At 43.0% G+C, this 144,179-nt stretch overlaps 1 protein-coding gene and 1 pseudogene across 4 annotated transcripts; one reads left to right on the top strand and one right to left on the bottom strand.

Moving 5' to 3' along the window:
• The first annotated feature begins 5,862 nt into the window (after positions 1–5,862).
• On the top strand, positions 5,863–113,766 carry ttc17 (tetratricopeptide repeat domain 17). 4 transcript variants are annotated; one of them, XM_038808276.1, is made up of 26 exons: positions 5,905–6,038; positions 25,620–25,809; positions 27,462–27,551; positions 28,828–28,997; positions 33,242–33,353; positions 34,489–34,620; positions 38,077–38,186; positions 40,048–40,195; positions 41,991–42,130; positions 42,901–43,061; positions 43,576–43,688; positions 49,617–49,769; positions 50,814–50,920; positions 51,505–51,679; positions 54,653–54,721; positions 57,598–57,822; positions 62,949–63,135; positions 78,994–79,152; positions 85,620–85,888; positions 87,351–87,528; positions 89,533–89,653; positions 95,886–96,045; positions 98,085–98,168; positions 99,850–99,969; positions 110,132–110,275; positions 113,257–113,766. In XM_038808276.1, exons 3-26 carry the CDS (start codon positions 27,510–27,512, stop codon positions 113,386–113,388), a joined length of 3,411 nt encoding a protein of 1,136 aa, XP_038664204.1. In that variant the 5' UTR covers positions 5,905–6,038; positions 25,620–25,809; positions 27,462–27,509; the 3' UTR covers positions 113,389–113,766. The 4 variants fall into 4 exon arrangements, 3 of the variants coding, with proteins under 3 accessions (XP_038664203.1, XP_038664204.1, XP_038664206.1); XM_038808275.1 differs by lacking the exon at positions 25,620–25,809 and having other exon boundaries at positions 5,863–6,038; XR_005461950.1 differs by lacking the exons at positions 25,620–25,809; positions 113,257–113,766 and having other exon boundaries at positions 5,863–6,038; positions 98,085–98,167; positions 110,132–110,274.
• On the bottom strand, positions 53,034–54,376 carry LOC119972004 (annotated as a pseudogene).
• Positions 113,767–144,179: the final 30,413 nt, after the last annotated feature.

The raw sequence follows: 144,179 nt of genomic DNA on the forward strand, positions 1-144,179 counted from the left end.
CTGGGCAAAATGTTTGACGTGACGTTGGAGATGGACCCGGTATTTTTGATTCTGGGGATTCCAGATAAACATACAATTGAGGTCTATGAGACAAGGTTATATAATATTCTAAAATTTGCAGCATGGAAAAATATTTTCTGTTCTTGGATCAATGACAGGTCACGTTCTGTACAGACATTCCAGTCGAATTTCTAACTTTTGTATACTTGGATCTAATCTGGAATTAAAGGTCTCTTGACGACCTTCATCATTGTTCTCATTCAATCTTGTATACTTCAGGCTCATTCCAAAAAATCTTACCATGTACAGGTTCCAGTGTCAGATTTACTTCTACAATGATTTCCATTGAACATGCAGTACTGTCCCACGTGTAATATACACAAAGAGTGCACGTCCCTTCTCCCTTTCTTTGTGTTCTCTTTTTCCCTCCGTCCTTTTATTCTTTTATTTAGTTTGAAGTGCCAGGTTAGATGAACCCTATATGGTGACATGATTGTACTGTAACAGTTTTATGGGTGTGTTGTGCTTTTTATCTAATATCCTGACACGGAGATTTGCTAGTGCTATTGGGGAGGGTTTAAGATAGATCGGCAGAGGGATGGGAACCAGAGAGTGAGCTCAGATCAGAAGGATGCAAAACTGGTATGGAAAATTAGAAAGCAAAATTAGAAGGCAGATGATGCGAAGGCAAACATCAAACTGAATCAGAATGCAGAATAATGTTACAAAGACAGAACTGGAGGCATTCTATCTGAATGAACGCAGCATTTGCAACAAGGTTAATGCTTTGAAAGCACAAATAGAGATAAATGGGTCTGATTTAATTACCATTACGGAGCAGTGCAGTAGTGATCTTAATAAGGAATTAGATCAGTACATTAGTGAGACAGGAACTTTGGTCAAAGGATCAAGATGTAGAGTCAGTTTAGGTGGAGTTAAGAAACAACAAGGGACAGCAAACATTGGTGGAAGTTGTTTGTAGGCCATCAAACTATAGTGGTATAATGTTGGACACGGTATAAATCAGGAACTTAGAGCTGCATGTAATGTGGGTAATATTGAGCTACTTGAATTTACATATATTAGGTAAACCTAATTAACAGTAATGTTGTCGTGTGTGCAAATTGGGTTTCTGAAGCAGTACATTGAGGAACCAACTAGGATCGGGCTATTTTAGATTTATTAATGGGTAATGAGAAACCGCTAATTGATGACCATGCCGTAAAGGAAACTTTGGGTAAGAACGACCATAATATGTAGAATTTCACATCGTGTTTGAACGTGGTATCGTTCGTTCTATTTACAATTTGTAGCAATGTTGACTGAAAGTGTGGTTGCCAAATTTGCTGATGACGCAAAACAGGGAATGTCGGAAACTAAGTTATAACGAAGATATAAGGAGTCTGCAAAGGGAAATAAGTTAAGTGAGTGGGCAGGTGACCTATAATGTGGGAAAATGTGAAGTTGTCCACTCTGGCAGGAAGAATAGAAAAGCAGCATATTATTTCAATGGAGTAAAATTGCAGAATTCTGTGGTACAGGGGGATCTGGGTGCCCTGGTACATCAATCAGGGAAAGCTAGTATGCAGGTAAAGAAAATGCTCAGGAAGCCAAATGGAATGTTGTCATTTATTGCAAAGGGAATGGAGTATAAAAGTAGGGATGTTTTCCAACAGTTGCACAGAGGATTGGTGAGACTGCAGCTAGAATATTATCTACAGTCTCGGTGGTCTTATCTATGAAAAGATGCAAAATCATTAGAAGCAGTTCAGAGAAGGTTCACTTGACTGATAGCTGGGATGGGGTGGTTGTTTTATGAGGAAATGTTGGGTAGGCTGGGCCTGTATCCATTGGCGTTTAGATGATTGGGAGGTGATCTGAATGAAACATAAAACATCTTGAGTGGCAGGGTTGCTGCTGAAAAAATGTTTCCCCCTCTGGGCGGATCTTGAACTAGGAGGCAAATTTAAAAATAAGAGACCTCCCGTTTAAACGGAGATATGAAGATTTTATTTTCTCTGAGGGTCATGAACCAACAGAACCGTGTCTCTCTCTTTCCCCCCCCCCCCCCCCCCCCCTAGAGACTGGTGGAGGTTGGGTCATTGTATATTTCTAAGACAGAGGAAGATAGATTCTTGAGTAACAAGTGGGTTGGTGGAATATGGAGTTGAGGCGGCAATCAGGTCAACTATGATTGTACTGAATGGTGGAGCAGGATCAACAGGCCAAATAGGCTACTCCTAATTTATTTGTTTTTATGTATTTAAGCATGTTTATGACACTAAAGTGTTCCCATCTTCAAGATGCTATACAAATGCTAGTTGTTTCTATTTGTTCAGTTCAATATTTTAATGGAATGAAAATTTGGCTGGATTACTGTCAGGAATCAAAGCTAAAATTCAACTCTTAGATCTCAATGGATCTTGGCAAGTATCCACTCTGAAATAAATGGTCTTTTCTTATTCCATTTCTTTTTCTAACAGTACACTCCTTCCTACTTTTTTGTTTACCCTTTGTCATGGGAATGCCACTTTAAGAAATATTTGTCTTCGCAAGTGGCTGCAGTGATATAATTATGTGGGTGGAGCTGGGCTCTGGCTCTGCTTTTTACTTTTGTTTTGAGCTGGAAGCTGTTTCTGGCTCTGAGTTTTAGTTTCGTTTTCAGTTGGAGAGCTGCATTCAAACCCAGGTGGTGTATTTTGGCCTCTCTCTCTGCATGATAAAGAATGTCTCCAGATCACTTGATGATTTCAAAGTAACACCTGTTTCTGTAAGGAATGCAAACCTACTGTCTTTGTTAAAAAGGGTCTTTCACTTAAGGATGTAGTTAGGAAAGTTCCTATCAGTGTTGGTAGTTGATACGATATTTACTGTGTGTTTATAAAATGTTAACTGGATTCATAGAATAAACATTGCTTTGTTTAAAAATACTTTAGGTCTCTGTGTTGCATCACACCGGTAAAGTGAGCCCTTGTGCTCCCCATAACCAAAATCTATTAAAAGTTGTGGGTCAGGTGATCGCCGTGATATACTTTGGGGTTCTCTAAACCCTAGCCCATAATACCTTTCTTTGCATCCAAGAAAGTTATGCAGCTTATTTTAGATTTGCAGCTGTGAGCAGCGATTGCACTAAATGACGTACCATTTACAGCACAGAAGCAGGCTATTCCTCCCAACTGATCTATACCAGTGTTTATACAGAAGTCTTCTCCCACTCTAATGACCTATTCCTAGACTGCCACGTAGCCGCTATTTGTGCTGCATTACTATCTGCAGTGAGTTCCACATTTTCAATGCGAAAGAAACCCTCTAAAACTCTTCACCTAGGTGGTTGGTGGCTTTCTAACTTTTATGACCCCCTTCTTCTGGGACCATCCGCAAGTGGATTGCTAGCTTCCATTGGCCATATTCTTGAATGTTTGAACACGTGATAGCTGATTACATGAGGACCCCCCCCCCCCCCTTCAACTGGGTCAATTATAGCCAGCCAAGGTACTTAATTACGAACAGAAGACCAGCATTTCAAACTTACATAGGAACATTGTCTGTGGCTAGTCCATTGACTGGTTACCTGAACTTGATGTTTATTTCAATCAGGAGAGATCAGGTATTCCTGGTCTTGCTGATTTCTGCTGAGTCTCACAGAAAATAACACTGCCAAAAAAAAATCCATTAACCATGCATTCTTTTTCAGTTTAAATGCATAACGATGCATCTTCTGTACAGTGTCACGCACAGAAATGTGTGCGATTTCATTGTAAATCCAACCCAAAGTACGAAAACTTTGATTATATAATGTACACCTTTGTGTTTATGTGGGCGATGAGGAAGTTGTTTGTGCATCGTACAAAGCTGACATTAACTGTGAGAATGTGACTTTCTGATGCTGCATTTTGTGCTGTCAACAACAGCCATTAGCATTGTATTCGCACGAGGAGCAACGTGATATGCAAAATAATTGCTTTCTGTGGTTTTTTTGTGAGACAACGGCAGCAGCTGGTAATAGGCCACTGCTATGCAGTGGATTAGTGCAGGTCTGTGGAACTGGAGGTATGGGCAGCACGGTAGCATTCTGGATAGCACAATTGCTTCACAGCTCCAGGGTCCCAGGTTCGATTCCGGCTTGGGTCACTGTCTGTGCGGAGTCTGCACATCCTCCCCGTGTGTGCGTGGGTTTCCTGCGGGTGCTCCGGTTTCCTCCCACAGTCCAAAGATGTGCAGGTTAGGTGGATTGGCCATGATAAATTGCCTTTAGTGTCCAAAATTGCCGTTAGTGTTGTGTGGGGTTACTGGGTTATGGGGATAGGGTGGAGGTGTTGACCTCGGGTAGGGTGCTCTTTCCAAGAGCCAGTGCAGACTCGATGGGCCGTGGCCTCCTTCTGCACTGTAAAATCTATGAATTGATGGCATGAACTGCATGGTTTTGGACCCGTGCATTCAGAGTACCTTCTCTCCGGGCTTGGCAGCTGCCCTCAGACCATTCCACAGGGTTTGGCAAACCCATCAAAACATGAATGTTTATTAAGCCTCCTCACAAGTTCTCTCTTTTACAGAGTGGGGATGGCTGTAAGAAAAAGCTCAATCTTTCCTGCTAGTTCCATCCTTTCCTTTGTAACTTTTGTAAAGTCACTCTCCCTTGCTTATTGTTGTTAGGTGATGATTGTCATGGTCACTCAGCCACACCCATTTATTCTTGGGGTAGTGGGCACTGCAACGGCTAATCAGTACTGTGATAGTCAGTCAGCCACAGTGACCGCTGGCCGTTATTGTGAGGGTCAGGCACAGTGACCAGTGGCCATTATTGTGAGTGTCAGTCAGCCATCCATGACTGGTGGCCGTATTGTGACGGTTGGTCACAGTGACCAATGACTATAATTGGGAGGATCAGTGAGCCCATAGATCCAAGCATGATTGTGAAGGACAGTGAGTGCCGGGAATAGTGAGGGGCAGTGAGTGATGAGGATTGTGAGGGGTGGTGAGTGACCGAGATGGTGAGGTTGGGATAGAATCACAGAATTTACAGTGCAGGAGACCATTCAGCCCATCGAGTCTGCACCGGCTCTTGGAAAGAGCGCCCTACTTCAGCCCCATGCCTCTACCCTATCTCCATCTCCACCCTATCCCTGTAACCCCACCTCATCTTTTGGACATTAGGGACAATTTAGGAATCCACCAATCCACCTAACCTGCACATCGTTGGACTTGTGGGAGAAAACCGGAGCACCCGGAGAAAACCCACGCAGACACGGGGAGAACGTGCAGAGTCTGCACAGTCACCCAAGCCGGGAATCAAACCTGAGACCCTGGTGCTGTGAGGCAGCAGTGTGGACCATTGTGCTACTGTGCTGCCCATAACAATGGTCAGGGAGAGGGTTAAAGTCAGTAGCCAGGATACAAACTACGTTGTGGAACCGAAGAAAACAGCTTTGATCTTTTCAACACTTAACTGGAGCAAATTTCTGCCCATTCAGTATTATGTGAGGGGTGGTGAGTGAATGGGATAGTGAGGGGGCAGTGAGTGACCCAGGATAGTGAGGGGCAGTGAGTGAACGGGATAGTGAGTGACCCGGGGCAGTGAGTGACTCGGGATAGTGAGGGGGTCAGTGAGTGACCCGGGATAGTGAGGGGGCAGTGAGTGACCCGGGATAGTGAGGGGGTCAGTGAGTGACCCGGGATAGTGAGGGGGCAGTGAGTGACCCGGGATAGTGAGGGAGCAGTGAATGACCCGGGATAGTGAGGGGGTCAGTGAGTGACACGGGGCAGTGAGTGACCAGAGCAGAGTGACCTGCGCAGTGAGGCTTCGCGCCTGGGTTCTGCCCCGCAGAAAGATGGCGGGGTTTCCGGCGCGGTCACGTGCTTCCGGCCGGTTGGCAGGGAGGGGGTGGGGGTGATGGTTAAAGATGGCGGCGCGGAACCAGGGCGAAGCCGGCGGTCAGGGTCACTGCCGGCTGCTGCTGGCCGTCCTCCTGAGCGCCCTGAGGAGCTCACTGGGCACGACGCACTGGGTTGTCACCGAGGACGGCAAGATTCAACAGCAGGTAGGAGGAGAAGGCTGGAGCGGAGAGAGGGCGGGAGACTGAAGGAGGGATGGGAGGAGGTTGGTGGAGTGGGGAGGGAGATGATGAGTGTTGTCCCCCCACCCCGGCGTGTCTCTTTCTCTCTCGGTCTGTCCCTGGCTGAGCTGCTGATCGACCAGTCCTTGCGGTGCTGTTTGCAATGTCATTTGTCCTGTCCTCCTCCTCCACCTTCACCCTCAGGGAGTTATTCCAGTGTGCCCAAGTTGCAAGTGACTCATAGTCTTCCTTAGGCCTTGCACTTTGGGGGGGGGGGGGGGGGGGGAAGCTGTGCCACCCACTTCTGGGTGTTGGCATGTGACTCACCAAGGCTTCTTCGCCAGCACCTTCCAAACCCTGGACATCGGCCACCGAGAAGGACAAGGGCAACGGATAAATGGGGCACCACCACCGTTGTAAGTTCCCCTTCCAAACCCCACACACATCCTGACTTGGAACTATGTCGCCGTTCCTTTACTGTCGCTGGAACTCCCTTCTGAACATCACTGTGGCTATGCCTACACCAGATGGACTGCAGCAGTTCAAGGTGGCTCACCACCATTTTCTCAATGGAAATTAGGTGAGTAATAAATATATCTGAGCCAGCGACGCCCAATTCACACGATCATTTAAAAAACAGTGTTTAGTGTAGATGGTTCTGAAAATGTGCGAAATTAAAGTTAGTGATTGCCTCCACATGCTTTGGTCGGCTGTGGTGCAGGGCTTTTTCCTATTATGTCTTCACTATGTACTCATCACCTTCATGTTATTTGTCCTGCAACAATTCACCATCGATCTGTTTGGAGATTCTGTAATGAAGCATAGCTTGTCCAGCTCAGTTAAAACTTTCGGAAGATGGTGTCCATGCTGTTAAGCCCAGCACGTTGATGGACCTTAATTGTGAATTTCGCCCTCCTGTCAAATTCTGACGATAGACGTCAGTTGTCTTTAGTGGAATTGTTCCAGAGCTTTTTTGTAGCTCCTATAGCAGACCCAGGGGGTACCAAATGTATAGCTGGGTTTTTAGTTTTGGAGAAATAACTTTGGAGCTTCAGCATTTGGACCAGTTTCTGTACCAATCGGAATTAAAACCCAACCTTCTGTCTGGTGAGGGTGTCTATTCTTTTCCCTCCCTGTTTAAAGGTTGTGACAGGAAGAGCGACATCGCTGCTGGTGAACTCTTTTCAGGTTCTGTAAGGTTATTCCAGTCCCAGACTGCGAGATTGCACGCCATTGTTCTTGTGGCTCTGGCAGGAGTTCAGTCAGCCTCGGAAATAATGTTCTTATTTTGAGAGATTTATTTATGTATACTTAGGATATGCTGGTTTGTTAAAAGACTTATGTATTTTTGTTTAGTATAAGTTTCAAAAGGAGAGATGGCTGTCTCACCTCGCCAATAATCATTCCTGGTGCGCACATTCGCTCTTTCGGGTAGTGCTGAAACGAGCAATGTGACAAACCAATATAACGAATAAAGCGAGCAACAACTTGTTGTTGGTACGTCAAATTGACTTATTATATTGGAGCTTGAAATGTAATTGTTTGAAGCTCAAGCTCTGAACTACTACGTGACTATTTGTTTGAAACTGTGCAATCCCCGTTTCCTTGGTTTTCAGTGGTTTATGCTAAAATCAGCAATTCACGCTTGTCAACATACACTGGATGGGTGAAAAGGGCACACATTTTTTGACTTGAGTTGTCCTAGGCGATGGCTGAACCTTTTGGATTCTGGCGATCAGAAATGTTTGTGTTCCTGCTTTCAAAAAACCATGATGAAATCATAGCTCTCAACTGTCATTGTGCATACACTGTGTAACAGTCACCAACTTTCCTGCCAAACTTTGTTGGTTTAAAAAGAAAATGAAATGCTGCGGTTGTGTATAGTTTGTTCAACAACATCTGGTTTGGAGGTGCTTCCATGCATTAATGTGGCCAAAACATGCATCGTAATACATGGTAGTCTTAACTGTATTAAATTGGCTTTACAAACATATACACAACATGCTGACTAAATGACTTTCAAGTAAAAATCCCTTTAACTTTTCTTTCACTATTTATGGCCTTGTACATTTTATATATTTTAGCTGAAGTATTAAAATGTGTGGACTGACCTTAACCTGATTGATGGTTGTATTGTTAAAATGATTGCTTTTGTGTGTGTAAATCAGATAAAGTGCATGTCCCACAAATGTTTGTATTTGTGTGAGGGTAAATGTTGCTGGTAGTGATTACAATGAAGTGTCATGCGTGGATGTCTTATAAGTCATTTGATGCTTTAATAATGAAGTATTTGGCTTTATTGTAACCAACTGACCTCAGAGTTACAAGTAGAGATTTAACAGCAGCAAAGTGTGTTGGAGAATTTCAGTTTATTTCCCAATGCCTTTCTGTTGAGACGTGATGTAGAATAGAAGAATGTCTTAGTACATTTAGGGGCTGGTTTAGCTCCTCCAGCTAAATCGCTGGCTTTTAAAGCAGACCAAGCAGGCCAGCAGCACGGTTCGATTCCCGTACCAGCCTCCCTGGACAGGCGCCGGAATGTGGCGACTAGGGGCTTTTCACAGTAACTTCATTGAAGCCTACTCGTGACAATAAGCGATTTTCATTTTTCATTTTCATGGAGCAGCATAAAAGTAGCAGGGTGGTTTTTGCTCCATTTTTCAATACGATTGTCTTCTTAAAGTAAATTTCTTCAGCATTTTTATGAACTGTTGAGTTGCACCGTAATTTTGAACATGTGCAATGGTTGAACATGTGCTGGTTTAGCACACTGAGCTAAATCGCTGGCTTTTAAAGCAGATCAAGGCAGGCCAGCAGCACGGTTCAATTCCCGAACCAGCCTCCCCGGACAGGCGCCGGAATGTGACGACTACGGGCTTTTAACAGTAACTTCATTTTGAAGCCTACTTGTGACAATAAGTGATTTTCATTTCATTTCATTTCAATTACTCCAATCTGATTGACATATAGAGCATTTTCAGACATTTCTGCCCCTGTTGATGTGGAAAATATCTTGGGTTGGTGATAAATTCATCGATCTGCATTCTGAAAAATGAAACCTATTATTGTTGTGGGAAATCTTCATCAATTTAAAAACTTAATTGAGTCTCCTTTTATTGGAATTGATGGTCCGAACGGGAGCACCTTTCGGTTGGTCTGTTGGTGGGATGAAATTCTCAGAGTCCGTTTGTGACCACGTGGTGTTGGTGTTGGGCTGATTTAGCTCAGTGGGCTAAATCGCTGGCTTTTAAAGCAGGCCAGCAGCACGGTTCGATTCCCGTATCACCCTCCCCGGACAGGCGCCGGAATGTGGCGAATAGGGGCTTTTCACAGTAACTTCATTGAAGCCTACTCGTGACAATAAGCGATTTTAAAATTTTTTTAAAAAACATTTTTTGATTTGATTTATTTTTGATTTGATTTATTGTCACATCAACCGAAGTACAGTGAAAAGTATTTTTCTGCGGCCAAGGAACATACACAGTATGTACATAGTGGACACAAGAATAATCAACAGAGAACATCAACAGTGGGCAGCACGGTAGCATTGTGGATAGCACAATCGCTTCACAGCTCCAGAGTCCCAGGTTTGATTCCAGCTTGGCTCTCTGTCTGGGCGTGGGTTTCCTCCGGGTGCTCCGGTTTCCTCCCACAGTCCAAAGATGTGCAGGTTAGGTGGATTGGACATGATAAATTGCCCTTAGTGTCCAAAATTGCCCTTAGTGTTGGGTGGGGTTACTGGGTTATGGGGATAGGGTGGAGGTGTTAACCTTGGGTAGGGTGCTCTTTCCAGGAGCCGGTGCAGACTCAATGGGCCGAATGGCCTCCTTCTGCACTGTAAATTCTTTAAAAAAAACATTGTCAAATGGTACATCGACAAAACAGTAAATGGTTACAATGCGGAACAAGGTGCCAAACAAAGCAAATACATGAGCAAGAGCAGCATAGGGTGTCGTGAATATTGTTCTTACAGGGAACAGATCAGTCCGAGGGGGGATCGTTGAGTCTTGTAGTTGTGGGGAAGAAGCTGTTCCTGTGTCTGGATGTGCGAGTCTTCAGACTTTTGTTTATTCGAAAAATGGCTATGTGCACAAGAGGAGAACCAGAAGCTGCTGCTGCCTTCAGCTCGCAAGTGTTTGTTCTGATTTTTACAGGAATTTCATGCATATATATTTTAGGTTCGTTCACAGTTACAGATAAGCATTGACGTCATCGATCAGTTTCATACACTACAATCTGATCAGTAGGTATCGATAGAGATGTTTCCTGAGTCCATTAATGGGAAACTGATTTATTCATACAATGGGTTTTACAAGTTATCAGATCATGTTCAGAATGTTCCCCTTAACCTGAAATAATGCTGTTAGTCCTTGATGAGGCATTAATGGGTTTGTATTCCCTGCTCTGGGTAGAACAATGAATCTCCTGCAGACAAGTTGGGGCCATAGTCTTGTGACGTGGCTTCCCCATTATTATAATATCCTGTAAAATGATTAAATTATCCTGAGTGCAGGTTTTCTTAAGGTTTCTGGCTGAACCAACAATGTAACCCTTTGTCTACCGGTTTTCCACTCCCCATGTGTTGCTTTTAACCTGGAGCATCTTTTTATTAATATATATTATTTTCTCGCTAACATGGTCTTTTTGATGTGGCGATGCCGGCGTTGGACTAGGGTGAGCACAGTAAGAAGTCTTACAACACCAAGTTAAAGTCCAACAGGTTTGTTTCAAACACAAGCTTTCGGAGCGCAGCTCCTTCCTCAGGTGAATGGAGAGGTATGTTCCAGAAACATTTATATAGACAAAGTCAGAGATGCTGGACAATGCTTGGCAAATGCTCGCATTCCAAGCATTGTCCAGCATCTCTGACTTTGTCTATATAAATGTTTCTGGAACATACCTCTCCATTCACCTGAGGAAGGAGCTGCGCTCCGAAAGCTCGTGTTTGAAACAAACCTGTTGGACTTTAACCTGGTGTTGTAAGACTCCTTACTGTGGTCTTTTTTGTAATAGATATAGAATTTACAGTGCAGAAGTAGGCCATTTGGCCCATCGAGTCTGCATCAATCCTTGGAAATGGTCCACACCTCCACCCCACACCTCCACCCTATCCCCGCAACCCCACCTAACCTTTTTATGGACACAAAGGAGCAATTTAGAATGGCCAATCCATCTAACCTGCACATCTTTGGACTGTGGGAGGAAACCAGAGCACCCGAAGGAAACCCACGCAGACACAGGGAGAACGTGCAGACTCTGCACAGAGAGTGACCCAAGCCTGGAATCAAACCTGGGACCCTGGAGCTGTGAAGCAACTGTGCTAACCACTGTGCTACCGTGCTGCCGTAATATTATCTGTAAGATAAGCAGCTTTATGATCTGTGATTGACTGATGACCTTGCAAACTCAAAAGTAAAGTGCATGCCTTGGCTATAACTTGAGCGCTGCAGGGGTAATTTACACCTTGATTGCTTGGGCGGTAACCCGCAGCAGTGAATCACTGTGCATTGTGGAATCACCTTCTTTTCATTCCACAATGAAATCAAAATCGACTGTATTCTAAAATTGATCAGCCATCTGTTTTGCCCGATTACCATGCAGGCAATACAGCTGAAATTGACTTTTTTTGCCTGTTCTTTCTGGTCATTATTAACAATTGCCCAATATATGAAACTATTAAGGACTGTTTGAAGTTGGAAGAAATCCAAAATCTTTGGTCTATATCTGCAAAGTTTAAACTGTTTTTGACCTCAATCAAAGCTGATGAACAGGTTGATTTTAGAAAATAATTTTGCATGATCGTCATGTTAGTAGATTGGTTTCCTTTTGTATGCTACTACAGATTTTTTCTTACAGACATCTTTCATTGTGAGATTTCAACTTTTTTTTGTAAATATTTTAATTTAACATTTTTAAATTTATGTACAAATACAAAAACATAACTAAAAAACAAGAACAGCCCCCAGCAGCTGACAGCGATTATCTCTTTAAAGTACATAACGCACAGTTGGCATCTTATCAAGTTTCCCATTTGACCACTTCAGTATGTATTTAACTTTTCCCAAATACAAACATTCTAGGAGGTCCCCCAGCCCCACCCAGGCACTGGGTGGAGAAGCTGACTTCCACTCCAGCAGAACTTGCCTACGAGCAATCAGCGAGGGAGCAATCAGCGAGGCAAAGGCTAAAACATCTGCAACTCCGACAGTTCTGACTCCCCAAATATGGCATCTAGGGCACCCGGCCCCAGCTTCCTGCCTGAGATCACCAGCATGGTGCTGAAGAAAGAGCACTAAAAGTCCATTGCTTAAGACATGCCCAGAACATACATCCATGATTCGCTGGGCCCCTCCCTCACCGCTCGCACTTCTACCTGACTCATTCTTGCCCTCGTTAAGTGTGCCCGATCCGCCACCCTCAATTGCCTGAGCCCGAGCTTCGCACATGACGACGTGGCATTCACTCTCCATAAGGCCTCACACCACACCCCCCTCCTCCACTTCAGCTCCTAGCTCCTCCTCCCATTTCATTGTAATGCATTCAAGCGAGGCTCCGCCTTCTGCCAGCAGCCTTTCATAGATACCCAAAGTTTTACCCTCCTCCAATCCGGCCCGTGACAGGAAAGACTTCCACAATTAACCAAATTATCTATGTTTTTGAATTGATTTTTCAGCCTCTCTCATTTAACGATTGAATTCTGATTACTTTCAGAAAATGTGCACTGCATATTTACAACGCATGACTATTTAAGTTTAACTGTAAGACGTGATTTTTTTTTATTCTTTGAGATGTGGGCATTGCTGGCAAGGCCGGCATTTGTTGTCCATCCCTAATTTGACCCGAGTTGCTGACAGGTCTGGAGTCACATGTAGGTCAGGTAAGGATGGCACTTTCCTTCCCTAAAGGGCATTAATTAACCTGATGTTTTTTAAAATATACACGATTGTTACGATGGTCCCTGTTACCGAGACTCACTTCAATTCCGGATTAATTAATTGAATTTAAATTCCGCACTCGCAGTTCTGATATGCAGTTGATTTGTATTAAATTCAGAGTTTGGAATTTTATGAATTACATTTTATAAATAGTTAGTCAGGAAAGATATAACCAGTGAGATAAAAATAGAGCTTTACGTGACAGGTTGTACATTAAATGAATATATGCAAAAGTCATGCAAAGTGTTATAACCCCTGCTGGCACCTACCATCTCCAGATTCTATCCTATGAAACACAAAGAAAAATGCTGGAAAATCGCAGCAGGCCCGAGAGAGAGAATAGAGCGCAGCTTTGGAGTCTGGATGGCTCTTCGTCAAGAGCTCCCTCTCTCTCTCCAACGATGCTGTCGGACCTGCTATCACTTTTCCAGCATTTTCTGTTTTTCTTGCCGATTCCAGCATCGGCAGTAATTTGCTTTTATACCATCTGATGAAACCCTGTCCTGATTTGAATACAGTGACTGATTTTTAACACCACTGTCAAATCTTATAAATATTGTTCAGTACATAAATGTGGTTATTTGCAATACCAGCGGTTTGAGCTTTCTAACCAATATAACTTTAGTTTCTTTTATACAGGAATGGCAAAAGTGAATTAGCCCACACCTTTTATAATAGAAAAAAAAAATAGAATGAATGTTTTAGTGTATTTAATTGAACTATCAATATTTACATAGCATTTCATAACTTCACTTCTTAATCTGGAAAGTATTGCATATCTTCATAATTTTAATTAAAGCCATGCCACAGTCACGTGAGTCCTGTGGACCACCTTAAACTGTATCAGGCTGAGCCTGCCGCATGACGAGGATGCATTAACTCTCCTCAGGCCCTCCTCCCATAACTTGGCCTCCAATTCCCCACCCAGCTCTTTTCCCACTTTCTCTTCACCTCCCCTGTCAGGGCTCCCTCCCACTCCATGAGCTCCTTACAGATCTGAGACCTTCCCCTCTCTTACCCTTGTTGTCGACACCTAAATTTAGCATTTTTAATGATAAGACATTGGTAATTTGTTTATTTTTTAAATTTGTTTTCATTCAAAATTTTTCAATAATTTTTACAAACCACTACAAAAAGAAAAACAACAAAAACAAAACATAGCAATAAAACAGAAAACAACTTAACCTTTTAACAATTTAAGAAAACAAGCGGGGGTATCTGCCCTTTACAAATGAAATCCATCCACCGCCCAAACCCCCCCCCCCCCCCCCCCCCCCCACACCCCGGTTTGCTGCTGCTGCTGACCTCCACCTAACGTTTCGTCACCACCTGGAGAACCCCTGCAAGGACCCTCGTAAGGCAAACTTTATCCTCTCCAAACTGAGAAACCCCGCCATGTCACTGACCCAAGCCTCTATGCTGGGGGTTTCGCGTCCCTCCACATTAACAAGAGCCTTCACCGGGCTACCAAGGAGGCAAAGGCCAGAACTCCGGCCTCTTTCGACTCCTGCACTCACGGATTGTCTGATACCCCAAATATCGCTATCCCCCAGCTCTGTTTTACCCGAGTGTCCAAGACCTTGGACATAGCCTTTGCGAAGCCTTTCCAAAATCCTGTAAGTGCCGGGCATGCTCAGAACATATGGGTGTGGTTTGCTAGGCTCCCTGAACACCTCGCACACCTGTCCTCCACCCCAAAGAACTTACTCATTCTCGCCACTGTCATATGCGCCCGGTGCACCACCTTAAACTGAATCAGGCTAAGCCTGGCGCAAGATGAGGAGGAATTGACCCTGCCCAGGGCGTCCGCCCACTGGCCCTCTCCCAGCTCCTCCTCCCACTTGCCCTTCAGCTCCTCCACCGGGGCCTCCTCCGCCTCCTGCAGCTCCCGATATATTTCCGATATCTTGCCATCCCCTACCCACACGCCCAAGACCACCCTGTCCTGTATCCTCCAGGCAGGCAGCAGCAGGAATTCCCCCGCCTGCTTTTTCATGAACGCCCGAACCTGCATGTACAGAAAGGTATTCCCCGGGGGTAGCCCAACCCCCCCCCCCCCCAATCTATTCTACCCAGAACGAACCTGTGATTATTCCATATCGGGGCCCAGACTGAAGCCCTTACCTCCCCCCTGTGCTGTCAGACATTGGTAATTTGAAGTGCATCAACCAGCCCCAAATTCATCTGTTAAGTCAGGATCTCGGTTTCATGGGATTTCCTGGGATTTTTGGCCTTCATGCAACCGTCAACAGAGGGTCCAAATAGAGAAAAAAAACATAACATTTTGTTTGGAAAAACCCAAGTTCTGCACACAGCAGTTGCTATGTTGGCGTTCCTGCACTGCTTTTAGTGGAAGCTAAATTGAAATGCATTCAATACTGCATGCCTGCATCGATTCTCAAACTTCTACAGATGTGGCATAGAGAGCATCCTATCTGGCTGCATCACAGCTTGGTATGGCAACTGCTCGGCCCAAGATCGCAGGAAACTGCAGAGTGTGGGGAACTCAGCCCAACGCACCACAAAAGCTTGCCATCCTCACATTGATTCTGTTGACACCTCCCGCTGTCTCAGGCAGGCAGACAACATTATCAGTGACCCCTCCCACCCAGTCTTTGCCTTCTTCCAGACTCTTCCATCAGGCAGAAGATACAGAAGTCTGAAGACCCACACATCCAGGCATAGGAACAGCTTCTTCCCCACAGTTACTAGACTTCTCAAACACTCTCCCTCGGACTGATCTGTTCCCTGTAAGAACACTATTCACAACGCCCTATGCTGCTCCCGCTCATGTATTTGCTTTGTTTGGCCCCTTGTTCCGCGCTGTAACCAATCACTGTTTGTCGATGTACCATTTGTCAATGTACTCTGTCGATTATTCTTTTTTGTCTACTAAGCATGTACTGTGTACGTTCCCTTGGCCGCAGAAGAGTACTTTTCACTGTACATGCGACATCAAATACTACGAGCTCTAGAGTATATTACACAAAGCAATGTGACACCAGAGGATTTAGGTGTGGTTTTACCCCTCGAAGCAGACAGCATACTCGAGGGGTAATGGCCCAAATTATGCAATTAGCAACGAAGGGCTGATGTTCATTGCTGTCATCAAGTCATGCTGTCCGCAGAGGGTGGGCAGGCTTCATAGCATTAGCACATTCTACAGTGCACCTGTGGCATCCAGAAACAAGAGCCTACAGTCTGAAGTTTGAAACTTTCTCACCAATAGCAAAGCAGGATGTAAAGTACCGGGAATGTCAACTATACTTAAATCATCCGCATGAAAAAAAATTTAACGTGGGATTAGGAGAGGTAGCACGGTGGCACTGTGGTTAGCACTGCTGCCTCATGGCGCTGAGGACCCGGGTGCGATCCTGCCCCCGGGTCACTGTCTGTGTGGAGTCAACACGTTCTCCCCGTGTCTGCGCGGGTCTCACACCCACAACCCAAAAAGGTGTGCAGGCAAGGTGAATTGGCCATGATAAATTGCCCCTTTATTGGAAAAAATGAATTGGGTGCTCTCAATTTATTTTTAAAAACATGGGATTATGAGAAAAACAAATGTTCGAACAAAAGTTTTAAAACTAAAGTTAAATTAATTTTTAAATATCCTGGGAGAATGAGACTCCAGCTTGTAAAAATTAGTTTTACAATGCCAGAGAGGTTGTTCAGTAATTATGACTTGATTTTCTCTTAGTCAATTGAACAAGGATAAATTTTCCATTTTTTTTAACAATGATTTTTTACAGCAGGCATAATGCTGAATATCTGAGATTCACAATGAACGAGTGATTTCTAAACATTTTATCTGTTAAGACTGCAACAGCGCACCCCGTGAGGAGCAGGCTATTGTTGACAGCAACTTTGAATTTTGCATTTAACTGCATGTGTGAATGACTAAAGTTGTGGTCAGCGTTATACAATAACAAGAGCAAGAGTGACAGCCTCACCCCGTTATGACTGCCCAAAATTCTAAGCCATTCAAGTCCCCTTGGTTGATGGTTATTCTGTATCTTTTAAAGGAAATCAGTGGCCACATGGGCTTTCCTGTACTGAAATTCTTAAATCCGTAAGAACAAAAATAAATGCTGGAGATTTTAGTTGATATTTTTTAATATTCTGGAGCCGCCTGCCCCAGTGAGTTTAATTATCCGCCACCAGTCATTTGGCTTAGTATCTTAGCATGTGAGTCAAAAAAATTTTTTTTTTTTGAGAGCTTATTAGTTCTCCTTTCCTATTTGTCTAATGCACCTTTGTCTGACTTAGAGCAATTTGACTTTCTCTTGGGATTCTGTCAGTGTGTCAGTCCAGGTAGCTGCTTGGTAATATGAGTTGAGGGGAATGCTTTTTCGAAACCTCCTGGGAAGCAACTGACCTCCAAAAATCACATTCCTCTGACTGGATAGCTGAGATTGTTGAGTCATAGTTCAGAAAGCGTAGGTTGAAGGAAGTTTTGACAACGGGTCACCTGGACTCGCAACGTTAGCTCATTTCTCTCCCTACAGAAGCTGCCAGAGTTGCTAAGATTTTCTCCCGCCCTGGCGAGTACATTGACGTGCACGTTACCAAGTAACTTTTCTACTTTCTATTATAAAAAGTAATGATAAGAAAAGTCTTTTGCAATGTAGCCCCCCCCCATATTTATCCCTGAGTCAACATCGCGACAAACTGTCTTGTCTTTACCAAATTGTTTTTGGGAGCTTGTGTGCAGATTGGCTGCTGAATTTCAGACTTCATAAACAAGTGACTATATTTCAGTTGTATTTCATTGGCGGTAAAGCACTCGAGGTCATGAACGGTTCTATATAAATACAAGTTCTTCATTAAGTAATCAGATATTGCTGAAGTTGTAGAGGTTTACAGCATAAAAACGGCACTTACAGCCCATTGCATCTGCACCGGTCAAAAGCAACCACCAAACTATTCTAATCTCATTTTCCAGCACCTGGCCCATAGCCTTGTATGGCTTGGCATCTCAAGTACACATCTAACACTTGTTAGCTAAAACCTGATTTAATTAAGAGGCTGATTGTTATTTCACCAATTTAAAAAAATTCATTCTTGTGATGTGGGCATCATCAGATGTAGGCGAGCATTTATTGGTCATCCCTAATTGCTCTCAAGAAGGTGGAGGTGAGTACCTTCTTGAACCGATGCAGTCCATGTGGTGGAGGTACACACGCAGTGCTGTTAGACAGAGTTTCAGGATTTTAACGTAGCGACAGTGAAGGAACTGCAATTAGTTCCACGTCGGGGTGTTGAGTGGCTTGGAGAGGAACTTGCAGGTGCTCCCCTGTGTCTGCTGCCCTTGAATATTGGTTTGGAAAGTGCTGTCTGAGAAGCCTTGGTGGGTTCCTGCAGTGCATCTTTATAGATCAGTGTTTTTCAAACTTTTTGTCCCGGGACCTGTTTTTACAACCGGCTTTACGGCCACGCCCTTTGTGACCCACCATTTTCTCTTGGTTCTCATGATCTCATTCTAAGCAGGTTCACAGTCGGAGAGGACTATGCATATATCGGGTGCAGAGTTCATCTGATTCCTTTGTGCTGTCTTTGTTTTATGAGGGGGGAAATTCAACCTCTCGCATGTAGGTTGTTGTGAAGGGCAAAAGCAGCAAAATACTTGTTTTACTCAGCACTGGATACTCCTCGGAGATGCTACTCCAGAATGCTGACAGCTCCATTGACTTGTGGCGTGTTTTTAACGTGCTGTCACAGGTGAGGTGCAGAAGTTCAGTTTCTCCACTTGGAGTCAGCTGCAAGTTAATAATTGACTCTCGGGTCTCAAATTCAAAGGGATTTTTCACCCACCGCTTCTCTCTCTCAATCTGAAATGTTTCCTCTGGAAAGGAGCGACAAAAACCTTTGATCAGCGCACCCAGATGCAACTGAATAAGATTTGCCAGTCTACTGACAGTTCCGTTAATAACACTGTTTTCTTCAATGTGTCGTAGCAGTGGGGGAATGTGGAGTAGTTTTGGCTTTCCCCTTGCACTATCCAAACTTTCAAGGACTTTTGGAAAACATCGATTTCTTCACAGTGCCAAAAGCAATCATCATCCTTCCTTTGCAATTTGAGGTTCAGTTCATTTAGAATTGAAAAGATGTTTGCAAGGTAAGACATAGTTAGCATCCAGATTTCATCAGCAAATGAACCAGCCAGAGGGGACAATTTCTCAAGGAGGAAAGTGTGGATTTGATACCTCTCTTCATAAATCTGACAAATATCCGACCCCTTGACAGCCATTGTACTTGTGTGTGGAACAACAGATGTATGTGCTCAGCCCTCCTATCAGAACACACTGCCTCAAAAAGCCTGGTATTGAATGCGCTGCGTTTATTGAAATTCACAACTTTTACAATTCCTTTCAACACCCCTTCAAGATCTCTTAGAATTCCTCTCACTGTTCTGACCAGCTGCCCCTTAATCCTTATTATAACTCTGCTGTTTTTCCCAAGTCATGTTGGCTGCTTCGTCGCTTGTGATTCGTCTGCAATGAACCCAGTCAAGCCTACACTTTGCAACCACTTAACTATTCAATGCTTCATAAATCTCTGCACCAGTCGTGTTTGCTGGTAATGTCAGGCAGCACAGCAAATCCTCAACAAATTCATTGTGCCAAACATACCTAACATAAACTAAAAAGGTTGCACAATCTGAAACGTCTGTGTTTTCATATAGTTGTATTGCGAACTTCTGTGCTGATTTTAAATGAAAAATAAGCTGATCTGCTCAATTCTCAGCAATATCACAAATTCAGGGAGCCACTGTTATCACTAGTTAGATGCTTTTCAGCTAACCTTTCATCTAGAACTGTATAAACTATGTCTATTGTTGCAGGGAGAATTAATCTCTGCTATAGTGTTGGGCATTTTCTCTTTAGCTACATGGTAAATTACCATGTACAAGGCTAATAATTGTACCTTGTCATTCAATGTAACATTTCTGATAAGGACTTCAGCTGACTATTTTAGTTCTCGCTGCATCCTTCAAAAAAAATCAAGAGGTTTGTCCTTGAATCCGCCATGCTTAGTCTTCAAATGCCTTTGATATTTTGAGGGTTTTATATGTTCATTTGCCTACATATAACTCACATGTGTTTGCCATTCTGATTTGCATTGGCACAATTAATAAGCCATATATTAAAAAATCATCTTTATGCTGCCTTTTTCCTGATTTCAGCTTCTTAATGGATTGCTCACCAGAGGCCCCGGAGCTCACGCCAGCACTGGGTGGACTCTTCTCAACAGCTCACACCACCACCGCTTTGTCCTGGTGTGGACTCTCATGAGCAGCTCCCTCCAGCGGATTTAGTTGAGAGATTCTGGCCTGTTTGTGTCTCTGGCCCTCTCTTCCTTATTACAAAGTGATACATTTTTAATTTTTCAGTGCTGGCAGCTACAAAACTGAGGAATATCTGCTAGGTGATTTTGCACCCAGAACACACATCAGGATATGGGGTGTGTGACCTGCTCTCTACTGCCACTTCTGGCGGGAGTACTCTGACATTTGCTTAAAAACTGGCTCTGGGGCAGCGCACTGATGTCAGGAGGCAGCGGTCCGCCCTCCTGGACTTTGGACCTGCGCACTGCCAGATCCGGCTGACGGGCACGCATGCGCAGGATAGCCGGCAATCTCAATATCCTGTCTCGGCCGTTGGGCGTTCCTTCCGCAATCAGGAACGTCACGACCCTCCTGACACCCGCCCAGGTCTCGCTACATTTGGACATGGACTACTTCAGTATCTGAGGAGTCAAGATTGGTGCTGAACATTGCAGTAATCAGCGAACATCCCCACTTCTGACCTTTTATGATGGAGGGAATGTCATCAATGAAGCAACTGAAAATGGTTGAGCCTTGGACACTACCCTGAGGAACTCCTACAGTGATGTCCTGGAGCTGAGATAATTGATTTCCAACAATGACAGCACAATCCTTTGTGCTAAGTATGATTCCAACCAGTGAAGAGTTTTCCCACTTCCCATTAACTCCAGTTTTGCTACGACTCATTGAAGCCAAACTCCGTGAAATATTGCCTTGATATCAAGGGCAATCATTCTCACCTCACCTTTGGAGTTCAACTCAAGTTTATGATTGAGCCAAGGCTGCAATGAAGTCAGAACTGCATGAACCAGGCAGAACCCAAACTGTGTATCGGTGAGCAAGTTATTGCTGAGCATGCTCTACTTGATAGCACTATTGATGACCCCTTCAATCACTTTATCGATGATTGAGCGTAGACTGATGGGGTGTTTGTTGGCTGGATTGGATTAGTACTGCTTTTGTGGACAGGACATGCCTGGGTAATTTTCCACATTGCTGGGTAGATGCCAATGTTGTAGCTGTACTAGAATAACTTAGCAATGGGCATAGCAAGTTCTCGAGCAGAATGCTTCTGTAATATTGTTGAAATGCTATTAAGGACCATAGTCTTTGCAATTATCAAGTCCCTTGATATCACGTTGAGTAAATTGAATTGGCTGAAGGCTGACATCTGTGATGCTGAGGACCTACAGAGGAGGCTGAGATGGATCATCCACTCGGCACATCTGGCTAAAGATAGTTGCAAATGCTTCAGCGTATCTTTTTCACTGATGCGCCCCATCATTGAAGATTCGGATATTTGTGGAGCCTCCTCCTCCAGAGAGTTGTTTAATTATCAACCATCTTTCATGACTGAATGCGGCAGGGTGGCAGACTTCGATCTGATCCGTTAGTTGTGGAATTGCTTAGTTCTGTCTATTACTTGTTGCTTGTGCTGTTTGGCAAACAAGTAGTCTTGTGTTTTGGTTCACCAGGATGACATTTCTAGGTGTGTTTGGTGCTGCTCCTGGCATGCCTTCCTGCACCCTTCTTTGAATCAGCATTGAGCCATGCCCTCCTGGCTGAGTGGTAATGGTATGGGGGATATGCTGGACCATGAGGTCACTGATTGTGGTTGAGTACAGTGCTGCTGCTGATGGTCCACAACACCTCATGGATGCTCAGACTTGAGTTGCTAAACCTGTTCAAAATCTATTCCATTTAGCACATCATCCCATTTAGCACAGTGGTAGTGCCACACAATACGATGGAGGGTATCCACAATGTGAAGAGGCGACTTTGTCTCAAGAGGACTGTGATGGTCACCTTTATTGATACTGTCTTGGACAGATGCACCTGCGGAAGCCAGATTGGTGAGGAGTACAAGTACGTTTTTCTCTCTTTTTGGTTCCATCACCACCTGTCACTGACCTCGTCTGGCAACTGTTCTTTAGGACCCGGCCAGCACGATCTGTAGTGGTGCTACTGAGCTACCCTTGGCTGACATGCACATTGATGTCCCCCACCCAGTGCTCCGCCACCCTCGGTGAGTGCTGATTCAGCAGCTGGGTTGGGATGGGGGGGGGGGTTGGAGGTAGGTTGTGGTGGTGGCGGTATGTGGTAATCAACACAGTTTTCTTGCCCATGTTAACCATATAAGACTTAAGTTGAGTACTCCAGGGCAGATCTCTCCCGACTCTTCCGCCACCTCTACTGGGTCTGTCTTGATGGTGGTATCTGGTGTAACATCTGACTGTGTGACTCTGACTGTCAGGTTTGTTGCTTGACCAATTTGTGGGACAGTCCCCACATACGAGGGTCGACGAGGCTGGGTTTGGCACTCTTCCGATGCCTTGGTCGATGCTGGGTGGTCGTCCGGTTTCATTCCTTTTAGGATTTTCAGCAGTTTGATACAACTCATTCTGGTTTGCCAGGGCATCTAAGAATCAACCACATTGCTTTGAATCTGGAGCCGCATAACGGCAAATTTACTTCCTTAAAGCAAGTAACCGATCAATAACGATTCTGTGGCTATCATGAGAGTTTTATTGAATCCAAATTTGACCATCTACCATGTTGAAATTTGAACCCAGGTCCCCAGAGCATTATCCTGGGCTTTTGGATTGCTAGTCCAGTGAAAATACTACTACTCTTACCCTTCCCCCAGTATTCATTTGCATTATATATCATTTACCTGAAGAAATTGTGTTGTAATGGATTTGTGTGATAAAATTCCAGTACTTAGAAAAATATTTTTTAAATGTCTTAACGTGTCTAAACTTGCACACAGATTAAATCTTTTGGATACCACAATACCCTCTAAAAAGAGTTGTAGAGGACTTATAAAATTAATCTTTATTGGTGTCATAAGTAGGCTTACATTAACACTGAAATGAAGTTACTGTGAAAATACCCTAGCCGCCACACTGCGGCGCCTGTTCGGGTACACAGAGGGAGAATTCAAAATGTCCAATTCACCTAACAAGCACGTCTTTCGGGACTTGTGGGAGGAAACTGAAGTACCTGGAGGAAACTCGCGCAGTCACGGGAGAATGTGCAGACTCTGCACAGAGAGTGACCCAAGCCGGGAATCAAGCCTGAGTCCCTGGCGCTGTGAAGCAACAGTGCTAACCACCGTGCTACTGTGCCGCCCACTTGATGTTTACACTTGTTTTTCTCTCTCCAGCCAGACCTCAGTTTTCGAGCAATTTGCTTTTAGTTCCGATCTCCAGCATTCGGAGTATTGTGTTTTTGTTAAGATTGTTAACTCATCCCTTTTACATTTTCTAACAGCCTCATTACTTTTTTCTGCACGTTCCAATCCATGTGTGTCCTTTCTAGATTAGCAGAACTGAGCACAACACTACAGGTTTGTCTGACCAATGCATTTGAAATCATTTAGCTTTTAAATCAACTTCTGTACAGTTGGTGATGAATATCTAGTTCATGGTTTGTGTTAATATATTAGAGATAATTTTTAGTTCTGGGAAAATTAAAGTTTAACATTCCTTGGCCATTTATCTCCTTAGAAGCTATTACACCACTAGCGTTTTCCATTTTTGGTGAAGGTTCGTCGACCTGAAACACTTGCAAGGTCAAAAATCCTGGAACTCCCTTCCGAACAGCACTGTGGGTGCACCTACACCACATGGACCATGGCGGTTCATGACGGCAACTCACCAATAAATGCTGGCTGAGCCACATTGAACAAATTTTTTTTTTTAAAGTGCTACCTAATCTTCTGAGTATTCATTTTTATTTCAGGCTCCCAGTATATGTACTCACTGTACACTAATTTAGCCATCAAGTGAATCCACGAGCCCATAAGGCCGATGATAATGTGCCTTAAGATATTACCTCATTGTTGGGTGTAAGGAAATGTATGCCGAAGCAAGGAAGAAGAGTGTAATTAGGAGGGCTTTCTGAAAGTCTGGCTATATGCTTTGAGTAAGTTTTTAAAGTTGGAGGGAGGTAATGAGTTTCCTCCAGGTGCTCCGGTTTCCTCCCACAAGTCCCGAAAGACGTGCTTGTTAGGTGAATTGGACATTCTGAATTCTCCCTCCGTGTACCGAAACAGGCGCTTGAGTGTGGCGACTAGGGGACTTTCACAGTAACTTCTTTACAGTGTTAATGTAAGCCTACTTGTGACACTAATAAATATTTTTATTATTATTAGATATGGATAGATTTGAGGAGGGTGTTATGAATTTTGGGCCGCCATTGAAATCTTGGGTTCAGTGGTGCCAGTTGCTCTTATAAGCAATTGGCTGTTACTGCCGTGCATCTACTTATTCAGTAGCATCACACAAGAATTTGACAATTATTTATTGTCTTGCGATGCAAAAATAGGAATTTGTGCCTTCCGCACTGACTTTCACATTCTAAATGCAAACTGAACAAACACTTGATGAGAAAAGGCTTCATATGAATTGATGTGAGCTGCTTTATCTTGCAGAGTAAACTCACTCTAATCATGCACACCAAAGAATATGATTTTGAATATGAAGATGCGGCATTGCCACAATTCCGGTGACTGACACAAGATCACTTCCCAACTATTGGGTGCTTGTTCCTTCTTTTTCCACAACTTGTTTGCAGTTATTTATTTGTTCAGCCACACCTTCACGTCCACCTTTGCTCTAGTTTGGGTGTTACAAAATTGTGGATCACAAGCAAGCCCCAGTGGGGTTGTGGGACATGACTTTGCAGCGAGGCCTCGTTTAAGTATGCGTATTTTTTTTCTCTATGGTCTGGTTAGCTAGTTGCCAAATGTTTGCAATGGATCATTTTGAGCAACAACATGTTTGTGTACATACTACGCAGGGTGTTGCATCATGCTTGGATTTTAACTATCAAGCCAAAATCCACAGATATCGGACCCAGTTCAGCCGCCTGAGCATGCAGATGTATGTTTGTGAAGGTGACCTATACTGCAGAATGTTGAATCCTTATGCTCATCATTAAAAAGTATTTGTGTTGGGAAATGGAGCTCTTGCATGTGTGATCGAGATGCAAAGTGAAACTTACTGAACTTTGCTCCAGCAGTGCCTCCCTCACTCCAAATTATGAGCACCCCCTACTGAGTTCTGGAAGATTTATTGATCCAACTCCTGAAGATGCTGTCAAGGTCCTTTTTCATCTGCTTTCAACAGAAAAGCTGTTAAAGTTTCTTGAACCAGTCAAGGCTGCTGCCTGTTTGGTATTTTCAAGCTTTGAGGAAATTAGGACTTGGAATACTTGTGTGCAGCTACAAATCGTAATTAGTTGTATGCAGAATGCTTTGAGATGTTTTTGAGAGAAGTGATGAGAGCTATAACTTCCTCGCAGGGGCAGTCAGTGGCAGGTTGCCACTCCACGCTGACTTGCCTGCACGAAAATGCAAAAGCGCCTATCTCGCCAGACCTTCCTGACTCGGATTGGATGAGGTTCAAACAGCAAAGCGAGTGCCTCAGCTCCAGGGGTGAAGTGTAAAAGGAGTATATATCCCCTTTTTACAGCACTAGCTGCCGTAAAGCAGGTGAGCTTAATGTCCCATTGAAAATAACAGGCCAGGGAGGAGGAGGTGTCTCCGGTAAGGGGGGAGTGCTTGGGGGGGTGGGGGGGGGGGGGGGGGGGGGGGGGGGGTTGGAAGGAGGGAGAAAGGGGAGTCGGACATGAGGTGTGAGGAAGTCTGGCGTAGGGGTAGAGGTGTTGGATATGTGGGGGGGAGCAGATTCACATCAGGGGTGTGACCTGGATGGTTTGGGGGGGGGGGGTCAGATTGGTGGCGTCAGGTCAAGTGGTGGGGAATCCTGTATGGGTGGGGTGGCTTAGTTGGGGGGGGGGGGGGGTGTTGACCCCTGGGGCATTAGGCGCCCCGTGCTGTGAGGTACTTGGGATGGCGGGGCTAGGTGCTTCCCTTGGGTGTCCTGTGTCTGAGTCTTTAAAATAATTATGTTGACGTGAGAAGTGCTTTTACCTCTCCTAACCCTTTCACAGTAACTGCGGACGCGAATCACGGGCCGCGTTGGGCTCTAGCCTGAGTGCAGCACGGCTGGAGAATGCTTGCAGTGACCTCCAGCGAGCCTCCTGGCAGACTCCGCGCTTCCCGGGATTCTCCAAAGTCCTGCAAGACGTTGGAGTTGGAACTGCGCCCCAAATGGGCATGACCGAATGATGTTCGCAGAAGTAGGTCGCAAACCTACTTACGACCTAGCTATGCGGGATCCAATGGCCTCGTTCGATTGACTGGCCTCCCCAGGGAGGCTGCAGCCGAACGTCGATCAGTGCTGGTCCAAACAAATTAGGACCAAAGGGAATGGCACCCGGGGAATCTCCCAGGCCACCGGAGACCCCAAGGTGGTCAGGTTAAATGCAGGGCGGCCCCCTGGCTTTCCCCCGGAACACGGGCACCTTGGCATTGCCCAGCTGGCCCTGACACTGCCAAGGTGCCCAAGTGGCATTGCCAAGGCAGCAGGAGCACTGCCTGGATGCCAGGGTGGTAGTGTATGTTGCCCGAGTGCCAGGGTGGCACTGCCAAGTGTTGGGGGAAAGGGGGCCATGCCCATGAAATGAGGGTGGAAGGGGGAGTTGAAGGGTAGGGGAGTGCAGGGCAGGTAAGTAGGGGCCTCCGGGAGGTTGAGTGGCTGATGGGTGGAGGTCCCAGCAGGAAGAGGGTGCGCTAAGGGGGGCTTGGTGGGGCCTGAAGAGGGAGGACCCCCAGGGATCCTATAGCGTGGTGTCCTCACTTGAGGGGTGTGGAGTAATGTCCATGAGTGTGGGGGGTGACATTGCCTGTGGGTGGGTGGTGTGGGGGACCCACAAGCTCACTTGGAGATTGGGGCACTCTTTTAAAATGGCAGCCCGATCCCGCTGTTCAGCTCCCCAGTGCAAAAAAAAATTCTGAAAGTGTGGTCTAAACCGGTGAGAAATCGTCTTTGAGTAGCAGTGGGGAACTATCCGGAGCCGCCGGGAAACTCCCTGAAAAACCCGCCGCAAATTAACTTAAAAATTCTTTTGGGAGAATCAGGCCCCATGATTCTCAAACTGGCAGAAACATCAGAAATTGGTGATTGAAATCTCTTTGTCGAATGGTTGCCAGTGCACGCAGCTGCCAGGGAAAGTCAGCCTTTGTAAAAATGTATTTTGAAATTGTTGGAAGAAAGTGCCATAATGTTTCTTTTTTGGCAGGTGGATTCCCCTCTTAACTTGAAACATCCCCATGATCTGGTGGTGTTTATGAGACAGGAAGCGACAGTCAACTACCTCAAAGAGTTGGAAGTAGGTTATGAAATCCTTTTTATTTGACTAGATACGAGGGAAGAGAAATTTTAATAAAACGCAGCTGGAATGTTAGGATACTGCCATTAGAAAAGGTTAATAAGTTTTGTTTTGTAATAATGACTAAAGGATACTGGTAGTAATTTGAAGGGCTTTACCATCTGACATTCAAGCCGATTCATCTTAATTGTGAACTTCCCCATCTTAAGAGTAGTCTTGGAATGGCTTCTTCTGCTATCTCAAGCTTTTTATCGAAAATTCTTTCTCTGAGTTTTTACTTCTTTCCACTCGGATTTTGAAGCACTGAAAATTTTCAATTTGGTTAATGCAACAGGCATTAGAAGGTTTATTATGAAGAGCCCAGCCTTTAGATTTATTTGTTCTGCAGATTTGGATTTATGTGGACTGAATCCAAACCGTGGCAGACTGAACTTCATGAGAATTCAGAGGGGAAGGAATACATAATCTGAACAAAATTGCTGTGGAGACCACACAAAAAGGAGTAAAATCTATATCCGATTAGAATCTTGAGCATGTCATATCCTTGTGGGTACCAGATTAGAGATCCTACTGAATGACACAAAGGTATGCAGACTTGGTATATTAGTTGTCAGATGCATTGCTTCACGGGAGAATGGGACATTTTCGGTGAAGCCAAGGCCATTAGAATCATCCGAGTGTAACCAAGGTTGAAAATGGGTTGACATGTCTAGCAAATAGAAGAAAAGGTCCACTGAGCTGTCTTGGTTGTGTGGTTATACACTCCTCCCCAGCATACCAGCTTCAGTATGTAACATTGGGAGCAGAATGCCAGTTCATTTCATCTTCCTTTACAACGTGTTGAAGTGACCGCTGTGCACAGGGTATTTGAATGAAAAGAAAGAGAAAGATTGCTATTAAATCAAAAGGATAAATAATACAACAAAAGTATCTTTGTCATTTTTGTTTAATTATTTGTTAATTGCAAGCTTCCATTTCTGACATCTAAGTTGACAAAACACTCATTGATTAAGCAAATTTGATTAGTAAAAGAAGAGTGTGGATCCCAGGAAACTTGGCTACTATTCAAGTTGCAACCAAAGATATATTATTAAGTCTAAATGAGTCCAGTTATGTGTATTTGAGTATTATAACATAAATTGTTCTAATCTGAAAACATTTATAAATTGTTTTAAGTGTCTTCGTTGTGGAACTGTGCATCCTCAGTAATGTAATGTTCAGATAGGAAAGTCTTTCACCATTTCAAAATATTAATTTAACCCTTCTCTGTACACAGAAACATTTAGTAGCTCAGAAAATTCACATAGAAGAAAATGAAGATCGAGACACAGGTTTGGAACAGAGACATTACAAAGAGGATTCCGACTGCATTAAAGCCAAGGTGCCTCTTGGGGACCTCGATCTGTATGATGGAACATACATTTCTCTCGAGAGCAAGGATATAAGGTCTAAAAAGGCATTTTGAAAAAGTATTTTCTTTACCTCCCTATCGTTCCTTCCCACGGGGCTGGTTTAGCACAGTGGGCTGAACAGCTGGCTTGTAATGCAGAACAATGCCAGCAGCGCGGGTTCAATTCCGTACCGGTCTCCCCGAACAGGCGCCGGAATGTGGCGACTAGGGGCGTTTCACAGTAACTTCATTGAAGTCTACTTGTGACAAGCGATGATTATTGTTATTATTATTATATTCACCAGAATATTTATTTAGTCTCTACAGAGCCAAGTGGCTCGATGATCTTTAATCCTTCCTTTAATTTACTAGGTGAAGTCTAAGCAAAGCAGCACCTCCAAGTCACTGACCATTGCAAACAGCTCAGAGAATACTTTGTGCTTAGTGCCATTTCTGTTCTCATTATACTGCAGTCGTTGTAGTGATGTCAGTCATGAATGAATATAGGAGTAACTCCAAATGAAACTCTGAAAATCAACATTCAGGTTCTGCATTGATGATACATATGGGAGCTACTTGAGAAGGTCATGGTTTGCTTACTGCCACGCAGCTAATGCTATAATTTTCTAACTGGGTTACCTCCCAATTGACATCCAGCTTCATCCATGGCTTTGATTTCCAGGATTTCTTATGGAAATGATCCAATCTTAAGCCAGTTGGTGAAGAATGACGCTAGATACTAATGCTTTTCTTAATTTGTTTATTCACAGAATGAAGCATAACATGTGTCTGCCTCTTCTTCCGACTTACTCTCAGCAGTTTCCCTTAATGGCCTTTTGACTACCCATGGAATACTTATAAATCCATAACCCCTTAAAGGGGCAAGTTTCTCTTCAAACAATGCCCTTCACCATTGTATCTTAACATAATTAACATACTATTAACAGAACGGCACGGTAATAGTGGTTAGCTCTCTTGCTTCACAGCGCCAGAGTCCCAGGTTCGATTCCCACTTGGGTCACTGTCTGTGCAGAGTCTGCACTTTCTCCCCGTGTCTGCGTGTGTTTCCTCCGGGTGCTCCAGTTTCCTCCCACAGTCCAAAGATGTGCAGGTTAGGTGGTTTGACCAATCTGAATTGCTCTTGGTGTCCAGAAAAGGTGAGGTGGGGTTATGGGGATACGATGGAGGGGTGGGCTTGATTTGGGTTCCAAGAGTCGGTGCAGACTTGATGGGCCGAATGACCTCCTTCTGCACTGTAAATTCTATGATTCTATGATCTAAATGTAAAGTCGCCATAGTCCCAGATGGCCATAGCTGCTTTCCCCTTTGAGGGGGAAAGCTGATTGGCGGTGATTTACCCTGAGGAATACCACATCTCAGGCGAGCGGCAAGGTTGAGAAGGCGGGCCTTCATGAACACCTAGTGTCTTCATGGTAACATTAGATTTGTTGCCTAATGCAAAGGACATTTGAAATGTTACGCCTTGCATCAGAGGTGAACTGGTAATGCAAGTTACAGTAAATCCCACCTTTTTTTCCTGGTCTCATATAGGTGGCATTAATTCATATACTGTTATTTAATTAGTGTTAAATGTGAATCAAAGCCAGGAGCTCTATCTACAGTTGTTCACCAATCAACTTTATTATCTAAAAATAGGTACTCCAGAAGTAGTGAATAAAAATATATATTCCTCTTTTTAGATGAAATTCCACTACTTTTGGACTGTAACTGCACACCCCAAGAGTTGACTGAATTCTTTGTTTTATAAATTTAGAGTACCCAATTTATTTTTCCAATTTAGCATGGCCAATTCACCTATCCTGCACATCTTTGGGTTGTGGGGGTGAGACCTACACAGACACTGGGAGAATGTGCAAACTCCACACAGACAGTAATCCGGGGCTGGGATCGAACCTGGGTCCTCGGTGCTGTGATGCAGCAGTGCTAACCACTGTGTCACCGTGCCGCCCTGTCCGAATTCTATATAACGTAGATTGAGAAGTGCTGCATTGGTAAGACTTTGAACTTAAATCTGCAGTAAATGAATTGTGAAATTAAGACTCCACTAAAAGAAATGACTAATTTATGCAAGGGCTCTAATTCTTTCTCTGGGTATTAATTTATAAGCTTGCAACTTTAAATGGGTATTTTGTCATTTTTCCCCCATATATGTATGGGGACAAAAATCTATATATTTATATATATACATATATGCATATTTGTGTATGTGGGTGTATCGATATAGAACTGTACAGCACAGTACAGGCCCTTCGGCCCATGATGTTGTGCCACACTAGTCTGAAACTAAGATCAAATCAACCTACTCCCAGTCATTCTAGTGCACTCCATATGCCTATCCAATAACCACTTGAAAGTTCCTAAATTGTCCGACTCCACTACCATAGCTGGGAGTGTGTTCCACGCCCCAACCACGCTCTGAGTAAAGAACCTACCTCTGACATTCCTCCTATATCTTCCATCATGAACCTTATTGTTATGCCCCCTTGCAACACCTACATGCATCTGAGGGAAAAGTCGCTGAACGTCCACTCTATCTATCCCTCTCATCATCTTATACACCTCAATTAAGTAAGAAGTCTTACAACACCAGGTTTTAAAGTCCAAATTGTTTGTTTCAAACACTAGCTTTCGGATCACTGCTCCTTCCTCAGGTGAATCACTGGGTCACTGTCTGTGCAGAGTCTGCACATTCTCCCCGTGTCTCTTTGCAGCCTACAGCAGCCCTCCACATTATCCACTACTCCACCAATCTTGGTATCATCAGCAAATTTACTAACCGAACCTTCAACTCCATCATCCAAGTCATTGATAAAAATCACAAATAGCAGAGGACCCAGCACTGATCCCTGTGGTACACCCCTGGTGACTGGGCTCCAGGATGAAAATTTACCATCTACCACCACCCTCTGTCTTCCATGTGATAGCCAGTTACTGATCCAATCGGCCAAATTTCCCTCTCTGCCATGCCTCCTTACTTTCTGCATGAGCCAACCATGGGGCACCTTATCAAACGCCTTACTAAAATCCATGTATACGACATCAACTGCTCTACCTTCACCTATGTACTTAGTTACCTCCTCAAAGAATACAATGAAACTTGTGAGGCAAGACTTGCCCCTCCACATCCATGCTAACTCTGCTGGATTAAGCTGTACCTTTCCAAATGATCATAAATCCTATCCCTCAGGACACCCTTTCCAACTTACCTATGACCGAAGTGAGACTAACCGGCCTATAATTCCCAAGGTTATACCTATTCCCTTTCTTGAACAAGGGGACAACATTCGCCTCCAGTCTTCTGGCACTATTCCTGTAGACAGTGAGGACATAAAGATCAAAGCCAAAGGCTCTGCAATCTCATCCCTCGTCTCCCAAAGAATCCTAGGATATATCCCATCAGGCTCAGGGGACTTATCTGTCCTCGGGAATCTCAAAATTTCTAACATCTCTTCTACCTCCTCCAGCCTACCAGCCTGTATCACACTATCCTCAACAACATGGCCCCTCTCCTTTGTGAACACTGAAGGAAAGTATTCATTTAGGGCCTCTCCTATATCTTCTGACTCCTTGCACACGTTCCCACTACTGTCCTTGACAGGCCCTAACTTCACCTTGGTCATTCTTTTATTCCTCACATAACTGTAAAAAGCCTTGGGGTTTTCCTTGATCCTACCCACCAAGGACTTCTCATGCCCCCTCCTAGCTCTCCTAATCCCTTTCTTGAGCTCCTTCCCAGCTATCTTGTATCCCTCAAGTGCCCTAACTGGACCTTGTTTTCTCATCCTTACATAAGCGCCCTTCTTCCTCTTGACAAGACATTCAACCTCTTTTGTAAACCATGGTTTCCTCACTCAACCATTTCCTCCCTGCCTGGCAGTGACATACATATCAAGGACACGCGGTATTTGCTCCTTGAACAAGCTCCACATCTCAATTGTGCCTATCCCTGACAGTTCCTGTTTCCATCTTATGCTCCCCAATTCTTGCCTAATCGCATCGTAATTACCCTTCCCCCAGTTATAAACCTTGCCCTGCCGTATGTTCCTATCCCTCTCCATTGCTATAGTGAAAATCACCGAATTGTGGTCACTATCTCCAAAGTGCTCTCCCACAACCAAATCTAACACTTGGCCCGGTTCGTTACCATAGATTGCCCCGGTTCATTATTCATACATATATTTGTATTTTTAAACCAATTTGCCTTTCAGTAGTTTTGCTTTTTACGTTGCTACAGCGTCTTGTAAACTGCAGAGATTTACACATAGTTCTTTTCTTGTAGCCCTGAAGAATACATTGATGCAAAAGCCCCATTGCCTCCAGATCTGGAAACACCAGAGTGTACAAAGATGATGGAGCTTCCATTTAGTATTCATGCCTTTCAGCACTTGAGGGTAAGTGCTTTTCTGCAGGCTCATTTGATCAGAAGGGGAATTGAACTTAAACTAACACACCTACCTAACTAGTTACAGCTTTAACTTCTGATGGGTTGTTTCGGGAACAGTCATTTAAAATTTTAATAGTTCCAGTGTAAAGAAACGGCACCAGCAACTTGCATCAGTACTTTGAATGTAAAAAAACCAAAATCTAATTTCTTTGCACGGGGAAAATAGGAGAGACTGAGGAGGTAGTGAGGAGTTAATGGGTGTGCTGAAGAGAGCATTGATGAGTGATTTAGTAAGTATGGAAAGAAGCAGCAGGAAAAAGTGACATTTTGAATCTAAGCCTAGAATCCTGTTGGATCCAAGTTCTGCTCAACTGTAGGTATCGCAAAACTCTGCCTTTCAAGCTTTACTTGGTTGCATGTACAATGACAGCCCTGGAGTTCCTATGAAGGAAGTGTGCACCTCTAATTGGCAATTTAATTTTATTTCCAGAGTGTGCCAGTAACTGTGAAACAACAGTGGTGTTGTTATTTAACTGAGATTTTTAGATCTCTCTCTGCCTCTGATCAAAAATTTATGTGGAATAGTACGTCGTACAGCATGTCCCTTGAGATTTGCATTCAGCCAGTCCCATCTGAGGAGCCTAAAAACGACCCTGTGCTGGTTACAAGGGTTCGGAATAAATTAAGTTTGAGCAGTCCCATGTTTACAGTGAGTGTTTTGTATCCGTTGCCATTTTCACTCTCAGCGACAGTAAGAAAAGTGTAAATTCACTCCGTTCAACATTAAATATTGAAAAAGTAGTTTGAGTTTAAACCAGCATCTTGTAAGGGATTTCTGAATGCTAACATGTCAGAGTGAAATAATATTGACGCTCATTTTAACCCAGTTTCTCAAAGTAACCAATTTTATGTAGCAGGGTTAACTGTCCATTTGTTCCAAGGATAGTCTTGTACCAACAATTAGTAATATAGAGTATCATATATCGCATGAAGGACAAGAAAAGTTGTTACCAATTTAGACTTTAAAACTATACCAGAACAGAGCAAATTGGTTATAATAGAAAACATGCAACTTTTTATTATTCCAAATTTTGGGATTTGAAAATTGAAATGCCGAGTAATAAATAAAACTTTGTTCCTAGGGTATCCAAGAACGGATTAATCTTACAGCACCAGTATTATCAAAAGAAGATCCTATCTTTATCAGCTTGTCGAGAAGATTAGGGAGAAGTATTGAAGAAATAGGGCATAGAATTAATGCAGCCTTGTTGAAGGTACAGTTGACATTTTTTGTCCTTATTTGAGCAATGTGCCTTTTATTGGCTGTCAATGTGTGAACGAAGTTGGCGTAAGCTGTGCCAGCATTCCTTGCAGCATACCTGTTCGAATAAAGCAATTGATCATGCCAGTTCTTTGAAAATGCTGTCCATTTGTCCCCATTCTATTGCACTTTCCCTATCGTACAAGTACAGTGTACAGTGTATCACATCTTGCTATCTGAAAACCAGCCATATACTAAAACTGCCTTTTCCAGTGCTTTTGAGTGTTCCGCGCGACCCTTGGCCCGAACTACCCAATCCGAAACACGGCACAGTCTTCGTCACATGGTTGTCTGTTTTGAGACATTGTACCTATATTGTAATTTTTTTCCCCAATCAAGGATTTACCTAATTCCCTTTGAAAGTTAGCATTGAATCAGCTTCTAACACACTTCTAGCCAGTACATTCCAGAATATCATAACCTGATCTCCTTGATGGTTATTTTAGCAATTAAATCTGTGTCCTCTTGTGACTGACCCTTCTGTTGAAAGCAGTTCCTCATTATTGCATGATTTTGGGCACCTCCATTATCTCCCTCCTTAACCTCTCTGCCCTAAGAAGAACAACTCCAGTTCCTCTAGTTTCTCCACATCAGGACTGCAACCCTGGTATCGTTCTAGTAGATCGCTTCTCTAAGGTTTTGACATTCTCCCAAAAGCGTGGTTCCCAGAATTCAGCATAGAATTCCAGCTAATTGCTACCTAGTGAGTCCACCCTACCCTCTGTCTGAGACGGATTCTGCTCATCAGCTGGGAGGACAGGCATAGATGTCAGCATTCTTGAAAGATCAAGAGCACCAGCATCGAGGCCATGGTCATCTGCTAGGCCGACCACTTGCTGAGGATGTCAGAGTCCCAGCTGCCAAAGCAAATCTCCTTGGTTCAGCTGTAGGAAGGCTTCCGGGCAAGAGGAGGACAAAGGAAGCACTTCAAAGACATCCTGAAGGCTCACCTAAAGAAATGCAACATAGACGTCAATGCCTGGGAGACCCTTACTCAGAAGAGACCTACTTGGAGGAACCTTCTGATGAAGGGACACAATTCTTCGCAAACACCCAACGGCAAGAGGAAGTCTGGAAAAGAAATTCCAGCAATCTCGTGTCCAAGGACTAATGCCACCTCCTGGAAACACCTGCCAAGTGTGTGGTCAGAGATGCGACTCTAGGATAAAGTTCATCAGCCATGCAAGGATCCTAAGAACCCATGACCAGTGACATGGAGATTCTTAGGTGGACATTCACATCTGTTAGCTCGTGATCACCAAAGAAGACCTAGTGATTCATGAAGTAAATGAACCAGTGGGGAGATGATCTTTGAGATATGGTGAGGAATGCACTGTCTGAAAAAGTGGTGGAAGCAGATTATATACCAGCTTTCAAATAGAATTGGATAATTTGTTTAATGTTATACTTCTTGTTTCTATTTATAAAACCAAGGGTGCCCTGTCCTTTTTAGCAGCATTTTAAACTTGCACTGCCACCTCTAATTCTTTGATTACAATTGTCTCTGTTCCTGTTCCTCTCTCAAATGTATCATTTAATTCATATTTCTTCTTCTCAATCTTCTTATCAAAATGCTTCACTTCATACTTCTCTGCACTAAATTCAATGTTCCAATTTATCATTACTCTCCTCAGTATTATTCCCAAGTCTCATCAATCTGAAAACTTAAAAATAATCAGAAAGAGCCAGTAGTCCTACTACTAACCCTTGGCTTCTGCCCGGTCTGGGGATAAAAAAATGTTCACCGCAACTCTCTACTTTCTGTCCTTTGGTTAATTTTATGTCCTTACAGCCACTGCCACTTTAAACACATGGGTTTCAATTCTGCTAATAGGTTTATGTTGTAGTTTATCAAAGATCTTTTGAAAGTCTGCATACAAATCAGCCACATTACCTTCCTCAATCCTCTTTGTTACTTCATCAGAGAACTCAAGCAAGTCAATCAAACATGCTTTATCTTTAACAACTTATTTATTACTCCATAAAAGTGGCAATTAGCAAAAATCTTTCTTGGTGCCTTGTAAAGTTAATACACCTTTTGAATTGCAATGTCTTGTGCAGAGTGTAGATTTTTCAACCATTTTGAATCACTAGTAGATGTCTATTGTGCAAATGAGGCAAAGCCATTGTTCTACATCAGAAGTATAAATCTGATACCAATTAGTTACTGCCCATTTATGAGTTGGAGACACGGAAGTACCTGGTTACGTTCTTGTTGTTTCTCTTCCTGCACTTCGTGGTGCACAAGGCAGATTTTCATCTGTTTACATAGTTCGCCTTTCCTGCAACGGGTCGCTAGCTTGTCGCCCGATGCTTCTAATTTGAGGGATGCCACTCCGCATCAAGTCTCCTGCTCTTATCGCCATTGGCTTTTGGAATGATATTTAACCTGTTTAGCTGCGTTATGAGCACACATTCCTTGACCATCAAATCCTGGGGTGGAACTTGAACTTGGAGCTTCTGACTTAGGCAGAAATGCTACCCACTGCGCCACAAGACCTCTCACCTGGTTATATAGTATGTCCAAAATGTTCATTACAATGCGATCTAGTTGTGAAGTTAGGGTTACATGCACATCTGCTGTCGCCTCTGACAGCATTTCTCTAAACCCAATTATATGTTATCCCTCCATTCACTTGTTCCAAACGGGAACATTGAGGAAGGGTAGACTAGTTTTGGTCTCCACAACTTCCAGTAGTAATCATTTTCAGCTGCTGAACTCGTTTAGCTTGAAATAACGTTTTTCCTCATTAAAAAATGGCAGGGAAACAAAATAATGATGGCATTCCCAAAAGAAAAGCCCAATACATATTTGTGATTTTAAAATTTCCATAATTTTAATGGGAGTTTTCCAAACCCATTTTCACTAACTGTATTTTGAGCTTCGTGGAAAAATTAATTTGCCTGGTTTATGTATATAGAAATTACGTTGAATAGTATGGGATTTTGTGCCTTAACATTTTGAAATCCGCCATATGCGTACTCACCAAATTGCCACATCAGTTCTAAATGTGCTACCCAAATGCCATGAAGCTTAAACTGCTTCAATAATTTCGAACATTGTTTGAGGACTGTAAAACATGGACAAATTTTATTGATCTGAAAGAATTTGATCAATATTCCTTTTAAATTTATACTGTTTGCAAACCCAAGTAGGAATTATTAAAGCAGTGCACCTTTCCATGAATAATAGAACTAAATTGTTCAGTTCAGCCAGTAATAGTTAAGTGCAGTAATTGCAAGGTTCAAATCATTCGGTGCGAGTTTAATGCCATATCCTGATGTTTTCAGTCAGCTTAATGTCACAAATTGGGTGAAAATGGTTGATTTCAAGACCCGGAAATATATAAAGCATATCAATTGCTGTTAACCAAATGCTTGTATTATAAAAATGTTTTAATTATATTAGAATACATCATCGTGGGTGCTGTATAACATGGCTTCCTTTTACTGGAGGATGAAGAATGAACCCTACCAGGTGGTGGAATGTGTCGTACGGGCATTGCATTTCTCTCCACGGTAAGCTTTCAGAAACCAAGTGAGAAAACTTTTGTGATAACACAAAACTTAATACCTATCTCCTGGGATCTTGGCCAGTATTTCTATCTCAGCCAAAGCCAGCAAAAAAATAGATTGACTGGTTACTTTTCTCAGTTGATTTTTGTAAAATGGCTGCCTAGTTTATCAATGATACTGATTGTAATTTAAGAAGTAACTCATCGGAGCGAAAATGTTTTGGGTCGACTTTGGTAAGGTGGTAAGATTCTGTATGTATACATGGAAACATACTTGGAAAATAGAAGTAGGAGGGGGCCAATCCGCCCTTCGAGAGTGCTCCGCCATTCATTGTGATCATCAAGTTCAATACCCTGATCCTGCCTTCCCCTCATATCCCTTTAGCCCTAAGAGCTTTATCTAATTCCTTCTTGAAAATACACACTGTTTTCGCCTCAACTACGTTTTTGCGGTAGTGAATTCCACAGATTCACCACTTTCTGGAGAAATTTCTCCTCGCCTCATTCCTAAAAGGTTTACCCTTATCCTGAATTATGACTGATCATGTACCTCAAGACCACTTTCCCGTGCTAGCCCTTGATGTCAATAATCTCTATAAATCTAGTGACTGTTTTCTTGAGGATCCACAGCTTTCTGGGGGAGAAAATTCATAAGATTCACCACCCTCTGAGTGAAGAAATTCCTTTCCCCCTCAGTCTTGAATGTCATACTCCTTATTCTGAGTCTATGTCCCCTGATTCTAGGGGAAACATCCTATCTACCTCTACCCTGTGGGCCGTAATAATTTTGTAAGTTCCATAGAGATCACCTCTCATTCTTTGAAACTCTAGGTATTACAGGCTTAGTTTCCTCAGTCCCCTCATACGAAAATCCTGCCATCCCTGCAGTTAGTCAGGTGAACCTCTGTTGCAATCGTTCTATGGCAAGTATGTCCTTCGTTAGATCAGTAATGTTCTATACAATTACAGCAAAACATCTTTACTCTGTACTCAAATCTCCTTGCGATAAAGGCCATACCATTTGCCTTCCTAATTGATCGTTGCACCTGCATATGTTTGCTTTTAGTGACTCCTGAGCAAAGGCACCTAGGATCTTTTGGACACCACACTTCCTACCCCTGTCCATTTAATAAATATCCTGGTTCTTTATTTTTTTATTCCAAAATGGATAACTTCACACTTATTTGCATTAGATTCTATCTGTCATCTTCCTGCCCATTCATTTAGCATGTCCAAGTTCACTTGAAATCCCTTTGCATCCTCCTCACAGTTTATATTTTCACCTAGGTCATCAGCAAACCTGGAACTGTCCCCTCCTCTCAACGGGAGCTCAAGGTCCCAGGTACATCACTTGTGAGGTGCAGATAGCCATGAAAGTTGACCTTTTATGCAACAATATGCACCGTTTTGGATATAAGTGAACCTGGAGCTTGGATGCATGTTGTATCTGGCAATCCACCTGAGTTTTTCTTGTGCAACCCTGCTGTGTGCAAAATTGCCACTAGTTTTTAACCAAATGACAGACCACTGTGTACCAGCAGTACGTTTCACATTAAATTAGCAAAACAAAAGGAATAAATATGTTTTACCCAAAGAAACGCTTGCTCAAGTGACTACTTATAATACAGGGAAGGGGGTTAGATACTGCACTTGGGGTGAAGATCAACCGATACGGGGGGAGGGGGGGAAAAGACGGGATCAGGCTATTGAGTATTATGATCAGCCGTGATCATACTGAATGACAGAGCATGCTCGAAGGGCTGAATGCTGGCCTCCTGCACTTACAGTCTCTGTTTCTATGTTCCCAGAAGCAAGACAGTTGAAAATCTCTGCATTACAATGTGTGTATATTTTTTTTTGAACAGGCAGCATAAAGATATAGCATTGATGAATTTGGCCAATGTCTTGCACCGCGCCCATTTCTCAGCAGATGCAGCTATATTGGTTCATGCAGCATTGGATGTATCCACTGACTTCCTCACAAGTCATTATACTCTTGGAAACATTTATGCTGTAAGTATACTGAATCTTTTCTCTGTTTAATTTTGTGTCCATTCAGGTTAGTGTGCTTAATGTCTTTAAAGTTTTATGCAATTTTCTTCTTTACATTTATCGTCCAAAATTTCTGTATAAGTAAAATATTACTGGAAAAGAGACATGGTTGCTGAGGTTTTTCATCTTGCACTCATCAAGACAAACGTCAAATGTATTGTTTGCCCTGATGAGTGCAGTGCAAGATGAAAAGCTTCAGCAGCATGTCTCTTTTAGCAATATTCAAGTTCCAAATGAAATGAAAATCGTTTATTGTCACAAGTAGGCTTCAACTGAAGTTACTGTGAAAAGCCCTTAGTCACCACTTCCTGCCGCCTGTTCGGGGAGGCTGGTACAGGTTCTCTACCACCAATCGACAGTCATATTAGAGCCATGGGGATGATTGTTTCCTCTTGTGGGAATGTGTGGGAGACTGGAGGTAGGGAACACAGTTTAAGAATAAGAGGTCTCCCCTTTAAGGAGAATTTATTTTCTCTGAGGGTCAGTAGTCTTGCCAGCAAGCAACAGGGGGCTGGGTCATTCAATTTATTCAAGGCTGAGTTAGATTTTTTGATAGATCAGGGTCAAAGATTATGGAGGGCAGACTGGAAAATCCAGTTGAAACCGCAAGCAGATTATCTGTGGTCTTATCGAATGTCAGAGCAGGCTTGAAGAGCTGAATAGCCCACCCCTGCTCCCAAGTCCTACATTCTTATGTATGTTCCAGTGTACATTTGTGGCATAGGTTTGTTATTTGAATTGCGAAAATATGTTTTCAACGATTCCTATCCTGCGTACACAACTGTCTTGTTAACGACTTGTAACAGGTGAATCGTTTGATTATTTATGGAGTGGCCACAGGAATTTCTGTACTATGCTCCATCATGTGAAATCCTAATTGTTTCCTTGGTGTTGGTGTAGTCAATGTGTGAACTATGACATTTTTCAGCTGCAGGAAGAATTTGGAACATGTCGACCATGTCAAATATTGTGTAAACCTTCAAGGGGATTCGCTTCTATTACAAGCAACAGGGATAAAAATTGAATGATCGGTTCAAAAAAAAAATGCGAGGCAGAAAAGTAATTGATCCAGTTTGATTATAGAAAGTAGAAAAAGAAACTCGGTAATATGGAATATTTTTCCAAAATGTATTTATTTACAACTGGGTGGAATAATTGTTACAAAGCGCGTATATACATAAATTGCATGAGGATGCACCAGTATAGTTCATTGTGACTCGCAAATACCATTAGTGCTTAGTGTTGCGCGCCATCGCACTGGTGAAATATCGATCATGCAGGGAAAATTCCGAAGGGCCAAGAAATCCTGATTTGGATGTCATAACTAAAACCACCAAATGGTATAATTTGAACTATGTTGATTGGCTGCAATATGAAAATGAAAAAATGAAATGAAAATTGCTTATTGTCATGAGTAGCGTTCAAATGAAGTTACTGTGAAAAGCCCCTAGTCGCCACATTCCGGCACCTGTTCGGGGAGGCTGTTACGGGAATCGAACCGTGCTGCTGGCCCGCTTGGTCTGCTTTCAAAGCCAGCGAATTAGCCCTGTGCTAAATATGACCGTAGAGATAGCAAATCTACCTGTATAGAACAAGCAGATGACAAAACAAAATTGTCACTATGTTCCAAATGATTTCAGTGGCCTCTGGTACCATGAGCAGCGTCACCTACCACGTGCCTAAGTATGTCATGTAGCAGGGGACGGTGTCCCGAATTAAAAGCAATCTTAGTTTTAAATGTAATTTTCTTTTCCAGATGTTGGGGGAGTATAACCATTCAGTACTATGCTATGATCAGGCATTGCTTATACGGCCTGGTTTTGAACATGCAATGAGGCGGAAGCATGCTGTCCTGTGTCAGCAGAAACTGGAGCAAAAACTGGAGGCACAGCACAGGTATGGTGGGTGTAGGATAAACTCAGTTGCAATTTTGTTTTTAACAAGGAACCATAGAAGAAGAGTACAGCACAGAAGTAGGCCGGGAGCTGAAAGAGTCTGTGCCGAATCTTTCAGAACAGTCTATTTAGTTCCAATCGCTCCTCTTTTCCCCCATATTCCTGCACTTTTTCTTCTTCATATATTTATCCAACTCTCTTTCGAAGATGACAATTAAATCTGCTTAATGCCCTAAACTTCAGTGCTTCTTTTCATCCCTCATTAAAGTAACTCCAGTTGAATAGTATCCTTCCTTTACAATTTTAACAAATGTAGGGGGTCAGTTAACTCAGTTGGCTGGACGAATGGTTCATGATGCAGAGCGACGCCAACAGTGCGGGTTCAATTTCTGTACCGCCTGACAGTATTCATGAAGGCCCTGCCATCTCAACCTTACCCCTTACCTGAGGTGTGGTGGCCCTCCGGTTAAATCACCAACAGTCAGCTAGGAGAGAGCAGTCAATGGTCCTCTGGGACTGTGGTGACATATATTAACAAATGTATCCCAAGGACAGTTATGTGAAAAATATAGTGCTGGAGAATTATTAGTGAGTCATTTCAGATTTATAAAAATAGTCTTGTGCAAAGATATTTTCCAGATACAACTTGGGAATAACGCTGACTTTCATTTGGCAGTAAATCCGCACGTTGACTCCTTACTTTATCCCATGGTAACTTTCTTTTTTAACCTTTGTATTAATGAGGCTTATTATGATGTTTCATGTATTTAGATCTCTGCAGCGAACATTAAATGAACTGAAGGAGTACCAGAAGCAGCATGATAATTATCTGAGGCAGCAAGAATTGCTGGAGAAGCACAAAGTTATGCAAGATGAGCAGCTGCTAAGAAATATAATCCATGAAACACAAATGGCTAAAGAGACTCAGCTAGGTAAACTTTGGTGCAAAATATGAAACAGCAATGTTTTAATTTTCATTGTGCTTAGCTGACTGCTTTAGGTATTGCTGTAGTTAGAATGGTTACTTTGTAGGTAAAGTAGTCGACTTAAAACTAATAATTTTTTGACCATTTTGAATTCCTGCGTTCTCTTTTGGAATAATTTCAACAATGTACTGTCAGTTTTGTTCAAGGAAATTGATAACGGGCAATTATTTTACAAAGTCCTGTAATAAACATAGGAACCAACGTATTTAATTTGTAAATCCTTCTTGAAGACAGCTCTATATGTATTTGTTTGCCACGTTAACCAACAAATTATCCAACTTTGAAAGAAGTCGCTTAAAAGTCATAACACCCCTTTCGAGAAAGGGTCCGACGAGCATTGTAGGTGGCAAAATGGGTAAAATGATCTGTAACCTGTGACACTCTAAAATTGGGATCGGTTAGAATTTACTTGATGCACAAACCAAATATTTAGATTAAATTTGTGTTTTTATTCTTTTAGGAAACCACCAGCTTTGTCGCTGGGTTAACAAACAGCAAATTTTGCACTGCCAGTGGGATCGGCCTGTGCGCTACACCAGAGCAGACCAATTTAATACAGTGGAACATGTTCAGGTATAAATTTAAGAAAACTAGCAACTTAAACAAGATACAACTTAAACCTGATGCAAGATAAAAGCAATTTTGGCACAGCTTGGAATGCCTTCTTTGATGCACCTGTTCATTTTCTGTTTGCTCCCACTCCGTAATCCGCTTGAAGACTTGGAGGTTCCGGGCCATAGGGCGGTCTCTTTTTACAGCAGTCCAGTATTTATGTACTGTACTGCTACTAGCTTTTTAATTATTTAATTACTTTTACATTCCCGAGCTGCCGTGTGGAATTTGAACACTCCATCAGATTATTAATCCAGTCCTCTGGATGACTCGTAATAGTAACATAAACATTATGCTACCATTCCCAGTAACCAGCATTCATTTGCATATGCTGTGTCCAGTAAGCTAGAGCCATTTAATCTATATTCCTACTATTTGTTTATTTCGCTTCCCTGATATCTAACCTTAAATTGGCTTGTGGATCTTGTCATGGGAGTGTCCCTTCAAGAAATATTTTTGTCTTATCACATGGCTTCAGTGATGTCATTATGTGGGTGGAGCTGGGCTGTGGCCCTGTGGGGTTTTACTTACGTTTTTGAGTTTTGGACTGGCTTGAACTGTGCAGATTGAAAGAAGTGTTTCTCTATCCTCATTTTAAAAGCTGTTTCCAGACTGCTTGGTAACTTAAAAGAGACAATTGCTTTCTGGAAGGAATTCAAAGCTGCTGTTTGGAAAGGGGCACAAGAGTATCAATAACAAGTCTTATACCAATAAGAATGCCGTGTGCTGGGCCTCACCTTTGAAAAGGGGTTTCTGGTTTCACTTGGATTTTTTTATTGATTTGGAACAGTTAAGAGGGAATTCATTAAGGGTTATACATAGATTACTGTAGCTGTGTGGGGTCTTGATGTTTGTAGTTGATAACAATTCTTACTGTGTGTGTTTATACAAATGTTTTTTTGTTTTTTTTTTAAATTTAGAGTACCCAATTAATTTTTTCCAATTAAGGGGCAATTTAGCGTGGCCAATCCACCTACCCTGCACATCTTTGGGTTGTGGGGGTGAAACCCACGCAAACATGGGGAGAATGTGCCGGGATTGAACCTGGGACCTCGGCGCCGTGAGGCAGCAGGGCTAACCCACTGCGCCACCGTGCTGCCCTGTTAATACAAATGTTAACAGAATTCATAGAATAAAGCCTGTTTTTTGATTAAAAGCGCCTAAGATCTCTGTTGCATAACACCTGAAAGGCAGGCTCTTGTGCTCATCGTAACCAAAATCAATAAACAGTTAGAGGTCAGGTGAACTCCATACTATACTTTGGAGTTTTCTAAACCCTGACCCATAACACTCTTAATGTGAACAAATCTTCAGCTCAGCTCCTTCACCTATGAACATACAGACATGCATACAAATTAGGAGCACGAGAAGGTCATTTGGCCACTCGAGTTTGCTCCGTCATTCAATAAGATCATGATTGTTCTGCTTTTGACCACAACTCCACATTCCCGCCTATCCCCAATGACCTTTGACTCTCTTGTTACTCGAGAACCTCTATGCCATAAAAATATTCAATGACCCTGCCTCCACTGCTTTCTGGAGAGGGCAGTTCCAAAAACACATGATCCCTCATCCCCATCTTAAATGGGAGATCCTTTTTTTAAAACTATGTCCCCTACTTCTGGTCTCTCCCACAAAGGGAAACATCCTTTCAGCATTAACCCTGTTAGTACCATATTTGTTTCAATAAGATCACCTCTTGTTCTTCTAAACTACAGTGGATACAAGCTCAGCATTTCCAACCTTTCCTCATAAGGTAACCCCCTCACTCCAGATATCAGTTGACTGTGCCTTTTCTGATCTGCTTGTAACATATTTAAGTCTTTTATTAAGTAAGGGTACCAAAACTGTACACTACTCCACATGTGGTCTCATCAACAACCTTTACAATTGTAGCAAAATATTCCTAGTTTTATATTCCATTCCTATCACAATAAATGACAACATCCATTTACCTTCCCAAACAATTGCTGTACCTGCATACTAATATTTTGTGATTCATGTACCAGAACATACGGATCCCTGTGTATCTCAAGAGTTTTGCAATCTCTCTCCATTTCAATAGTGTACTGATTTTGTATTCTTCCTACCAAAGTGGGCAAGTTAACATTTTTCTACATTATACTGCCACATTTTTTGCCCCCACACTTAGCCTATTTATATCCCTTTGCAGAGTCCTAATAGCCTCTTCACAACTTATTTTCCCCACTATCTTTGTGCCATTAGTAAATCTGGGAACCATACATTTGATCTCTTTATCTAAGTATTGACTTAAATTGTAAATAGTTGAAGAACCTGAACTGGTCCCAGTGGCGCTCTATTTGTCACGTATTGCCAAACCAAAAATGATGCATTTATGCCTACTCTATTTCCGGTTAACTAACCAATCCTCTAGCCATGCTATTATTTTACACCCTACAGCATGAGCTGTTGCCTTTTGTGGTAACCATTGATGTGGCACCTTGTCAAATGCCCTCTGGAAAACTAAGTACAAGATATTCACAGGCTCCCCTTTATCCACGTTGCTTGTTACTTCCTCAAAGAAGTATAATAAAATTAGTCAAACATGATTTGCCTTTCACCAAACCATATTGACTCAGCTTGATTACTCTAAGATTTTCGAAGTGCCCTGTTATGACCTCCTTAATAATAGATTCCAGTATTTTCCCTATGACCGATTTTTTTTTATTATAAATGTTTTTTATTGGGTTTTTGAACAATATTTGCAGTTAGGTACATAGAATAATGTATTTTATATATATAAAGAGAAGAGAAAAAAACCACAAAAAAAACTGGTATGCTATTGTGCAGTAGCTCAACAACAGCAACTCTGTACAGTTAGCAATATTATTTTTAACAAATAAGTAGGCACTTGTTTGTGGAGGGGGGAACTGTGGAGGTATATATACCTTTGGGTGCCGGAGAAACAATAACATTGGTTATGTCCAATACAGAGAGGGCAATACGAGAATGGATCTGGTGTTGGTATTGTTACTTCTCCTGGACAGTTTTCGCAGCCGTTGTCGGCGTGCATTCACCTTTGCTTCGGCCGTTCATCCCATCTTTCGCCTGTAGTTTCCTTGCTCTCTGTTACTGTATTTGCTAATTTTGTTGTCGTTTTCCATGCTCTCCTTCCAGCTATCATTCCCTTGCCTCGTCCCTCTTTTCCCCGCCTCCCTTCCCCTCTCCACTTCTCCTATGGTTCGCCTTTCTTTTCTCTTTGGTTTAGCTGTCTCCCTGCCCGCCCCCCCCCCCCCCCCCCCCCCCGCGCGGCTACTTTCCCCTGATTCTTGGCTACCTGGCTATTCTTCTGCTTATTTGTTGGCCACAAACCGGTCCCAGAACAATTGGGTGAATGCCTCCCACGTTCTGTGGAAGCCGTCGTCTGACCCTCGGATGGTGAATTTTAATTTTCTCCATTTGGAGAGATTCTGAGAGGTCAGACAGCCAGTCTGCAGCTTTGGGTGGTGCTGCTGACTGGCCAGCCGAACAGGATTCTACGGCGGGCGATCAGCGAGGCAATGGCGTCCGCCCTCCTCCCCAGGAGTAGATCTGGCTGGTCTGATACTCCGAAGACCACAACTTTCGGGCATGGCTCCACCCTCATCCCCAGCACTTTGGACATTGCCTCAAAGAAGGCTGACCAGTACCCCGCAAGTCTGGGGCAAGACCAGAACATGTGGGCGTGGTTAGCTGGGCCTCCTTGGCACCGTTCACATCTATCCTCTGCCTATGGCCGATGTTAAGTTAGCTTGCCGGTAGTTTCTTATTCTCTTTTTCCTTCCTTTCTTGAATAGAGGAGTCACATTTGTCATTTCCCCATTAGGCCTTTCCAGAATCTAGGGAATTTTGGGAAACCCATGCATCTATGATCTCAGTAGCCACTTGCTTTAAGACCCCTAGAGTGAAGTCCATCAGGACCTGGGAATTAATTGGCTTTTAGTTCTGTCTTGATCCCTTTACTCCTGTTATTTAAATTCCCCATCTCAATATAATTTATTGTTATCTGTAAACTTGTACAGCTTTATTTCTGTTCCGATTTCCACATTATTTGTATAGTCACTCAAGTAATGTCACCAGCACAGATTCATTTAGCACTCTGCTGGTGACGCCTTGCCACGTTTCTCTATCCCATACCAGCCTTTGTTTTCCCTGTTTTAATCAATTTTCTGCCCAAGATATAGTGTTACAAATATTTGAAATCCTTATCTTTCAACACACAGTATTGCATTATTTTTTTCTTGAGTCAATAATATGAGTTTCTTCAGTAATAGGTGAAATGTTGTTGCTTTTAAGTTGCAGCAGAATTGTGAAAATGTCAGAGGCAAGTCCAGATCCAGGACTACCTCTGGACAATGTCACAGGAGACCTACAAGTCAGTAATAATGAACTTCAACAAAAGTTCATGCCTCCTAAAATAATTTGAGCAGTTGCTCCTTGAGATTGTGACAACATTTGTGGTTGAGAATTGGTTCACCGAAGCTAAACCAAAGCTGCCGCATAGTAGTGCTATTTCAAGGTTAAACTTGTTTAAAGAAAATTGACAGTGCATTGAAATAATTGCCTAGCGTGATTGACAAAACATTTTGCAAGTATTGTTGTGTAAAAGCAATCTTCCCAGGCATTGCTGTAAATTGACGGTTGTGCCATTTCATAAGATATTGCCCAAATTTTGCAGGGATCTCTGACCGTGCAATAACAGCAATGTGACCAAGCAGAAGAAGGGACAAATTACATTGAAGTATTCTCACAGACAGCAATCCGGGAAATAAAATGCGCTGATATGTTGTAAAGTTTTAAAAATAATTGTTAAACTGGAATTTTTATCATGATAAAAGAAAAGCCATAACACTAATATGAAGTTAAATATTCCAAGGTCAGAGAGGTTGCTTTGTTGCAGTTTTTATTTTGTGCATTATTTTAAAAACTCAGTTCCACCTTGTAAAAAGGGTGTAATCTTTTGGGGAGCATTCAACAAGAATGTTGCACATGTTAGGGGCTGGTTTAGCACTGGGCTAAATCACTGGCTTTGAAAGCAGACCAGGGCAGCACAGTTCAATTCCTGTACCAGCCTCCCCGAACAGGCGCCGGAATGTGGCGACTCGGGGCTTTTCACAGTAACTTCATTTGAAGCCTACTTGTGACAATAAGCAATTTTCATTTCATTTCATTTCTAATAGTGGAATTTCTTGTCAGTCCATAATGTCTAAAGATTGCCATGTGTAGGGACTTGAACATCGCACCTTATGGAGGTGGAGGGAATCACAGATAGCAGTTTCTACATTTAACTGAACGTTTCCAGACACCAGAAGTTGCTGTTAGTTTTCTGGGATGCTGGAATGCTGGCGGTTTCACTATTGTTACAACTGCCAAAGTCTGAGCCATTCTCATCGAAAGCTGATCTTTTAAATTTGGTTTATGTTTTATGGATGTCAAAATCAATTATGACTTTATATAAAATATTTTGCAGAATCTGTTGTAATTCTCTTTTTTTCTTTACAAATCTCTCATTTCATACAGAATGACCACTTAATGCATGCCAGGATATTTGCAGAATACCCTAAGCTTTTTTTTTGTGAAAGAATTTGTCCCTCCTCCTTCTGTGCTACATGTAGCTTCTATTAGTTTCTCGTCAAGACATCAGAAAACAATTTGGAATGAGTTACCCATGTCTTTTAGTCAAGCTTCAGATTGCCAAAGGGTGATTCTCCACTGAACATTCCCTTACTCTTTCGTTTTTGGTCCGTGCTCCAGAAAGCTTAACTGGGCTGTCATGGAAGGAGCTTAATTGAATCACATGGTGGATCTGTATTCGGTATATCTTATTATTGGAAAAATGCTGAGAGCTGATATTTCATTCATTGTTTTAAATGGCACTTCCTCTTTCAGTTTGGAGAGGACAGTTCTACCTCCAATATGATGCCCGTTGAGATGGAGTTGGTGATGAATGTTACTTGGAGCAACATGCAGCAGCAATTTCCGTCATCACCAGCAGGCCGATCAGTGTTGAATATATGGGGGAAGGATTTCTCAACCTATAATGTAAGTAAGAAGGAAGGAGAGGTGGGATAATTTAGAGTCTTGTATTACTTGTTTCACGCCCCTCCCCCAACACCATTACCAACCAACCACCTCTTCTCATTCCACTTCAGTTATTTGCTTTGATGGGGTACTTTTGAATCCTTACAGGAGCAAAATTCTTGAACATTATTCCTGCAGATCAACACTATATATTAAATTTGCGGTACAGTTTTTTCCCCCTCAAGGTTTCTCTCATTCATAAACTCAAGATTTTGGTTTTAGTTTGAATATATTCCTGTGCATTCCATTTTTACTCATCATTACTTCCTACTGGCATCTTAATTGATTTGTTTTATCTGATGTAATTTTTGATTTTGCATTATTTGAGCAAGTTGTTGAAACTGTCCTTTGTGACAGTGGAAAATTGATTTAAATTGTAGTTTTATCAATTGTTTCAGCTCCGTGTTAGTATAGGATCGACAAACACTTGCAGTAAGTCTGTCTGACTTTGTTATAAATGTTGTGCTAAAAGACTTTCTTGGGTGCTTTTATTGGGCCACTCTGCTTTGGTATAATGTTCTACACTAGTGACACATAACAAGGGTTTTATGTACTCCGAGGCAGAGCACTGGCAAACACGTACACTGCTCCCCAGACTGATAGGGAATCTCTTGATTAGCCAGTTATGCAGAAGGTTATGCCGTTTCTATTCTCCGAGCACAATACAGGAAAGTGAGAGAGATAGGTTCATAGGAGGGTCACCCCAGCTTGCACCAGCGCAGCCAGGTACAAAGTGGAGCAGTCAGGCGTACGATATCAGGTTGCCTACCAACTCTTGTTTGCTGGGAGTGGGGAGAAGAGAAAAATGCTTATTTTGTGAAAATTAGTTTAAGGTATTATTTTGTTCAGAAATGACCACTTCAGGCATTTGTCTTCTACTTTATGATTCCGTAGAAATTTGCTGAAAAAAAATTGGTAAGCGTTGAAGAAAATTATACTTGGTTGGAATTACAAATGCAGTACTAAGATATGTAATACTTATTTGTGTGCTTTTTATGTTGCCAGGATATATTGTGGCCCAAAAGGTTGGACTGTATGCGCACCTATCCCACCCTTCCCACTGCAGCCGATCTTCCAACATACTTTCTACCTCCAGAATACAAAGGTTTTGGGTGAGTATTGTTTGAAAATTGTGGTACTTTGTAAGGTACCGGGATGACATTTTCGCAACCAAGCACAGCACACCGTAGCCACAGAACAGTAATGATCACCGATTTCTTTTTTTTTTAAGAGTTAAGCCCTTGTGGTTTTTCAATCATTTTCCAGAAGATCTGTATGGCTTGGACTGTGTTATAAAGCTAGTAGCAGGGATTGTTCGGAATACAGAAATAATAGGAGTGAAACTTGAATAGTTGTTAGTTCAACCTGGAGATGTGTTTGAAACCATATCCTATCTGTTCTTAAGGAAAATAAACACTTATTGTTCAAGAAAATGTGTTTCAGCTGCCCAGAATGGAGCAACGTAATGTCAGCCACGTACCTCCAATAGTGATATTTTGCCATGTGTCACGTACTAATGAGTTCACATTTAACAAGCTAGGAAAATAATGTTGATTAAACAGATTAATCGCATTCTGCAATTTAATACTTTAAAATATAACTTGCTGTTTGCTTTCATTTTCAAGTAAATTTAATATGTCCCATTAATATTACGAATCAGTAAACAATTGAGAATTTTTGTTTTTGTTTTTGCTAGTGTCCAATCACTTCTGACATTTTCAGGAAAGCAAGATAGAGATGTGGCTGGCCGCCTTCCTGACTGTTCTTCCATGTTAGAGTTCCACAATAATGAAAAGCTGAATCATCTAGTGAAAGAACTGGAAAACAGGCCAGATTTGAAATCTGGAATACCAGACTACTATGCCAAGCAGGTAGCTATAAATACGCAACTGAATGCCATATTGTACTGGTCTTGTTGAATCCTAAACTACTGGCAGAGCAATATCTCGGCGCTGTTCGAGCATGTTTCTATGAAATAAAAACTGGTGCCAGAGTCTGCAAGGGAGTTGGGAGCCCAAGAGCAGACCATAGAGCTGCTGGAGCCTGCTCCGCTGTTCAACACAATCATTGCTGATTTTTCGCCTCAACTCCACTTTCCAGCCCACTCCTATCTTGATCGAAAGGGAAAATGCTGGAAAATCTCAGTAAGTCTGGCAGCATCTGTAGGGAGAGAAAAGAGCTAACGTTTCGAGTCCGATGACTCTTTGTCAAAGCTGTCATCGGACTCGAAACGTTAGCTCTTTTCTCTCCCTACAGATGCTACCAGACTTGCTAAGATTTTCCCTTTCATTTCAGATTCCAGCATCTGCAGTAATTTGCTTTTATCCTCCTATCTTGAATCTCTGATACCGAAAATCTGTCTATCTCAGTCTTAAATATGCTCATCAATGGAGCATTTACAATGCTCCTTCGTAGACAAGTTAGAAAAATCCCAACTGTTTAAGTCGAGAAATTATCCTCCCCATTGTCCTCATTTTACTTTGCGTATCTTCGCACCCACACTTTGGGGAATAGTGGGGAAGTGGTGGAAGCTGATTATCAGTCTGTTGAACCATGTTATGTGAAAGCTCCTGTGACCAGCAAGTCCTGACATTGGACTTGAACCTGAATCTTCTATCTTTAGAGGTAGGAGTGCTGCCACTGTGTCACAAGACCTCCTGCCCTAAATAATCAACCCCTTATCCTGAAGCTGTGCAAGTGTTCTACATTCCCCATCTCCGTATCTACCCTGTCAAGCCCCTTTAGAATCTGGAACATTTCAGTAAGATTACCTCTCATTCTTCTAAACTCCAAAGCATGTAGGCTCAGTTCACGCATACTTTTAAGGACAATCCTGTTGTCCAGGAACCAATCGAGTGAACCTTGCTATACTGCCTCCAAGGCAAATGTATCCTTCCTGAAGTATGGAAACCAAAACTATTTTCCAGAAGTAGTAAATCACCATTCCCAAAACCGGAGGGAATGGTTGAGAAAATGCCATTTTCTACTTGCACGGGTTAGAAACTGACTTGCAATTGGTGAAAATACTACAAAGGGTATTTATGATTTCAATTAAAACAGCAATGCAAAGGTTAGTAGCACAGGTCGCAACATATTAAGCCAATGCAGTCAAGCTTACTGGCTGGATGAAAAGTACTGACTTTTTTTAATAATCATTTTTAAAAAGTTGCTGCATGTTGGTAACTGATCTTCAGCCGATGACAGATAACTTTCCCAAAGTGAACTTCAGTCTATGTAATGAACTAGCCAGCAGAAACCTTCTCCATAAACTTGTTGATTTAGGACACTGCACATGAAGACTTCCAGTGATCGTGCATTAAGCTCCTTCACGGAAATATTTCCCTTTCCTGTTGTTTGTACAATCCAAGCATTTCTCGGAACTTCTCTTCACTGCCCCAGGTCGGTCAATTTTGTTACCAAGGATAACAATAGACACATTGGTTTTATCTGTCATGAGTGCATCAAGCTCTGCTTTCGATCATGCCAGATGCTGTCAGTCTGCGCAGTCAATCACGAAGACAAAAGCATTGATAGCAGGGAGGTATTGTTTGCAGACCCTGCAGGCTTGTAGTAAAAGTCATCCCAGCAATCATTAGCTCTTCTGGGGTTGGATGTCGCATTGGCACATATTGTGCCAGTCTATCATCTATGACCATGTGCAGCAGAGTTGTCTTTCCAGCATTGTCCAGTCCTAGAAATACTAATTTTCCTGAATTCCTGTGGAGTCCTGGAAACTCCAAAAGTTTATTAGTGAAACCATGATAAATCCATTCAAAATAGGAGGTCTTAACTGGGTCTTAAGGGATCTTTTACAACCTTTGCGTCGATTGTTACAGTGCTTGGTTACATGCCAATGCAAAAGAGCATGTTTTTATTAAAAAATTAGCTGTTTTCGATTTTGGATTTCTGTTCATACACACAAAGCAATTTGTAGGAGAGGCAACAGCACAGAACCACACAGCGAAAGATTAACAACAAAGCAACGGAACCAGCTTTGTCACACAGCAGGGACTGACTCGTCAAAAACAACTGGCTTATATTTACAACCTCCACCTCTCTGACATCTGAAATCCAAGGGGGAAAAAGAAAAGAAGGATGTGTCTAAATGGCAGGGCACCTGCGGCAAAATGTGGCTGCAATAACTTGAGATTCGGTTACTGGGATGGGTCACAACATCGTGAGAAGGGGAGCGGAAGCAAGGTGTAGTGCTAAATGCAAATGGGAGCCAGGCCCCCAAACTGCCCGGGGGGGGGAGGAGGGAGGAGGAGAGAGAGAAGAGAGAGAGTGAGCACCTGGCAAAATTGATATTCACTGCTCTGGGCACTGGGGGTATGAGTCCCAGCGTCGTGTGCCCTCCCACGTCCCCGAAAGTACTGATATCATGGAAAGACCTGCATTGCAAAATATTCCAAGTATCCCATTTTATTTAAAGCAAATGGGTTCACATTGAACAAATGTGCTTCTATCTGTTAAAATAAACACATCAATTTGTATACCTGCTTCAGATATGAGAAAGCAGTTGAATTATAGGGAACTACTCGAGTGTGGTAACTGTTCTCCCTATACATTGAAGACCAGCACGGTTGAGCTTTTGCTGCCCAAAGATTTGCACCGCAAAGTGGGCATAATAATAATCGCTTATTGTCACAAGTAGGCTTCAATGAAGAAACTGTGAAAAGCCCCTAGTCACCACATTCCAGCGCCTGTTTGGGGAGGCCGATACGGGAATTGAACCCGCGCTGCTGGAATTGTTCTGCATTGCAAACCAGCTGTTTAGCCCACTGTGCTAAACATGCAATACATCATTCCTCGAAATACAATTGTAATTTGCTGTTTTTCACCAGGCTCTGTTTTCTCACTTGAGTATTAACGAGGAGCAAGTTGGGGAGGTCATCTCACAAGCTATTGAAAAGGTGAGCAAATCATTTTTGTGTGTCAGATTAAAGCTGATGTATCATCGAGGGAGTCTCCAGCACTTTAGACCTCTTCCCGTATGGCTGTTTTAGTACGTGTATTATGATCATTGATGTGAACATCAGCTTCCTTCCAAAACTGCTTGTAGCCTCCCGAAAATAAGTTTGCAAATATCAGAACATCTATTTAACGGCCCCCGTGCAAATATATTTTTTGAACAATTGTAAGCCCCGTCCTTGGTGTTCTTTTTATGTTTGTCATATTTTAAGGAGGCAGGAAGTATTTGGAAAGTAGTTTTTGGATCAAAGTGCTCAATTTGCGTTGAAGAAAATAGTAGCCACCAAAATTTTGTTGGCATTCCTATGGAAAATGTTTCTGAATCTGCCCTGTTAGGCAGTTCCTACTTGATCCATAAATTTGCAGCAGGGGGAGTGAGAAACTGGCTTAAAGGTCATTTAAAGTTGCGATGTGTTTTACTGTACAAAATGGTGAGGACTTTTCCTGGCATTTTCTTTCCCATAAGCTGCTGTGAACCAAACACGGTATAATCATGACACATTGCAGGTGCCAGAAATCGGAGTGCCTCATGGTCCTGACTTCTGACCTTTTTTTCTGTGCTGGCAACGTGGAACAAGATAATGGTGTTATGGACGGTGGGGTGCGGGATAGAATGGAGTTGGTACTTGGAATGGACACCACTCTGCCTGATAATATAACACCTGCTATTTATTCATTTCTTGTTTTACACTCCGCTATTTCATATATTTCTCTCTTCCTGTTTTCCCCAGCCCTTTTCCTTAGTGCTTACTGTTGGGTTCCTTTTTTTAAATCTGTCCATCTCCAATGACCCTCCCTGCAGAAGGCTTGTAACATTGACTGACTTCTGGTTTTCCACTGCTAACTGACCTGCTGATTATTCTCTAACCAATAACACCCCAGTTGCTCAATTGTTGAAACAAGTGCATTCCAATCTATTTGAGTCACCGAGCATTTGTTTGTTTCACTATTTCACTCTTTTTAAATGCTTCTGCAACTGATTAGTCGTGTGTGAACGATGAATCTTTAACACTTGTGGAATAATTCCACTTACAGGATGTGTTGTTCTGTATTTTAATATCAACCTGCAACGTTTGTGCTCTCTACCCTCAAACAGATCAGCAATTTTTATTCAATCTAGAGAAACAAAATCTGATTATTCATGATTTATGCCACCTCGCTTAAATAGAGGCAATGAAAATTGAAGTCTCACGAATCTCTTTTTTTTTGTCATTTATTCTGCCGGATTGTTACGACCTAACCCTGGGGAGCCTAACCGTAAAATGATACAGCATAGAAAGAGGCCATTGGCTCTCCTCATGCCCACGCCAGCTCTTTGATATCTAATTAGTCACTTTCAACCACTCTTTCCGTTTGGCTACGTAGATTTTTTCGTTCAAGTATTTATACTATTCTGTTTTGAATGTTGCTATTTATTGAGCCTACAACCCTTTTAGGCAGTACATTCCAGATCACAATGATTCACTACATTAAAAATGTTTCCCCGTGCCACCTCTGTCTCACCAGGTTATCAACTCTTCTGCCACTGGCAGTGGTTTCTCCTTATTTACTCCACCAAAACCTTTCATAATTTCGAACACCTATCGAATCTCCTCTTTACCTACTTGCCTACTCCTGGCTTTCAACAAGATCATGGCTGACCTGATTGTGACCCTCCGAGAAGAAATTTCTCCCCATCTCTGTCTCAAATGGAGACCCCATTGAAACCGTGCTCCCTAGTTCTAGATTCTCTTAAGAAGAAACGACCTCTGAACATAATTCTGTCAAGCCCCTTCAAAATCTTCTCTGTTTGAGCAAGATCACTTCCCATGATTTAAACATACTGCTCCAGCTGAGGCGACCAATGATTTAGAAGGGCTTCGCATGACTGTAACCTTTTTTATATTTGATTGCTCCATTAATAAAGCCAAGGATCTCTTCTGCTTCAACAGCCTTCTGAAATTTGTCCTGCCACTTGCAAAGATTTGTATTCCTACGTCCCAGGCTTCTGTGTTCCTGTACCCCTACAAAAATATAACCGCGCTAGTTTAAATTGTCTCTCCTCCATCTCTCTAACAATACCTATAGTTCTGAATTACTGCCCTAATGCTATTATTCATTGCCTAACTTGAGGATTAACCACACAAAAAGTTAATTTGTTTATCATATGGTCATGCACCAATTGTGAAAGAGAAATGGTGAATATTTTCAACTATTGCACAATGAGTCCTGTTGATGTTGAGCTTTGTTATACCTCAGTATTCTCAAACTAGACAGAACAAGGTTTTCTGAATCACCATACTCAACCCTTGCTCATCATTCTCACACAAGATGGAACATGTTATTCTCACTATAGCTATGTATTGGAAGTTTGTAATTTATACATAACTGGAAGCAAATGTTTTGACTGCATGAGCAGCACATTGTACAGTGGTTAGCACAGTTGTTTCACAGCTCCAGGGTCCCAGATTTGATTCCCTGCTTGACTCACTGTCTATGTGGAGTCTGCACGTTCTCCCCCTGTCTGCGTGGGTTTCCTGAGGGTGCTCCGGTTTCCTCCCACAGTCCAAAGATGTGCAGGTTAGGTGGATTGGCCATGCTAAATTTCCCTTAGTGTCCAGAAAGGTTGGGTGGGGTTACGGGGATAGAGTGGAGGTGTGGGCTTGGGTTGGGTGCTCTTTCCAAGGGCTGATGCAGACTCGATGGGCTGAATGGCCTCCTGCACTGTAAATTCTATGATTCTTATTTCATGTTATTTCTTGACTGATCTACTCATTGATTTTGATGACGTGCATTATTTTCATTTAAAAAAAAAACAGCAGATCTGTTTGTCTTCCAGCAAACTGCTCCGATGTGGTTACTATTGAATGAAGCGGGTTTGTACTGGCGAGCTATTGGCAACACAACCTCTGCTCTTGGCTGTTTGAGACAAGCACTAAATCTGGTTCCAGAAGATTATATGGATATTCCACTCGTCAACTTGGCCAACCTACTCATCCACATTGAGCTACATCAGGATGCTGCTGCTCTTTTGCATAAAGCACTTGCTATTAACAGCACAGAGGTAAGTTAAACAGGATATAAATTGTTGCCATGCATCGAACCAATGAACAGCCAAAATCTAACTCAGTTCTATTACTGCAAAGAACCTGCTTGCACTTCAAAACGTGACAGAGAAATGGTGCATGATCTAATCTACATTCTATAGTACAAGTTAACGTTACACATTAAAGGGCGATGGGATCCTCAGCAGCAGGGAAGCAAATGAGGGGCTGAAAGGAGATGTAGTACTCAGCAATGACAAGCTGAATAGACATGATAGGCAGGAACGCAGCAGGGTGCGGGGAAAACCTGTTGGATTAAGTTGCATCTATTTCAATGCATGAGGGCTGACAGGTAATGCTGATGAACTCTGGGCATGGATAGGTACGTGAGACTGGGATATTATAGCCATAACTGAAGCACGGCTAAAGGTGGGACCGGATTGGCAGCTTAATGTTCCAAGGTTCTTAATGTTAAGCGGGACAGAGGTGGAGGAAAGAGAGGAGGAGGAGTTGCATTTTTGTTTAAGGGGAGCATCACGGCAGCAGTCAGATGAATAACAGAGGGATCATCCAGCGAGGCTTTGTGGGTGGAACTAAGAAATAAGAAGGGGATGGTGACCTTATTGGGGTCATATTATAGCCCCCCAAATAGTCAATGGGAATTAGAAGAGCAAATATGCAGAGAGATTGGGGAGACTTGTAAGAGTAATAAATGAAATGAAAATGAAAACCGCTTATTGTCACGAGTAGGCTTCAATGAAGTTACTTTGAAAAGCCCCTAGTCGCCACATTCCGGCGCCTGTCCGGGGAGGCTGGTACGGGAATCGAACCGTGCTCCTGGCCTGCTATAAAAGCCAGCGATTTAGCCGAGTGAGCTAAACCAGCTAGTCATAGTAGGTAATTTTAATTTTACTAACATAGACTGGGACTGCCATAGTGTTGAGGGCTTAGATGGGAATTTGTTAAGTGCGTTCAGGAAAGTTTCCTCAAACAGTAGGTGGAGGGTCCTATTCTGGAAAGGGCAAAACATGACCTAATCTTGGGAAATAGGGCAAGACAAGTGACTAAGGTGATGGTGGGGGACCACTTTGGGACCAGTGACCATAGTTGTGACCACTGATTCTAAAATAGTTATGGAAAGGGACAAAACTGGTCCACAGTTGCAAGTTGCAAATTGGGGCAAGGCAGATTTTGATGGAATTAGATAGGAGCTTGCAAGGATTAATTGGAGTAGCTTGTTTGAGGGCAAAGGGACCTCCAGCAATTGAGACGCCTTTAAAAGTGAAGTAGTTGGAGTTCAGGATTAAGGGCAGGGATGCCATGAGTTGGGAACCCTGGATGACAAAACATATTGAGGTTTTGACCAGGAAGACGAAGAAGGCATGGCTCAGGTACAAGCAGCTGGAATCGAGGGATTCCCTGGAGGTGTACAGGGGATACAGGAGTACACCCGAGAAGGAAATTAGGGAAAAAAGGGAGCACGCGGTAGCTTTGGCCTAGAGGATTAAGGTGCATCCAGAGGAATTCTTTGAGTATATTAAAAGAAGAAGAATAACTAGAGCAGAATAACTACTTAAAAGAAGAATAATAACTAGAGAAGAATAACTAAATTGCCAGTAGTGTCCTAAAAAGGTTAAGGGGGGGGGGTTGTTGGGTTACGGGTATAGGGTGGATACGTGGGTTTGAGTAGGGTGATCATTGCTCGGCACAACATCGAGGGCTGAAGGGCCTGTTCTGTGCTGTACTGTTCTATGTTCTAGAGCGCGAATAGGACCAACGAGGACATATGTGTAGAACCTCAAGGAAAGGGGGGGTGATATTTCTCCTCTTGTGTTTACTGTGGAGAAAGACATGAAGACTTGGGAAACTGGATTAATGACGATATGTTGGGGACAGTTCACATTGCACTTGAGGAGGTGATGGACGTATTAAAATGCCTGAAAGTGGATAAATCTGGTCTTGGCCAGGCATATCGAAGAACACTGCGTGAGGCTAAAGAAGAAATTGCAAGAGCCCTGGCTGAGATATTTGCATCATCTTTAGCCACGGAGGCTGGCAAATGTTGTGCCCTTATTTAAGAAGAGCTGCAAAGAAAAACCTGGGAATTATAGACTGGTAAGCCTAACATCTGTGATGTTACTCGAGAGGATTCTTAGGGATAAGATATCCAGGCATTTGGAAAGACAGGGTTTGATTAGGATAGTCAGCATGGCTTTGTGCATGGGAGATCATGCCGTACAAATTTGTTGGAGATCTTTCATGAAGTGATCAGGAAGGCTGATGAGGGCAGGGTGGTAGATGTGGTCTACATGGCCTTTGATTAAGTTCCACATGTTAGGCTGCTCTGGAAGGTTGGATCACAAGGAATCCAAGAACAGCTGGCAAATTGGATATACAATTGGCTTGATAGTAAGCAGAGGGTCATGGTGGAAGGATGCTTGTCGGACTGGTGGCCTGTGACTAGTGGTTTGCCTCGGGGGTCAGTGCTGGCCCCACTGCTGTCAGTTATCTATATCAAGGATTTGGATGTGAATGTACAAGGCATGATCAGTAAGTTTGCAGATGACACTAAAATAGGTGGTATTGTAGATCGTGAGGAAGGTTATCAAAAATTGCAGCAGGGTCTTGATCAGTGGGCTGAGAAATGGCAAATGGAGTTCAAGCGTGAGGTGTTGCATTTTGGAAAGTCAAATCCAGGTAGAAATTTCACGGTGAATGGTTGGACCTTGGGGAGTATCGTGGAACAGAGGGATGTTGGAGTTCAGGTGCACGGTTCTCTAAAGGTGGTGTCATAGGTAGATAGAGCAGTGAAGAAGGCTTTTGGCATACTGGCCTTCATCAGTCAGGGCATTGAGTATAGAATTTGGGAAGTTATGTTGCAGTTGTACAGGATATTGGCACCTGGAGTATTGTGCTCAGTTTTGGTCCTCTTGCTATGGGAAAGATGTTATTAAACTGGAGAGCGTGCAGAAGAGATTTACAAGGATATTGCCAGGACTCAAGGGACTGAGTTATAGGGAGAGATTGGAAAGGCTATGACTTTTTTTAGGAACCGTAGGAGACTGAGTGTGATCTTACAGAAGTGTATAAGATCATGAGAGGCATGGATAATAATAATAATAATTGCTTATTGTCACAAGTAGGCTTCAATGAAATTACTGTGAAAAGCACCTAGTAGCCACATTCCGGCGCCTGTTCGGGGAGGCTGGAACCGGAATTGAACCTGCGCTGCTGGTCTTGTTCTGCATTACAAGCCAGCTGTCTTAACCCACTGTGCTAAATCAGCTCCTGTAGGGTGAATGCACTCGTCTCTTTCCCAGGGTTCGGGAATCGAGAACGAGAAGGCATAGATTTAAGTTGAGGGAAAATAATTAATCGGAACCTTTTACACGGAGGGTGTGGAATGAGTTGCCAGAGGAAGTGGTTGAGGCAGGGATATTGACAACATTTAAAAGACATTTGGACAGATACATGGATAGGAAAGGGTTATGGGCCCAATGCAGGCAAATGGGGTTAGCTCAGATGGGCATTTTGGTTGGCATGGACCAATTTGGGCCTAAGGGCTGTCTCTGTGCCGTAGATTCTATTATTACATCTAAAATAACTTAAACTATGATAGCACTGTGGCGGGTTGGCTTTCTTAGTTTCAAACTCTACAAACATGAGGGAGAAGTTTTCCCAGCTAAGGGCAGATGGGTATGAACGCGAAGTTAAATCCACTGAATTTGACACTGGATCAAGATGCTGACATCACCCCACTCAGCTAAAGTAAAGTAATTGAGCCAATTAAACACACTAAGTGTTTCCAACCCTGGATTCATCCAGCACACAGGTTCCGCCGCACTATCAATGCACCTTGCCAGGTTGGAAAAGGCGAGTGCCCAGTGAGAACACGTTGAGTAAAACTGATCCAATAGCAACAGCAAAAAGGCTGAAATCTGCAAGAGTATGGTTAGTACAGTGAAGAACTAGCACTGACAGAAGCTGCTCATTCAGCCCGATTATGATTTGTTTGCGATCAACAATTTTTTTCAGCTGCCTTGAGTGCCTTGAATTCCTTATCTTGCCTGTAAGGCTTGCATGTAATGTGGAACACGCTACATATTATGCAGTTGCTTAGACCTCTGAGGGGGCAGCAACCTCAGCAGCAACCTGCCTTTTCCACAGCTGCATGCCGTTGCACAGAACAGAGGACGAGAGTTCGAAGCAGATGGATATTCCCAGCAAAGGTTCTGTGGGCCCAGGGTCCGCTTCCTCAACTTCTGCAAACAACAGTGCAAAAGACTCGGGCTCTTGCGGCAGGTAGCTGCAGACATGGTGGGATACCTTCAGTAGACGGACTGCAGCAGTTCAAGAAGATGACAATCTGCAACCTACAAGTGAAAATGGGGATGATAAATACCAGTCCTGCCATCAACATCTACATTCTAAAAAATAATTTTGAAACTCTTCTCTCACACACACACACACAGCATACCGGCCTCCCCCAAAATTGCAGAGCCTAAGACTCGAATGCACAGTTCTACTTCTTAAATTGGAACTGTGGTGTGAAGATCAGTTGACTCAGCACAGACTAAAAAAATTAAAACTATGACCTGGTTTATATAATCACTGGTTAAAAATGCTCTAGTGACCAAGACGTAATGAGAATTTTCATATCCGGATCCTGGAGTTAATGCAAGTTTGTGGACACAAAATCCATATGAGAGAGAATGAGAAAATGTTGCCATTTTTTTACATTAGTTGCACTTGGGCCATTGTCGTTCATCGTTATCTCTTTGGATCTAAATAATGAGTTCTGAAAATGGAGGTAGACAAATAGGAAGCATTGGCTGTTGTTGTAATGCCACTCAGTTTTAGTTGATCAGATTTCAGTGTGATGATGTATCTGTTAATTTATTGCTGTATCAGGCATATAGGTGCTCAAATCTTCACTGATTTCCATTTGGGCTGGACACGTCTTAAATTTTCCTTTCTGAATTTTGAATACTTCAGATACAAGCGTAACATAGACAAAAGTTGGCTAACATCCCAACTGTTGAGCGGGTTGTTCTGTATTATTTCTAAACCGCTATGACTGTCAGAATTTGCACCTTTTTTAGTTTGTCTGAGGGCTGAATTAACCACCAAGTATTTCTTCCTCTAGCCACTCACGCTTCTGAGCTTAGGAAATGCCTATCTGGCTCTGAGGAATGTTAGCGCCGCTCTTCAAGCCTTCAGAGCAGCACTGGACAGAACAACTAGATGCCCTGAATGTGACAGCAACCTGAAGTTAATCCGCTGTCTACAGTTCTACCCTTTTTTATACAATCTTACGTCTTCCAAGTGTGCAGGTAAGCAAGGGAATAGACCTCTAAAGAGGCAGAGAGGAAAAACTGCAAAACCATTCGAACTTTTCAGTAAACGTTTATTAAAAGATTAGATTCAACACGTGAGCACATGGAAATGGAGCATTTAAAACCATATACTGTATGGTGACTTAATTTTTATCAGCTGTACATGGTTTCAAACTATATACAGTGCATTTAAGCAAATTGTGTATTAAATATAGGTGTGGAAAAGTTGGTGAGTTAGGCAACGCATATTTTAAAATTTAAATCTACCTCTGTGCATTAGGTTGAAAACAACAAGTGTTTTTCATGCATATGTTTTGGGGGAAATTCTTGTGATGCAGATAGAAAGCTATCACAAGGGCAGTGCACCTTTAGGATTTTTGATGTCTAGTTATTATACTTGACTCATGCTGTAGAAATATGTTATATGCGGGAGTCAGAAATATAATAAGCAGAATAATATGAAAGCTTATGACGATGCATTTTCATCTGCCTCTTGACAGGATTGTAAAATTCTTTAATCACTTTGAAAGAAAATATCTGATGAGGCTTAATGTAACCGCAGCATTAAATGCATGTGCAAATGCATGTTCCCGTACCAGCCTCCCCGGACAGGCGCCGGAATGTGGCGACTAGGGGCTTTTCACAGTAACTTCATTGAAGCCTACTCGTGACAATAAGCGATTTTCATGTGTGCGTTCATGAATGGCATTGTCTCAGAACTTCCAGATTAACTTCCTCTCACTGTTTAATTATCACACAGTATACATTACAGCTCTGCACATATCATACATTTTATCCATAACACTCTGAGAAAAAGATCACTTGTCAAATATTGCACATAGGTAGAAAGATAGGAAGAATTTGCAGTTACAGAGTGCCAGCACAACAATGGTAGTTCCCAGAGCGTTTCAGAGCTAGTAGAATACTTTTGTAGAGTGGAGTCACTATTGTGACATTGGAAACTCTGTGAACTAACTGTTTACAAACAGTTGCTTGATAGTGCATAAATTAATATTGCTGAAAAGAGAGGCATGTTGCCAAAACATTTCATTGCACAGATCAGGACAAATGCCAAATTTCAAATAATCACAAAATACAATCCAGCGATCGGCTGATCTAGTCAAACAGCAAGTTCCTTTGATTGATCATAATAGTTAGAGTACGGGCCATCCTCAGCCAGCCTGTGCTTGCAGAACCCAAAACAAAATGTTTACTGTTTGATGTAATTCTGCAGTTGGGCAACACTTTCTGGACAACCCTGAATGTGCAAACAGCTGCATGGACAGCCAACTGAGGAAGTTAGTTCAGCTTGTAACATGGTTCATTTACACTTGCTGAAAGGGACTTGCATTCTAATGCAGGACCCATTCACTACAAACAAAAGGAATATTTGCAAACGTTCGCCATTTTTGAATTCCCTGGGAGTTTGAGGGTCTTCCAGTTCCACGTTACCTTCTTCGTGACAATACCTCAGCCAATCAGAGTGGTCTTGCCAACCGATCAGTACTCAATCCTCCCTGTAGTACAATTTGTTGTGATTGTTTGAAATTTGGTATTCTTGCTTATCGTGATGTATACAAGATAAAAAGCTTTGGAAGACAGGTTGATAGTGCTAATGCCACTGGAGTAGTCTCTCCTGTCAAAAGTCATATTTGGCCGGGACCGATGCACCTCACCATACTGGACTCCACGTTTATACAGGGTGGCCTTGGCTTTGTTGAATTCCGCCCGCCCCTTCGCCAGTTCTACACTCGCATCCTGGTAAAACCTGATGGCCTGGATTTTCCATTTGTTGTCGTGATGCTCCCTCTCCCATCTCCGGACCCAGAATACTCTGTGGGGAATTGGGCCTTCCATCTCCCTCTGGTAGCCCCACAATTTGGAAGTTTTGTCTCGTGGAGCTATTCTCTTAATCGTTTATTTGACCATCGGTGCTTTATTCGCATTGACCATCAGTCACATCTCTGCTTCCAGAAAGGGGCTTTGACAAAATACCTTTGTAGGTATCTTATCACGTTAAACATGTAGGTTTTTAAATGAAAATGCACCCTGAAACTAAGCAAAAAGGGCTAAAAGTGCAGTACCCTAGAGGGAGCAATCTCGTGCATGTCTTCCCCCGACATAACGCCACCGGAAGCCTCTATTTTTGCATCATATATTCATGTTTAAACCATTACACATTATTCACACTTCTAAGTATTTTAGTTCCTACATGTTTTTCTTATACTACCTCTGGTACAATTTTTCCATTCAATTTTACCCAGTTTGCTGACCAGCTGATAGCAACTTCAGTGTTTTGCGGCTCCCAATTTCATCGTGGGTCAGCATCCCTAACCCCAGCAGAACCTCAGACCAGATATTTTCCGTACTTGTTTATCAGTCAATTTTGTACTTTTTTTTGTCTTTGTTCTGATTTGTTTCTAATTATAAACCCTGCTTTGATTTTTCTCAATGGATCAGCGATGTATGTGGGCTAATTGACCAATTGGCCAATGTCATGTGAGCAAAAGATGTCACATTGGTTTCATCGTGATTGACAATCATTCAGGAAGATCCCAGAATGGAAACATCGCTCAAAAGACGATCACTTTTTTTAAGAAAGCATGGATAAACAGAGTCACAGGACTGCCAATTCGCTGTTAACAATCGAAAGAAAACATTAAACATGAAAAGTCTGACTCCTTGACTCCTAATTATCTTCACAAATGTATGCAGATTTTGAGGATAATACAGGTTACAAAATATATCTTGTGCTATAATGTTCTCAGGAAATACACTGTTCCTGTAAACCAACAGGCTAACTGTAGTCAGACGCACCCGACTATGAAATCAAATAGCAGGCCCCCCCCATCGAAATTCTGTTGATTCATCCTCCAATCCCTCCGGATGATGTCCAAGACGCCACAATCACCGTCTCTGGGGATGTCTTGCCCACCAACAACACAGACCCACCAGCGGTGGCAGAGGCATAAGAACTAGAAGCAGGAGTAGGCCATCTGGCCCTTCGAACCTGCTCCGCCATTCAGTAAGGTCATGGCTGATCATCACAGTAATATACAGTCGGAAGGGAGTTGCACTGGCACCCTCAACATCACCTCGGGGCGCCATGAAGTCTCATGGCATCAGGTGGGCAAGGAAACATTCTGCTGGTTATCCCTTCTCCACAGATGATGAATCAGTATTACTCTATGTTGACGCCCACACTGAGTGGCAAGACCACAAAATGGACTCTGGACGGGGGACTTCATAGTCCATCACCATGGATGGTTTGATAGTACTACTGGTGATCAAGCTGGCCAAGCCAGCTGTAAGGCTGGGTCTTTGGCAGGTCATGGGGGAACCAATAAAAGAGAAAAATCCAATTGTTCTTGTCCTTGCCAATCTGTATCTCAGTTGCATCTGCCCATGACAGTATTGATAGGAGTGACCACAACACACTCCTTGTGGAAAATAAGTCCCACTTCACATTGAAGATGTCCACCATCATGTTGTGTGGCATTACCGTTGTGCCAAATGGGATAGCTTTTGAACAGATATAGCAACTCAAAATTGGCATCAATGAGGAACTTTGGTCCATCAACAGCAGCAGAATTGTGCTCAACCGCAATCTGTTACCATTATTATCAAACTTGAAAATCAATTTTGGTTCAACAAAGAGTGCAAGCGGGCATGCCAGGAGCAGCAACAGGCACACCTTAAAATGAAGTGTCTACCTGGTGAAGCTACAACACAGCTTGCGAGCCAAACAGCGGAAGCATCATGCGATAGACTGAGCTAAGTGATTCCACAACCAACAGATCAGATCTCAGCTCTGCAGTCACGCCAAATCCAGCCATGAATAGTGGTGGACAATTAAACAACTTGCACAAAATGTCCCCATCCTCGATGATGGAGGAGCCCAACACATTGGTGCAAAAGAAAAGGCTTGAGCATTGGCCACCATCCTCAGCCAGAAGTGTTAAGTGGATGATCCATCTTTGCCTCCTTCTGAGGCCCCAGCATTATGGATGCCAGTCTTCAACCGGTTCGATTCATTCCACGTGATATCAAGAAATGGCTGAAGGAAACCGGCGGCAGCAAAGACAATAGGCCCTGGCAATATTCCAGCATTAGTACTGAAGACACGTGCTCCACAACTAGCCATGCCCCTCGTTTTTTGTAACTTTTTTTCACCCGTTAAGCGGCAGTTTATGTGGCCAATCCACCTACCCTGCCCATCTTTGGGTTGTGGAGTGAGACCCACGCAGACACGGGGAGAACATGCAAACTCCACACGGACAGTGACCTGGGGCCGCAATCGAATCTGGTTCCTGGGTGCCGTGAGGCAGCAGAGCTAACCACTGTGCCACCCCGCCGTGCCTCTAGTTAAGCTGTTCCAGTACAGATACAACACTGGCACCAACCTGGCAGTGTGGAAAAAGGTTGGAGTCATACCTGGCATAAAGGTAGATGGTTTTGGTAGTTAGATAGCAATCGTCTCCATCCCAGGACATCACTGTAGAGGTTCCTCGGGATAGTGTCCTAAGCCCAACCATCTTTGGATGTTTCATCAATGACCTTCTTTCCATCGTAAAAGTCAGAAGTCGCAATGTTCACTGATGATTGCACAATGTTCAGCACCATTTGCAACTCCTCAGATACTGAAACAATCTGTGTCCAAATACAGAAAAACCTGGACAATATCACTGATGCATGATGACAGCAGCTTGTTCCATTTACCAGATGCACTGCAGCAACTCACCAAGGCTCCATCAACGGCACCTTCTAACCCTACTACCTCTACCACTTAAAGGACAGAAAATGAACGGGAACACCCTCCAAATCACACACCACCCTGAATTGGAATCACATCACCGTTCTTTCTTTGTCTGTGGCTCAAAATCTTGGAACTCACTTCCTAACATAGACCTCATGTATGGCAGCGGGTCAAGAAGATGGCTCAGCATCACCTTCCCAAGGGCAATTAAGGGATGGGCAATAAATGCTGGCCAATCCAGCTGTACCCAAATCACATGAACAAATAAAAAAGAAAGCTCGTCTGCCAATTTGATAGATATATACTGAATGCAGACCATTAACAATGAGAAAGGTTGTAATAAGAGATCAAACATGCATACAATGATCAGTGATGTGTCTATACCGTTGGGATTAAATTACCTCTTTTTAAAAAAGTCTACTTTGGTAGTATACGTCAACTATTTATTTGTAGTGACTTTTGCAATAATTGACTTTTTACAATTTGACATTGGGAATTATACTGCCGATTAGATCAGGAAGAACTGTAGCCAATGAAGTGATCATGCTGAGAGATAAGAGAGCAAAATATTTATTTATTGGAGTGATTCTGAGGGGACATCATCTGGGGAGATGTCTACTGATCGATGTGCTTGTCATCTGTACAGAACCTACCCATGGTGAGAATATTGTGAAGGGTTGCTTTAGAGACCTGTCCAATCATAAAATTAATCCTTAAAAATTGTTTCCTGATGTCTCAGCAATTTCTTGCAGTGTGTAAATGAGGTCCAGTAATCGGGAGTTACAGTAATCAGGAAGCTTACCGATTCTATCTTTGGTCTGTACTAATTGATAGCAGTGAATTAGGCAGGAGGGAATGGCAGACTTATGATCAGAGTTTCCTGTGGGAAGTGTACACTGTTAGCTGGAAGCAACACTTGCAGTTTTTCTTACCTAACCCCGCCCCTCACTCCCCCAAAACAAGAAGTTAAAAAGTCTATTAACACTCGCTGTTGAAGCCCACACGTGAATATTGCCCACTTGGTGGCAGCCTTGATATACTGTGCTCGAGTAAGATGGGGAAGAAGAAATATTGACAGGCAATGATAGGGGGTTCTTACAGTTCTTCAATTTCCCATTTAAATAATATCAGAAATACATCAAATTCCAACAAATCTGCAATCACAAACGCATTCCACGGTGCTCAGAGCTGTCATGGAAGTGTTGCTTTTTGCTAAAGTGCAAATTATTTTAGATTTTCCTTTTTTCCTTTTGCTAGCCAATTAAAAGAAATCAGAATATTTAATTTTCTAGATTATTGTTTTTGATATTTATTACACAAGATATGGGTTACTACTGTGTGTTAAGACACAAAAACACTGCTTTTGAAATGTTCTTTTCCAAGAAGTAGTAAATTCATTTGCTGGTTGCTGGATAAGTTCTTTTTTTTTCACATGTTTCCAAATGAACAGATGTTGTATATCCTTGAATGTATCTTATTTCCAAGTAAGACAGTACAATTTTGCCAAGCCTTTGGCTCCATGTTGGGGAAGAAAATGGTTTGAGACTGTAATTGAGATTCAGACTCTGTTTATAGTGTAGTATAATCAGTAGTCATCTGCATGAAAGGCAATGACTTTTGTCTAGTCTGTTTTATCTCCTGAGGGGAAAAGGTAATTTTCGATGTCTCACTCTTGTTGTGGGTCCTTTAGCTGAAACATGCCAGAAGCACATTGTGGTCCAACAAGCATGTCACATTGTACAAAATTGACTGCAGCCTGTTTATTACTACCCTCACCATTCCCGACCTGAAAGTTTGCTTCAATGATGCAAGTTATCAGTGATTCAAAGTGTATTTATTTGGAATGCTTTGTTATGGTTCCTCCTTTATGTGCAGCTGGGCTTGTCATATAAAGTTTTGCTTCTATTTTTGCTTTCACATTTCCCAGGATATAAAGTGGAATCTGTTTGATTCGATTGATTTAAACCAGGAACCTGAATTTCTACCAGGCAGGGTCACAAATGTGATACCCAAAACAATAGTCTAAGCTCATGACATTGGAATTGCTAGGCAATTTAGAAAGTCAACTTCCACCAACCTGATAGTTGAATGATACATTGATTCAGAGTTGTTTAACGCAATTAAGTTATTGATTCATTAAAGCAATCGATCTCTAACAATGAATCTGCAACAGAGCCAGGAATGGCATGACGAAAACTCCAGTGATGGGAAACTTTGTTCCTTCCAAGCATGCTATCCCTATCACATGTCATGGACTTGGAAAGGATAGAACAACAACATTCTCTCTAATTATTGAGAAGCTAGAAATAGTGATGGTCCAAAGAACTTTGGGGCATTTACATCTATCTTTAAAATGGCATGATAAAGTACAGGAAATAAAAAAGTTGAAAGTAATGCTGGGATTCAAGAGGGATAGGTCTTGTTGTTGCGTTTGCATGTTCTCCTTGTATCTGCATGGACTTTCCTCCGGGTGCTTCGGTCGGCGCAGACCCGATGGACTGAATGGCCTCCTCCTGAAGTGTAGAGATTCTATTCTATGCAAGTTATGCTACAGCTATACAAAGCAGTGGTTCAACCATGTCTGGAGGACTATGTTCAATTATGGGTATTCAAGATATTGGGGGACCAGAAAGGATAGATAAAATTTTAGATGGGGATTAACTACGACTTCTGATTGGAGAAGCTAGACGAGTGGGCATGCCGAATTTCCTTAGTTTCATGAGAAAGTACAGGTGCTGCTGTGCTTCCTTGGTCGTAGCGTCGATGTGGGTGGACCAGGACAGATTGTTGGTGATGTTCACACCAAGGAATTTGAAGCTGTCGACCATCTCCACCTCAGCACCATTGATGCAGGCAGGGGTGTGTACGATACTTTGCTACCTTAAGTCAATGACCAGCTCTTTAGTTTTGATGGCATTGAGGGAGAGATTGTTGTTGTTACACCACTCCACTAGGATCACTAACTCCCTCCTGTATTCTGTCTCATCGTTGTTCAAGATCCGACCCACTACAATCGTGTCATCAGCAAACTTGTAGATGGAGTTGGAGCCACATTTTGCCATACAGTCATGTGTGTATAGGGAGCATAGTAGGGGGCTAAGTATGCAGCCTTGGGGGACCCCGGTATTGAGGATTATCATGGAGGAAGTCGTATTGTTTATCCTTGCTGATTGTGGTCTATGGGTTAGATTCCTTTTGTGGGATCTTTCCCTGTATCCTCTCAGACCAGATATTGCCAGACTTCCATGTTTCAAATGACACGATTGTTTGGACTGTGAATTCTCAGAAAATGGATTGCTTTCCCTTGAGAGAAAACGGAGGAAATAGATATTATAAGGGTAACTTAGCAAAAGCTCTTTGAATCGCATTTCTAAATCCAATTCAATAAATAAGGTTCTCCCATGACCTCGTGCGCTTCGTGCGACGTGCATGAAGAGCGATGGCGCGGTGATTATGTAAAACTACACAATAAAGACCTTTTTTACCCCAAAAAAATTATTTACTCAAAATAACATCTGAAACATAAACTACATATGTTTACCTGATGGAAAATCTAAAAAAAATAAAAATCGAAAATTTGGACCCAGACCTCCATTGCCCCCCTTAAAAATCAAATTGCCCCCCTGTGGGGCCTACGCCCCACGTTGGGAACCACTGGGTTAGAAAGTCGAGGATCTAGTTACAGAAGGAAGAGCCAAGTCCTAGGTTTTCGAGCTTTGATATGAGCTTAGCTAGGATTATGGTGGTGAAGCTGTAGTCAATGAACAGGAGTCAGAGTCCTTGTTGTCGAGATGCTTCAGGGATGAGTGTAGAGCCAGGGAGATGGTGTCTGCTTTGGACCGGTTGTGCCGGATGCGAATTGTAGTGGATCTAGGCATTCTGGGAGTGGAGTTTACGTGCCTCATGACCAACCTCTCGAAGCACTTCATAATGATCGATGTCAAGGCCAGAGAATGATTATCGTTGAGACACGTTGCATGGTTCTTCTTTGGCACCAGTATGATGGGGGTCTTGAAGCAGGTGGGGACCTTGGAAGGAGAAGAGAGGTTGAAGATGTCCGCAAACACATCTGTCAGCTGATCCACGCAGGATCTGAGTGCACGACAGGAACCCATCAGGACCCGTCGCTTTCCGAGGGTTCACTTTCAAGAAGATCGGTCTGACTTCAGAAGCTGGGACGGTAGGTATGTGTGTGTCCGAGGCTGCTGGGGCAGTTGACAACGGTTTTATGGTTTCCTGCATAAAATGTATTGAGTTCAACGGGGAGGGTGCCCTGCTGCTGGAGATTCTACTCGGCTTTGCTTTGTAGCTCGTTACGTTGTTTAAGCCTTGCCGCAACCGATGAGAGTCCATGACCGTAGTCTACGTCATAGATAATTGATGCTAGATCAATGAATTTTAATTATGAGATGGATAGGTTTTTATTAAAGAAAGGCATTAGGGGGTATAAAGACATGCCAACAATGGTCTAAGTGTATGGTGGAACAGGATCATGGGGCGAAATGGCTGTATCCTATGTTCCCATATCTCAACTTATTCTTCTGCATCTAATATAAAACTTAATTGAACTTAATTGGTAGTCCTGCAAATTACATTTTTTAGTTGATAACTAATGCCTTTGTCCAGTTCCTTATGTTGATCAAATGTATGTACAAAGTGAACCAAAGATAAGCTTGTGATTTGCTTTTTTAAGGGAAGCTTTAGCAATGTAGACCAACACGGTAGCCAAACTGCACGCAATAGTGTCCAAACAGCAATGAAATTCAGAAATGTGTCCTTTTAGACTGGAGAATTGCAAATGGCCATTCCGTTTTTTAGGGTGCGGGAGAAACCAGGGGCTGGATTCTCCATTCCTGCGTCTAAGTGCTGACGCCAACGGAGGATACGTGGTGTTTCACGATGGAAAAATTGGCGTGAAACCGGCACCGATTCCGCTATGGGTGACGGGCTAGCACCGGCGCTGCTTGAAACAACTGCAGAACGCGCGGAAAAGGGTTGGAGAATCGCCAGGTCAGTTCTGCACATGTGCAGGGCTGACAAGCTGCAGCCGCGCGAGGTCTACACACCCCTCACACACACACAAATCTTTTTTTTAAATCTTTAAAAAAAAAATTAGAGTATCAATTATTTTATTTTTTTCCAATTCAGGGGCAATTTAACCTGCACACCTTTAGGTTGTGGGGATGAAACCCACGCAGACATGGAGCGAATGTGCAAACTCCACAAGGACAGTGACCCAGGGCTGGGATTCGAACCCGGGTTCTCAGCGTCGCAGCCACAGTGCTAACCCCTGCGCCACATGCCGCTCTATTTAAAAAAAAATCTTTTTATTGCCATTTTTCATATTTATACACAATTGTATATATTGTTATGGGCCAGGGTTTAGAGAACCCCAAAGTGTGTAATGGAGTTCACCTGACCCACAACTTTTACTAGATTGTGGTATGGGGAGCACATAGCCCACTCTACAGGTGTGGTACAGCAGAAATCAAAAAGTATATTTTAAAGCAAAACATTGTTTATTCTATGAACACCAGTTATCTTTTTAAAACATAGTGAACATCTTAGCAACCATTAATTCAAATACAACCCCCAAAGAATACAACAATAAGTAATCCTTAATAAATTCCCAGGTAGAGACCTGCACCTGCCATGGAAATTGATTTTTTGTTGTTGTAATTCTGAGTGATAAATTATAGCTGACTTGTTGAATTATAACAAGATCGACTTGACACAGTTTTCAGGTTACAATGCTGGAAATGTTCCTGGGCTTAAATGATCTGTTTTTTTGTATCTTGTATCGAAGAACATTGTGCTCCTTTCGGAAAAGGCCACCGTGGGGCTATAATTAAAATCCGGGCATTAGTTCTGCTCACTCGGAGCTATACTTAGTACGTCTACATTACAGATGCAGCACTATTTTCCATTCTGTTTAATTTGCTGCTGGTGTGAGTTCATTTTGATTGTTTCCCATCGCCAGTTGTTTCCCCCCCCTTCTTCCTGCTTTGTTGAATCATGGAATCAGAGGGTACAGAAGGGAGCCATTCGGCCTGTTGTGCCTGTGTTGGCACTTCAAAGGGGCAATTCTGCTTTCAAAAGTGGCATTCCCCTGTCTTTTCCCCCAAACCCTGAATATTCTTCGTTTTCCGATGACAATCCAATTCCCTCTTGGATACCTCGAATGGACCTCCTACCAATGCACGTTCAAGAAGTGCTTTCCAGATCCTGAGCACTCACTGTGTGGAAAGGTTTTTCCTCATTCTGTTCTATTCATGATGCCGTTACTTTTGGAGAAGAGGGGAGATTTGATTGAGCTACTCAAAAATGATGAAGGAGCTGGACAGAGAAGATAGAGATTGGCAAGAGTGCAGCTAAGCAAAGACGGGTCCAAGGGACAGAACAATGGTGAGGCTTTGAAATGGATTCATTTGATGGACTCTCAAAACTAATAGAACAGTGAAATAGAGAACACAATGACTGAGATGTGCTGTATCTTTTGTTGAACTTGTTGATTTTGTGTTTTTAAACCAATCTTTGGGCTTTACTTTGTATGTTGGAAGATATATGTTATGTTTACAAATGAGCAGTTTCACCCATTTGCTAGTCTTGTGTTTAGTCCCTCGAAAGAAGGATGCAGTTTCCTTGAGGATTGGGGGTTCTCAAGTCAGGATTGTGCTCTCTTCCCTTTAGCTTTGTCCCTTCTCTGCAGCAGCTTATGCAGTTAGTTTTGGACTATGTTGTGGCTTGTTGCCACTTGGTATGGTTTGTGGCAAGATCCTCCCTTTTGTTTCCCTTTTAAAAGTGTCCTGAAAACATGTTCTCTGTCCTCCTTGAGGTCGGGTGCCATCCTTCAGTTGTGAAAAGAGGGTCTGCTTCAGAAGCTGATTATTTGGCATGTGGATTCAATGTCCAGACTGCTGGCTTTGCAAGGTTGTGATGCTGCAGGAATTGGCTTCAGTGAGAATATTGGAGCTTATTCGCCTACCTTGCCACTTGCCTTTTGAATATCCTGCAGAGGCACCACTGTAGGAAATTCTCCAGCACCCCAAGTTGCCTTTCGTAGGTGATTCAAGTTTCACTGAATTATAAATGGGTGGTGACTACAACAGCGTTGTAAACTAAAGCGTTAATCCTTTTATGGTGATCTGTGTAGTTGATGATCCGGTTACATGGTTTTTGTGAAGCTGCACTGGCACAGTTGATTTTGTGATGGATCTCTTCCATGTTGACCTCTTGAGAAAGGTAGCTGCCAAGATGTGGGAAGTGTATAACGGCTTTTATGTGCTACAGCTAACTTGCCAGCATTTCTAAGGAAGAAAACTAAATGGAAACTATGGTCAACAATAATAATCCAATTTTAACTTGGTCAAATGGTTTTTTATTTGGTCGCTAATTATATGAAACACTAGTTCTTTCACTAGTCTTCTTCGTCACACTCGTTCCATTTTTAGGTTATTTACCAAAAACAGCAGATAAAAGAGGTACCAGATTTTAGACATTGACAAAAAAAATCCCCTCTCTTGCCCTTTAGGTTGGCTGAGCAAATCAGATGCACGTCCTGGAAAAATTCCATATGCCGCAAGGAAAGAATCTGCCCTCAAGCTGTATTGCATTGGATCCATTGGATACAATTTGGGGAAAGAATGAAATTAAATAATAATAAGACAAACTTTTAACTCAATTATTTATTTGTTGTTTCTGATCATTGGTGCATAATGCCCAGGTTGAGCCTGATGCATCGGTTCTCCTGTCTTGGCATGCAAACTTCCTTGTTGAGCAGTTGTGATTCAAGCAAGTCTCTTTTTGCCAGTACCCCAAGGTCTGTAAGAACAAATGTGATTGCTCAGGAAAGAAAATGTTCAGGATAGTATCTCTCACTATCATTGTACCATTATGTTTGCAGGAATGACCTGGTCTATGTTTATGACGTTACAGCATCTGAAACGCATCAGTTGGAACCATAAATTCCCTGCTGTGCAGATGGAGGATATTCTGCACACTGACTGTGCACCGACCTTCTGAAAGAGCACCCGACCTAGGCCCACTCCCCAGCTCTATTCTCATAACCGCACCTAACCTGCACATCCCTGGACATAAGAGGCAGTTTTACCATGGCTGACCCACCTAACCTTCTCATCTTTGGACTGTGGGAAGAAACTCGAACACCCGGACGAAACCCACTCAGATATGGGTGAAATGTGCAAACTCCATACAGGCAGTCACTCGAGGCTGGAATTGAACCCGGGGTCCTGGCATTGTGAGGCTGCAGTACTGACCACTGTGCAACCGTGCTGCCAAAATGTAGTTGTCTCTCGTCCCTTAGAACAATAACCACAAGGGGCTGTTTAGCACAGAGCTCAATCGCTGGTTTTGAAAGCAGGCCAGCAGCACGGTTCGATTCCTGTAACAGCCTCCCCGAACAAGCGCCGAAATGTGGCGACTAGGGGCTTTTCACAGTAACTTCATTGACGCCTACTCGTGACAATAAGCGATTTTCATTTCATTAAATTTCATTTCAAATTCCATCACCTACCTTTGGCTGCACCCTTAGCATTTCATACATTGGCATTTATTATTCTGATTTCCTGTGAATTCAAATGGGAACCTCGCATCTTGTCCATCGTGTTAACTACCTCCAAAAGGTTTATAAATCATCTTTTACCGCAGGCAAAAGAAATCCTCAGTATCGCAAACATATATAAAGGTCACCTGCTTCCATATTCGACAAGGTCCTTCTGACATGTCTGGAGAAGGGTGAAAGGAAAACAACTTTCCTGACCGACGATCCTTCTCACGCCTTCAGCCCTTATCCGTTATGAACTTTTGTTTTCTTTTAAAATCTGACTTACTCAGACATTGCTACTCCAAAGCGTGCCCCCTCCCCTTGCATTAATTCATAAGATATAGGAGCAGAATTATGCTCTGCTCCACCATTCTATCATGGCTGATATGTTCCTCATCTCTTACCTACACTGCTACAGTGACTGCATTTGTCACCCATCCCTAATTGCCCTTGAACTGAATGGCTGGTGAAGCCATTTCACAGAACCCCAGCCTGCTCCCTATTTTCTGATATGGTGCAACTTTCAGTTTTGATGTTCTGAAAAATCTTTTCTGCACCTTCTCCATTATAACTTAGTTTCCCAACCTGTAAGTGTGAACACTAACACATTTGTTGCATCCTGAGGACTGCCTGATCAGCACGTTTGCTGATCCATGTACACCATGCTGGATACCTTGTACCTTACAGCATTTACAGGATGTTGAAAGGCGCGCCGCCCCCCCCCCCCCCCCCCCCTCCCCAGCTCCTTTGTAAGGCTTGCACGCTGCACAAGGCCGAGTAGACTGTGTCACTCTTTGATCAGACACCCTTGTTACACAAACTTACACTGCCTTGTGCAGAACTACTTTGTGGTTGACAGTTTGACCAACCACCATATAACTTAGTTCCTTTGCTCTGCACAGATGTTTCGACTACCGTGGCCACCTATCTCCAGTGGAACTTGCTGGTATTTGAGTATCAAATGGCTCGCATGCTAATTAACTTACTTTTGCTCCCATAATGATTAGCACAGGGAGTTGAGCTTTCAGACAGGGGACGGCAGGATAGCATCAGAATCATGTCAGGGACAATTAGTTGCTGTTTTAATTAAAAATGAGTATTAAAAATGTTGCGCCTGCGTGGATTACATTATAATTTCCTCGTCCGTGGTTATAATGGAAACTGCTTATAACTGCCATGCTGTAATTACAGCCTCTATCAGCTGGCGCTGTACCTCCTAGCTTGTAAGCTGATACTTTGAGAGAAATCGCTCGGACTCCATTCAACTGTACTTCTCTAGTTTCCAAATTACTTCAAGTTTTGCTGATCAACTGTAAAATTATAATATGAGAAAGTATTGTATAAAAGTAACATGTGATTTTTATAACCGGTCATTAATTATGCCCGAGAACCTCGGTCTACTTCTCTCCTATCCTTTCTTGGTGCAGAGTTGTTGAAGAAATCGAGATTGCATTTGGTTTTGACTCCCTATGTGCTTCGTCACAGGGGATTATGTATGTTTACGTGGGCTTGCCATTTTGTCTCTGTCTGTCAGTTGTATTTTAACTGGGGTTTGAGGCGTGGATGACAAGGAGAATGGCCAAAAGACCCGATGGGATGTAAAACCTACTCTAAGTGGGAGGCAGAGGGAATTATGTACATGGAATATGAGGTACTGGTCAGTGGTACAGGAAACTACGATTCAGAGTAGAAACATTTTCTCATTTATTTGAAAAACAAAATGCAGGTACTCTGACTTCACAACATAAATTTAAAAAAAAAAATTTAGAGTATCCAATTCATTTTTTCCAATTGATGGGCAATTTTAGCATGGGCAATCCACCTAACCTGCACATCTTTGGGTTGTGGGAGCGAAACCCACGCAAACATGGGGAGAATGTGCAAACTCCACTTGACAACACAATTACATATAACTTATTGGCATAATTGGGCTATTTGTAGTAAATTCAGTCACATTTTAACAAATGTAGTTATGACTATCTGCAAATAATAGACAGTACAATCCTTGACTTTCATGCATGTGATCATTTGTAATGTTCATTAACCTTATTTTTTTGAATAAAAATATTGAAATTACCATTACAAATTGCATTTAAACATGGCTGGAAAAATGGAAAGGAATCGACCTGAAACTTTAACTCTCTTTCTTCTCAGACGCTGCCTGAGCTACTGTATTTCCACCTCGTTCTGTTGAAAATTAAATTTCTCACCAAGTATTATTTAGCTCACTCGGCTAAGTCGCTGGCTTTTAAAGCAGGCCAGCAGCACGGTTCGATTCCCGTACCAGCCTTCCCGGACAGGCACCGGAATGTGGCGACTAGGGGCTTTTCACAGTAACTTCATTGAAGCCTACTCGTGACAATAAGCGATTTTCTTTTCTTTTCTTTTCTTTTCATTTCATTTCATTATGGCTTTTTAAAGTAAATGGTGTTTAGTTATTTGTGTTCTTCAATCTTTTATATAAATATTGTGCAGGTTTTGCAAACCCAGTATGATACAAAACATGCATGTCATCCCCTCTTCTTATTCCTGGAAGATCATTGTTACAGCAGTCAGGATGATTTATCAGCTCATGAGCATCAAAAGTATTTTGCTGATCCAGAAAGGATAATCGAGTCAGAGGAAACCACCATAGAAGTACCTTTTCAACATTCCAGAGACTCAGCAGAGAATTCTTCACCATCTGAGCTTAAAAGTGAGTCCTTATTTTTTTTAATTCCGCCATAGGTTATGGCCATCACTGCCCATCCCTAATTGCCCTTTTTAACTGAGAGAATTTCAGAGGGCAGTTGAGATTCAACCACATTGCTGTTATGAAAGAATTTGTGTTCCCCAGTGCTTAAGTTAGAATTGGAGCTTTAATTGTTTAATAGATCACACCTATTGTTTGTTAGACTACACACATAAAGGGGATGCAGGTGGCACTGTAGCGTTGAAGGAGAAGTGATTGTAGAACGCAAAATTGGAATTGAAATTGAGATTGGCTTTCTAGTTTTTATAGATACCATCAGTTTAACAATTGCTGTGGATCTAGAGTCACACGTAGGCCAGGCCAGGTAAGGATGGCAGATTCCCTTCACTAAAGGCTATTAGTAAACCAGATGGGTTTTTGCAACAATCGATAGTTTCATGATCGGTATTACTGAGACTAGCTTTGTATTCCAGATATATTAATTGAATTAAATTTAGCACGACTTGCCTACTTGTATTGATTCTAAAAAAATATTTATGTAGTAATTACAATTGTAATGTAAACCAGTAAAATTTGACTGAAAACAACATTTTTTTTCATTGCCGTCTTGTTGAAAGTTATAAGCTGACTTAGATTTTGCACCCCTGGGCAGCACTAAGCCACCTTCAGTTAGACTTGGCAAGTGTCAAATGCAATGCAGATTTGTGCCAACAAGATTCTTGCCTCTACTCAAATTGTATACTTATTGTGTGATGTCTATTTGAAAGAATTCTGTATGGCACTTTTGGTGTCTACTGGGAAGAGGATTTTTTTTTAAAAAAACATTGTCAGCAGCAATGACAAAGAAGTTAACTTCTGTGTCACCCCTGTGAGTTGGTATGATGACTGTGTTGCATTTATTAATAATGGAAGTATTTATTTCTCGCTTACTAGTTGACTTCAAAAATAGGAACGAGAGGGAGGTGGCCATTTAATCGCTCAAGCCTGTCAGTTTACTGTGATGATGGCTGATCAGGCTGGCTTGCTGGGCCAGATGTTTCCATATTATCATTTCTTGGTGGTAAAATCCATATTGTAATTCCCACATTAGAGATTGTTACTACGTGACTGACCCATGACATTCAGATAGTACTCTGTAGTTTCTCCATGAGATTGATCACAGCCTAGCGAAATGCCGCAAATTGGACTTTGAACTGCTTGTATTTGCTGTCAGATCTTTCTCCCATTAAAGGGTGCCAATTTCAACATTTTTATTTCCAGTTACTTCAGGTTTCTTCTTGTCGTTTAAAAAAACACTTCACAAAATTGACATTGCAAAAAGAAAAATTAACAACCAATATAAAATCAGAACTAAGACTATTTTTAAAGATTGATTTTAAAAAACCAAGAGGGATAAAACAAGGAAATTCAACAAAACAGAATAACTTGAGGAAGGAGCTGCATTGTTCAGGAAAGTGACTTAACAGAGGCGAGGTATTGCTGTGGTAACTGGCAAAATTATATATAAGCTGATAAGCTGGAGGAACAGAAGTGGCCATTCTGCCCATCGCATTTGCTGCACAATTCAATGAGATCATGATTGATCTGATCCCTTAATTCTCAACTCCACTTTCCCACCCTATCCTCATAACCCTTGATTTCCTTAATGATTAAAAATCTGTCTATCTCAGCCATGAACAGACCCAGCTCTATGCAGCAAACGTTTGCACAGATTCACTACCCTCTGAGAGGAGGAATTCCTCCTTATCCCTGCCTTAATTGGGAGACCCCATTTTCCTGCATTATATTCCAGCTGCCAAGTTTTAGCCCACTCACTTAGCCTGCTTATATCCCTCAGTGGACTCGTTGTGTCATCCTCACCACTTGCCTTTCCACCTATTTTTGTATCATCTGTAAACTTGGCGATAGTGCTTTCACTTCTCTCATCCAAGGCATTAATATTTTGTAAATAATTGTGATCCCAGGACTGATCCCTGTGGCACTCCACTTGTCCCAACTCTCTCTCTTACAGCGGTTAGCCAATCCTCTATCCATGCTAATATACTACCCCTCCCAACACCATATATTCTTATCTTACTAAGTGGCCTTATGCGCAATACCTTATCGAATGCTTTCCAAGTTTATTACATCGACTGGTTCGCCACTGTCCTGCTCAATACCACTTCAAAGTATTCTAATACATTTGTCAGGTGATTCCCTTTATGAAGTCATGCTGACTCTGCTTGATTACATTATGTATTTCTAAATGCTTTGCTAGTACACCCCTTATAATGGACTCTAACATTTTCCCAGTGACAGATGTTAAGCTAACTGGTCTATAGTTACTTGTTTTGTCTTTTTGAATAAGAGTGTTAAATTAGCAGTTTTCCAATCCTCTGGGACTTTTCCAGAATTTAAAGATTCTTGGAAGATTACTTCCAGTGCATCCGCTATCTCTGTAGCTACTTCCTTTAATATCCTAGGATGCAGCCTCAAGGTCCAGGGATGTATCAACCTTCAGCACCATTAGTTTTCCCAGTACTTTTTCCTCTAGAGATAGTTGTTGTATTTATTTATTTCCCCTCATATTTCCCCCCTGGTTATTTAGTAGTTTTGGAATGCTGTTCTTGTCTTACACCTGAAGACTGACACGTATTTATTTAACTCCTCTGCAATTTCCTGGTTCTCCATTATTATTTCTCCACTCTCATTCTCTTAAGGGTCCTACTTTCACTTTGGTCTCTCTCTTCCTTTTATATATAAAGAAGCTCTAACTGGCCATTTTTATATTACTTGCTTGTTTATGCCCATAGTTTATCTTCTCCCTCATTTTTTTGGTCGTCTTTTGTTGGCTTTTAACGCTTTCTCAATCCTCTGCCTTACCACTAATTTTTACACATTGTATGTTTTTTCTTTCACTTTGACACTATCTTTAATTCCTTTGGTTAACCATGTGATCGTCCTTCCACACTGGGATATATCTTTGTTGTGAGTCATAACTACTTTCATAAACATTACCATCTCTCCCTCTCCCTCTCTGCCCTCCTCAGACCGGTCCCACACTCTTCTCTCTGATGAAGCCCTCTGCCAGCTCCAACGTGTCGAAGAAATAATCTTACCAGTCAATTGTAATCCACAGTCGCACCACGTACACCATCCCAAAATGCACACCCTTGCTATAAAACACTGTCTTTGCCTTGTTGAAGGCCGCATGTTTCTTCGCCAGCTCAGTCCAATGTCCTGATACATCTGCACCATGTGCCTGTCCCAGTCAATATTTTGGATTGTTTTCACCTACTCCAATTCCCCCCACCTTCCTTTGGTAGCTGTGAAAGGGGAAAATCACCACTCGCTGTGGCTCATTTGGCATTGACCACTGCCAGAGTACCCAATGGGTTCTATCCAATTCCGGAAGGGAGAACACCTCCCACCAACCGAGTGAACATCTTCAAAAATACTCAGTCAGCTTTGAGCCCTCCACTCCCTCCGGCAGCCCCATTAACCTGAAGTTCAACCTCCTCGATCTGTTTTCAAGATTTTCCATTTTTACCCTTTGTTGCTCTCCACCATGAGCATCAACTCCGCTCCCAGCGAGGCAACTCAATACTCGTGCTTCGACAAGGCCTCCACCACACCCACTCAAAGTCTCACCTTGCGCTTTCACCACGTTCGAGGTCTTTACAAGCTGTTCACAAATCTGACCCAAAGCCTCCTCAACAATGGCCTAAAATGATTCCTTTATCTCCTTGCCCTGCCGCTCAAATGTCCATCTGTTTGCCAAATGTTTCCATCTCCTGCGCCATCACCACAGGCTCTATATCTAATAGTAAGAAGTCTTACAACACCAGGTTAAAGTCCACTCCATGTCTAATGTAATGGACACGGCAGCTATTTTCCCTCCAAGTTCCTTCGACGGGCTACCCTCCTGAGCTTTCTTTCCATTGGTCTTCTTCATCAACATTTACGACATGCCTCTTGTTGGCCAAAAATCCACCAGATCAACTAATTGGGTTTGGACCCCAAAACTCCTGAAAAAACAGGTTGAAGTGATCAAAACCAAAGACCGTGCCGGGAGCCACCTTTCATGCATCTTGCTCTTGCATTTAAAAAAAAAAAAAAATTTCATTCAAGCTTTTCGCTTATAACAGGCAAATCTAATAAACAAAATATTCAATTACACGGCAGTGTCCATCATAACAGCAGTTACATATAAATTACACCATTTTACTGTACATAACCGAAATATGATTGAAATTTATATTTATGTTGAAACAAAATACAAAAAAAACAAGAAAAGTGGTCCATCTGCATTGTGGTTACCAGCATGGTAAAGATATACTCAGAGCAGCCTCTTTGTAGCCTGAGACAGCAGATACCTATTGATACCATTCTTGAATTTGCTCCTATTCTAGGGCTGAATCTGCCTGTTCTAGGGTCCTGTACACAATTGATGTCTCCTCCACCCAACACAGTGCTGAGTTGGTAGGAGTCAAGGTCAGGGATTTATGCCATAATTTATTTAACAACTCGGCGCCATCCCAGTTTGGGCTGTATATATTCACAAGTACCACCATGGCACCTTCCAGAATTCCTAAATCATTACGTATCGTCCCTCTGGGTCAGTCACTGTGTTCGACACTGTAAATGCCACTCTTTTGTTGAACATTATGGCCACCACCCTTGCCCTTGTGCGAAGCACGCTTGATAGGTGTGTTCCACCCAGCTTTTCCCTACTCCCGTATGCCGCACCCCCTGCCCCCGCACCTCTTTCTTTCCGTGCATTAGCCTGCTGACTAGTGTGGTGCCTCCCCTCTTATCTCCCCCCCCCCCCCCACTCCTGTTTCCACGCCCCCCCCCCCCCCCCCCCCCCCCCCCCAATATAGCTACACCCCTCCCCGTGCGTGCAGGTCCACATTTTCGTTAATCTCCTTCAGTGCTTCTTCCTGAGTCCGTTCTTTGGAGCAACCTGATTTGCTGTCTCCGGCTTGTTGAAGTAATGTTCTTTGTTGTTAAACGTGACCCGCAGTCTTGCCGGGTACAACATGCCATATCGCACTTTACTTTTAAACAGTGAGGTTTCGGCCAGGTGAGCTCCAATATCCTGATATATGCGGATTGTGTGTCCTTCCCACTTGCATGACCGCATGCTCCTCGACCAGTTTGGAACCTGTTCCTTGTCCTGAAACATGTAAAGTTTCAAAATTATTGTCCTTGGTGGTTTTCCCGTTGTGGGATTTTGACGGAGCGATCCACTTCTGGGGGCTTGGAGAAACCCTTCTCCTCGACCAGTTTCCCGAGCACCTTTGAGACTAATGCCATTGGCTTTTTGCCCTCTGCACCCTCCGGTAGTCCAATGATCCACCTTCCCCTTTAGTGCATTCTGGCTCGATCTCCACATAGCCACCTCGGCTTCGAGCGAGTCAATCCGCTCGTCCTGGTCAGTAGCTGCCTTCTCCAGGTCCCACACCATCGCTTCTTGGGCTCCCAGTCTCCGCTCTGCTCTATCCATTGCTTCCTTTCTGGGGGCCAGTGCAGTCTTTATAACCGACTTTATTGCCGACATGAGGTCCTCTTTGACCACTTCTCTCTGTTTTAGTAGCTCAGCAGAGATGAACTCCCATCAACTTCTCTGTCGACAATCCTGTTGGGTCCATCCTGCTCAGTTCTAGATTGCCACATGGGGTCCCCTTTCCTTTGTTTGCTTTTGCTAGCCTTGCGGCTTGGCTGCTGACTCGTCGGCAACTCGGTCAGTTGAGTGGTAGTTGGGATTATGTCGGGGAAAACATATTGGTACTTTAGCTGCCCGTTTGACGGGTCAGCAATCGGAGGTTTCTGGGTGAGAGCCACCTTTCATGCGACCGCTCAGCTCATGGCCATCACCGGAAGTGTTCTCTTGCTCTTACATGATGTCACCGGACGTTGCCCCGCTCAGAAAATTTCTGATGAGCTTGAGAAAACAATAGCATAAAATATCCTACCTCTCCCCTGCCTGTCCCACAGCTGAAAGTTGTAATGGTTGCTTTCCTGCCCAATTGAAGAAAGCACCTCTAATACAAATGAACATATCAGTAAAATAGACTGTGGAAATCGTCTACACAACAGGGCAACCATTTGAAATTAAGCGCAGCTGGTCTCCTGCAACAATATCACAACTCGTGCAAATCAGAGCTGTGCACGTGTGGATAGCCAATACTATGGGAATCCATCTGTGACCAGACAAAGCAATAACAATTTTTCATGTATATACCAGAACGCAATAGCTAACACTCTGATATCTAGTTCACGGTGTAAGTGAACCCAGAATCGACAATACAATAGTAAATATGTTCTGTTGTCTTGGTTCCAGGCGGCAATGCAAGATCATGTAATTCATGAGTTCTTCAAGGTATGCGGTTGCTCTTTATTTTTTTTTTGCATCCTGTAGCAGCCATTAGCTGTCCTTTTTGCGCTTCTTTTCTACTGTTCATCTGTGTTTCACTGTTTGTTTCTAGCTGTAATTGTGGCAGAAAGCAACAGCACCAATGAAAGGGAAATTCCCCAAAATTTGGAGCCTGATGAAAATCCAGCTGCAGCAGAAGTTTTTGAGAATGCTTGGCCCTCAGAAAAAGACCTTCTGGGAGCATTTGAAGGAGCATTTGAGGTGAAAGGGCATCGAGTGGATCTGCAGGGTATTAGGGTTTTGAAGAAAGGTGGCCAGGATGGACTACCTGGATCCTGTTTTGGAGATTGTGAGGATGCTGATGACGATGATGCTGAATGGGTAAGTATTAGTCCAATAATGAAGGGAATTTTCTTTATGCCGTAATGCTGTTTTTACAGTTAATGTGTTTAGCAGGACAGATGAAGAAGGCCTGTTGGTTATGTAGGCTGATACTTCGATTATTAATGTATATTTATAGATGTATACAGTCCATTGGTCACTAACCTTTGCAGGAGAAATTTCGAACAGACCCTCGAGATCTGTACAGCTGCAGCATTTTAAATATCCCTGTCAAAATTACCAAGAATTCTGGGCAGCACGGTGGCTCAGTGGGTTAGCACTGCAGTCTCACGGCGCTGAGGTCCCAGGTTCGATCCCGGCTCTGGGTCACTGTCCGTGTGGAGTTTGCACATTCTCCCCGTGTTTGCGTGGGTTTCGCCCCCACAACCCAAAGATGTGCAGAGTAGGTGGATTGAACATGCTAAATTGCCCCTTAATTGGAAAAAATTAATTGGGCACTCTAAATTTAAAATTAAAAAAAATAAAATTACCAAGAATTCCTGAACTTGAATAACTGTCAGTCACATTTGGAAGTAGCCAACTGTCACATATATAAGTGAATAAATCCTGCTGCCCACTTTTGTTCGAAACCAGCTGATTCCTCTGTCAAACTTTGGTGATGACTGACTGAACTTGGAACATTAGTGTGGAGTTAAGCTAGGACAAGATTCTTGCAGTAACTAGTTTTTCATCCCTCCCCAAAACCGTGCCCAGATGAGGACACAGACGTCTTGCCGCACTGATGTGATCAAGCAACTCCGCGCAGTGGTGGAGAATCAAGCCTCGAACATTCCACTGGATACAGTCACCGAGCCACCGACAGACCCCAATTTCTAATATAAATTAATTGCAAGAGGTTGTGCATAAACAAATCCTCTCGGGATGTAGGAAAATGGCATTGAAGGCCTTTATTGCAAGACGATTGGAGCAGCGCGGTAGCATTGTGGATAGCACAATCGCTTCACAGCTCCAGGGTCCCAGGTTCGATTCCGGCTTGGGTCACTGTCTGTGCGGAGTCTGCACATCCTCCCCGTGTGTGCGTGGGTTTCCTCCGGGTACTCCGGTTTCCTCCCACAGTCCAAAGATGTGCAGGTTAGGTGGATTGGCCATGCTAAATTGCCCTTACTGTCCAAAATTGCCCTTAGTGTTGGGTGGGGTTACTGGGTTATGGGGATAGGGTTGACCTTGGGTAGGATGCTCTTTCCAAGAGCCGGTGCAGACTCGATGGGCCGAATGGCCTCCTTCTGCACTGTAAATTCTATGTAAAGAAGAAAAGTTTTTTCCTCTCTATGTACAAGAATGTTACATCTTTCACCAGTAACATTTGTGGATGGAAAATGCTGCCATATGCAAGATACTGTTAACTCTGAGAGAAACTGATTTTGCTACTAAAGAGTTTAGATAAAATATGCTTGTTGTTTGTTTTTAAACCTTCCAACTCTTCATTTTTTTTTTTGAAAAGATCACTGTTCAAGTTAAACGCATTAAGAAGACAAAAACAGACAATACAGAGAACCAGGATTATGATAGTCGAAATGATGAGAAGAGTGAAAATTATCTAGTAAATGAGGAAGATGATGATCATTATCGATCAGTGTTTGAAATAACTGGACCAAAAATACCCTCTCCAGGACCACAAGGTAAATGATCACAAAATGTAGGTCTGGAATTGGTCACCAGTTTGTTTTGTGCATGCATCAGTCTTTTTTCCCCTTTGGATAAGTCTGTTATTCACATGAGTGTAACCAGAATGGATATTTGATAATTCTTCTGCAGAATAAAATAGTGGTCCATGACTGTCGGATCGTGTAAACATAAGGAGCAGGAGTAGACCATGCAGGTCTGTCAAACCTGCCCCTGCCACTCCGTACGATCATGATGATCCTGTGCTTCAACTCCCTTTTCCCTATAATCCTTGATTTCCTGAGAGACCAAATATCTGTCTATCCCGGCCTTAAATTTATTCAACAAAGCACTATCCATATCCCTCTGGGTGAGAGAATACCAAAAATTCACAACTTCTGAGTGAAAGAATTTCTCCTCATCTCATAAATGAAAAGATTAGTATATTGCCGCAGCATAATTTCAAAACCAACTTATTTTTTGTGATGAACATTCAATTCAATAGCACTTATGAATCTTTATACATGAAAGTTTTGTAAGTGCTATTGAATTGAATGTTCCAGTGCTCTGTTTTCCTCCCACAGTCCAAAGATGTGCAGGTTAAATGGATTGGCCATGGTAAAAGTTCCCTTAATGCTCAAAGGTTAGGTGGGGTTACAGATTTACAAGGGAGTGGGCCTCGGTAAAGTGCTCTTTCAGAGGGTTGGTGCAGACTTGGTAATCCGAATGGCCTCCCTTTTGCACTGTAGGGATTCTATGATCTGCTAAATTCCGTGGTCACAGCTCACTGAAACCCGTACTGCTGTTGCTGTGCTGGTTGTTGGGAACATGTGACTGGTTTCACTCCCTAATTTTTATTAGTAAGTTCTCGTTGTTTTACAGAATTAGCGAAAATAATAGAATCAGCATTGCTTTTAGTATAAACGTCAATGCTTTTGCCAGTGCATAATTTGGGGGCTGCTTTTTACAAAATTACTTCCAAGTCTGTGCCAGTGGCACTTTAGTTGTGAGTGGATCTTAGATCTTAGTTCAGCTCTGAGATGAAACACTATACCATTGCAGAGTGCTCCATCTAGCAGCTCAATGAAGCACTGCTGAAACTCCGTTCCATTGTCGGAAACAGATCTCATTTGGAAGGGAGTAACGTTGTATCGTCCTATCTCTTGTTTATTAGAAAATTAGATCATAAGATGTAGGAGCAGAAGGTAGGCCATTTGGCCCATCGACTTCCTCCACCATTTAATGAGACCGTGGCTGATCTGAAATAATCCTCAACTCCGCTTTCCCGCCTTACCTCCATAACCCTTTACTGATTAAAAATCTGTCTGTCTCAGAGAACTGCCTTACTCCGAGATATGCCCTCTGATCTTAGATTAGCAAGATTTTTCTAATAAACTGATGCCAAAAGCAGTAAACTTTACTCTTGTATGAAAGTTATGTTGGTGGCTCGATGAACAGCAAAATCTAAATAAGAGTCTAATAATCAAAAGTCCAATACCATTATTAGCAGCTTGTTTGGTAATTAACAAATTGCTTATATTTGTCAAGATAGAATTGACTGTATAATAAAATGATTCCTCCAATTTTCCTCCACACCACCACTTTTATGTGTACTTGTTTTCCGTGCAACGCAGACTGGTATAAAAGTGATAAAAAAGATTAATAGGTCCAGAAATTCCGCAGAATGGCAATCACTGTCGGGGGAGTTCCGTGCGATATTGAGGGTGGTCAGGGGGATGGGAAGGATAGCGCAGCCAGTAAGTGGGGAGAAGAGGTGAGGGTAGTTGGGGGGGATCTATTGCGTGGGGAGTGGTCAGAGTTTAAAGTTGCGGTTTTAATCCTTCTAACCTTTACTCTGATGAAAGAGTCGGAAGCACCCGAAGGTTATGATTTAAATCTGTTCTAGTTGCAAGCATATGCTAAACCCTTAACATTTAAGAATGGTACGTTGCACAGAGCCGGAACATTTGCAAGACTTCCATCTCGTGTTTTAGTTGGCATAATATTTCTGTATCCTTTAGGAAAGAAGAGAGATTATATCAGTCTTGGATGGCCTAGCCCTGATGAATGTCTGAAAATCCGAAGAGTGGAGCTTACAACTGTTGCTAGCACGTGGCTAGCAGTTTCCGCCAAAAATATAGAGTAAGCCGTATTCCTTTCTTTCCCCAAACCCAGTTAATCCAGAACTATAACATTGCATTATGTGCCCTTGAATACTGTGGATTTTGATATATTCACAAGAATAATTCCAGGCATGAGGAACTTAAGTTGCATGAATAGATTGGCGAAGTTGGGACAGTTTTCCTTGCAGCAAAGAAGATTGAGAAGCGATCTGATAGGTTATGCTCAAAATCAAGAGGGATCTGGACAAGGTAGATAGGGGGGAAACTGTTCGCACTGGTGGAAGGATCGAGAACATGTGTGCAAATATTTAAGGTAACTGGCAAAGAATCAATGGAGACATGAGAAAGCGAGTGGTTAAGATCTGAAATGCGAGATACCTGCAGGTAAAGGCGTTTGCTAGGCGACAGGTAGAGGGATTCCCTTTGCTGCCCTCGCGGGGGATGATGGACAGAGTGCTTTCGGGGGTGTGGTTCGGAGAGGGTAAGGTGTCTGACATCTATAAGGTAATGCAGGAGGTGGAGGAGTCGTCAGTGAAGGAGCTGAAGGCTAAATGGGAGGAGGAACTCGGGGAGCAGATAGAGGACGGAACTTGGGCGGATGCCTTGGAGAGAGTCAACTCTTCCTCCTCATGTGCGAGGCTTAGTCTCATCCAATTTAAGGTGCTGCGCCGGGCCCACATGTCCGGGACTAGGGTGAGTAGGTTCTTTGGGGGTGAGGACAGGTGCACCAGATGTTCGGGGAGTCCAGCGAACCACGCCCAAATGTTCTGGGCATGCCCAGCACTGGACGAATTCTGGAAGGGGGTGGCGGGGACGGTGTCGAGGGTGGTTGGATCCAGGGTCAAACCAGGGTGGGGACTCGCGATTTTTGGAGTTGCGGTAGAGCCGGGAGTGCAGGAGGCGAAAGAGGCCGGTGTCCTGGCCTTTGCGTCCCTAGTAGCCCGACGAAGGATCTTGCTACAGTGGAAGGATGCGAGGCCCCCCAAGTGTGGAGACCTGGATCAGTGACATGGCGGGATTTATAAAATTGGAAAGGGTCAAATTTGCCCTGAGAGGATCAATACAAGGGTTCTATAAATGATGGCAGCCTTTTCTGGACTTCCTGGCTCAAAGATAGGTATCTTGGTCAATAGCAGCAGCAATCCAGGGGGGTGGGGGGTTCCTTATTGTAGTTTCTATTATGTAACTTAATATTGTGTTAATTTGCGTTGTGGTTAAAATGCTGTGTTCATGGAGGTGGGGGCGAATGTTTATGATTGCTGATATTGTTATTTTTGGTATTTTATTATGGTTCGTCGTTGTTGTATAAATTCAAAATCTTTCAATAAAAATTATTTTTTTAAAAAAAAGATCTGAAATGCGCTGCCCGAGAGTGTTGTGGGAGTTGTTCAATCAAGGCATTCAAGAGGGTATTGCATTATTTGAAAAGGAAGAATGTGCAGGGTTGTGGGGAGCCCTGGCATTGGTGAATTGCTCATTTAGAGAGCCAGCAGAGAGACGATTGGCCAAATGGCCTCCCCTACTGTAATAATTCTGCATAAACTAATCTGGTTTATAAAACAACCCCATTTTTTTCAGCCTCAAAAATCATGTTTTTGCTTCTACTCGGCCTATAAATTGACCACCCTTTTCACATGACACGCTATACTGGTATTAGCAGTCAAACTCAATTTTGCAGCCCACAAATGGGTGTTTTACTTACCGGTACCTTATAACTGGGTGCAAGGGATCAAGCAGGCAAAACGGGCTGTGCTGCGAAGATGAATGAGTTAAGACACGCCCACACATAGCAGGCCCTGTGTGGCTAATGACAAGGACAGCGACCACCCACACCCACTCCAGCAGGTCATCTTTTTACTCAGCATGTAAGGCAGCCGCTGTTTTGAGGAATTTATTTGAGGTTTCATAGGCCAACATATGCCAATATCTAAGGTAAGTCTTAGACATGCCACATTGGTGTGAAAGTTTATGCAACTTTTTGTGGGGCAGTATGAGTTTGTAAATTGCATTCACAAACCCTCATAACCATGTGATACCTGCTCATGCAGTTTTGGCTTTCTGCATTGGGATTTAATAAGTTAAAGTGGATGACAGTGTACCTGCTGAAATAAAATAATTCACTTTAATGTTGAATGTGCGTAAACTACCTCATTGTGCAAGTTTTTCAATTCATCAATTTGCCTACCCAGATTACAAATTGCTTCTGCCTGAGCTGTATGCTTCAAAAAAGACTTGAGTTTAATTGAACATGATGACAAGTTTCATCTTGAAAGGAGAGTTTAAAATTGACGATAAATTTAGAAATATGCATAATCTTTAGGATAGAACTTCAGATGCTATTAATTTCTGTTCAAGATTAAAATGTTTAAACTGCAACATTATCTAGTTTCCAAAACGCTTTGATGAAGTAGTAAAAGGAACACTCGTGGAATTCTTAAAATGTTGAACCTATATATGTGTGAGCATAACATGTTAAGGAGAATATTTGTCTGTACAGTTGCCAGATTGTATTCTCATTTTTAACCCCATTTTGTTTTGAGACACATAGTTACTGTGTAAAGCAATGAATCTGCATTCGATCATTCAGATTTAATTAACAAGCACCCAAAATAATAAACTTTTTTTTTTCCTCATCACAGGTAAAAATTAATTGAACTTATTTTGGGGGTAAAGACATTGAAGGCCCAGGTCCCACATATGAAATTTGCTTAACCCACTTTGTCATTCAGATCCTGATAATTTTATTTGCATTTGAGAACATTTTATTTTGTTTACTGCTGGCATCTTTCTGCTGATGAGAGATTTTTGCAGTGACATATTGTCACCTCTCGGTACTTTTCTGTGCGGGCCCTACCATCTTCTAAAATGGAATGGTGTAATATAGAAAGTTGTGCATCACATTTGTTGTCTTATAGTGTCAGTGTTTTTCCAATGAGTCTTTTTTTTCCACTTCAAATGAAGTTATTCAGCTTTCCTCATTTGCTGCCTGATTTTGCCTGAGAGGGCATGCCATTGTGTCCTCTGTAGCCAGTGCCAAAAGAGAGCTGAAGTGTAAGCTCAAGGAACTCGAGCCAAGTCCCTTCCTTACACTCTTCCTTCACACCCCCATCTGCAGCACACAAAAGCTTTTGGTGATACTTCGCTTGACAATGTAACTGGTTTATCAGCAACTTGCCACCTAGGGAAACCCAAGTATTCAAAATCAGCCATGGAAATTGTGGAACCATGGAAAACTTGCAGCACAGAAGGAGGCCATTCAGCCCATCGTGTCTGCCAGAAGATAAAAGACTGTCCAGCCTAATCCTGTTCTCCAGCTTTAGTCCGTAGCTCTGAAGGTTACAAAATTCGATGTGAATAACCATGAGTTCTAAACATCCACCACTCTGAATGGAAAGATTTCTCCTCAACTCCCCCCCCCCCCCCTCCCCCCAATCCTATGTAAATCTATGGCACAGCGCACTAGCACATTCCACAACTAGACAACTTTTACATTGAAAGTGCTGAAATGTCAGCTGAAATGAACAGACTATATATTGGTTTCCCTCTTGTAGGTTAGGTCACAGTTAGAATAGTGTGTCCCATTTTAAGCAAGCCACTTCAGGAAGGATCCCAGAGTGGATACACAAGAGATTCAACTAAACACGTGGGATAAGAGTAGAATGAGATTCTGATATACAAAGACTTTGTTCTTAGAGCAGAGGGGGTTAAGAAATGTTAAGGAACTGTTCAGAATTCTGAAGGATTTTATTGTTAAATTGGGGGAAACTATTTTCACCGGTTAATGAACGAGTGACTAATGACCTTGGGCTGGATTCTCCGCAGGCCGGTGCCAAAATCACGTTTGGCGTGGGGGCGGAGAATCAACTTTCACGCCGAAACCGGGCCCAGCGGCGGTCAGGCGATTCTCCGGGACCTGGGAATCGACGTGATCACAGAGTACTCCGTGTGGCTGGGGGCCCATTGACAGAGGCCCGCCCAGCGATTCTCCGCTCCTGGCCGGCCGAGTTCCCAACGGCGTGGTTCGAACCACCTATCGTCATTCCGGAGCCCCGCGCGGCGAATACGGACTTGATCCTCGGCCGCCCTGGTGGATCGGGCACTGGAGTGGGATGGGTGGTCGGGGGACAGATCAGGCTAGTCGGATATTCGGGTGTGTGGCCGATCGGATGGGCCTACATTGTGCAACTGCCTTCACGGTCCGAGTCCGCCATGGCGCTCGACGCAGCCGCTAGAGGCTGCCGCCGTGTGCATGCACGGACTCAACCTGCAGGAAACCCGTATCCGCAGCTAAAACTGCGTGAATCACTCTGGGTCCCTGCTAGCCCCATGAAAGTGAGTGAATTGGCTTATTTTTGTTTGAGGAAACTCGGGAGTGAAATGCCAGCGTTTTTATGTGCCGTGGGGACGTAGTCCCATCTTGGGAGAATCCAGCCCCAAAACTATAAGTAAATTACCAAAACAACAGAAATTTGGAAAATTGTGTTTAAATTGAGGCTTTTAAAAAAATGTGGTGACAGCAAAATGGATAGGGACAGTGCAGTTGTAACGGGTGTATGTTCAAGTACCACATATTAGGCTTGTCAGTGGAATTGAAGCCTATGGGTTAAAAAAGGCAGAACAAGGATACAAAATTGAATAAGATAGATAGCGAAATACAGCACAGAACAGGCCCTTCGGCCCACGATGTTGTGCCGAACTTTTGTCCTTGGTTAACCATAGATTATCATAGAATTTCGGACACTAAGGACAATTTATCATGGTCAATCCACCCAACCTGCACATCTTTGGACTGTGGGAGGAAACCGGAGCACCCGGAGGAAACCCACGCGCACATGGGGAGGATGTGCAGACTCCACACAGACAGTGACCCAAGCCGGAATCGAACCTGGGACCCTGGAGCTGTGAAGCAATTGTGCTACCCACTATTCTACCGTGCTGTCCTAATGTAATAAGGATCGATAGAAAACAGAATTTATGTATGGCTGTTTTTAGGTACACAGATGAGTTCCCCAAGGGTCAGCACAAGGTTCACTGTTTTATTGATGTTTCTCAATGATTTAGCAACAGGGCACAATTTCATAAAATGCAAATTATCCAAATTTGGAAGTGTGTTGAATAGCGAGGAAGATACCATTATTCTTCATGAGAATGTAGACAGACAGAAACCAGATGAAGTGCGATGTGGATAAATGTGAGGTGAACAATTTGGTGGGAAGAATGAAGACAGATTTTAAAGTTGGTGCAAGGAGAGAAGGGCCGTTTGTGCACAAATCGTTGAAAGTGGAAGGACAGGTTAACGAAGCAGATAATAAAGCATTTGACATCCTGACCTTTATAAATAGAGGGATAGACTACAAAGGCCAGGAAGCTGTTTCAAACGCTAATTCTGGATGGATTTAAAGGCTTTGGAGAGGATAAGAGCAGATTTGCTAGAACAGTTCCCTGGTCGAGGGACTACGGTTACTTGCACGGACCGCAAAGAAGGAGGCCATTCAGCCCATCATGTCTGTGCCAGAAGAAGAAGACTATCCAGCCTAATCATGTTGCTCTTATGGCAGGGAAGGACAAGAAGAGATTTGATAGAAGTTTTAAAAATAATGAAGGGCTTAGATAGAATAAATAGGGAGAACCTGCTTCCAGTGGCTGAAGGGTTGATCAAAGATTTAAAGTGATTGGAAAAAGAACCAGAGATGATAGAGAAAGAAAAATATTTTTTAAACAATAATTGGTTAGGATTTGGAAAATAGTAAGAAGTCTTGGAACACCAGGTTAAAGTCCAACAGGTTTATTTAGAATCACGAGCTTTCGGAGCGTAGCTCTTTCATCAGGACTCACCCGATGGAGGAACTACTCTCCGAAAGCTCGTGATTTCAAATAAACCTGTTGGACTTTAACCTGGTGTTGTAAGACTTACTGTGCCCACTCCAGTCCAACGGCAGCATCTCCACATCGTTGTAAAATAGTCATCCACCTTCACACAAAATAAACTAACTTGGCTCGGTTCAAAACCGGACCCATTGAAAAAGATATAAATGCAATAAATTCCAATATTAAAAGAGTAACAAAAAAACCCTCTTCATGATGTGTAAGGATATTAAATTAAAATGCCAAAGGTGTCTCTCAAAATCTCATCACATTCACTGTTGAGAAAATAGGTTTCCGTGTCACCATAATCACCGTTGAAAATAAATTTGAATGGCCCTCCATTTTCCAAGACCTATCATGATATGTATTTTGCATTTTTATTCTAGTATTACAGAACATATTGACTTTGCCACCTCTCTTCAAGAACCAGCAGTCGAGCCTGTTTGCAATGCGAACCTCCCTGCCAGTATGCACACTTTAGACCATTTGCATGGTGTGGCAAGTCGGCTAAGTATACATTATACTGGAGAAAGCCAATTGAAGGAGGTAAGTCGAACTGCAGGAAGAAATCGCCTCTAACTTGATGTTTTCGTATTTGTTAAATTTGTTAAATCAAACTTAATGCTTAAGAGTGTTAAATTGATCAGCCAAAGTGACTAAAATCCCAATTTATCCGAGTCAAAGTAGTTCCACTAAGTCTAAAATCTGGCATCCTCGGGACCAAGACTGCACCGGATTTTGGATTTTCCCACATTTTGGACAGTAATAAAATCAGATGGCCTAACCTGGGCCAATTTCAATGAGAAATTGATCACCAAGGCAAGGAATCATAAGGGCGGCCGTTACACATTCTACACAATCGATTAGACTTCTCCAGAACGGCTCCCCAAGTCCAAGTTCCTTCCGGCATTGCCGGATACACAATATCTACTTTGCCCAACTGTTGCAGGGAAGAAGTTGGGCAGGGAGCAGTGGAAGCTGAAAGTGGGTCTGCAGTTTTTCAACTCACCAAGTGCTTTCATGCTTTTACATGTCGACTGCGAATTGACCTGGCCTTTCATCCTGCATTTACGGCCAGATCACCTGGGATGGTGTTCGGGGTAGGGTTTCACAAATTTCCCACGCCAACACGGTACGAGGGAGGCTCTGCCCTTATGAAAAGCCATTTCCAAAGTGAACTGGATGCAGACACCCATCGCATTTGAAGAGAAATCATGAACCAATGTAGTATGGCAACCTCACCGACAGAGGGCAGCACACATTTCCATTCTGTAGAGTTCAGCGAGGCTGGCCTCTGAGCATGGGAACCGGGTGACCAGTCTGGTGCAAGCGAAGCTGACAGCTAATTAATTATCAAATGGAGCATTTCCACGAATGTCCAATTTTTTGGGCAATTCTTGTTTTCACTGGATTTTGGTTGTCCAACCTGTGGTACATATTGTGCAGCATCTTTGCTTTTACTGATTCACTGCAACAGCAAATTGGACTCTGGGAATAGTTAGACATAGACAAATCTGTTTGACTAAAGTATAAAAGATTGGTATTGGAACATTATTTGATAGTTACTGTACAGATTCTTGATCAGTGATTCATTGCTGCATGCTCCTTTCTGTGTATGTGTCATTTGGTATAGCTCTCGTTTATCCTCTTTACTGTGTATCATTTAATGCTCAATTGCTCCAACAATGTTAGGCCTTCTTATGTTTAGCCATGTTTAAAACTTGCATTAGGAAGAAGTTTTACAATGTTTATAAATGATCTGATTCATGAGCACTTATGTTTTACATTCGATTGATTATATCAATAAAAATGGGCGTGGACAACCTAAATTTAAATTGAATCCATTTTGCAGATATAGTGTGTGAAATGCGCATCATTTAGAATGGCGTAGAGAGGGCAATGACCTGAGATTAACAAACCTAAACGCAGAAGGGTCTCTGCCTAAAGAGTGGTGACAATGTGGAACTTGCTACCACAGGGAGTAGTTGAAGTGAAGAGCAAAGATGCATTTAAGGGGATCTAGTCAAGCATGTTTGGGAGAAGGGAACAGATGGGACGAAGCTCAAGTGGAGCAGAAACACCAGCATGGACTGGTTGGGCCAAATGTCCTGATTCTCTGCCATATATTGTATGGGATCCTATCCTATAAAAGTAAAAGTTGTTTCTGATCAAGTACCATGAACCAGGCACGTTCATGTAACTATGTGGCAATAAATGTGGTTGGCTATTGGATATGGAATTTGAAACGTTCATCTAAATTTTAAACACTTTGAGTTTTATGTTGTCATTTTGTTCAGTACTTCTCCTTCAGGCACTAGGTTCTCAACTTTCAGGTATGTGGAGAGACTAGAGAAGCTGGGATTGTTCTCTTTGGAACAAAGAAGGGTAAAGGGTGATTAACAGCAGTGCTCAAAACTAAGAATGGTTTTGATAGAGTAAGTGAAGAAAACCCTGTTTACACTGGCAAGAATATCGATAATGGCGGGCACCGATAATTGACAGAAAAATCTAGAGGTGATGAGCATGAATTGGCACCTTACATTTATTAAAATTTTATTAATGGTTCTCTTTTTGTTTTCTGATAGGTTTTACAGAATCTAGGCAAAGAGAAGTATGCACCCCAGTCTTTTGAGCAGGTTGGGACACGGATAGCCAAAGTGTTAGAAAAAGTAAGTTTAATTTGAATTGCAATTCTCATCAAAGTGTGACATCCAAGTTTCAGTTGCCAGTCACCCCAATATGTCTGTACTCTGTTGAGTATCTAGTAAATTGTAGAACCAATTTCAAGGGCAGGATTCTCCGTTTTGCCGGCGCCCGGGGGTTTCCCGACGGCGTGGGGCTGCCCCCCCAATGGGAAACCCCATTGACCAGCCGCCGTAACAGAGAATCCCGCTGGTGGGTCGGGGCAGAAAAGTGGCAGGGCGGAGAATCCAGCCCCAGATCTATACCAATCATGAATAAAAGCTAAAGTGCAGGGGAAAAGTAGTGAGTCCCTGCTGCTGAATCACAAAGATTTTTTAAAAATAATTTCTTGTTGGCCTTAATTCTCTTGACCCTGTTGCAGCAGCTCACCACTGGAATGCAAAGTACCCCACCACTGTGAGCAGCACAGTAGAACAGTGGGAAGCACTGTAGCTTCACAGAGCCAGGGCCCTAGGTTCAATTCCCAGCTGGCTAACTGTCTGTGCAGAGTCTGCACGTTCTCCCTGTGTCAGCATGGGTTGCCTCCGGGTGCTCCGGTTTCCTCACACTGGTCCCGAAAGATGTCTGTTGGGTAATTTGGACATTCTAAATTGTTCCTCTGTATACCTGAAGAGCTGCCGGACTGTGGTGACTAGGGGTTTTCACAGTAACTTCATTGCAATGTTAGTGTAAGCCTACTTGTGATAATAAAGATTATTATTATGTTGCCAAAAAGATGTCTTTTAATTGGACACAAACCTTTGCTTGAACACAAACCTTGGCTGTGAGGCAGTAGAATGATTCAATGTGAGTGCACACAGAGTCATAGAATCATCTGCGGCACAGATGGAGGCCATTTGGCCCATTGAATTCATGCCGGCTCCCAACAGACGAATCCAGTCAGTCCCACTTTCCCGCTCTAACCCCATAGCCCTGTAAATTTCTTTCCTTCAAGTGCCCATCCAGTTTCATTTTGAATTCATTGATTGTTTTTGCAGGCACCACCCTCGTGGGCAGCGGGGAGCGACAAAGGGGAAACAATACTCTTGTCATGACCTAACCTGAGCCTTATAAAGGTTCAGCAAAACGTCCCTGTTTTTGTACCCAATGCCTCTATTTGAAGCCTAAGGTCCGGTATGCTTTGCTAACCACACCCTCAATATGACCTGCCACCATCAAAAGATCAAAGCACATTCATCCCCACATCCCTCTGTTCCTGCACATATTTTAGAATTATGTCATTAGCCTGTTGCCACTCTTCATTCCCTCTTCAAAATTCATCATTATGTTGCAGAATAATGCCGGATGTGGAATTTTTCATGGTAATTTCTGATCTTCACATTATACTAGTAGGAAGCTATGTGGAAACTTAAAGCAGGCCATCCTGGCATTTCTTGCATACCTCAATCTTTTGATTGGAGTACTTTTTAATAACTTTAAATATTCCTTTTCATGTTTCTTTGCAGAGCAGACCAGTAGGATAATATTTTTATCTGAATACAGCCCAACACACTTGCGCAAATCCATCAATGCTCAAAGAGATATTTATGGAAACAAAATGGTCTTAAAAGTTGAATTTTTGAGCAATAGAGTGAGAACTAAGGGTTTTGACCATTTTTCCTTTCAAAATGTTTTGTCGCCTCACTTTTATGATTTATATTTCAACAGAATCAAACATCCTGGGTAATTTCAAGTATGGCTGCGCTGTATTGGAGGGTTAAAGGTCAAGGAAAGAAAGCTATTGACTGTCTACGTCAAGCATTGCACCATGCACCTCACCACATGAAGGTGAGAACCGCTAATGAAGCATTGTCAAGCATATTTTAGTTGGAGCTGAACATAATCTTGGACAGTAGAGTAGATAATGCATCTTCTTTTTTTTTGGTGCACCTGTATTCAACCATTCAGTGTACGTAGTATTTCTAATCCATTCCTCTTTTTACGTTGATGCGAGAAAAATATATAGTCTCTACCTTTCCTTAGCAGGTAGGTTTGGAGATGCGTTTTTGATTCCTCCTTTGTTCTCCTTTGTGCTGACATGATACACAAGGTCATGTCACCGCACATAGATGAGTTCCTTCAATGTGATTAGCAACCAGAAAAAGGTTCTGTTGCAGATGTGGTCCATCCATTCGAGTTGGCCTCGCCCTTAACTAGGGATGACGACCTTGGATGCACTGAGGCCAAAAGAAAAACAGGCTAAATACGTAATTTTGTAGCAGGTGCAGTATAACCCAAGCCTGTTGCATCTGATCTGTACCACATCTCATTGCAATTAGTGATCAAAGAAATGTGAAGAAGAACAGGATGAGACCATTTAGCCCCTTGAACCTGTTCAGTATTCAGTGCGATCATTGCTGATCTGTAACCTGACTCCATACATGTGCCTTTGTCCTGTATCACCTAATGCCTTTGTTCATATTATATGCAAATAATACTTCTATCATTTGTCCAAAAGCTTTCTTTCATAACCATGAACCTGTATTGTCTCATCGGGCAACACGGGCATATCTGAAAATGGTGTTGTTTTCAAATTTCTATTGCACACTTTGTTTTCGAGGGGGAAAAAAAGGTTCTCTCCGGGGTATCTCTGTTTGCACAGTAAAACCCTTATCCTGGTCGACTCCTCATAGTTCCTATGACATCATTAACCATCCTCCTCTTTTCTGTTCTCATAGAATCATAGAATTTACAGTGCAGAAGGAGGCCATTCGGCCCATCGAGTCTGCACCGTCCTTTGGAGCACCCCACTGAAGCCCACACCTCCACCCTATCCCCGTAACCCAGGAGCCCAACATAACCTTTTGTGGGCACTTAAGGGCATTTTAGCATGTCCAATTCACCTAACCTGCACATCTGTGGACTGTGGGTGGAAACCGGAGCACCCGAGGAAACCCGTGCAGACTCCGCACAGACAATGACCCAAGCCGCGAATCGAACTTGGGACCCTGGAACTGGGACTCAACTGTGCTGACCACTGTGCTACCGTGCCACCCACTCTGCACTGCTTCTTGGTCCTGACCCCCACCCCTACCCCATACGTTTTTCCAAGTAAACTGGGTTCCACATTCCAGCTGCAGCTCAACCAGAAAATTATAGATTACCTTTGATTTTATTGCAATTGATTTGGAAAGATAACAGCATTATCAATGGTGTTGGTGATTGGTGGTGCTGGGGGGGGGGAGGACAAAAATCATGACTTTGTGGGGCAGGCTTGATTGATGAGCTGGTGCTTCACTGTTCATCACTCTTGTATGTTCTTAAACAATTTGCTTTGTTTATTGCCACTTATTTAAAAATAGTGACCAACAAGTAAACTAAATATACCTTGGTGTCTCATATTTTCCTTTTTATTCCTTCCGATAATGCCAAAATCCAGTTGATATTAATTTTCCACTGGCCCTGGCGAAAAACCAATTGAGTCCTTAAAGACCTCCTTGGGAGCTCAAAATCCATAGTTTCTTTAGATTCGTTTTAAGGACTGGGGAATACAAGGCATTATTTCAGAAGTTTTCTACATCGTCAATATCATGAACAGTGGGGATATAACAGACTTCAGGAGGACATGGGCGAAATGGACAAGCATATGACGGATGAAATTTAATGTTAGAAATGTGAGGAGAGGCAGTATAAACTATACACTTCTGGAGGGGGTGCCAGAACAGAGCGGCCTGGCCGCATTGTTATGATCCCAGTTGATCGAACTGGGCAGGACCAAAACTTTTATTTATATAAAACATGGGGGACCAGAGTCACAGGACTGCTAATTAGTCTTAACAGCAAAAAAAAATATTTATTAAACATGAAAAGTTGGATTATTATACAATATTCCTTTACTCCCCTCTTGGATTAACGAATACACACGATGGGGATTACAAAGTGCATCTTAAGCTACAATGGTCTCATTAACTCAAAAAGCCCCTTTTAAGCACACACGATAACTGTGGTCAAATACATGCACTCCACTCTGAAGCAGCGTTAGTGTCTGTGACTTTCTCTTCAGAATCCCACAGATGAGGACCATGAGAGTTTCCAAGCTCCATTCCCCAAAACACGTTTTAAATGCTTTTAAAAGCATTCCAAAATCCAGTCCGGGTTTTCTGGATGACACTTTGGCTTCCACTCCACTTTAAAAAAAAATATTTTTATTAAGGTATTTGAAACTTTTTTATAATAATAACATTAACAATGGCATCAACATGGTATAATAAACATTTCCACACCCCCCCCCCCCTCCCCCAACCCAATCTTCACACACCCTAATCAGAAAACAATAATGTGGCCCTCTTTCCCCCACACCCCCTTGGAATAGTGCATCTGCTGGCATTTTAATTTTCCCTGAGAAAGTCGATGAACGGCTGCCATGTCCGGGTGAACCCGACCATTGACCCTCTTAAGGTGAACTTTATCTTCTCGAGACTGAGAAACCCAGCCATGTCACTAACCCAGGTCTCTACACTCTGGGGGTTCGAGTCCCACCACATTAACAAGATCCGTCTCCGGGCTACCAGGGAGGCAAAGGCCAAGATGTCATCCTCTTTCGCCCCCTGAACTCCCGGCTCCTCCGACACTCCAAAGATTGCTACGTCCGGACTCAACACCACCCATATTTTTAGTACCATCGACATTGCCTCAGCAAAACCCTGCCAAAGCCCTCCAAGCTTCGGGCATGCCCAAAATATGTGGACATGATTTGTTGGGCTTCCCGCGCTCCTATCCTCTACTCCGGAAAAACTTGCTCATCCTAGCCACTGTCGTGTGTGCCCGGTGGACTACCTTAAATTGCATCAGGCTAAGCCTGGCACATGATGAGGATTAATACTGCTTAGGGCAACCGTCCATAGACCCGCCTCTATCTCTCCTCCTAGCTCGTCCTCCCACTTGCCCTTGAGCTCCTCCGTCGGAGTTTCCTCCGCCTCCGAAAGTTCCTGGTAAATATCTGAAACCTTCCCCTCTCCCACCCAGGTCTTCCGCTCCACTTTTAACCATATATCCAGTCCAGGACTTCACACCAACCTCTTTAGGATTTCTTTGTCTTGACTGCTGCGCAAACATCTCACAACTGCTTTAACTCTTGATTCTCAGACTGTATTGAAATGGCATCAGACATTTGATTTACCTTTGAAGGCTGCTGTCCCACTTTATATCTGGTTAATGCAATTGTCTATTTAACTGAGGATATTTTGTTTATTCTTCTTTAATTCTTCTGAACAATATCTTGGATCCTGTTCACTTAAATCCAGTTGTTGTAAAAACACTTTCTGGCCCAATTCCCTGGCTATTGAGTGTAACTTGTACTTGAGGAAGCTTACCTCTTCGCGGCTCCCATCCTGTCCAGTCTTTTTCCTGGGAGAATTGAGAGATGTTCGCTCCCCGATATCCTGTCTCTAAACTGCAATGAAATTAGCAAACTAAAACTTAAATGTTTCTCTACCTTACAAGGCCCCAGTTGCTAAGCAATGCCGTAGCCCCTTCTAAGACAATAGAAACCCAGTTGGAATGGAACCAACCTCACACATACAAATACCTTTGTTCAGCATGAATCTAACTCTTGGTATTGCCCTTCCAGGTACAGAAAAATTAAATTGAACACACTTAAAACTATACCTTATTTCTAATGTTCTCCAATACAAGTTTTCTTAACAACATGCCCACAAATATTATGTACCTGCACCTCCGGGATTGAGGTTCAAGAAGGCTGCTCACCACCACCTTCTGAAAGGCATCTAGGGATTGGCAATAAAAGCTGGCCGACCAGTGATGCTCATATCCCGTAAATAAATAAAAAGAAAGACGAATTGAATATTGCAGGACAAGATGAGAAAGGTGTTTTGAAAAGAAATGCAGTATCCTTAGCTTTATAAACAAGAGGGATTGATTACAAAGATTATGAAGCTATGCTTTCTAAATCACTGGCTACAGCTTATCTTCTGGGTACCACACTTTAGCAAGCTTGGCACAGCCTTGAAGAGTATGCAGAAGAGATGTACTAAAATGGTACCAGGGATACAGGTATTCAGTTACATGGAGAAATTGGAGAAGCTGTGATTAGTTTCCCTAGAATAGGGAAGATCAAGGGGAGCTCTAATAACGATGTTCAACATTGAGTAGTTTTGATAGCTGGTAACCTGAGGACATAGATTTATGTTAATTGGTAAAGAAGTCAAAGGAGCAGGGTTGATATGCAGCCAGTTGTTAAGACCTGGAATGGGTTGTCTGAAACAGTGGAGGAAATGGAGGAAATAATACTTTCAAAATGGAATTGGATATCTGCTTGAAGGGGAAATTTAGGGAAGGTGCAAGCGAGTGAGATAGCATTTCACGAAGCCAAGATAAATGAAATGTCCACCTCCTGTGCTGCATCATTCTTTATTCTTAATGGGATGTAGGCATCACCAGCAAGGCCAGCATTTGTTGCTCGTCTCAAATAGCCCTTGAACTGATTGGCTTGCTGGAGCATTTTCAGAGGGCAGTTAAGAGTCAACAAGATTTATATGGGTCTGGAGTCACATGTAGGCAAGAAAAGGTAAGGGGGGGCCAATTTCCTTCCCTGAAAGACATTAGTGAACCAGATGGGTTTTTACAACAATTAGTGATAGTTGTCATGGTCACTTGCTGAGCATAGCTTTCAATTCCATTATTTATTTATAAGGGGCAATTTAGCATGGCCAGTCCATCTATCCTGCACAGTTTTGGGTTGTGGGGGTGAGATCCATGCAGATATCAGTAGATAACGCAAACTCCACACGGACAGTGACCCAGAACCGGGATTGAACCCGAGTCGTCGGTGGCGTGATGCAGCAATGTTAACCACCGCAACTGTGCCGCCCCATTACAGATTTATTAATTGAATTTAAATTCCACCAAGTGTGAGATTTGAGCCTATGCCCCCCAGATCATTACTAATCCAGTGACATAAACATGATGCCACCATTTCCCATCTCCTCTGATTCAGTCAATTTGTATAACTGTATTAAAATTGCAATTTTTTTGTATACCAAGAATGGGACCATCCATTCGATGCTGCTACATTAGAACATGGCTCTTTTTAAAAGCTATTCTGTGCTTTCTTCCATTTAGCCATACTGCTAATCTACATTCTTATTTTTTACCCTTGGTACCTGGTAATTTTAGTTTGTGAAGGTATCTCTTATGTAGTGCTTTATCAAAGATTCTTTGAAAGTTAAGGTACACTTTATTAGAAGCATCTGTTTCTCAGAATAAGCCCTGGATTGATTAGATACTCAATAATTTATAAGGTTTGCAAGCTTGTTTCTATTTATAAAACTGTTCAAGTTACCTTGTCGGTACTTCAAACATTAGATTTATTTTTCAGTGTCCACTTTAATTCCCTCTATCATTCACTTAATCTTCCATTTAGACAAATAACATCCAGTATTGCAAGCAATATAAAAATCAAGTTCTTTGAACCATTTTTCCAATAATTGTTAGAAAATGTACATGTAAACATGATTTGCAATTTAAGCCAGAACAACAACTGAGTCGTGCAGTAGTATCTCTGGATTAGCTTTTATAAATGTTACAAGACGGATGAGATGGTACCTTGTTTGGCATATTCTCTTCAAGGGTGACTAAAAATTTAGTAAAATAATAAATGTTAGGTGAATACTAAGTAGTGCACCTGTTGCAGTATAGTTACAATGTTCATTCTCTCCCTCACACCCAATATTTTCTTGACTTCAAATGGTTAAATTCCGTAAACCCGATTTGGGGCAGGGCCGTACTGAAATCATGTTGAATTGCCTTGTTTACCATGTTTTACACACAAAGTTGGTAGGATGCAGAATAAAATGAAAAATGCCAATATGCTTTTCTATTAATGCACGTAAAAGAACAATGATCGATGTTGAAGTAGATATGTATACAACCTTCATGTGCAAGGCACCCTTGCAACCTGAATCACTGACCTCTCGTAAAAGCAAAACACTGGGACGCTGCAAATCTTTAGTAAAAACCTATCCCTTTACCTCCTCCCTACTTACTGTCCAAGGGCCTAAACGTTCCTTTCAGGTAAAGCAACATTTCGCGTGCACCTCCTTCAATTTGGCCTATTGTATTTGCTGTTCCCATGCGATCTCCTCTAACTCTGGGACACTAAATGCAGACTGGGTGACTGCTTTTTGGAACACCTTTGCTTCACCCATAAGTATGATCCATTTCAACTCAACATCTTGCTCTCATGTCCATCCTCGGCCTGCTGCAATGTTGCAGCGATGGCCAACACAAACTGGAAGAACAGCACCTCATCTGATCTTGCACGTTACAGCTTTCTAGACTCAACAACGAGCTCAACAATTTTAGGCAGTAAACGCCTCACCCCCCTCTCTAAAGTTGTTAGTTTTTCAGCTCCCTAGATGCCCCATAACTCCCCCACCCCCACATGGCCACCTCTCCCTTACTGTTCAGCTGCTCCCATTAACACATTCTTCTATCTCACCTTTTGCCACCATTAGCACTCTCCATCCCTTAATGGCACCGTTAACACTCCCCTCTCTTCTGTCCATGACATATTTTTCAATATGTCCTTTGCCCGACCTATCCCTGCTCTTCTATTCTGCCCCATCTCCTCTGCCCCTCTTCCAACTATGTAATTATGTACTCTTAGAAGGACCATTTAGATCCGAAACGTTAACTGGTTTAGCACAGGGCTAAATCGCTGGCTTTGAAAGCAGGCCAGCAGCACGGTTCAATTCCGGTACCAGCCTCCCCGAACAGGCACTGGAATGTGGTGACTAGGGGCTTTTCAGAGTAACTTCATTTGAAGCCTACTTGTGACAATAAGCAATTTTCATTTTAATTTCATTTTCTTGTCTGTTTCCACAGCTGCTACAAGACCTGCTAAGTTTCTCCAGCACTTTCAGTTTTTATCAACACTGACCTCGTGCCCTGTTACTATTCAGTATTACTTTACCTTGTGTGTTGACTTTTTCGCTCGAGGTTTTTACCGTCTCCTGCAGTCAATGGACAAGGCTACAGTTAAATGGTGATAATGATGATCGCTTATTGTCACAAGTAGGCTTCAATGAAGTTACTGTGAAAAGTCCCTAGTCGCCACATTCCGGCACCTGTTCAGGGAGGCTGGTACGGGAATTGAACCGTGCTGCTGGCCTGCCTTGGTCTGCTTTAAAAGCCAGCGATTTAGCCCTGTGCTAAACCAGCCCCCAGCTGAAAATGAAATGAAATGAGAAATAATCATCTGTCCAATAAGATTCAGGGGCACATTTCTTCAAGGAGCAATATTCCTGGTTGATTTCATCCTTTTTGAAGGTTCAAAGACTGGAGAAATCCGGATTCCCAACTTGTCCCACATACTTCAAAACAAAAACAGAAAATGGTGGAAATACTCAGCGGGTTGGGCAGCATCTGTGGAGAGAAAAACAGACCAACTTTTCAGGCCTGTGACCTTTCATCAGAATGGATGAAAGTTAGAAATTTAATAGATTTTGAGCAGAAGAAAGGGGGGGGGGGGGGGTATATGTGGGAGAGGAGGGAAAAGGGAACGACGAAGGGAAGGTCTTTGTGGTGGAGGTCTAGAGGGATTAAATGGTTCAAAGAGGGGCTGAGTGGAAATGGATTAGGGTAAAGAAACAACAGATGTGCCCAAATGAGGTGCGAATGTCTGAATAGCAGCGGTCCAAACACAAAGTATCGGGATTAAGAAAGAAATGAGAAAAACGGAACCAGCAAAAACATACACGCACAACTAGATAGGGACAGAGAGTTGCCGCCTAAAATTGTTGAGCTCTGATGTCGGGTCCAGATGGCTATGATGTGCCAAATCAAAAAATGAGCGACAGCTCCTTGTGCTTGCGCATTTAAGTGGAACACGGTGGCAGGTGAAAGACAGCGCGGGAGCAAGGAAGAAAATTAAAATGCCAGGCAACTGGAAGCGTGGGGTCACGCAGATTGTAGACTGAACAGGTTTTCTAAAACTGTCACCCAGTATACGTTTGGTGTCTCCAATTGTTCAGCCAGCCTGACTTTTACAAATACATTTTTGAAATCTATACTAATTTCAAAGCGGCATTACCAAATTTTAAAATGTCTTCCAAGCCTGAACATAAAGTGTTTTTGGAGTTACAACAGGATGGGTGATGAAGAAACTGCGAATACTGAATTTGTTTTGGTTGCGTTTTCTATTTCACTATATCTTGATGGTGCCTTTCAGGCACAGGTAGTCATGATGCAGCCTAACGCAAAAATATGCCCACAAGCTTACTTGGTCTAATCTTTAAACAAAAATTCCTGTAAGCTTCTATATTACCCTGTATGCAAAGCCGACTTCACCTTCAAACTAGTTAACATTCCTAAGCATGGAGGACTGGGGAAAGCTGTTTTTGTTTTTAGTGGGTTTTGACCAGTCAGCAACTTTTACCGGTCTTTCAGACTCAGCAAATTAAGCCTGAAGAATTATTTCGCCCTCCTCGTGATGTTTCTTGATTCCAACTGGAACATTGCTGCCACCACAGCAGATACATCTTTTATAACTTAGGTTGTGTGCCTGAGACAGTAGATTCTTTCTAAAAAATTACCCTGACCAGAACAGAGGACATCGAAGCAGAGTTAATGAGAGATCAAAAGGCCACAGAGGAAGTGACAAACAATAACAGACGGTGAGGTGGGGACCAAAGGGCAAAATTTAGAGAAGCGTGCAGGGCAAAGAAACCAAGAGAATGGATTGGAGAGGGGTGATTGGGGGGGGGGGGGGGGGGGGGAGAGACAGTGGAGGCGAAGGTGAGAAAGAAGGAAAAGAATCATACGTGCTTCACGTACTTGTTGAGAATCTTGCTATTTAGCTCAGTGGGCTAAACAGCTGGTTTGTGATGCAGAGCAAGGCCAGCAGCCCGGGTTCAATTCCCATATCAGCTGAGAATTCTGAATTCTCCCTCCGTGTACCCAAACAGGTGCTGGAATGTGGTGACTAGGGGGCTTTTCACAGTAACTTCATTGCAGTGTTAATGCAAGTCTAATTGTAACAATAAAGATTATTTATTTTATTTTATGCACTGGGAGGTTTGTTGCTTTTGTTTGCATGGGGGTCATATTATTAATTTGTAGTTTTAACTAAGGTACACAGCTCCCAGCTCCAAAAGGCTAGATATTCTTGATTTAAGATGTCATCTATGTTTCTTCAACACCTAGAACGACAAAACTGCTGCCCCAGCTGCCATGCCAAACATTATTGCCTTTTTAAACTCTTATCACACTGCAGTTGAACCGAGAAAACTGTGCAACCTGTTTTTGTTTTATAGATTTAGAGCACCCACGGTTCTTTTCCAATGCAGCATGGCCAATCCGCCCAGCCTGCATATCTTTTTGGGTTGTGAGTTTGAGACCCACACAGAGATGGGGAAAATGTGCAAACTCCACATGGAGTAACCACTGCGCCACCTGCCACTCAGCTGTGCAACCTTATTGTCAGTCACCAAATCTGCACAGGATAATCATCAGCAATTGAGACTTTTCAGAGTTGTGCGAAACCATATTAAATAGATAGAAACTTGAAAATATTTGACAACTAGGGGCTTTTCACAGTAACTTCATTGCAGTGTTAATGTAAGCCTACTTGTGACAATAAAAGATTATTATTATAACACTGTATCAAGCTCAATTGAAGTGTGCAATTTGAGAAACCAGAAGTTATTTCAATATTCATAGTCTGTTCAAACAAAAGGTAATCAACCTGAAACCTGCTTCTCTTTGTCTATCTCTAGTATTTCCTGTTTTTATTCCAGATTTCCAATATCTGCAGCATTTTGCTTTTGTGTTGGTGTTTCCTTTCGTTTTGGAGACTGTGTCTTTGATATTCAGATTTGCAAGCTGTCTTATGATGCCGCAGCTCCAGGGGATAATCTAACAGTGCGAAGCAGTAAACTGAACTGAAACTTCTCATTGATTCCTTTGCTAATATGTATTTTGTTTTGAGCAGGATGTACCTCTCATTAGCTTGGCAAATATTTTTCACAATGCAAAGCTATGGGATGATGCGATCATCGTCGCGACTATGGCAGTGGAAATCGCTCCACATTTTGTCGTCAATCACTTTACCTTGGCTAACGTCTACGTAGCAATGGTAAGTTGCCCAGGTTGGTTCGACTACCTTTCATGGTCTATTGGTTTAGCTGAATTTCTACTTGCGTTGGTTTAAACGGGCTTCAATTTATGTGTTGAGACACAATCTCTCTTTCGAAGCATGCAAATATTTGAGGAACTAGCATGTTAGTGAATCTTTTTGCATGTACTTGATTTACCCCATTACACTTTTCACATTTAAATTTTGCATTGGGAAACTTGGAGATTTATTTAATTATGCTGCTATTTCTGCTTTGAGGTAACACATTACACTTTAGGGAAACCCACAGCATAGCTCTAGTTTAAGGTCATCAATGTGAATGCAATCCAATTTTTGAAAATATAAAAAACCTTGAAGAACATGTGTTGATATGTAGCTTCCAAACAAACTGCAGCATGAAATACCAGTTTCCCTCCTGCCAGTAACTGACAGCTTTTACCCCACCTTATAGTAACCTCTGCCATGAAATAAGTGGAGATGACAGCAAATGTCTTAAGTGAGTAACATTATCATGGAAACCAAAGTGTCGAAGATGGGATGCTGAACTTAATTATCATTGCATTGAGCCTGGCTGGGGACATGTAGGAGGTTAGAGGGGGATGACTGAACCATTGAAAGGATAAGGTAACACTTGGAACAGACACAAAGCAGTCACTTAATCTACCTCCCCAATATCGAGGAGCTCATACAGTGAGCAGGAAATGTGCATAAATCGGTGTTTCAAACAAAAAGTTATTTGCAGCCTTGGGAGGCATCTAAATAAGCTAGTTTATCCACTGTGGTCGTACAGGAAGACACCAGGGAAACGATAGATGGGAGCATTGGGAGATGGAAGATATAGTTGAGGCTACTGCAGAGAGAATGATGCCTCCCAAAAGTGGGATGAGGTGATGACAGATGATTTGATGAATGCAGCAACTGGTGAGATGAAAGGTGGAGACAAGAGAGGTGCCTTGCAAGACAGAGTAGGACAGAACTCTACAAAATAAGAGTACACATGATCTCTGGGAGGGAATGCCCTGCTAGGAGCCTCTACGTTCTGGTATAGAAAGTGGAGCCATCATCACAAATGTGATGATGAAGCTAGGAGAAAAGAAAGGAGTTCTTTAAAGAAGGGTGGTGAGAAGCATAACGTAGGTAGTTGCGTGATGCCCTGCAAGCTTTGTACCAGAAATAAAGATAGCGCATCCAGGAAGGAAATGGGCGGTGAAGGGACCGTGTATGGCTGAGTGATAAATAAAAACTAGAAACAGAGCGCACAGCAAATTAGATTTCCCAAGTTGGAGTGAGACGGCACCCATGCCAAGACAAGTTGTGACACAAGAGAATATTTGAGTAGAATTGGACCAACCATTGCTCCACATCAGGATAGAAATCGCTGGATCAGTGCAGATTCTTACTGCTGGAAGAAGTTGGCGGAATGAAGATATAAGGGAGCTTTTGACAGGAACTTCATTGAAGCCTACTCGTGACACTAAGCGATTATTATTATTAAGTTGCTTAAAATGGTACACCTAGTTTAATTGAGGGGCTTTTCACAGTAACTTAATTGAAGCCTACTTGTGACAATAAGTGATTATTATTATTAAGTTGCTTATAATAAGTTCAACTTGGCAGGATTAGTTGTGAAATTGCAAATGAGGTTCTGTGTGACTGTGACAAATGTGAATAATCCCCATTATTTTCTACCTGTCCTGAAGCCTTTATGACACGGTTAACTAGACCATCCACTTCCAACTACTGTCGTCCCTCTAGGTGGTACTGGATTTGCCTGGTTTAATTCTCTGTCGAACCAGAGCTGCAGAATCACCTCCCATAGCTTCTCTTCCAGCTTCTGAACTATTCCCTCTGATATCCCCCAAGGATCTGTCCTATTTATCTATATGCTCCTTGATGACATCATCCAGAAGCGTGCTGATGACATTCAACTCTACCTCATCATTGCCTATTTCTCAACTCCTCCACAATCTTGAAATGATCAAACAGCTTGTCCAACATCCAGCGCTGGATGAGTAAAACACTTCCTTCAGTTAAATTTTGGGAGGACCTAAGACTCTGTACAAACTCCGTTCCCTAGCTACAGACTTCAACCCTCCCTCTGGCATCTATCTGAAGCTGAAGCAGACTATTCACAATGTCCTAATTGAGATAAAGATGAACCTCCAACCATTTATACACACCATTTCTAAGACCACTTATTTCTACCTCATCACCACCTCAGCTCACCTGCTGCTGAAACCCTCATCTGTTAGCTTTGTTAGCTTCACACTATTCGACACCCTCCCATTTTCTCCCCTCTAAACTCTACTGCTCACTCAACAAATTTCATCCCTGTTGCACGCTGACCTACATTGCCCGGTTAAGCATGGCCTTGATTTTAAAATTCTCATCCTTGTTTCAAATCTTCCCATTACTTTGCCCATCTCTAATCTGCTCCAGCCCCACATCCCTCAGATATGTACTTTCCTCCAACTCTAGCCTTTTGACCACCCCCAATTTTAATTGCTCCGCTATTGCTGGCTGTGACTTCAGCTGCCAACGGTCCTAATTTTTCTAAACCCCTCCACTTCTCTTCCTCTTTTAAGATGCTCATTAAAACCCACATCTTTGACCAAGCTTTTGGTTGTCTGCTCTGATGTCTTCTTACACGGCTCAGTGTCAAATTCTGTTCTATGAGGCTCTTGTGACGCGCCTTGGGGTATTCTGTTACATTAAAGGGGCTATATAAATGCAAGGCATTGTTGTATTGTTCGGCCAATATTCAGGGATTTAACAAAGGGCCTGGGAATGGATCTGGTGAAACGTGGCGGTTAGAGAGGCTCTGCATCCATGGTACAAATGGTAGGGCTGAGAAATCTGAATTTGCTGATAAATCAGAGGGCAGCATAATTCATGGTGCATTTAAACAAAGTCGTCTCAATAGTGTGAAGAGATGATTCCGCGTTCTCGAGGTGTTAAAAGTTGTCTCATCTTCCTCGCAGGAAGATTACGAGAAAGCAATGCAATGGTACGAGTCCACCCTGAAGCTGCAGCCGGAGTTTGCACCAGCTAAAGATCGTCTTCGCACAATCCAGTGCCACTTGTTAATGAAGAAGGAGAGACGCACTCCATGAGGGTGACACCCTAAGCATCAGACACAATTATCCATGCTTCAGAGCATTTAAAATGGTACACCTAGTTTAATTGGGCGGGGGGGTTTCATTTGTGACAATTTAGTAGATGGAACATGAAATGAGCTATGGAACAAAGCTTTAAAAGAATATTGTAACTATCACACCTTAATATAACTACAGGACAGAAAAATAAATTTACATTAAAAACAAATTACAGTGGTATTGATTTTTGTATTTCAAATGATAACGTACAAAACTTTAAATGGGTTACAGAATGTTTTGTGTATGCAGATCAAGTCAGGAAACTGCAATTCTAAATCCTTGTGGGCAATAATGGGGACCTGTGTGAAGGTGGAACAATAAATAATTTCTCAATGACTCGAGGCTTTATTCATTTTGTATTCTTAGAACAACTGTTGTGTAATACCTGTAAAATCCATTAGGTGCTGCTCACGACACAAAACTAAAACCTGTTCATGTTTTTAATGGAAATACATCCCATTCAGTCGGGGGGGTAAAAAAAGACATTATACCACCCGCTTCCAAATCTAAAATTCAGAAATGCAGCTTCGGGCCTCACTGCAAGTAATTTTATAAACGCTTTGATTTTCACAATGAGTCGCTACAAACAAAATGACCATGCAGAACTGACAGCTACATTGTTTTCTGTGTAAACTGTTGTTTTTTTGGTACAAAGCTCAAATCTATACCTCTATACAGATAGTTCACTGATCAAATATAATATGTTCATGAGTTTTCAAATACTATAATCTGCTCAAAAGTGTGCAATAACTTGGTTTCACAATCCAATTGTGTTCTTAATTGTCCAGGATTTGTGGGAATTTATTATTTAACAACTCACAAGCTGGTAATAGATAATTGGATGGAACCAATCTGACCAGAAGGCCTTTCCAATATATTTGAGTTACATCCACGTGTACTGAGGTACAGTGAAAAGTATTTTTCTGTGTGCAGCTCAAATAGATCATTTAGTACACAAAAAGAAAAGAAAATACATAATAGGGCAACACAAGGTACACAATATAAATACCTAGACACCGGCATCGGGTGGAGCATACAGGAGTGTAGTATTAATCAGGTCAGTCCATAAGAGGGTCATTTAGGAGTCTGGTAACAGCGGGGAAGAAGCTGTTTTTGAGTCTGTTCGTGCATGTTCTCAGACTTTTGTATCTCTTGCCCAATGGAAGAGGTTGGAAGAGTGAGCAAGCTGGGTGCGAAGGGTCTTTGATTATGCTGCTCGCTTTCCCCAGGCAGCGGGAGTTGTAGATAGTCAATGGATGGGAGGTGGGTTCGTGTGATGGACTGGGCGATGTTCACAACTCTCTGAAGTTTCTTGCGGTCTTGGGCCGATAGGATGCTCCTATACTTAGAACATAGAACAATACAGCGCAGTACAGGCCCTTCGGCCCACGATGTTGCACCGACATGGGAAGTCAAAAACTAAAGGCCATCTCACCTACACTATGCCATTATCATCCATATGCTTATCCAATAAACTTTTAAATGCCCTCAATGTTGGCGAGTTCACTACTGTTGCAGGTAGGGCATTCCACGGCCTCACCACTCTTTGCGTAAAAAACCTACCTCTGACCTCTGTCCTATATCTATTACCCCTGAATTTAAGGCTATGTCCCTCGTGCTAGCCAACTCCATCCGCGGGAGAAGGCTCTCACTGTCCACCCTATCTAACCCTCTGATCATTTTGTATGCCTCTATTAAGTCACCTCTTAACCTCCTTCTCTCTAACGAAAACAACCTCAAGTCTATCAGCCTTTCCTCATAAGATTTTCCCTCCATACCAGGCAACATCCTCGTAAATCTCCTCTGCACCCGTTCCAAAGCTTCCACGTCCTTCCTATAATGAGGCGACCAGAACTGTATGCAATACTCCAAATGCGGCCGTACCAGAGTTTTGTACAGCTGCAACATGACCTCATGGCTCCGGAACTCAATCCCTCTACCAATAAATGCCAACACACCATAGGCCTTCTTCACAACCCTATCAACCTGGGTGGCAACTTTCAGGGATCTATGTACGTGGACACCGAGATCCCTCTGCTCATCCACACTACCAAGAATTTTACCATTAGCCAAATATTCCGCATTCCTGTTATTCTTTCCAAAGTGAATCACCTCACACTTCTCTACATTAAACTCCATTTGCCACCTCTCAGCCCAGCTCTGCAGCTTATCTATGTCCCTCTGTAACCTGCAACATCCTTCCACACTGTCTACAACTCCACCGACTTTAGTGTCGTCTGCAAATTTACTCACCCAACCTTCTGTGCCCTCCTCTAGGTCATTTATAAAAATGACAAACAGCAACGGCCCCAGAACAGATCCTTGTGGTACGCCACTCGTAACTGAACTCCATTCTGAACATTTGCCATCAACCACCACCCTCTGTCTTCTTTCAACTAGCCAATTTCTGATCCACATCTCTAAATCACCCTCAATCCCCAGCCTCCGTATTTTCTGCAATAGCCGACCGTGGGGAACCTTATCAAACGCTTTACTGAAATCCAAATACACCACATCAACTGCTCTACCCTCGTCTACCTGTTCAGTCACCTTCTCAAAGAATTCGCTACGGTTTGTGAGGCATGACCTACCCTTCACAAAACCATGCTGACTATCCCTAATCATGTTATTCCTATCTAGATGATTATAAATCGTATCTCTTATAATCCTCTCCAAGACGTTACCCACAACAGACGTGAGGCTCACCGGCCTATAGTTACCGGGGTTATCTCTACTCCCCTTCTTGAACAAAGGGACCACATTTGCTATCCTCCAGTCCTCTAGCACTCTTCTTGTAGCCAATGATGACCTAAAAATCAAAGGCTAAGCAATCTCTTCCCTGGCTTCCCAGAGAATCCTAGGATAAATCCCATCAGGCCCCGGGGACTTATCTATTTTCACCTTGTCCAGAATTGCCAACACTTCTTCCCTACGCACCTCAATGCCATCTATTCTAATAGCCTGGGTCTTAGCATTCTCCTCCACAATATTATCTTTTTCTTGAGTGAATACTGACGAAAAGTATTCATTTAGTATCTCGCTTATCTACCTCAGCCTCCACACACAACTTCCCACCACTGTCCTTGACTGGCCCTACTCTTATCCTAGTCATTCTTTTATTCCTGACATACCTATAGAAAGCTTTTGGGTTTTCCTTGATCCTACCTGCCAAAGACTTCTCATGCCCCTCCTTGCTCGTCTCAGCTCTCTCTTTAGATCCTTCCTCGCTTCCTTGTAACTATCAAGCGCCCCAACTGAAACTTCATGCCTCATCTTCACATAGGCCTCCTTCTTCCTCTTAACAAGAGATTCCACTTCTTTGGTAAACCACGGTTCCCTCGCTCGACCCCTTCCTCCCTGCCTGACTGGTACGTACTTATCAAGAACATGCAATAGCTGTTCCTTGAACAAGCTCCACATATCCAGTGTGCCCAACCCTTGCAGCCTACTTCTCCAACCAACACATCCTAAGTCATGTCTAATGGCATCATAATTGCCCTTCCCCCAGCTATAACTCTTGCCCTGCGGGGTATACTTATCCCTTTCCATCACTAACGTAAAGGTCACCGAATTGTGGTCACTGTTTCCAAAGTGCTCACCTACCTCCAGATCTAACACCTGGCCTGGTTCATTACCCAAAACCAAATCCAATGTGGCCTCGCCTCTTGTTGGCCTGTCAACATATTGTGTCAGGAAACCCTCCTGCACACATTGTACAAAGAACGACCCATCTAATGTACTCAAACTATATCTTTTCCAGTCAATATTTGGAAAGTTAAAGTCTCCCATAACAACTACCCTGTTACTTTCGCTCTTTTCCAGAATCATCTTCGCCATCCTTTCCTCTACATCCCTAGAACTATTAGGTGGCCTATAGAAAACTCCCAACAGGGTGACCTCTCCTTTCCTGTTTCTAACCTCAGCCCATACTACCTCGGAAGAAGAGTCCCCATCTAGCATCCTTTCCGCCACCGTAATACTGTCCTTGACTAGCAGCGCCACACCTCCCCCTCTTTTGCCCCCTTCTCTGAACTTACTCTGAGCTTACTAAAATACCTAAACCCCGGAACCTGCAACAACCATTCCTGTCCCTGCTCTATCCATGTCTCTGAAATGGCCACAACATCGAAGTCCCAGGTACCAACCCATGCTGCCAGTTCCCCTACCTTATTTCGTATACTCCTGGCATTGAAGTAGACACACTTCAAACCACCTACCTGAACACTGGCACCCTCCTGCAAAGTCAAATCTGTGCTCCTGACCTCTATACTCTCAATCTCCCGTACCCCAAAACTACAATCCAGGTTCCCATGCCCCTGCTGAATTAGTTTAAACCCCCCCCAAAGAGCACTAACAAATCTCCCCCCCAGGATATTGGTGCCCCTCAGGTTCAGATGTAGACCATCCTGTCTATAGAGGTCCCACCTTCCCCAGAAAGAGTCCCAGTTATCCAGAAATCTGAATCCCTCCCGCCTGCACCATCCCTGTAGCCACGTGTTTAATTGCGCTCTCTCCCTATTCCTCGTCGCACTATCACGTGGCACGGGCAACAACCCAGAGATAACAACTCTTGTTTGTTCTCGCTCTGAGCTTCCATCCTCGCTCCCTAAAGGCCTGCCTTACATCCTTGTCCCCTTTCCTACCTATGTCGTTAGTGCCAATGTGGACTACGACTTGGGGCTGCTCCCCCTCCCCCTTAAGGACCCGGAAAACACGATCCGAGACATCACGTACCCTTGCACCTGGGAGGCAACATACCAAACGTGAGTCTCTCTCGCTCCCACAAAATCTCCTATCTGTGCCCCTGACTATTGAGTCCCCAATTACTAATGTTCTACTCCTTTCCCCCCTTCCCTCTGAGCAACAGGGACAGACTCCGTGCCAGAGGCCCGTACCCCATGGCTTACCCCTGGTAAGACGTCCCCCCCACAAGTATCCAAAACGGTATACTTGTTACTAAGGGGAACGACCACAGGGGATTCCTGTACTGGCTGCTTACCCCCAGCCCCTCTCACCGTCACCCATCTATCTTTATTCTTTGGCGTAACTACCTCCCTGAAGCTTCTATCTATGACCCCCTCTGCCTCCCGAATGATCCGAAGTTCATCCAGCTCAAGCTCCAGGTCCCTAACACGGTTTTTGAGGAGCTGGAGTTGGGTGCACTTCCCACAGATGAAATCAGCAGGGACACTGACACCGTCCCTCACCTCAAACATTCTGCAGGAGGAGCATTGTACTGCCTTCCCTGACATCACCTCTAGATTTAAAACAAAAAACAAGAAAAAGAAAGGAAGAGCTTACCTGATATTCCCTCAAACCCTGCTCCCGCTGAAAGGTAAGCAAATTTAAAGGCACTCACTCACCTTCACGACAGACCCTTGCTCCCTAGTCCCAACGACCGTGGGTTTCTTTTGGTTAGAGGAGGAGGTCGGGTGGGAAACACTGATGAAGTGTTTCGGGTTTAACTGTCACTTGACAACAGCCCCTCCACAAACCACCTTCAAATTAGGCTGACCGCACTGCACGTATGCAAATTTCCCCAGAACAGCTGATCAGTAGCTCTGCTCTGCTGCCCTCTGCTGGATGCTCGCCTTCACTCAAACTCCTCGGGTCTCCTTCGCAGGTACACCTTCAAATTAGGCTGACCGCACTGCACGTATGCAAATTTCCCCAGAACAGCTGATCAGTAGCTCTGCTCTGCTGCCCTCTGCTGGATGCTTGCCTTCACTCAAACGCCTCTGGTCTCCTTCGCAGGTACACCTTCAAATTAGGCTGACCGCACTGCACGTATGCAAATTTCCCGAGAACAGCTGATCAGTAGCTCTGCTCTGCTGCCCTCTGCTTAATAGATGTTGAATAGTATTTTTTCGTTCACAATTTTTTTTCTTCCTGCGTGTTGCCTGAAGAGTATGTTTTGTTAAATTGTGTTAACAAACGTTATTATTGACTACACTTCATTGGCATTGCAATGTTTAAATTTTCCTTATTAATTTCTCTCCAAATTGCCTTTCCTGCAGGTGGTGCTCTTAATCTACCATTAAAGCTTGCACAGTTTACTATCAAAGCTAACTATTCACCTGGATTTTACCACAAAGCAGCAACTTCTCATCCATTTTTAAAATCTACCATGTTAGCATGAAATCTCTTTTTCTTAATAGATATGAAGGAAGGAACACGTGGAAATATTTTCTATATTTTATAATTATGAAGTCATTTCAGGTAGAAGGCGCTGGTCGAGATGCAAGATTCAGAGCAGGAGAGGCTATTAAGGTCATACAATCTGTCCCATCTCGCGTCTGGATAACTACTATTCTGAAAATGGTGACGTGTTGCCAAAGCTTTTTGTCCTGTATATCAGGACAAATGTACGATTGTCAAATTTCAAGCAGTCACGTAATCTCTTGTGATGTAAATTGTTTTGATCATTTGATATTTAACTTTCCTCTGGTTATCCGGATAAGAGCAAGACAAAAAGCTTAGGCTCTTTTCAGCAATATTATTCCATTGTTGACTCCCACCTCTCCAATGTATCCGTTGATCCCTCCGATTTTAATTATCTTAGATCTTTTATATATTTATATGCATTTCTATAGTGTGCTATGGCAATGCTCACTATCAGTGAATGTACTATCTTTTCGAAACAACAGAAGGAGATTAATTTGCGATAAAATATTTAGCCAAATTATGTTTTCTTTGCATAGTCGATGGGTGTTGATGGAAAAACTGAGCTCAGTTACCTGAAAAGCAAGAATGTGCAAGGCTATGGGGAGAGGAGAAAGGAGTGGCACTAGTTAATTTTGGTCCTAGATAGAGCCTGTACAGACACCACTGGCCGAATGGTCTCCTGTGCTTTATCCATTTTGTGATTCTGCGATAATTTAAGGGATGATATATCCCTTCCCGTACCTTCCCAGCAAAGAGGAACAATCAAACAAAGCGATTAACCTTTCTAAGAAACGCCCTTGGTTCTTTATATTCTTGATATGGTAATACCAGCAAAGAGCAACTGCTGCCTTTTCTCCCACACATGCAAACCAACCCATACATGGCTGTATGTTGCACAGGGAATTGAAATTAGCAGGAAAGAAAAGTGACTTTAATACGACTTTATGGACAGTTGGGGATTCTCTTCACAATCTGTGACTATTTCATCTAAGTTATGTAGCTTATTCAATGATATTTGTTTTTTTGACACATTGAGGCCCAGGATTTGCCGTGTAAATAGCGATGAGTTTAATAATGTGCATGCCACTATTAATGTATAAATGATTCAGCGATTGTCGCGAGGAATTAGGGGCTGGTTTAGCTCACTAGGCTAAATCGCTGGCTTTTAAAGCAGACCAAGCAGGCCAGCAGCACGGTTCGATTCCCGTACCAGCCTCCCCGGACAGGCGCCGGAATGTGGCAACTAGGGGCTTTTCACAGTAACTTCATTGAAGCCTACTCGTGACAATAAAGCGATTTTCATTTTTTCATTTTTCAGGAAGAGAGGCACACAGTTGCTAGTTGCTGAATGATTTGTGCCACTCTGCTACTGGCCTCACAAAAAATTGAAGCTATTCATCAACCTCCTTGTAGGTTGTACTTGTGCTGTTCACCCAAATTAACCTCACTGCAGAAAGTTAGGCCTGGCAATTAATGACGTAATAGCTCCTTTTGTGTTTCTGCAATGCCACTCGATCTTTCCGGCCTGGATCCGGAACATATCATGTTGTGAAGTCACATTCCAGCAGGTAGTACAAATTATTTTTTTCCTTTCTGTGTCCTGATTTCTCTCGTGTTGCTCGTTTTGGGTGAGTGTGCTTAACACTCCCTTTGGCTCTGTTTCAAATTCTATGCTCTGGAGTCGCCAGGTGCCATATAGACACCGTCACAAGTTCAAGGTGAAGTTCAAGGCAATAAAGTTGTACACCAATTAGTAAGTCCAAAACAATTAGAGTTTATTATAACACAATTATAATAACACTCATGCACACGCTAAAGACTAACTTACTTCTACCACTAAACGACTAATACTTATCTAAGAAGGAACTGCGAGGTCAGGGAACAAGGCCTTCGTTCAGTTCTGGGCTGCAGGCTTCGGGTCACTATCGGTCGGCAAGGGTATAAGTAATGCCGGGGTCAGGTAGCGATCGTCGTTAGGCACTTACTTATTGGTGGCTTCAGTTCAATCGGCTGATGGAGAAGACAGGGGTCTCGTGGCTGGATTCAGAAGCCGCAATCAGGAGAAAGAATCAGAAGACTGAACCATGCGTGGGACCTCTCTTTTATAGGCCCCAGGGGTCCGCGCCCCTTGGGGCGGGCTTCCTCACCTGCTGGGGATCGATTGGGCCTCTTCCCACTTGATATGGTTTGAATCCCCCAATCCTAGGGCCGTTCCTTGATGGCTGGGGCGGTTCTTAGGACCCATTGTCCTGGGCGTCTCTGGCTCCATCGTGTCTGGGCTGCTATTAAAAGTATCAATTGATACTTAATTGTATCCATTGTACCTGGGACTGCCCGGTATCACCTCATTACTATGTTAACGGCTTTCCCATTTACAGCGCTGCCTGATCTCTGCAGCTGTCGGGAAACTGGTTTCTGCAATTGTTTCAATGCATAATTGCTTCTGCAAGCTGTTTGCTCTTTAACATGTCCGTTTTCCCTGCACTCTTTGCAGTCTTCCATTTTGTGTTCGTTAGTGGCCATCTTAGATGGCTACACTCCCTCCTTGTGATCCTCACTAGAAATTGTAAAGGATCACCTATGTATGGTTCCTTTGTGTTCCTTTGGGTTCCCTGACCTTAGCGAGTTCCAGGGCGTCTACTCTGTCTTCAACTATGGCAAAAAGATTTTAGCTAACATTTTCTAATTGGCGCTATGTCAAAGGGGACATGCGTTACCAATTTGAATCGTGAACCTCTAACTATCGCAATAACTACTCTCGTCTTACGTTTAAACATCCTATCACATTCTAAAGCCTTACATCCTATAAAATCCTAAAGTCTTACTCATTCATTCCACAGTATCTTTACATCTCACTTTCTGACTCGGCAGTCGAGTACAGAACAATATAATACATCCATAATCATGTTATTTACAGATCGTATTAAATAAATCTCTTATACATCAAGGGGTTGGGGGATTGGTGAAATCCGAAAATAGGGGATTGAACTCTGTAAATGGTTGAGGGGCAGGAACGGGAGGCTCTCCTTTTCCATTTCCTCATCCTGAGGGTCTGCACTATGATGCAGAGAACTGCAATCACCAAAAGTGATTCAATTATATATGAAAGCGAGTACCAGGTCATGAATTTTGTGCACCAGGTCTGAACCTCGCTGTTCATCACTGGGCTTTGAGAAGTCGGTGTGTGGGAAACATTAACGGCGGGGGTCATGGGGAAACATGTTTTGCGTCCGCGCGCAAAAATACAAAAACAGTAAGTAAAAACATGTAGTTTTCCATCGTGGTCTTCTTTCTTCTCTTCCTTCTGTATGGCTGATCTTGCTCTGATCCCTCCTTCGACTGAAAGCTATGGGATCAAGCACAGTATCTGTCAATACATAGTTTAATATCTGTAATGCTAGTGTATCTGTCCTCTCATTCCAATTGTCCCTTCAATGAATGGCCAAGTCACACCCTATGACTCCCCTCATTTTTTTTTTCAAAAGCGAATTTAGGACCAGACATACACCTAACAACTTTGCCACTGCGAGCCGTCTCGCAAGCTTTGCGATTTACCATCCAAATGTTCCTGGATGTAAATAGCATGTGGGATGGCTGCCTAAGGGCTACCTTAAAGAAAAATGAAACCAAAGTTTGGAACGAAAAGGTCGAATGAGTTGCGTATGGGCCGCTACGGGTAAGATTTGAATGGGATCCCCGGGTAAGGCATGCTGTGCTGTACCCGAGCTTAGCTGACCAAAAGGGGGTTCTCAGACAGGGCGGGTCCTCAATGCCGTTTCTCCACTGCCTGAGCAACCTGAAATGAACAGGCAAGAATGTATTCGTAGTGGAATTGCAGCCTCTATTCCCAGAATAGAGGGGCACCTAAAAAAACAAGGGAGGAGCCAAGATGCTCCAACATCTACAAACAGAAGACAAGTTGTGAACATTGTCGGTTCACCAGAGGATATTTAAATTGAGTGAAGTTCTCAGAACTTTCTGTGGACAAACTAACGTGCATGTGAGGCGGTCACAAGCTTTTCAGCTGAAAAGGGGGTGGCCGATCTCCAATCAAACATTTAACAAACAAACAAACAAAACATACGTGCAGGTTCCATCAGAAAGGACATCGCTTCCCTCAAGCGGTTCTTCTTTTACATCATCTGGACACCTCACTTCTCCTTATTCTCTGTGAACAGGATCACAAAGGGGTTGCCGTGTCGGGAGTCAGACATCAAGTCTTCCTCTTCTCCCAGATCCCATACCCTCATATGGATCAGGCATGCAATCTTTGCATTATGTGACCGGGGGTCACTCTCGTCGTTACGGACAAGTCGCCAAGAATTGTCCCTGTGCCAAAATCTGGGGCCTAAATTTGAAGGGGCATTGTCGGGGTCATCAGTGTTGGGTCTGGGTGTGGGTTTGGATATTTAATGTAGGTGACCTCCATGGGGTCACTGCAGTCGGGGTCGTAGTCGCTAAATTGGGGGCTGTAGGGTGAAGTGCTGTGGCTGTCCTCATTGTCACAGTCACTGTCTCTGCTGTGGCAGCTTGTGGGCATTCCGGGGCGTGGTCTGGAGTCAGTGGGCGGAGTCGAGGTCGAGTCCGATGAGGAACTGGTCTGTGAGGGGGAGGGTGGAAATGTGTGTCTTGTGGGCGGAGCGAGATGTTCTGTTGCATCGAGTAGGACATGGTGTGAGTGGTTGGACTGTGTTCCATAAGCCTTCAGTTGGTTAATATGAAACCACGCAGTCTTTAATTCTATAAACTGAGGGGCTGATTTTGTCCGAAATTGAATACGGGCCGGAAAATTTAGGAGCCAAAAACGTGCTGGGGTTATAAACAGATAACATAACCTGTTGCCCAACCTGAAATTCTGTGGGGTGTACATTCTTATTAAAACAAGCCGTGCTCTGTTTTCGTCGTTTGCCTAGGGTTACTGCGGCTGCTAACTGTGCAGACCTCACAGTTTCCACTAAATCTTTGACTGCTTTCTCATGTGTGAGGGCCTTCACTTCGGGGCTGGTCATGTCCAGTCCTAAAAGGAATTCTGATCCTTTCATAGGGCGTCCGGTCATGAGTGTGTGTGGGGTGAAACCTGTAGATGATGAAACTGTGTTGCGGATGAACATTAGTGCGAATGGGAGCACTGAATCCCAAGTCAAATTGTTCTCCTGTACCATCTTCCTAAGGGTCGATTTTAGTGTCCGATTCATGCATTCTACTATCCCGCTTGACTGGGGGTGATACGCAATGTGGAAGTTTTGTTTTATGCCGAATATGGTCAGGACGTTCTTTATGACCCGTCCTGTAAAGTGAAATCCCTGATCTGACTCTATACTTCTGGGGAGACCCCATCTCGTAAAGGTGTGGTGGGTCAGGATCTTTTCAGCTGTCTTAGCTGTGTTGGTTCATGAAGGAAAGGCCTCTACCCATTTGGTAAAGGTATCTATAACTACCAGAACATATTTATAGCCATTCCTGCAAGGGGGCAATGGTCCTATAAAATCGATCTGGAGGTTTGTCCAGGGGCCATTAACTGGGCGAGTGTGGCTGAGTTGTGCCTTCTTTGAGTACCTCTCCGGGTTATTTTGTGCACAAATTAGACAATTTTCTATGTAGTGTGTGACATCTTTTCGTAAGTTTGGCCACCAACAGAGTTGTCTGGGGTGTCTTGTGGTCGGGTCGATCCCTTGGTGTCCATGACTGTCATGGAATAAGGCAATCATTTGATTCCTATCTTGTTCAGGAACCACATACAGTTTGTCTTTGATGATCACACCCTCATGTGTGGTCAAAGCGTGTTTGAACCTATCATATTGGGCCACAAAGTTTCCTTTAAAAATCTCCCTGAGATTTCCGTCCTGTTTCTGGGCCTGTATTAAATCCTTGATGTCTGTCTGTGAGACCTGAACTGCACTCACAGGGGCGCTAGCTGGGGGTGTCCAAAAATGACCTCGCCTGGAACCTGCTTTTGCCAGTGCGTCGGCGTTTACATTTCCTGGGGGGGATGACCTATGGTGACTCCTAACTTTAATTATGCCAAAAGTCCTATCCTTTGCCTTCTCTAGGATATGGCGGAGTAATGGGGCTGATGGAAGGGGCTTCCCGTCTGCGGAGACAAAACCTCGTGTCCTCCACAGGGGTAGAAAATCGGTCAGGCTGTTACAAACATATAAGCTGTCCGAATATATGCCTGCTGGGCTGGGAAACGAATCGGGGTGGTCCACTATGTATGCGATGGCCGCGAGCTCTGCTGCCTGTGCGCCTAAGTGACCTGGTAATTTTAAAGAAATTTCCTCTAGTGCGCGACCCTGCGCATCCTCCACATAGATCCCGCATCCAGTGATGCGTTCTCCATCTAAAACTGTGGATGAACCGTCCACATATATTTTCAATGGGGCACACGTGTCGGTGTGCTGGGGGCTCTGGCTTGAATTCCCTATCTTTCTGGGGGGCGTCTTTGCAATGAAGGGTCCTGTGTTGTGTAGGGGTGCTACAATTTCACATTCATGGGGCTGTCCTGGATACTGGAGGTTGTCGGCTAAAAATGTGTGTGTCCTGGTCCGTTTAACTGTTATGTCCCGTCCTTGTAACAGTAACATCCACCTAGCTGCTCTTATCTGGCTCACTGAACCGTCCTTCAGTCGACCGTCTAAAAGTAACTGTGTGGGGTGTGCTCGGTCAAAATGGTGATGGGATTGAGTCCGGTAATGTACGAGAAGTACTGAACTGCCCAAAAAACTGCTAGGAGGTGCCTCTCGCAGGCTGAAAATCCTTGCTCTACGGGGTCTAAAAGTCGTGAGGCATAAGCCACTGGTCGTAGCTGCTCGTGCCGTTCCTGAAGGAGCACGGCCGAGAGGGTCAGATCTGTGCTCGCTACCTCTATTGCATAGGGGGAGAGTTGGTCTGGGACTTGTAGCGCGGGTGCTGCGCTAAGGGCCTTTTTTAACTCTTCCACAGCCTCTGTATGCTGCGGAAGCCATTCCCAAGGGGCTCCTTTCTTAAGGAGGTCTGAGAGTGGGGCTGCCTTTGTCGCAAAACCATCGATATGGTTCCGACAGTAACCAACCAGTCCTAAAAACGACCGGAGGGCTGAAACATTCTGGGGAAGGGGCAATTTGACAATCGATTCAATTCTTTTGAATTCGATCTCGCGTTTGCCGTGCGTGATGACTGTACCCAAATACATCACTTGGTTCTCTAATATTTGGGCCTTTCTGGGGTTAACTTTACAACCAATCACTTGTAAAATTTCCAGGAGCTCGGCCAGAAGCATGATGTGCTCTGCCTTGGTGTCTGTCTGCAGTAATAGGTCGTCCACATACTGTACCAGACATTCGGGTCGGGAAAATTTGACTAATCCATTTGCCAGCTGTCGGTGGAAAATGGAGGGGGAATTGTGCAATCCTTGTGGGAGGCATGTCCACGTATACTGCTGTCCTTTAAATGTGAAGGCAAATTTGTACTGGCACGCCTTTGTCAATGGGATTGACCAGAAGCCATTGCTAATGTCCAATACCGTGAAGAATTTTGAGTGGAGTCCCTGTTTGAGCATGGTCTCGGGACTTGTTGCTACCGTGGGGGCTATTGCTGGGGTTACTTTGTTGAGACGCCAATGGTCAGACGCCATGATCCGTTCGGCTTCCTCACTGGCCAAATAGGTGCATTATTGGTCGAGGCTACTGTTCTAAGTACCCCTTGCTCCAATAAGCTTTCTATCACTTTTCCAATTTCTCCCTCTGCTTCTAGGGGAAATCGGTACTGTTTCTGTGGTCTGGGGTCAGGTCCAGTAACTTGAACTTGTCCAGTCATTCTGCCGCAGTCGTGCCGGTGACTGGCAAATGCTGTCCTGTGTCGGTTTGGAACTGCCCTAACTTGTCTGTCCGTACTAAGCGCGGTCAGGTCGAAACAATAGTCGCCTACTGCGCTAATCCTATTTGCATACTCTCCTACTGTGAGAGTTGCGGGTGCTCTGTCAGATTTTGCCATTTTCCAGACACACTGATTGACTGGATCGAACGACAGGCTGTGGGCATTCATAAAATCAATACCCAGTATGTATTCTGCTGTGCGGGGCAGATTAACTAAAACAACGGGATGTCTGGTGGAGATGTTCCCTAGCTGAATTGCTACGGGGGCTGTAATGTGTCCCTGCTGCGAGTGACCTGTAAATCCGCTAAGTGTAATTGTGGATGTGGTCGGCCACGTGTCTGCCTGTTCTGTGGTGGTTGAATTAATTGTGGTGCGGGACCCTCCTGTGTCCCAAAGTAATTCTATGGGCTTCCCTCTAACCTTTGCCGTGACTACCGGCCTTCCGGATTGGTCCCAGAGGGTGTCACAGACCCAAGTGGGGGAGCCCGAACACCGTCAGTCCGTTCCGTCCACATTGGTCTGTCCTGAGTGCGTCCCTATACTATGGATTGGCTTAGGTTTGTTTCTCTTCAGAGTGCCTGTCTGCTGGCCTCTCTGTGATCTCTGTGGGGCATTGCATTCTTTTGCAAAATATCCTAATTGGCCACAGTTGTAGCATTCCTGCGACTTCTGTGGGGGGCTGTTCTTTCCCTCGTTTACCCATGCGGGGTTTTGGTGCGCTCTCACTGCCTGAATATCCGCTGCAGCCTGAGCTTCCTCTGGGGTCTTTATTTTAACTTTGCCCTGGACAGATTGTTCCCAAGCGCGGGACAATCTTTTCAGAACCCATTTCTCATTATGGGCCTCTTCTGAGGGGTCGTAACTACTACAAACATTCTGTCCTGCATCTGTGGCGTGGGAGATTATGGTGCGGGTCCATTTAACCATGTTGTCTCGGTTTAAATGCGCTCGGTCTAATTCGCCAAAAACGGCAGTGAAATGGATCCACAGCCTTCCTGCGAATGCTGTGGGATGCTGTGTCCTCTTTTGCCTACATTTATTTAGGCCTTTGACTGGGTCTCCTCTATTGTACCCTATCGTGTCTAAAATGGATGTATGCATCTCCTCTAGTGTGCCTCCTCCAACGTTCTGTGGGTCGGGGATGGCTGCAACTACTGATGAGTCTAAACTCAAAACAGTGAGCTTAACCTGCTCTCTTTCATCCAGGCCATACATGGTAGCCTGCTGTTTTACCTTTGCGAAAAATTGGTGGGGGTCTGCGGTGGGGAGAAACGGGGTGATTTTATCACACGCGTCCCTGAGTTGGGTTACAGTTAAGGGGGTGGTGTAGGTGATGTCGGGTGCACCGTCTGTGGTTGCCTTTCTTTGGGTGGTGACTGGGTTCATAGGTGCGGGTGCTGTCTGATCTGTGGGGGGTTGGGGTGCTTTCCTCTTCTGTTACGCTGCTAGCGCACATGTTCCCTGAACATAGCGCTGTGCTGTCTCGCTCAATTCTTGCCAATCTGGGGCATTTTCCTCATCTAACTGTGTTCCAAAGGTGCTTTGGAACCCATTCTGTACTGAAAGCAACAATTGCAGCTCTGCAATCTGCTTCCTACACTTTGCGTGGTCCACTGTGCTCTGTCTTTGCTCAGTGGTGGCAGCATGGAGTGCTCTTAAAGCTGCCTTTAGGTCAGAGCATTGCCTCTGCAATGCCTCTACCTGCTTTTCTGACTCTTCTCGTATCAGGACTGCACGCTGCACATCTTGATAGGCTTTTTCGTATTGGGTTCGGGAACTGCTCAGATGGGCTAGACACGACTGATGTGCCCTCTTGGCATCATCCACCTCTCTAACCTTCTCTGCCAGCTTCCCTCTTAGCTCGAGGTTTTCCCTTTCGATGTCCCTGACATCCACTTTACTCATTCTATTTCTCTCCTCTAACTCTGCTCGGAGCGTCCGAACGACCTCCTCAGTGCCTCGCAATTGTGCCAAACAGGACACAATTGCCATCGGCTTGCGTGCTTTACTAACATTTTTCTTATGAATTTGAGAGAGGTTCTCCCACCAAGTATGTCATATATTCCCTGGACCTGTCTCCTCATTCATACAAAACTCATTCCAAAGGGGCCATCCTTTCCCTTTTAGATATTTGCGGAGTTCCAGCTCCCATACAGGACACTGGCCTACTCTGCTACTGCTGGTCGCTGTGACCACAAACTGTTCTGGGTTCATGAGGCGTTCCATTGCCTGCATGGCTATTTCCTCTAGTGTCTTTAATTTGGAACAGGGGATGATCAGGTAATATTTTAAAAGACGGGTAAGGCTTTTGCTATGTTCCGCTTTAAAAAACTCCCGACAGTTTGTTGCAACACAAACATCTCTCAGTTTAACCTTACAACCCTGTTAGTTACGCATGGACAAACACACTTCCGAATTATCGTTATTGATTTGAACTCCTTGAACACTTGTGGTATTTCCTTTTTCCCAATTAGATTTCCAATTCAAATTTCTGGGTTCTCTCGGAGTGGGGGGGTGCCACTTCTAATCGAGTCCCGTCTGGATGTCGCCACTAAATGTTGCTAGTTTTGGGTGAGTGTGCTTAACACTCCCTTTTGGCTCTGTTTCAAATTCTATGCTCTGGAGTCGCCAGGTGCCGTATAGACACCGTCACAAGTTCAAGGTGAAGTTCAAGGCAATAAAGTTGTACACCAATTAGTAAGTCCAAAACAATTAGAGTTTATTATAACACAATTATTATAATAACACTCATGCACACGCTAAAGACTAACTTACTTCTACCACTAAACGACTATTACTTATCTAAGAAGGAACTGCGAGATCAGGGAACAAGGCCTTCGTTCCGTTCTGGGCTGCAGGCTTTGGGTCACTATCGGTCGGCAAGGGTATAAGTAATGCCGGGGTCAGGTAGCGATCGTCGTTAGGCACTTACTTATTGGCGGCTTCAGTTCAATCGGCTGATGGAGAAGACAGGGGTCTCGAGGCTGGACTCAGAAGCCGGAATCAGGAGAAAGAATCAGAAGACTGAACCATGCGTGGGACCTCTCTTTCATAGGTCCCAGGGGTCTACGCCCCTTGGGGCGGGCTTCCTCACCTGCTGGGGATCGATTGGGCCTCTTCCCAATCGATATGGTTTGAACCCCCCAATCCTAGGGCCATTCCTTGATGGCTGGGGCGGTTCTTAGGACCCATTGTCCTGGGCTTCTCTGGCTCCATCGTGTCTGGGCTGCTATTAAAAGTATCAATTGATACTTAATTGTATCCATTGTACCTGGGACTGCCCGGTATCACCTCATTACTATGTTAACGGCTTTCCCATTTACAGCGCTGCCTGATCTCTGCAGCTGTCGGGAAACTGGCTTCTGCAATTGTTTCAATGCATAATTGCTTCTGCAAGCTGTTTGCTCTTTAACATGTCTGTTTTCCCTGCACTCTTTGCAGTCTTCCATTTTGTGTTTGTTCGTGGCCATCTTAGATGGCTACACTGTGTCCTGATTTCTCTCGCTCTCTCTTTCTCTCCAGAGTTACTTGCCCTTATCTGAAGAATGAGGGAGAAAAATCAAACCAATTTGGGCAAGCGACGAGATGTCCTGCTCCTGGAAATTCTAGGTCTGTAGCGGGGAGGCAGGATATTTTGACATAACGCTATTGCTTCTCAGAATGCTTTCACTCTCCAAAAGGTCAAGAACACAGTGGCAATTCAAGGTTGTAAATGTTCTTCCACCAAATATATAAGAAATCTGGTATCTGCAGATTGAAATTCGTAATTAGTATAATTTAGACGAGGGATAAGTGATTACTAATTCATCTGAAATGGGATTCTTCAATCAAAGCAAAAATTCAGAGCCATTGTGCACGTGCTGTGGTTCGCAAATTGGGGTCTGCTGACCCTTCCAGCTTGGGGAAACATTTTAGGTGATCTGCAAAATAGTTCATCGTGAGGGCAAGAGAGAGAGTTTTAAAAATTCACAAGGGGCTCAAAGGGAAGGGAGAAAAAAACAAGCTGCTCACTTTGCATAGTTTTTTTTTAATAAACAATTTTATTGAGGTAGTTTTTGGCTTTATAAACAGTTACAGACATCAACAGAAAGAAAGCAAAAAAGGCAAAAATGTGCAAACATCCACGTACATTCAATACTTCAATCGTAATATACTGCACAAGCCTGCTCCTCTCCCACCGGTTCTACCCGCCATTTTATCCCTCCTACTCTACTCTACCCCACCCCCTGCTGACGCTCAAACTCCCGCAAAGAAGTCAATTCACTTTGCATAGTTAACATAACTAGACATTCCTAACTTTGGGAATTTATTTGGTTACTGAACTGTCAATCAAAATAGAATGTCCCCCAGAAATCTGCAGAGTTACTAGGCATGTACGCATGGCTCTGTCGAGACTGCGTACAGGACTGCTACCAGGTAGGATTCAGATGCAGGAAGATAGATTTTTGTGAAGATGCTCGACCTGGTAGAAAATTAATAATCCACTAATGAGGTTTATAAACCAACTCTAAACTATATTGGTGTATATTTCGAGGAAAAATAGTGACTCATGGTTTCTTTTTACAAAAGCTCTTCATTTTTAAGTGTCTCAATTTATGAGACAGTGGGACTGGCCTGTCTGGAAAAATATATGTATTTTGCTTTGAGTGGTAATGTTGATGAATACAGCTGAAAATAGGTTTATCAGAAAAAACTCGCATTTTAAATCAATTCCAAACCACCGCCTGTGCGTAACCCAATTTTAACTGACTTAAAAATATTTTTGTCTTTTTTATAGTCAGCGTAGTGCAGGGGTGGGCAAACTTTTCCGTGCAAGGGCCACATTCAGAAATTCACAATTTTAAAGGGCCGCATAGTATATTAAGTAAAATAATTACTTCACCCGGTTATGATTCTGGGCGCCTCATATAGAACGTAGAACAGTACAGCACAGAACAGGCCCTTCGGCCCTCGACGTTGTGCCGAGCAATGATCACCCTACTCAAGTCAACGTATCCACCCTATACCAGTAAGTAACCCAACAGCCCCCCCCCCCCCCCCCCATTAACCTTAAAACAAAATTAAAAATTTAAAAAAAAAATTTGAAATATAAAGACCTTTGGCGGGCCGCATGCGGCCCACGGGCCGTAGTTTGCCCATCCCTGGCGTAGTGAGTTTCTTAAGTATACTTTAAAAAACAAAGATTGAAAATGTGCCTATGAGTATCCTTGCACTCAAAGGTTGTGGCTTATTTTTTTCCAGCATCCCTGCCAGTCTGCAAATGAGTACAATTGGTGGAAACCTCCAGTGTTGATTAATTCATATAGGGAGCAGGGACAGCTTCAAGTGCAATGTTTGTTCCAAACTAGCATTAAAATATTGCAGAAAGTCAAGTTTTGCTGAATGCAATTTGTGCTTAAAATTAAATGCTTTTGTATCAATTTATGTCAATATCAGGGAAATCGGCGCAATTGAACAGAAACTCCAGACCATGATCTTTAATCAAATATTCCAGTTCATTTTCTCCCACTTGATGTTAAGTTAACAGCTTGATTCAGTCAAGTCCCCTTCTTGAAAATCGAAATTACATCCTTGCCAGTCCTCTGTTGCATTAAAAGAAGCTCCCCCTCACTATTCTTATTCTTCATTCTTACTTCAACTCACCAAGCCAGTGGCGGACTGGCCAGGGTGTCAGCTTGCCCGATGGCAAGTGGGCCCCGATGAAGTGGGTCCCCTATATCAAATAAAAATGCAATAAAGAAACAAACACAGACAACTGTTTTAGTAATAAAAAGGAATAAGAAAAAAAAGAGAACAGGACACAAATAAGCAGTGCATGAAAAGGAACGAAGCAGGGGAGGTAGTGGAAGGATGTGGAATAGGGGGGCCCGGGTCGGGCATAATTAAGGAAATTCCATGTTTTCAGCAAGAGTGTGTGAATTTAAAGATAAAGTTACAATGCGTGATTTGAGATGGTCGACAACTTCAAAGGATATCAAGCAGTAGTCTTGGTTCAGCCGGTACATCGGTCCGGGTCGCAGAGAGCCAAGAAGGGGCCCATGAATCTCTGAAGGGCCCTTAAAAATTATAATTAATTAGATAAATAAATCTCCAACTTCTTTCCTGAGATTTGTATTCTAACTTAATAAAATATAATTGTTTTTAAAAAGAGCAATACCAAATAAAAATGCAATAAAGAAACAAACAAATAATCACTCAGTGTATGAAGGAACGATGCAGTGTTAAACGGATGTGAAAAAGAGTGGAGTGGGGGGGGGGGGGGGGGGGGGGGGTGGTTCACCCGGGTCAGACATAGTTGGAAATCCACGTTTTCAGCAAGAGTGGCAAGAGTGTGTGAATTTAAAGATAAAGTTACAGTTCGTGATTTGAGATGGTCGGCAACTTGAAAGGATATCAAGCAGTACATAGGGTCGTGAGGTCACCGAAAAGGAGAAGCGGTACCTTTGACCGTGAATCTTGAGGTCAAAGATATTGAAGTGATAAGCCATGATCGGTAAACTCAAAGGGTTGCGACTTGTAACACTACACTGGTATCAAACTGGACATGTTAACTTTGGTGGTGGGACTATTCTTAATGTCTTACTATAGTCGGACCAAACTTCTAAGTTTCAACAGTTGTCTCAGTTGCTTGCTGGTGTGAACACTGGACAGTGGATTGTCTCCTCTTCTGAAGCTGCATAGGCCACAGTAGTATTGACTAATGAACATAGCCTATTGAAGTGTAAGTAAGTTATTTTATATTTTTTATCAAGTAGGGGTTTATCTGGCATTCCTTCAAATTATTCTTGCAATCATCAATATTCATATTTCCCAATGTGGGCTATTTTTAATTAAATTTTTATTTCTGGAATATTACCCCTACCAGCATGGAAAAGAAAAAGCATAAATCTGGGTCACTAAAACGCAAAGAACAAAAAGAAGCAAAAAGGAAGGAATCAGCCAAGCGATGCAGGCCTATTACAGAGTTTATAATACCACAAGCACAATCCACATCAATATCCAGTTCTGCAACAAATATTCAAGAAGCAAGAAACAATGCTCATGGTGATGATGCAATGACATGCGAGTTACAACAACAGAGAAGAGCTACTTTGAATGTAGAGACAAATACAAGTGCATCCATCACTAATCAACCCAAGCCCAATATTTCTTCTGGCTTCCTTGTTCCGGTATCTGTACTGCCTGTAGTTGCAACATCTGAACACATAGCTTCAACTAGTGACAGGAAATCAGATATTCCTTCAAGCATAAATGACTTGGTTTCTGAAGCATATCCTGTAAATGAACCTACGCAAGAAAATGAAAGATCAATTACTGGAATCTTCCAATATCCATCACGAGCAAAGCTAAAACATTTTTTTGCTGAACATCCACTTCAGCCACTTGATGATCTGCCATTTGATGCTCGTTTGTATGAGAGGAAAATTATGAATGACTCAGTCCCAAGAAAATGGCTGACATATAACAAAGAAAATAGATGCTTATATTGTTCATACTGCTTAGCCTTTGAGTTTCCCAACACTTGTAATCCATCACCCTTTGTACGTGGCTTTAGTGACTACATGCGTATTAGCCAGAGCTTGACTTTACATGAATCGACAACAACACATGTCAGAAATGCTCAGCAATATATCAGTGTGGTTAATGATGGCACCTTAGATAAAATTTTTGCAGCATCGCTAATTAAAAGGAAAGAAGAAGTATTGAAGCAGAGAAGTATTGTCATGAGGATTATAGACATCATAAAGATGTTAGGCAAGCAAGCACTTTCTTTTCGAGGTCACAGAAATGAATCGGCCTACACTCTAAATAATGAGGTTCTGAATCATGGCAATTTTTTAGCTACAGTGCAGTTGATGGCAACATATGACCCCATTATGGCAGCTCACATTTCTGCAGTGCAAAACAAGTCTAAACAACGAATCAAATGATTAGAGCAACAAGGAAAGGCTCAAAGTAAAGGCCGTGGTGGACTTGTTACATACCTGAGTAAAACAACTATAAACATGTTAATCAAAATTATGAAGAATATGATACAAGAAAGAATTAGTCATGAAGTTTCTCAAGCAAAATATTATTCTATTCAGGTTGATTCAACACAAGATAATTCATCCATCGATCAGTTTAGCATTATTATTCGGTATGTGCTTAAAGGTATTATCTGTGAGCGACTACTTTCAGTTGTGCCAACTTATGATGGTACAGGACAGGGACTTTTTGATCTATTGATTGAAACATTACAGCATCTTAAAATTGACCCCCAAAATGTTTATCTGATAGCACAGATGTCGCTGCAAGCTACCATGGCCAGTATAATGGTTTACAAAGTAAAATTGCTGATGTGGCTGATCAACATGTTCATATATGGTGCTATGCCCATGTCTTAAATTTGGTGATAACTGAAACAACAAAATGTTGTGTGCCTGCAGTTTCTTTTTTCAATTTGCTCCAGAATATAGCAACTTTTGTGAAAGCATCATACAAGAGAATGGCTGTATGGATAGAAGTTGTTGGAAAACATCTAGGACAAGAAAAAATGAAACGATTAAAGCTAATTGGTGAGACCAGATCGTCAGGAAAATCCAATGCAGCAACAACTATATTTGGACGTTTTGATGATGCCGCTGCCAGTACTTTCGTAAATCTATTATAAATCTATTGACATGCTTATCAATGATACAAGATTCAGAAAAGTTTGAGGCAAAAACAAAACATGAAGCAAATGTTTTACTTCAAAGTCTTCTAAAGTTTGAAACCATATTGACAGCATTTACTTACTTGTATATATTTGAAACTACAACCCCGTTATCAAGTTACCTACAGACAAGTGGTTTAGATATGTTTACTGCATGGAGTTTGGTAGATTCAGCTACAACAAAGTTGAAGGAACAGACAAGAACATTTGATAACGTTCACAACAAGGCTTTGGAAAATGTAAATAAATGTAATGACAGGATTTCACAGATTAATATGGATGAAAATCAAACATTGGAAATTGATGCGTTGGAAACAGCATTGCCAGTTAAGAGGCAGAGGAAGAAGAAAATAATGGCAGATGAACTTATTGATGATGAAAGAAATTCCTCAAATTCTCTAGCTGATTTTCGAGTAAATGTGTTTAACCTAATAATGGATCGCATTGTCCAGTCACTAGAATCATGCTTTGTACAACACAAACAGTTGTATAAAGATTTGTCCTGCTTGGACCCAGCAAAGTTTAAAACTATTGCAGAGAAGGGCCTTGAAGATGAAGCATTGGAAGGTATTATTAAGCTGTTTCCACAAATCAGCAAAGATCAAGTAATATTGGAATTGTTTTCTTTTGCTTCAAACTTTGATGTATTAAAGCTATTGCTTAATGATGGTGAGAATATGGATTCCAGTTGCAACAATTGTAAAATTTGCAGCACTTGCCCATCGTGTGTACTAAAAAATCTGGCATCCAACAGACTTCATGACAAGGCATATGATAACCTTTATGAGCTTTATAAAGTCATCTGCACACTATCAGTTACTCAAGTCCAATGTGAGAGGACATTTTCTCAAGTCCAATGTGAGAGGACATTTTCAAAGCTAAAGATCATAAAGACAAGGTTAAGAAATTCACTGTCTGAGGAGAATTTGGAATCATACATGTTGCTGTCCATTGAAAAGGAATTGTCAGATGAATTGGATGCAGAAGCAATTATTGGCAGATTCTCACAATCATCTAGCGAACACAAATGATTGCTCTTAATATAGTGGATTGCATACAATGCTCTATTGTGCTTTTGAACTATCTGTTAATGTGTAAATTGCACAGTAAACTATTAAAAAATATCAACCAATTACTTAAAATTTTAAAAAATAAATACAAAATTCAATTATAACATTCTGTGTTTATATTTGGTATCTACTGCCAGTAATATGTACAGTACATGTACACTGTAATTACTAAGAAATACACATTTTTTCCACAAAAATTTTAATTGTACCCTTTTTTCATATGTATTTTTTGAAAATTTTATTTATTCGTTATGAAAATTAAATGATAGCATTGTAGTTGTGGGTGGCCCCCCTTTGTCTCCTGGCAACCAATATTTTTAGACCCAGTCCGCCACTGGCCAAAACCAAAAGTGGTTCTACTCATTGGACCCTCTGATGAAATTTTAGTGAAATTCCTTAACCTTTTAGTTTTAAATCCAGGCAAAATGTATGGGTTGAAAATCTCCAATGTCAATTCCAAATTCCAAATGGGTGTGGGTCCTGGAATAAAATTGCCCACAAATTGGCCATCATAGTGAAAGCGACCATTGAAAATCTGACTCAAAACCAGAGTGATCGGTCATGTCCCTGGAGGCAGAGGTTCGCTCCTGGGGGACCTGTGCAAGTCGCTGAGAGTGAAGGTGGAGGAGTAGGAATACAGGTCCAGGCAGCAGAACCTGCAAATTGTGGGTCTGCCAGAGGGTGTGGAAAGAACGATTGCTACAAAATATGTGTCGACGATGCTGGTCGGTTTGGTGGAGGAGGAGGTGTTGGATAAGGCCTCAGAATGGACAGGGTCACAGGTCTTTAAGGCATAGGCCAAGAGCGGGGAAGTTGCAAATTTGCTGAGAAGGAGAAGATTCTTTAATCAACCAGGGAGAAGCAAGACTATGAACAGGAGGGGAATCATATCTGAATATATCAAGACATTGGCGTGGAGCTGGCAAAGAGGCATGCTGAATTCAACAGGGCCAAGGCAGTGTTGTACCAAAGAATGATTTTGTGTGGGGTACTATACCTGGCGAAACTGTGGGTCAATTTTGAAGGCCGGACGTACTATTTTGAAATGCCAGAAGAGGCCAATGATTTTATAAGGAACCATAAACCGGGGGAGAACTGAGAGTTGGTGTGAGGTAGAGGAGCTGCAGCTGCAAAAGTTAGAGGTTATGGCTATCGTGTATAAATTCAAAATTTTTCAATAAAAATTGTTTTTTTTTAAATGGCTATCGTGTGTTGTCGGCGGTGTTTTATTTTCTTTGGGGAGTTATGTGTTTGTAAAGGGGCAATCACCTCCCCACCTGTGGTATTTTCTTTTTGGAGGGAACGATTTTGGGTGTTTTTTCTTTACGGGTAAGGTGTGCGGATGGTGGGGCGCTGGGTGGGGTTTCCGGTTGAGGGGCATTCAGGTGGGTGGTGGGGGGCCGCTTGCACAGGCTAAGGGACTGATTGGTGGGGGGGGGGGGGGGGGGAGGCAGAGTGGTGTGAGCTGGGGCTGCCACGCTGGCAGCTAATGCTGGTGAACGGAGCTGAGGTGGGGGAGGAGGCAACGGGAGATGGCGAGTTGGGAAAATGGAAGAGGTGGGGATGGGAGATTGCAAAGCGGCAGAGTTGGAGACTCAGCTTTGTCATGGGCAGAGAAGGGGTTTAGGGTGGGATTAGAGGAGACAGAGCTGGAGGGCGATGATGGCGGACGGTAGCGGGATTGTAATGTGGAACATCCGTGGATTGAACTTGCCAATTAGGTCTCTGGTTTTTGCACACTTGAGTTTGAAGGTGAAGGTGATCTTTTTACAAGAGGCACATCTCCGGGTGAAGGATCAGGTTAGGTTGAGGAAGGGATGGGTGGGTCAAGTATTTTTGGGTTTGACTCGAACCTGCTGCACTATTAGTGGGCAACAAATATGGAGATGGCGAGGTGAGGGGGGAGGGGCGGAGTGGGTCAGGATGGAGGAGGGGTCCTGTAAGGGATCCCGTCTGAGGGCTTTGGTGACAACTCCACTGCCACTAGCTCTGGAGAAGTATAGGATGTATATATACAAGTGCCCACTTGTACAGTCAATGGTTAATGCGTAGAAGTGGCTTCGGGGACACCGAAGTTGGAGGGGATCATAGAATCCCTACAGTGTAGAAGTAGGCTATTCGGCCCATTGAGTCTGCACTGGCCTCTGGAAAGAGCACCCTCTTCAGTACCGGATGTCTGTGTTGACACCACTGTGGAATACACAGGTTTAAACCGGGAGAGATGGAATAGATGTATGAAAAGTGGAGGGAAGCAGAGCTGGTGTGGGTGTGGGCCCTGTACTTGGAAGGGAAGTTTGCAGATCTGGATGAGCTGTGGGAGAGGTTTGAGTTGCCGAGGGGCGTGAATTTAGATATATGCAGGTGAAAGACTTTGTGCGAAAGCAGTTGCCAGAGTACACCCTATTGGAGCAGCTGGTCCAATGAGTCGGGAGAGGGTAGGATTGGGGAGCTTGAGGGATGGGGGACTCAAGTTTGGGGCAGCACGGTAGCATGGTGGTTAGCATAAATGCTTCACAGCTCCAGGGTGCCAGGTTCGATTCCCGGCTGGGTCACTGTCTGTGTGGAGTCTGCACGTCCTCCCCGTGTGTGCGTGGGTTTCCTCCGGGTGCTCCGGTTTCCTCCCACAGTCCAAAGATGTGCGGGTTAGGTGGATTGGCCGTGCTAAATTGCCCGTAGTGTCCTAAAAAGTAAGGTTAAGGGGGGGGGAGTTGTTGGGTTACGGGTATAGGGTGGATACGTGGGTTTGAGTGAGGTGATCATTGCTCGGCACAACGCGAGGGCCGAAGGGCCTGTTCTGTGCTGTACTGTTCTATGTTCTATGTTCTATGTAAGTGGTAAGGATCAAGAACAAATGGGAGGAGGAGTTGGGGGGGGAAATAGGCTATGGACTGTGGTGCGAGGCAACGCGTAGGGTGAATTCAACCTCTTGCGCGAGGGTGGGCTTGATTCAGTTGAAGGTGGTGCACAGGATACATATGACTCAGGCGAGGATGAGTGGGTTCTTCCAAGGGGTGGCTGATGAGTGTGAGAAGTGTGGGCGAGGGCTGGCAAATCATGTGCACATATTCTACGGTTGCCAGAATCTGGAGAGATACTGGGAAGCCATGTTTGGGATGTTATCTAATATTGTGCGGGTGGAGGTCAGGGCAGACCCAATGGTGGTGATCTTTAGGGGGCCGATGGTGTGGCCTTCGACTCTCTGATTGTCCGGCAAAGGATCTTGATAAAGTGGAGGTTGGATACGCCGCTGGGGGCGGCGGCCTGGCTGGGGGACTTGTACGACTTTCTCCAGTTGGAAAAGATTACATTTGTGTTGAGGGGGTCAGCGGAGGGCTTTGGGACGCGGTGGGAGTTGTTCATGACAATACTTAAGGAGCTGTTCATCGGGGTCGGGGGGTAAAATTGTACAAACTGTGTACTGAGTTTGTGGATTGTGTTGTATTTTTTTTTACACATTTGGAATAAAATACATTTTTTTTTTAAAAAGTAAGCGATTGATATAATTGGCTGGACATGCCCTGTGACAAACTTAGCCCGGTTTAAAAACATTGGAAAGTAAAACAACGCAGTTTTGTTAATGATTCCAAAATTACTTACAGATTGTGTAAGAGAAAACGTTGGATTATATATGACTTTGTTTAAAGAAAGAGTGCAAAGAATATCAAAATGTTTGAAGTATTGGTGATTCGTTCATGGGATATGGGTGTTGCTGGCTGGGCCAGCATTTATTGTCAATCCATAGTTCAGAGGGCATTTAAGAGTCAACCACATTGCTGTGGGTCTGGAGCTGCATGTAGGCCAGACCGGGTAAGGACGGCAGATTTCCTTCCCTAAAGGGCATTAGTGAACCAGATGGGTTTTTATAACAGCGAATGTCATTCTTTTATTTATTTTTTCTTATCAATTTGTGATTTTGAAAAAAGATTAGGTCAGTGCACCTGTTTCAGCTGTTCCAACTAATCCAATATATTGGAACTGGCGAAGGTGCAGTAAATCTGGATAAGAACACATGGAATGCATAATTTTCAGTAATAATGGCGAGGCTCGCCTCTAATTACCAGGAAAATCTGACAATTTCTGGCTCAGTTAAGAAATCCACAAGTTGCTGTCAGATACCCTGCTTCTTCATGTTATGTGCTTCTATGGTCCTGATGAGCTTCAACATTGAGAAATTGCTCTTTCTGCACACTAATTCTTCACACACTAGGGCTAGTGTTTGTTTATATTGGCATAAGGAATGATAATCAGAGCTCTGGCTCTGAAAATACAATTTAAAATGTGTAGAGTCTCACTTGCTCAGAAACAAATTGCTGGAATTTCCTCAAATTTTTATTTAAAAAAAAAAAAACTTTTCCTGCCTCAATTTTATCTGTACTTTCCAATCTTTATTTCGGACTCTGTAAATCATTTGAATCCAATTTGTTTTCTGGTTTAGACTTCCAGGTGTGAGCTCTGCATGTCTTAGTGATGATTCTTCAGTGTGGTTGATTAAAGAGTCTCACTGTTGCGCTTGCTGAGTTCACAGATGTTGCAAATCCCCTGCAGAGGATACTACAGTAGCTGAATCAGGGTAAAAGTCTGCTGACAAGTCTGTAAAAACGCTGGTAGGAGTTTGCCAGCGAGGTGAACCATGGGCGTTGTTCCTTTGCCTCTGAAAGCGAAATCCAGGCCAGGGTGGGACATCCTTTAATCTAGCCACATGGTAGCTGGTGATCCGATTTCAGTCACAATATTAGGAGTAATGAAAACTGGGGCCAGAAAAGTCTGCCATCCATCTGGTTTCAAATTAATTTCTATCAGTCGTCCATCTCGTGAATATGTTAGGAACCCGGACAAAAACCCAACAATTCGGAAAACTGAGAGGAAAGGATAGTTCACCACGGGAGTGATAACACTGATCAATAGGGATCGTTTGTGTTAAAACAAACTTTAATTTAAGCACAAAATTAATCACATTAGCAACAAAATAGCAGTTGAACCACATCTTAAATAAACCGAAAAACTTTAACTTCCTACAACTGCAACTATATGTATTCCAATGAAGCAAGCCAACATGGATCAAAGATCACTTAAAATTAACAATCAGGTTTACTTACTTTATTCTGTGCAAAAACCTTTGAGAAAACCTTTCAGTAGCCAGCTGAAACCCTGTGTTGTCAGAGTAAAATCCTATGACAAACTGGAAACTACAGACAGACCTGGCTCAGTCCCTTAATTACATCATAGGGCATTATTTGGTCTTCTCCCACTAAGATGTCTCATGACCTTTTTATTCAGTCTATGCACCATCTACACCCCAGAGATCCTTCGAAATCAAAACAATGTTCCATTAGTCATCTATCTGTAAACATCAAATGGTTAAAATCAATGATTATATTTCCTTTACGACCCCTTAATCACATTATTAGCAGACATACTGCTTGTCTGTCGCCTAGATGTTCTGGTAACTGTTGTCGTTGGAAGTGCAGTTGGATAGAGTAAACACATGCCTTTTTTGTGCTGCTGCGATGTCTCAAACCCGAAGGACTGGGTCATTTCGCTAATGGCTGGCACCACTCTGCACAGGCGGCATGATCTCGGTTTGAGCACTTAATAGCTGACATTCCTATGATGCATGATCACCGTTTGCTTCTAACTTTGGGGCCTAACTGCAACCTAGAATGGAATCCAAGCCTGCTGCCAGCTGATGTAGGTTGCACTGAACAATTGGAAGCAGACCTGGTAAGATTCTTGGGCTGGGGGGGGAAGGGAAGAGGATTAACCCCCCACCCACTGGCAATCATACCTGATATGAAAGGTTTACCGTGTTAAATCTAAGCTTTTCTTCCTTGTATGTTTGGGCTCATGGCCCAGAGTCTGCCTGTTTCAAATTTCCAGTTTTTATAATAATAATAATCTTTATTATTGTCACAGGTCGGCTTACATTAACACTGTAGTGAAGTTACTGTGAAAAGCCCTTAGTTGCCACATTCCGGCGCCTGTTCGGGTACACCGAGGAGAATTCAGAATGTCCAAATTCCCTAACAGCATGTCTTCCGGGGCGTGTGGGAGGAAATTGGAGCACCCGGAGGAAACCCACGCAGACACGGGAAGTACGTGTAGACTCCACACAGACAGTGACCCAAACCGGGCATCGAACCTGGGACCCTGGTGATGTGAAGCCACTATGCTACTTCCACTATACTGGGTACTCCTGCGCCTCGCGGCTGTGGAATTAGCTCACACTGACAAATAATTGCACCTGCAATAGCATAACCCATGGGATCTTGCATCCCATCGTCACACAAAGGGAACTGCATGTTTTATGCACAACACCCTTGTGCATTTTTCCAATATTCTGCTGGACGGAACTAACGAGCATTGCAGGGAGAGCAGTTTCTTTTTAAAACTTGTTGAACTTTCATAACTCTTCAGGCGAAAGACAACAATCATACAATTCTGTCGTGGTCAGGAAGTTTCATTCTTAGACTTTGTTTCTTTCCGATCAGAGGCTGGTGAGAGAATCGATCCAGAGCATGGCCTGGCTCTCCAAGTCTTTGCAAAGCTGACCTTCAAAGTTAAGACGGGGTCCTGTCTGCAGCGTCAGGTGAATGTAAAAATTCCCATGGTACTATTCAAGTCAAGTGGGGGTGTTCTCCCCAGCCTCCCACCAATTATTTATCCCATGTGACAACATCTCTAAAACCAATGGGTTGGTCATTTCCTCGATGCAGTTTGTGGAATCTTCCAGTGTGCAAATTGGCTGCCATGTTATTTACATTCTCACCATGAAATGTCGCTTGAAGTACTTAATTGGTTGTAAAACGCTTTGGAATATCCCACAGCTGTGAAAATCAATATGTAAATGGTACGTCTTTTCGCTTGTGTTCCTTCTACTATTTCTGTCCTATGCCAAAAATAAAGTACATTTTGTCGGATCTCCTTGTTAACCCAGTGAAGCTTGGCTTAAACAAATAACGGAGTGG

The sequence above is a fragment of the Scyliorhinus canicula genome, chromosome 9 (assembly GCF_902713615.1).
Source record: "Scyliorhinus canicula chromosome 9, sScyCan1.1, whole genome shotgun sequence".
In the NCBI taxonomy this organism is placed as follows: Eukaryota; Metazoa; Chordata; class Chondrichthyes; order Carcharhiniformes; family Scyliorhinidae; genus Scyliorhinus; species Scyliorhinus canicula.

Excerpts from the sequence above, each read along its gene's own strand:
- ttc17 (XM_038808275.1), top strand. The coding sequence starts at position 5,901 with ATGGCGGCGCGGAACCAGGGCGAAGCCGGCGGTCAGGGTCACTGCCGG. Across the intron at positions 28,998-33,241 it reads CTCGAGAGCAAGGATATAAG|CCCTGAAGAATACATTGATG; the intron begins GTCTAAAAAGGC and ends CTTTTCTTGTAG. Across the intron at positions 54,722-57,597 it reads TCTCACAAGCTATTGAAAAG|CAAACTGCTCCGATGTGGTT; the intron begins GTGAGCAAATCA and ends TTTGTCTTCCAG.